The sequence below is a fragment of the Pangasianodon hypophthalmus genome, chromosome 2, assembly GCF_027358585.1.
Source record: "Pangasianodon hypophthalmus isolate fPanHyp1 chromosome 2, fPanHyp1.pri, whole genome shotgun sequence".
Classification (NCBI taxonomy): domain Eukaryota; kingdom Metazoa; phylum Chordata; class Actinopteri; order Siluriformes; family Pangasiidae; genus Pangasianodon; species Pangasianodon hypophthalmus.
Genome location: NC_069711.1, coordinates 18,421,203 through 18,565,381, shown reverse-complemented (window position 1 = coordinate 18,565,381; position 144,179 = coordinate 18,421,203). Strand labels below are relative to the sequence as shown.

General features: G+C 38.4%; 3 protein-coding genes across 5 annotated transcripts; 2 read left to right on the top strand and 1 right to left on the bottom strand.

Moving 5' to 3' along the window:
* Positions 1–19,893: 19,893 nt before the first annotated feature.
* LOC113534471 (claudin-18-like) lies at positions 19,894–24,087 on the top strand. 2 transcript variants are annotated; one of them, XM_026927315.3, is made up of 5 exons: positions 19,894–20,351; positions 22,239–22,403; positions 22,499–22,631; positions 22,735–22,842; positions 22,978–24,078. In XM_026927315.3, exons 1-5 carry the CDS (start codon positions 20,132–20,134, stop codon positions 23,114–23,116), a joined length of 765 nt encoding a protein of 254 aa, XP_026783116.1. In that variant the 5' UTR covers positions 19,894–20,131; the 3' UTR covers positions 23,117–24,078. The 2 variants fall into 2 exon arrangements, with proteins under 2 accessions (XP_026783116.1, XP_053088198.1); XM_053232223.1 differs by lacking the exon at positions 19,894–20,351 and adding an exon at positions 21,122–21,725 and having other exon boundaries at positions 22,978–24,087.
* Positions 24,088–24,201: 114 nt separating this feature from the next.
* On the bottom strand, positions 24,202–39,181 carry dzip1l (DAZ interacting zinc finger protein 1-like). 2 transcript variants are annotated; one of them, XM_053232222.1, is made up of 16 exons: positions 38,971–39,181; positions 35,520–36,054; positions 35,045–35,129; positions 34,074–34,198; positions 32,284–32,445; positions 30,685–30,804; positions 30,331–30,393; positions 30,031–30,177; positions 29,860–29,890; positions 29,525–29,593; positions 29,300–29,424; positions 28,486–28,663; positions 28,006–28,174; positions 26,814–27,025; positions 26,461–26,597; positions 24,202–25,952 (listed from the first exon to the last, which is right to left on the bottom strand). In XM_053232222.1, exons 2-16 carry the CDS (start codon positions 36,006–36,008, stop codon positions 25,806–25,808), a joined length of 2,259 nt encoding a protein of 752 aa, XP_053088197.1. In that variant the 5' UTR covers positions 36,009–36,054; positions 38,971–39,181; the 3' UTR covers positions 24,202–25,805. The 2 variants fall into 2 exon arrangements, with proteins under 2 accessions (XP_053088197.1, XP_053088196.1); XM_053232221.1 differs by having other exon boundaries at positions 35,520–36,057; positions 38,971–39,180.
* Positions 39,182–56,963: 17,782 nt separating this feature from the next.
* On the top strand, positions 56,964–141,961 carry hs2st1b (heparan sulfate 2-O-sulfotransferase 1b). The gene is made up of 8 exons (XM_026916472.3): positions 56,964–57,101; positions 57,224–57,502; positions 126,664–126,902; positions 131,894–131,979; positions 136,743–136,881; positions 137,159–137,256; positions 137,954–138,111; positions 140,355–141,961. The coding sequence occupies exons 2-8, from the start codon at positions 57,379–57,381 to the stop codon at positions 140,579–140,581; spliced, it is 1,071 nt and encodes a 356-aa protein (XP_026772273.1). The 5' UTR covers positions 56,964–57,101; positions 57,224–57,378; the 3' UTR covers positions 140,582–141,961.
* Positions 141,962–144,179: the final 2,218 nt, after the last annotated feature.

Sequence of the window (144,179 nt, the reverse complement as noted above, 5' to 3'; positions counted from 1 at the left end):
TGTTCTTTGCTCTCACATGTACACATTCACAACTATGCATCTAACTCATAATTTATGAAAAGTTATGAAGGTAAAGATTAGGGTTAAATGCCATGTGTTCGGCATTTTCTTGCCACTTCACTTGCCCGCATGTGTTCAAATTTGTAGAAATTCCTCATGAGATCAGGTTCCTCCATATTCACTGAAAAACAATGCAGAATAAGAGCATTCTCCTGTCTACCCTCTCCCACTGTAGCTATTAACTAGCATCAGCTCCTTGCCATTTATCTTCAGCACACTGTTGTAATTCACTGAAGCCGGATGAATTGGTTAGATAGGGCCTTGTGCTTTAGTGCATTATTGCGGCTCATAATTCAAGACTAATGGCTAGTTAAGCTGAAGAGAGGATCTGAGCAAGGCTGTTAATACATACAAAGTCAGGTAATAAGAGGTGAGGGATGACTGAGGGAAATGACTGATGGTGACTCAGTTAGAGAATGAAGGAGGAACTAATGGGTCTGTGTGAATCAGTCCCACTCTCTCTCTCTCTCTCTCTCTCTCTCTCTCTCTCTCTCTCGCTCTCTCTCTCTTTCGCTCTCATCACAGTTAATTAGCAGTGTAATCGTACACGCTTTGCTATTTAATCTGTGTGCAATGAGATGAGACATTAAGATCTGAGGAGATGTTGAGATAATCTTGCTTTGCTCACTGTAGCAATTCTTGAAAAGGAATATCAGTACACCATGTCTGACACTAAAAGTGTGGAAAAATGACTTGGGGCTGAGCAATATACCAATTAGTGATTATTACTAAATATACACTGTTACCTTAGAAGAACTTTATCTGATGGTACTGGATGGAATACACAATCGAAATATCAATTAGCCCACAGTGTATTTTGACCCACAAAATGTATTCATTTGGCAGCTTTTTTGTCTAAGGTACTGAAGTAATGAGGTGGAATCTAATCTAATCTGAAGGATACGGGCCTTTGAAATGGCCTAGCAGTGGCTCTCTGACTGTTCTGGGATTTGATACAAATTTCACTAGTCAGTAATGTTAGAACCTTAACCACTAAAGAGTTTTAGGTTTTTATTATTTTATTAATCTGGGTTTGCTGGTTGTCGAGTAGCATTACAATTTATCTTATGCGCCATTGGTAACAGCAGACCCCCCCCCCCCCCCCCTTCTTCTCTGTGCATCCCTCAGTTCCTTAGAATGTCATCCCAACTGCCCACTCACAGCATTAACCGTAGGCTAACATAAAAGTAATTGGAAACTGACATGAGCTTGCACTCCAATTAATACTTGCACCAAAAGTCCCACTTGTGCGTAATCTGCAATAAAAGCTCTGTGTTTTGTGGGAAAGCGGGTCAGCAGTATTCACTGCTCACCTTCTGACACTAGGCTCTTCAGCTTAAAAAACCCCCACCACTCTCTCCACATTTCAGTCTGCTTTCCCCCCATCTCGTTATGTGGTGTTCCTCTATATCGCTAGAAGTCTTGGTGGGTTTAATAGACGGCAGACAAATTGGCGACATGGTTGTTAATTATTACCTCAGGCTGCAGTGACTGATGTGGGAAGGGTGTACCTCCATCTAAGTGTACTTAAACAGCTATAAATGCTGTACCAGCTCAACACCAAGACTCTCACTGTATTAGGCACAATGCACCTTAATAAAATAACTTGACTTGTACTATCATCTCAAATCATATTTCCATAGACAATATCATATCATACTCCCTTTACTCCCTGTTCATTTAATTAATATATAATCCTAAAACCACTGATATTACTAAGATGTGAAATTGTCATATGTTTTCCTGCAGCAACATCCAATTTAAATCATTAAAATCGTTGTTGTCTTTAACACAAACGAAATAGATGTTGTCTTGCAGTCAGGTAATGAATATACATGTATATACAGGTAATGAAATACATAAATGAATAAAATGCATTAATAATGTTAACATACAGAGGGAGGCAAAGAAGATCCCAAAGAATCACTCAGTTTGGTTCAACTTTGTTGTGTTGTTGAGATTCAAAATCAACTATTAGATGCCATCTCTATAACAAACAGCTGAAAGTCATTGCAAAAGCCTAGTCAGTCTAAGTCTGTCCATGCCACTGGACTTCGTCTTGCAGGTGGTGAGTTCACCCCAGTCACCTGATGCTCGCTTGTGGACATCACCCCCAGGCCTGGCTCCAGAGGTGGGTCCCGGTAACCATAATCTGGGGAAGAGACACTTTCCCCAGGGCTTTCAAGGTCTCAATCCATGAAAGGGTAGAAATGGAATTCAAATTTAAAATTCACACTCTGTGGCCATGCACACCATCCACGTGCTTGGAGAAAAAGAGGGTCTACATACAAAAAAGCCCCCATATTCACTGTAAAAATATCCAGGATTTGTACAATATTGAAAAATGTGGTCAAACAAGCTTCTCCAACCTTTTATACATTACAGGTAGAGGCTCTGTGTTGTTTATAGACAAACATACTACATCTACACATGCTAACATTGTAACATACAAAACTTTTCTATAGATTTCTTTCTTATTTTGTTGTGTGTATTCTGCTGTAAATTCAGTAATGCAGCCCGTATAGGGAAACAGGGCTTTCATTCTACTCAGCCATCTATATCAAGCCTTCTACGCAGGAGGATACGAATGGAGGCGTGAAACAATTGGACAAAATGGCCCTAACGAGCTTAGAGCCTCTTCTTTCTTTAATCAAAGCACACACATGGAGCACAAAGGGAGACGCCGCAAATGCAATTCACCGTCATAGCCTCTGTTCTCATGCGAAGCAACCCAAGCTGAAAATGAGCAGACAAACAGGATTTTGACAGCCCAGTACACTTTCAAAACTCTCCCACCCTCCATCATTCTGCCTCTGTTCACTGCTCATGTAGCCCACTTGTGCACAAAGCCTTGATCTGCTTTGTCACCATGATGGTGTGAAAATGTCTGTAGGGATTCTTTTGATGTATCTCAACTTTTCTGACCAACCAAAAGGATTTGCTGTATTCATTTCCTCCTTCTAGCATCTTTCATAAGTCTTTTCCTTTACAAATACTGTTATATAAAATTAGCATACTTCAAATTTACATGCAATGTCTTTTGAATTTGTACGAGATTTAATGCAATTTATTCAAGAACTTAACATTCCTACAATGTTCTAAAAAAAATTATATACGTTTTGCTTCACAATAATATTATAGCCTTGTACACACTATATCTAGTTAACAAAAAGTTAATCAAGGAAATGTTAGTGTCCTTACAAACATTATATGAAATATTTTTAGAACACCCAGGCAGATAGAGTTAGTGCAGGAACATTATAGCTGTTATAGCTACAAACATTATGTAAAAAATGTTTAGAACAGGGTACCATGGTGCTACAGCGGGTGGCATTGCTACCTCTCAGCTCCAGGGTCCCTGGTTTGATCCTGCGCCTAGGTTACTATTGATGTGGAGTTTTGTCTGCATGGGTTTCTTCTGGGTTCTCCAGTTTCCTCCCACCTCCCCAAAATGCCAGTAGGCTGATTTGACTGCTAAATTGTCCTAGGTGTGTGTGCATAGTTCCCTGCAATGGACCGCCATCCCATGCAGAGTGTATTCCAGCCGTCCAGTGTTCCCAGGATAGGCTCCGGATAAAGCGTTACTGAGGATGAATGATTGAGTTTTTAGAACATCCGGACAGATAGAGTTAGTGCAGGAATGCTGTAGTAATGCCTTCAAACATTATATAAAACATTTTTAGAACACTGAAAACATTTCTAATGTTCTTTGAACCAAACGTTTTGAGAACTGTGATATCCAGAAACATTATGATAACCTAAAACCATTTGCTGGGATGAATGTGAAAATGATGGAGTAATTTAGCTCTTTGCATACAGTACTTCATCAAAGATTAAAAAAATTAAGCTTGGAGAAACATCTCAACTATATAAATCACAATGAGTGTGATTAATGCATTAATAACCTGTATAGGCATATATTGTGCTTTTAACCAGAGGCAAAAGACATTTTATAGATTTTATAGACTACATGTACTGAGGTACTGTATTTCCAAAAACAGCTGATCAATCTGAGCTTATAAATTGTTCTGTTGAACAAACATGCTAATGTCTACATCTACATTTAATCACTGCCCACATTGCTACGGTCCAGCAAAGATTATTATTTGCTCTCTTTCATTATATAAATGTGCTTTTTCCCAGCACACAGATGAGGAAGGAGTTTCATTCAAGCGTAATCGGAACCTTGACATAATGTCGGATTCCCATCTGTAATTTGAAAGTAGAATGAAAGGCAAAGAAAGGAGGATGCCTGCAAGGGCACTAGGCTGTTAAAGATGGCCGTCATCGGCCCAGCTGCCCTTGCCCCTCTCGTATAACACTCAGAGCAAGAGGAATATCCCTTTGTTATCTTTCCACTCTCTGTGGAAATGATCACCCTCTCCACTTCCCCGTGCCCCACGGAGCCTCGAGAATGAAGCTGGCCTGAGATGGAGAATAGCTACATTTATAATTTTTTTCTCCTTCGCTCTCCATAGATTAATTTTCCAGGAAGGCCTGTCACTACCCATACTGGGTGAGAGAGCGAGCGAGAGAGAGAGAGAGAGAGTACAAAAGGAGGGGTGGGGAGATATTGGGGCTATGGTGCAAAAGCCTTTTTTTCGTTTCCCTTTTTTCCCCTGCTTTTTTTCTCTTTGACAGATCATTTTCATGCGGGGTATCAGGGGGTCTGGCCGATAATTGGCATGCAGATTGCTACTGATGGCGTCCTGCAACAGAAGAAAAGAGCCAGCTACTTAGAATAATGAGGCAGCCTCACTGATGGATGGCCAAGAGAGGAGGTCATACAAAATGTTTGAGACGCAATCCAAACCTGACACTCCTCCCCTCCTTACATTTTTCCCCAATATCACCATCTCCTGCTTCAGTCACTTCTCCTTTCTTCTGTGTTTTATTAGAATGCTAAGCTCTTTCTCTCTCGCTCTCTCTCGCTCTCTCTCGCTCTCTCTCTCTCTCTCTCCCTGCTTCACTACTTAGCAGGTGCATGAGGTACTTTTCTTTCTTTCTTTCTTTCTTTCTTTCTTTCTTCTGCCTATCATTCCTTGCTTTTTTATTTCTATATCACTTCATTTGTCCTCTGCTATCTCCTTTCTTTCTCATTATTTGTTTCTTCAGGCTCTGGCAGGGAGTGCAGGCTGGAGTTCTGTGTGTGTGTGTGTGTGTGTGTGTGTGTGCTTTGCTATGTATCATACACCAGTAGGTAGACAGGATATATCCAATGTCATGCCTCATTAGGGTACAGCACTTTCAATCCTGCCTGAGCTTTAATTACCAAGTAGCAATTAAATGTTGCTTTGCTGTGCGTCCCTGTGTCCATCACGCAGCAGGAATCTACCTCTGTCACCTACCAGAGAGAAAAAGGAGGACGCATATGTGCTTTAAATATCTGCACTTGTGTGTGTGTGTGTGTGTGTGTGTGTGTGTGTGTGTGTGTGTACATATACACAGTTAGGCCCGGAAGTATTTGGTCAATGACAGAGTTTTTGTGATTTTGCCTTTATACACCACCACAATGGATTTGAAATAAAACAATCAAGATGTGATCGAAGTGTAGACTTTCAGATTTATTTTAAGAGGTTTCTCAAAAATATGGCATTTACCATTTAGGAATTACAGCCATTTTAAGCAAAGTACTTCCGTTTTCAGGGGCTCAAAGGTATTTGGACAATTGACTGACAAGAAGTTAATTGACCAGGTGCGGTCCATTCCCTCGTTACTTCAAGACAAATGAAGCAGATAAAAGGTCTGGAGTTGATATCAGGTATTGAGTTGGCATTTGGCAGCTGTTCAACTGGAGCTACCAATATGAAGTCCAAGGAGATCTCAATGCAAGTGAAGGAGGCCATCATTAGGCTGAAAAAACAACATAAATCTATAAGAGAGATAGCAAAAACCTTAGGTGTGGCCAAATCAACAGTTGTGTACATTCTTAAAAAGAAGGAAAGCACTGGAGAGCTCAACAACATCGAAAGGCCTGGAAGACCACGGAAGACAACTAAAGTGGATGATCGCAGAATCCTTTCCTAGGCGAAGAAAAACCCCTTCACAACATCAACAGAAGTCAAGAATACTTTGGAGTAGGAAGCGTATCATTGTCAAAATCTACAATCAAGAGACGCCTTCATGAATGTAAATACAGAGGGTTTACAACAAGGTGCAAAGCACTGGTAACATTCAAGAACAGGAAAACCAGATTAGATTTTGCCAGAAAACATCTAAAAAAGCCTCCCATATTCTGGAATAAGATTCTTTGGACTGATGAAACCAAGATTAACTTGTACCAGAATGATGGGAAGAGAAAAGTATGGTGAAAGAAAGGAAGAGCTCATGATCCAAAGTATACCACATCATGTGTCAAACATGGTGGAGGCAGTGTTATGGCATGGGCATGTATGGCTGCCAATGGAACGGCCTCACTGGTGTTTAATGACGATGTGACTGCTGACAGAAGTAGCAAGATGAATTCTGAGGTGTATAGGGCTATACTCTCTGCTCACATTCAGCCAAATGCTACAAAACTGATAGGACGCCGCTTCACAGTGCAGGTGGATAATGACCCTAAACATACTGCGAGAAGCAACTTAAGACTTTTTGAAGGCAAAGAAATGGAATATTCTTCAATGGCCAAGTCAGTCGCCTGATCTCAACCCAAAAGAGCATGCTTTTGACTTAGTGAAGACAAGACTGAAGGCAGAAAGACCCACAAACTAGCAGCAACTGAAGGTGGATGCAGTGAAGGCTGGGCAAAACATCTATTTTGAATAGGGAGAGGCCTTGGGGATATATAAAAAACCTCATGAGCTAATATGCTAGCATATAAATGTACTAGTTCAGGAAAGGCAGCAATGCCTATGGTCAGCAGTGTTTGGGCAGCCTTTCCTCACTAAAGAAATCACCACCGTGATTGGGAAGTTCATATTTAGTAGTGGAGAACACAGGAATCACACATCTAGGGCTCCAGAGAGCTAAATGACCCTGAAAACATGACAAGCTGACAGCAAAATGTAAAAAGCTAATTAATTTAATTTTTGTCCCATTAGTTCAGCACTGAATTGTTCCTTAACCTGAAGCCTTTGCTAAAATATCTTAATCTCTGTCAGACTAGGAAATATCTCTCTGTAAGTCTATCTTTATGCATTCTCAGATAAAAACTAAACTGTCGCTGGGTGTTACTATCAAAGGAGCACCTTTTGTACCTTTAATATGTATCTTTTACCTAGAAAGATGCATATAGTGCATAAGTTTTACTCTAAAAAGTAATTATGACCTAATTATGTACATATTTTTTTAAAGGAACACTATTATTCAAGTTTCCAGGGGAAAAATACATATTTAAGATACAATGGATAAGGGTAACCACCCCAGTGAGAAGGAAAGGTACAGTTGACTGTAAAATACTAACAAATGGACATATTATGATTAATGCAATGCAGAATTTATATGTCATTTTGTTCTAAATGTGCAGCACCTATAGTATGTCCAATAGTCCAAATTATATGACTAACAGCAATTATGGTCACATTGCAGCTTCCTGCTGATCTTAATCTTAATCTTTCTTTCACAAGGCAATAAAAAAACTCCTTTTAAACCCTCGTTCACCTCAGGAAGCTAAATACCGCTTTGCTCTGTATTACGTTACACTCAGCTATGTGATCAACTCCTGTGCCTGACACAACATGTCTTTAATAGCAGTATTACGTTAACAACCTTTAATTTATATTACAAGAGTGGTTCTCAAAACCCCAGATGGAAAAAGATTTAATCTGTGCTTCCTTGCCATGCCTTCGGCATTAGGTTTAATTCTGAACCCTCTGCCGGGGCAAGTCAACAGCATGTGTTATTTTAGAAGTGTGCCATTACAAAAACGAACAGCTCTTTAACCTCAGTTTGAGCTGTAACCTACTACATGTCAGTCAGGACTAATTATTCTCTGAGTGAAAGGTATAGGAACAGGAATGTTGACACACCCTGGTTCAGACTATGTGCCACATTCAAGCGCTCAGCTTTTATTACACGTGGAAAACCACTTAACTATGGAATTGTCTGGATGTCTACTCTGCAAAGTTGCTCTGATCTCCAGCTTAGCCATCATACACAAAGACTGTCTTAACTAGCAATATAGTGGATTAGACTGAAGAAATTCTGTAATACAGGGTGTCCCAAAAGTCTTCATACATAGGGGACTATGTATGCCAACACCATGTCGGTTGTGCCTTTGTCAGTGGATGCTCATGGACGTCCACTTCTTGGTTGGTCTGCAACACCAATCTTTTTGAATTTATTAATAAGTTTGGCAACAGTGTCGTGTCTGACGTGCTTGCCATGTTTCCTGTTAAAGTCCATCGCATCCTTGTGACAGCTTTCCGATCCAGCCATGAGAATGATTGCAATATGTTCTTCTTCTGCCAAAAGCATTCTTAAAGGCTTGCCTTGTGCCCAGTGTTCCTGGGATAGATTCCATATCCGCCACCACCCTGACCAGGATAAAGCCCTTACTGAAGATGAATTAAAGTATTTCCAATAAAGGAGGATCCACTGGTTGTTCAATATTAGGAATTTCATACTTTTTCAACATTGACTTTGATTGTTTAAACATTTGTTCATTTGTTCATGTTATTGCATTGTTTCATAATAGTGCCATATTCATTATTAGAACTCTGATAAAAATCAGATCACATATTCTGAGTGACTCACACTAAACCTCTCATTACCATTTTCCCTAAACTCCAAATAATGGATCTGTTATGACTTTATCTGTTCTGATACAATTGAATGAACTCCTTAGGTGATTAGGGAAAATGTAAAATTGTACAATTCTTGCCTTCCTAAGGACTGAATAAATAATGCAGTGGAACTTGATGGCCTCCTCCTGTGATCAGGCTTCCTGTTTGTGTGATCTAATAGCACAGTGGCTGGAGGGTGTACTGGGTCCTACCGATTCAGGTTTCTGGCACTGAGGTAGCTGTCTCTTATGCACAACCACAAAAATGGCATCTTTCTGTGATCGCTTATAATCCCTGCAGCTATAGTGAACGGATGCAGCCTACCAGGACAGCACACACACACACACACACACACACACACACACACACACACACACAAAAGCTTTGTGCTTTTATTAAATTCCTTCTTAGCTAGCTATTGTGGAAAATAAAACAAGAGCCATGATGTACAATATAGATTATCCTTTAGCTTAGGGAGAGCCACTCATTCATCTAGTCACCCATTCATATTTAGTCTACAGTATAATATATTCATTCATTCATTTTCAGTGACTGCTTTGTCCTCATCAAGGTCACGGTGAATCCAGAGCCTATCCCCGAAGCACTGGGTGCAAGGAGAGAATACACGTCAGATGGGAGTCAGTCCATCGTAGGGGTTTATATCATTTTTCTAAAAATTATTTTTGTGGTTAAAACCATTTGTTCAAAAAAGAAACAGGCATATAACATGAAGGTGTTGTTATTTTCCTTAATGCTTTATTATGAATTTTTGCAGTCTTTCAAGTCAGGTGCTCACAATGAACCTATTATGTGTAGTTTTCCCGAACCCTGCTGTCTGAATCTCCACAGACTCCACAAAGCAACTGTCTGAATTTTGGGGTCGGTGAGAAGTCCAAGTTCCCCAAGAGACTGACAATGAAGTTTTTGATTCAGATTTTGGACTTTACTTGTTTTTGGTGACTGTTCCTTAAAGAGCCTCTTGCACCTTCTTTATGAACGATGTTATAATTATAATTATAATTCTGCATTATTCCCAGGGCGGGATGTCAGTGAGTGAAGATGCTTTATGACACCCTACTGTATGTGGCATTTTAAAAGCCCATGAATAATTGGACTGTGACTGTAATTATAAAGCAAAATGTCACCATAGATTCACACATTAATGAGTAATAATTGCTATTATAAAAAATCCATCCTATTAGGTAATTAAAAGCTTGTGGCCGAGATAAGGCTTTTGTAATGGGGCTATTGTTCTTTCTCCAAGGCCAGAAGTTATTACTCCACCACCACAGCTGTGCTGCCAACCCTGCTGGTCCTTTATCTTCCCTAATCCTGAAACACTTGATCCTGCCTGAGTCAGGGTCGTAGCCAGAAGTGCACAAACAGGAAACCAGGGTGTTTAAAATAAGCCTCAATTTCATCTAGTCTTGTACAGGTTCCCTGTTGCAATACATAATCTCGCCAGCTCTTCACATCAATTCCAGACAGAAAGGCAGCAGATCCACTGTTTCATTCTTCATGCTCTACCAGGAAGCTGTATACAGTACACAGCAGATCAAAGCCTTAATTGAAAAATAATTATGGGCACTTAATCATGGGAAGTGGCATGCTAATTGAAGCGACAAAAAAAAAACAAGGTGCCGAGTGGAGGCCCTCCGAATGGCAGCAGAAAGAGGATATTGTGTGAGCTGCACCCTTTAATAAAGCGTTCGTCTTCAATCCCCTATTGTCTCCCAGATTAAATTGGAGAGGGGCCATTAGTGGAGTTAATTGGCTCTCTAATTTAGATCTGGCCTGGCTGAATGCATAATGGATGGGAGCTGCAACGTCCCATGATGGGCTCACTCTGTCACTCCATACTGCTGGACCCTGATTGGTTAATTGCTCAGGAATCTGCAAAGTTTGTGGCCCATCCTTCAAAAGAGAGAGCATTTTGGCATCATCTAGCAACTTTATGCTCTGTGTCACAAGATGTCATCCTCTCCCATGCATTTGTCACAGTTGTTTGAAAAACTTGAGTGATACAGAGAACATTAGATACGTTTAAGTTTAAGTTAAGTTAAGTTAAGTTTAGTGCTTAGTTTAGAACATTTAAGACAATGTGTATACATCAATGTCTTCATTCTGACCTTAGAGTAATCACATCTCTGACTATTGTTCACACATGATCCTCAGTGAGTAGAGTTGATTCTGCATACCTCTGGGATCTCTGGTTTGATCCTGGTCTTGGGTTACTATCTGTGTGGAGTTGCATTTGTTCTCTCAGTGCCCATGTGGGTTTCTTCTGCTTTCAGTAAATCGCCCCTAGGTGTTAATATGTGTGTATGGAGCTCCGTGTCCCTGCCTTGCACCCAGTGTTCCTGGGATAGGCTCCACATCTATTATGACCTTGACCAGGATAAAGTGTGTACTGAAGATGAATGAATGACTGTTCCTAATGATTAGTCTACTTGTGTCTCATTAGGCTGTTTAGTATGTTAAGATGAGGTTACATAGTAACTTTGATCCACATTCTTTAGTGGCTCTTGAGAAAAGTGTTTCCTGTAACTGGTTACACCAGTTGAATTGACTGTGGCCTAGTGTGAGCAAAGACATAATTAGTTGCATTCGCCAGGTGCAAAATCACCAGCCCACATTTCCATAGAAAACCTGTGGCATTATTTGCAACATTCAATTTGGTGAAACACCAAAATAGATGAATGTGCCTTTGTTTTTTTTTTTTTAAATAATTGGTTACACTCCCTCTCACTTCAATAACAGTGCTAGTCCTGTCAGGTAACCGCACTACCAGACTCTTGAGTTCAATCATGTAAATTTTATCCCACTCTTTCACTGACTGGGTATCATTCAGAATACTATGGGTGCTTATTTTGGTGTTTTACATGTTTTTACAAACACTTTCATAACAGTCAAATGTCTGAGTGTTTCATCATGCTAGTCCAGTGACACATAGATTGGGTCTTATGCACTCTACAGTTGTCCTGCAGGAGAGTGGGATTGTCAGTGTTATTTTCTGCTTAGGCATGAAGCACAAAAAGGCAACTTCAGAGTCTGGTCAATAAACTAACCATCCAACGGCATGCTATGCTACATCAGTTCATGTGTATAACCTATTAATATTGTACAATAAGGTGCCGCTATTGGTAGATGAGACTAATTTTTTGTCCAGGGAGCTTAAGTTGCCACTATGTTTAAGTCTTTGAACTATTCAAAATGTAAACAGCTACACCACAAAACTTACTGATTTCTAGGCCTCATGTCCTCAGTTTGGAAGGCTACAACTTCCAGAACAAGCAATGAAAACCTGAGTATGCCACTTGATACAGTACTTGAGGGTTCTTCCTGTCAATGTAGGATAGTGTTATTGGCTACAGATGATTAAGATGTCACTCTCTAACAATTTTTTGCTCTATAATCAATGTTGCACTGATAATTTTGGCTAGAAAACAAAGGGGTAATATTTTGAAACAATGAAAGGAAAATCTTCTAATTAAGGTTTCTCGAAGTGGGGTCCAATTAGATAAAGCAAAGCCAGTTCAACCATTGGTTAGGACTTGAATTGGTTAAGAGATGAACAGAAGGCCAAATGTCAGATTAATTTCCAGTGAGTGGGGAAACATGGCAGTCCAGGCCTTCTGGAAGGGCAAGACAATGAGCATGAGCTTTTGCATTACATGGCCTTGATGTATGCAATCATGTATTTTACATGCACTTATGTAACAAGGCTGCTAAGAGAGTGACTGAAACTGACATATGATTTAGGATAGACATATGATATAAATTCGGATAAAGTCGGATCGGCTGGTGCAGCTGGCTACTGGATTATAATACTTTCTCTCTTAGTTTTGCCTAGCTAATTGTATCAAGTGTAAAGTAAGAAAAGTAAGTAAGAATTCACCCAAGATTACACTGCCTGCTTGCATTTTTGACTAATCTGCCATGGAGTCTGAACAGTATATGAATAATATAAGAATACATGTTTACATCCAGTCACCTCTGGCTTCTTGTTGTTACTTCAAATTAACTTGTTCAGATTGTAGACATTAGTTACAATATTTAGAAAACAAAAAAGCGTTTTAATTAAACCATGGTAAGGCAGCCAATAAGTGATTTCCCCCAACATACACACAAGAATATAAAAATACAAAAAGCAGTGGTCATAGTACATTCTAATAATAAATACATGTTTCTTTCTCTGAAACAAGTCATAATTCAACATTACCACTAGATGGAACATTTCAGTAGTAGCCTAGATATCAGCTATATTCTGAAAGGGTCCTTCAAAAGATTTTTGGAATAATTAAGGGTGCTTAGCTTCCTTAAAAAGTTCTCGCATGGAAAGCATTTTGGTAGGGAAATACTGGGTTGCAGGGTTCAGAACAACATTTTAATCATAGGAATTCTGGCTCTTTCCAGTGATTCAGAGCACTTGGCTCAGCTCACTACAAAGAATCAATTCTTTTGACTCCCAGATTGATCCTTATGAGGTTTTTTTCTCAGAACTAGCCACTTTGATGGCTTTTGCCTAAATCTTGCTGACATTGTTCAATTACATTGTGCTGTACCTTCTGATTAACAAAATGACATTCCTAAGGTACTACTTGCATTGATAAATACAGTGAGCATTCTTGTTTCAAGATTATTGTATAATATTTGACCATTTATTCTGCTATTCAATATCCCAGTACTCTACACCATATACTCCATTAGAGCAAGCAGCAGTGCAGCTGGACCCACATGCTGCCTCAGTTACACTCCTTAACACGAGTAACACCAGTTACACCAGTTACATCTTACGATTCTCAGTGGAACTGACTTTAGTTTAGTTAAATAATTTAAAAATTCACAAGATTCATTTTTTGATCATGGTTGCACTGTACTTGATTAACAGCTTTAGAGAATCAAGACTACAGAATCATGATCAATTTTCAGCAAGAGCTTTCTATTGATCTATTTGTTTTGTATTTATATTTCTTATAATAACAATAAATAAATTGCATAGTTTAAAAAAAAAATTCAAGGTTGACAATTTGTTTGCATTTATTTAAAAATTTTGCCACTTAAAATGTAATATATTTTAAGATATTCCAAAAAGAATAAATAAATAATAATAAATAAAGAGTTGCCTGGTGGCACAGTGTCATCTCACAGCTCCAGGGTCCCCAGTTCCATTCTGAGTTTGGGTTACTGCTACTTATTATTGTGATTGGTTATTGTTACTGTTATTCAACTGCCTCAAAATGCAAGGCATTCTGGTGATGTGAATAAAATGTGATGAAAATATAATATCAATCAAGGCTTTAGTTAAAACAGCCAAAGAAAGTTTATTAAAGCACATTTGAGCAATTTCGAGAACAAAGTTGTGTTTACTACTAATAGTTCAAGCTAAAAATTAAATTCTAAAAATCTCCAAAGTTACTATGAAGTGGAGCAAACTTTAAACTTTATAACCTGGACTAATATATATATATATATATATATATATATATATATATATATATATATATATATATATATATTTATATATAAATATTTCTGGTAGATGCTCACAAGCTTCTGACACCACTTTATTGGAATCTTTGCCCATTCCTCATGTGCAAAACCATCCAGATCTTTCAATGTTCCTTGGCTTCAATACTGCTACTGCTTTCTTTAAATTCCACCAAAGCTTTTCAATGGGTGGAAATTTTACTTTTTAAAATTTCAAATGTAAATCCGGGAACAAAGATGGCCACTCAAGCACATTTCAGGACCAATCCCTGAAGTTTTGGTTGATTTGGATGTATGGATAGGATCATTGTCTTGCTGGAAATTCCAGTGGTCACCAAGCTTGAAGTTACACATTGAAGACATCAACTGCTTCTCCCTGGTATTTTAAAGAATCTCTGATGCCAGTCACACAGTCACAATTGCCAGTTACAGTAGAAAAACACTCCCACAGAAGGACTGAGCCTCCTCCATGCTTGACCGTGGGGATGGTGATCTTTTTGTCATAAGCCTTTTTTTTTTTTTTTTGCACCAGACCTATCGTTTATCCATGATTTCCAGTTTTGTTTCATTACTCCATAAAAACTCCTAGAACTCCTAGAACTCCACAGGCCTATACAAATTTCTTGCATATTAAACTGTACTCTTTATGTGCTTTTTGGTGAAGAGTGGTGTGTGGCGAGGTGCCCAAGCAATACAAACTTCAGTGTTTTAGTGTTCATCAATACTTTTGTTCCTGCTTTCATCAGGTCATATAATGCAGGTTTTTTTTTTTTTCACCTGTTCTGTTTAAATGTCTGATTCCTCTTGGTGAACTTTTGCTCTTCCATCCACACCCAGGTAGGTTTCCTGCTGTACCATGTGATTTAAACTTGCATTTGTTGCTGCCAAGCGTGGAAGTCAAGTCTCTGGGATATCTTGTCTGGGATATCATTACCTTTTGGTGTAATGAAATTATTTCTTCTCTTAGCTTTTGTGAGAGCTCTTTTTTCTTTGCCATGTTTACTACTGAGCTTAAACACATGCATAGGTGGGATTTATATACTGTATGTCCCACAGCTGAAGCAAATGAAGTTTCATTATAGAGTTCCCAATAGCTTAATTGTGTTTAAGCCTTAAAGAAGAACAAGTGATTTAAAAACCAGCAATATTGAATAGGGGTTGAATAATTAGAACATGGCAGTATTAAGAAGATATCCTTCTACTCAGAAATATTAAATTATCATACCTTTTCCATTATCAATTTGAATATGTCACTCAGCCGATACATAGCTAATTTTAAAATATTTGAGGTCTTTAAAAAAAAGTGTGAATTTGTAAATCGTTACAGTCTCGTGAGGGTTGAATAATTTTGAGTGCAAGTGTATGTGAATCAGCTCTATACTTGAAAGAGCCAGCTGAAAGATTATTTATGTTTCCTACAAGCTGTAGGAAGAGTGTGCACATTATTTACAGTCTCAGTCAAAAATAGAACAGAATAGAAGGTCTTTTGGTCAGAGTGGCCTTCTTCTGAAAATAAATGAGGAACACAGAGAGCCTCCTACTTTATAGTTATAACCAGCTGATCCTCTCAGTATCATCAGTAGATGTGTCCTATATTTTCTAGGAGTTGTTCTGGATGTTGCATTGGCCTCTGGTGGTGCAAAAGTGGATAGTGACTTTACTGAAGCTCAGACTTGATGAAGGCAAGCAGAAAGCAGGGGCATTATGGAACATCAGGACGGACTGGAAATAAAAACAATCACAAAGTCCGGGAAGGAAAGAAAATAGCATTTTCAAGATGGATTTATTTGTTGCAAAGCAAAATATGTGCAATAATCCTATATGTTGCTATTACAGCCAGTCCATTTTGAGTGAGAAGTCTCCATGACCCAAAATACAAACATGCACTGCTTAGAGCTACAGTACTTATAGGGAAAGGAAAATGCACTCCCTGTTGCCTCGTGCCCCTCGTGCTCTGTAATGACTGTGCCCTCTAGTGGAAATGGAGGAGTAATACAAATGACTCTGTGAGTATTGTGAAGGAGAGTCATTAAGGAAGTAGGACGCGTGTCTGCAGGTGAAGGGCTCTAAATGCCCCCATTTGTCACCATTTTCCCAGAGATCCTTTCATCTTGATCCTCTCTCTGCTGCCTCACTAATGGACGTCCAACAGTGATTGCAGGTGCCCAAAGTATGAGAGTAAGAAAGGACACACTGAATCTTTAGGCCAGAAACTTTTTTATTTCCCTTTGTAGGGGTGTAAGAAGCTGTTCTGAGGTGTAGCAGGACAAACAAGCTGCAGCTGCTGAAAGGGTGGCAGTAGGCGGGATGTGTGTTGTCGTGTGAGAAATGGGGAAATGTATGATTCAATATTTAATCTCATTCTGAGATGAATTGACACCGATAAGAAAGCCAAGGTAACCTGTTGTGTTGACAGAGTGATAAGAACAGGTACAGTGTTCACTGTATGCACAGGACCTGATCCTTCTGCTTTGAGGTTTCTGATTCAGTGTAATTACTCAGCTAAAGGGAAGGGCTACTCATTTAGTTTCAGTTACCACTGACAAGGATCAATTCTATCATTCAGAGTTAGTCTGGACTTGAACAAATGGGTCCAAAATGGTCATACAGTGTACAATACAGGATCAATAATCTTCCTGTTTATTTGTAGTTTTCTTCCTAAGTCACAGAAGACCGAAATGTGGCTAATTTTTGCTAATTTTCATCAACAGGCCAATGGCCAAATCCACTATATGTGGTTTAAAAAATGTAAAAATATCACACAGTGACAATACAATCAGCTGATTCAGAGAATTCAAAAGTTCACTTCACTACACATGAAAAAAGCTGATTATCAAAAAGATGAAATTCTTAAATCATTTCAGAGGGGTAGATATTATCCAAGTAACTCTACTACCAGAATGTACACTATATGGCCAAATGTTTGTGCACTCCTGACCATCACACCCATATGTGCTTATTGAACATCCCATTCCAGATGTAGTCCCCTCTTTGCTGTTATAATAACCTGAACTCTTCTGGGAAGGCTTTCCACTAGATTTTGGAGCCTGGCTGTGGAGATTTGCAAATTCATCTACAAGAGCATTAGTGAGGTCAGGTACTGATGTTGCACGAGGAGGTCTGGGGTACAGTCAGCATTCCAGTTCATCCCAAAGGTGTTCAGTGGGATTGAGGTCAGGTCTCTGTGCAGGCCACTCAAGTTCTTCCACACCAACCTTGACAAACCATGTCTTCATGGAGCTTGCTTTGTGCACAGGGGCATTGTCATGCTGGAACAGGTTTGGTCTATTTGAGCCCCTCATTCCAGTGAAGTGATGCTACAGAATACAAAGACATCCTAGACAACTGTGTGCTTCCAACTTTGTTGCAGTTTGGGGAAGGCCCATATATGGGTGTGGTGGTCAGGTGACCACAAAAATTGTATCTAAACAACTTATCTATGATGTTAGATTAGTAGCTGTAATTTGGAAGCCTTTTCCATCTACCAGTTTGATCAGGTGTCCACATACTCTTGGCCATATAGTGTATTTAGACCAATATTTAGACTTTTTAGTTTAGATCAAAGGTAACAACAGTATGCATACTGATTGAGAAAAAGTGATAATAATAATAATAATAATAATTAAATAAATAAGGATTATAATATATAAGGATATTAACTTGTTTGCGTTTATTTAATCTAATTAGATTTAATTCTAAATCTAATATGTCTTTGAGGTAAAAATATGATTTAAATGCTATGATTGTCAGAGTATACTTATGTAGTTTCTCCTATTGTTTGAGAGGAGAATTTAGATTATTCTATGTAATGTTCATTTTATGCAACCAGTTTTGGTAATTTTTGTGAAGGGTGCCAATAATTCTAGGTAGCACTGTATGGATTTTGATAAATTAACACCCTCATCCTGTGAAATAACAAAAACAGTTTTATGGCTTATGATTATGGCTTGGGCCAGTCACTCCATCATTTAACCTTCATCACTGATTGTTTGTCTCTTTCTGATGTATTCACTTACCATGTTTCATAATACGGTGGGTAGCATTGTCACTTCACAGCAGGGTCGTGGGTTCGATCCTGGGCTCAGGTGACAGTCTGTATGAAGACTGTATGTTATCCTGTGTTCATGTTCATTTCCTCTGGGATGTCCAGTTTCTTCCCACTGTCTAAAAACATGCAGATGGGCAGATTGGATATGATAAGTTGCCCCTAGGTGTGACTGAGTGTACACATGGTGCCCTGGTGATGGACTGGTGTCCTATCAAGGGTGAATACTCCAACCTGGGCCCAGTGTTACCCGGTTTGTCTCTGGATCCGCAGCCTTGACCAGGATAAAGCAGTTACTGAAGCTGAATGAATGAATGCAGGGTGGCACAATGGTAGTGTTGCCACCTCACAGCGTCTAGGTCCCCAGTTCAATCCAAAAGTCTCTCTGTGCTGATAGAGATGAGCTTCCTGGTGATGACCTACCAAACATAGGTCTCTAGAAACATGAGTGAAGCTGGGAAACATTATGTGATCTGTTTTTGATGGCCCTCGAGCTATTAAATGTGCTAACCATCAGTGCATGGTGCCATGTGCTATGGGCCTTTATATTTAATTATAACCTAAGCATATCACAAACATCTCTCCAGGCTGCATTAGCAGTGAAAGGCATTAGCATTCTGATGGTCAGACTCCATCTAATAATCATCCAGTACTACATGAATATAAGAAAATATCATCTTAGTGTAAAGTCATTGTTTGCCAAACTGTAATGAATAGTTTAATAAGTTGAACTTTGGTTCATTGAAACATTAATTTTTTAAGAACGTTGCTGGGAAATGCCGTACAGTCCATCACTTGTGTTGTGCTCTTGTGAGTGATTAATGTAGTATCGGCCAGCATTGGTTTCAGTTCACATTAATGACGTGTGTTTGCATTTGTTGCCTGTGAGGAAGCGTTGCTTTTTGCTATCTATGAAACTGATATGACTCTATGCCACACCTCGCCAGCAAATGTGCTTTTTGTCATTGTGTTAGGTAAATTAATGAAAGAACAGCATTATTGTTTACTATTATAATACATTTCTTTAATATTAATCAATCAAGCATGTTTTAGAGTTTTGAGCTCTGGTGTCTGAGCAGTTGGTTTTAGGGCTGCCGAACGATGCTTACAATGCACTCTGATTCCAGAAAAAACAACTTCCTGTTTGGGGCCTCTAAATATTAAGGAAAAAAAGAAGAATATAACTCGATTTTTGCAGCATTGTGATATAAAATGAGAAAATAATGAATGTTTACCAGTTACAAATGGGTATGAAAAAAGTTTCAGAACAAAATGAAAAATAACAAACAGGATTTCATACCAACGAATCTATGTGTTTCTACATTAAATTTAGAAACATCAGCAATTATCAGCAATTTTGTAAAATTCTCTCAGAATACAACTAGGTTATTTTTGTTCGTCTGTATTCATTCGTCGTATATCCTGAATTTATTCTATAAATCCTTTCATTCCATCTTTCAATATGCAGTGTTGATTTGTTTGTTTTCATGAAGGAACAAAAATGAAGTCAAGAAGTATCATAAACATAGAAACTTCCACCGCATTAATGTTACTTCACACTTTTGCTTATCTAAGTTTCGATACGGTTTCATGTTGTTCCGTGTACAGCCTTTCTCTAACCGTTACCCCATAAGTCCCACCCTGTCCCCGATGGAGGTGGAAAAACACACAATCTGACAGAGAGGTGTAGTCATAACTAAGGTCAACTCCATCAGAGCCAGGACATTTGACATAGACTGAGGCTGAGTCTAGCAGCAGCTGTGCTAGCTTTTAGTTTTATTTGTATAACCGTTGAGGAGTGTGAGCAGGCACCATGGCGGTGACGATGTGCCAGGTGATGGGCTTTGTGCTGGGCCTTTTGGGGCTGGGGGGCATCATTGCTTCTACAGCCATGGACATGTGGAGTACGGAGGACCTGTACGACAACCCCGTCACATCCGTCTACAGCTATGCGGGCCTGTGGAGGTCGTGTGTAAGACAAAGCTCGGGATTCACCGAGTGCAGACCCTATTTCACCATCCTGGGACTCCCAGGTAATGTTTTATGGCTCCTCAAATCCAGAACATTTCACCTTTGAGGTAGTCTGAATTTAGAAAATGATTTCTAAAAATGTACATTGTATGATATAATTCATATAGGGCTGCACGATATTGAAGAAAAATGCGATATGCGATAACTCTTTAAATAATGCTGTATGCGGTACGATAATGCTATAAGTGTGTAAAATCAATTTAAATTTTATATGTGTATATATATATATGTACATATGTGTGTGTGTGTGTGTGTATATATATATATATATATATATATATATATATATATATATATATATATATATATATATATGTATATATATATACATACACACACACACACACACACACATATGTACATATATATATACACATATAAAATTTAAATTGATTTTATATGTGTATATATATATATATATAAAATAATTTTATAACATAATTTTTTTATATATATAAAAAATTATGTTCTTTTGAGGATAGGAAAGCCTAAAACTTTGACTTTTATTAAGTTTTTGAAGTATTAAAATCATTCGGTTATCACAAGATATGCTTATCATGATATTTACATTTGTGATACTTTGATCATTTCAATATATTGTGCAGCCCTAAATTAATACATCAAAAGAAAGTCTTTAAAAAAACCACTCCTTACACTGTCCATGATGTGAAAAAAGAAATCAAAAAAGAAATATTCAAATATTTAACATTTTTGATATTCAAAAGACAAATTTGATCTAAAAAAAAAAGCAATGTTAAAAGTTATACCCAAGGATATTATAATAAATATCAACCAAAATGTCAAATAAATAGATTTCATTTCACATCTACCAAAATAATCAGTTTTCATATAAAATTACACGAAAACTGATCTTGGCACGATGCCCTGTGTGGTCAACTGACACCATTAAGTGATGAAAAATGACACCATTAAGCATTGAGAAACAAAGACACACCCTTAATGGCTCAGTTGCGGAAATAGCTACCCAAAATCGTCAGCCCATACCTGAATCTGGGAAAGGCACACATCAAAATTTTGTGCAAACATATGATATGGCCATTAGATACACAGCGATAAGACGCTGCTATTCCCGTTTCAGTCAAGAGCACAGTGGTGGGCAGAGACTGGCCAGACCAGCATCGGTGCTAACGGACAAATGTCTACATTAATGTTACAGCTAGTGGGGTTCATGTTGTCAATATTAGGGACATTTTTGATCAGCTCTGCAACGGCCATAGACATGTGGACCATTGAAGACCGTGCTTTTACTGTAGTAACCAGCATTTATGCATACTATGGACTGTGGTACTCATGTGTGGGGACAGAGTATGGTTCTACACAATGTCGGCCATATTTTACTATTTTGGGGTTGCCTGGTGAGTTTTTATTAAAAAAAAACATGGGTAAATAAATATCAAAGAATATTATGATTTAAAAAACTTGTAGAAAGACAAAAGGACAGCAAATTAAAGACGCTATTTTCTGTTGAACAGCATGGACTTGTTTTCTTACTGGGTGTGACTCTTGATAAGAAACTTTTGTTTTACTTCATGTACAGAATTATAATGCTTAAATAAATATTAAAGGTTGGAACTGCTTTATAAATTGCTTTAATTTTTGGCACTCATACAGATCGCTACAAAATGGACACCATGTCAGAAAGGTCAACTATGTCCTTGTGGCAAATTATATTAATTGTATTAGCTTTTAACAGCTTAGTCCTTAGATCAAAGTCATTTTGTATCTCGCATATATAGAATTCATGTTTCAGAAAGCAGAACAGTTTTTAATAGCTTCTGCTATATTGTATGGAGAGATATACTATAATTACATCTGATATTGTAATATTAACTCTGTTTTTCCGTCTTTGTCCCCTGATTGATCCTCAGGCCTATTCCAAGGTGTGAGAGCGCTCATGATTGTGGCCATCGTTCTCGGAGTTATCGGAGTCCTCATTGCCATTTTTGCCCTTAAGTGCCTCAGAATGGGCAACATGGAGGACCGTGTGAAAGCAACCATGACTCTGACTTCAGGGGTCATGTTTGTTATTGCTGGTGAGAAATGTTTATTTCTCTTCATCAATATTTCATTCTTCCAGCTATTACGATTTCATAAATTGTTAATGTGTGCTACATTTTCTTCTCTCCAGGGATCTGTAGCATTGCTGGGGTTTCCATCTTTGCGAATTTGATCGTGACCAACTTTGCGCTCACTACCTATACCTCACCAAATGGGTTGGGTCTAGTTGGCTCTGGCCTTGTTGGGTCACCTCTTACTCCGAGGTAGGAGAATGAAACACATCGGGTAACACTGTGCAATTACCATCCCATTCAAACCCTAGTATTAATATCACTATAATGTCATTATTGCCGATGTGTCTGTCAGATACACGTTCGGCTCGGCCCTGTTCGTTGGTTGGGTCGGTGGAGGTGTTCTGTTTATTGGTGGAATATTGCTGTGTTTGGCCTGTCGTGGACTGATGCCTGAGAAACGGTGAGTTTTAACTTCAGTAACAGTAATTTCCTCACATTACTGCTTACTGCAGTACATCATAAATATTATACAATAGTGAGGAAATGTTTAGTCATATTCACGGTTAAAACAATTGTGTAATAATCCTGGCTTTAGCTATGAAGGAACGGCGTACAAACCTGCAACCCAGAGTGGCATCTACAGGTCAGAAGGCTATCCCAAGACTTACAACAGCTCCTACAAGGCTCACAGTATTGACGGCAGACAATCCAACCAAAGATTTGACTATGTATGAAACTTGCTAATGGGCATGCAGGATAGATGACCATGGGATATTAATACTACCAGTGTAAAGTAGCAACACAGAACAGAAGCAACACAGTGACCTAGCAATATGCGTGTAACATTAATACCATAGTAGTAGCCCATAATAATTCTTTAACAGAGGAGTATTTATAAAACACCCATAACGATCGAATAGAGCTTGTGATAGAGTCAAAACTCTGGTAGAGAGAAACATTTTGGACTTGTAGACTGAAGTCTACTCAATATCCAGGTCTAAACAGATAACCCCTTTTTATACGGAGTGCAAGCGGTGTTATTTCAGGTATTTTCTACTGTTATTCATTCTGGTTGTGCTTCTGGGTTACTACTTATTTTTCAAGCCTGTTTTTTGTAGGTTTCATTTTATTTTATGTTATGTCAGTTATTTTTATTTTTAAATTTCAGTGAGTTTTAATCTAGCCAATGCTTTTTGACAGCTATTAATCATGTAACATGTAGCTACACATATACTGGACTATGCTCTTAGAACTCTACAAGAGTGCGTTGCATCTTGATATTTGTTTTAGGACTTTTATGTTTAATATGTTTTCTTTTGTGCTTATCAGCTGAGAGACTGAGAGTTTTGTACTCAGTTTACAAAAGTGCGTTGTTTAAAATGTCCAAACATTACGGCTTCTTAACATGTATGGTTTATTTCTGTTTTGATGTTCTTGGTTATACAATATTGTATTGTTGTTCTAAGTTTATTGGCCCACATGTAACCGTTTATCTAAGGCTTTTCAGAATTTCAGTTTTGGGCCAATTGTGTCCTTGGTTCATATCATGGTTGAGATACTTCTGTGCTTTGGCATCCAGAATAGGATTATCTTATTTCCATCATCATTATGTGCTGACGTGTGGGCCAGCTCTTTTCTTATTTAACATTTGAGCGTTTAATATCTGCTATCTTATTTACTATGTTTAAATCAGGTGAAAATATAGTTTCTTTTAGTAAAATAAAGCTATGCCATTCTGTAACATTCTTTTCACACTTGTTTCACACTTTATTTTCAGCACCTATGCACTGCTTATATAAAAGTACAAAAAATCTGCAACACCCATTTATTACTAAATTGACATTCTTATTAATCATAAATATTTTAAGACATATTGCAATTCACATAACTTTAATAAATACATTTTCAGTTACAGAATTCTTCCTACACCACACACACGTCATACACACGTCATACACACGTCCTACACACGTCCTACACCACACAATATATACGTCTATATACTTTTTAACCTGCTAATAACAATGTAAATGAAAGCAAGACTGAAATTCTTTTTCTGGCACCAAATCAAAGCCAAAAGTGCATGCAGTCTAGGTGACTTCATAGTTCAAGGTGGGAATTATGAATCAGTTGTTATTCTTGACTGAAAACATTGAAATCTCTTAGTGACTAAAGTGTCTTTCACCTGAGAAACAGCTCACATTACATCTGTCACACACAACATTCTACAAAATGAAATCAAAATTTTTTTTTTTTAAATATTATTGTAGTACACTGTTCCTGGGTTATGGTAAAATATGTCGCCAGACTTCAAAATGCCAAAATGCAGCAAAAAGACTACTAACACTCACTAGAAGCATGGCACAAATCACCCCTATTCTAGCATCTTTGCATTGCTTTCAGGTTTCTCTTAAAAAACCTAACCTTTATTTGATTTTAAAGCATTCAAATCATTTATTCATATATGGCTTCTTTGTGAAATATCTTCACTGACAGAGCAAAAATAAACAAACTAATTGGCCATATTGTTTCTGAAATGTCAGTTACTCTGACATTAGTAACTTTAATTTCTTGTATATAGAACTGTTGTATAAAAGCACTATCACACTCGGAATCGTGCTGCTGTAGTGTCAGTATGGCTGTGATTACCTGCTGCCTCACGCCTATAGCCGAATCACAGCCATGCTGATATTCACTATAACAGTACTCTCGCTCATGCATTGCTGCTTAATTAAATGAAAACTTCAGCTTTAGCCTTTATGTTTTAACTGTCTACTTCCTTTCATTTTCCAAATAATGTCTACTTTATTAAATAATTTTTAAATTTTAATTTTAATTTTTGTTTTATGCATTCTTAATTTTGTCTTTAATTTTACATTCTTTTCAATTTATAATCTTTCTTTAATTATCACATATTATTTTCTACTATTCCTGTAAAGCACTTTAAGATTTTAACTTGACAGGTTCACCTGTTTTTTCAGCAAACAGTGATAATACCTGTACATGCACATACATATGTGCATGCACACAGATGAATCAAAAACCCTCAAGATTAAAATAATGGCACATATGAAAGTTGCCATATTATTATTATTATTATTGCATTTAAATATTCACTTGCATTTAGCTTCATTTGAAATATATATAATGATCTGCAGACAAACTATTACATGTAATGTAGCATGAGCCTGATTAAATCATTAAATTCTCTTGTCATGGCTAAGTGTCATAAAATGGCCCTTAAATTTAATTTAACTTAAATATAATTTAATTTTAATTTAATTCACATTTCCATATTAAAGATAAACAGTATAATATGTGCATGTAAGTGCTAACTAAAGAAGGTAAGTGATGGTTTTAAGACTTAAGAGTTATTAAATGAAAATGAAAACTGAAGAGTTAATTGAAGAGTATTGAAGCCCTTCACCATGCTCCTGGTCTGCTGGCAGCTGAGCTCCATACGCTAGTGCCTGAGGTGATGCCCACATCTGAGGTCCTGCGCCCGGCCGTGGGCGGAGCAGTGAGCTCCTCGATGGAGGACAAATCCACATCACTCTCTTCCTCAGACACCTGCAGAGAGAAATGCACACTGCATCATGTGTGTTTCAGCCACAATGACCCTCTTAATTCACAATAAATGGAAAAAAAAATCCTAAAAACCCTGATGAGCTTTTCAGTGTGCTTGGTTAGGATTAAACTGACACAAAGACTTCCTTAAATGCAAAACAATGTACAAGTAAAAATGACCTGTACCAGTTGTAAAAATCACTCATTTCAATTTTGGTGAAACAAAATTATTCTTTTTCTATTATTAATTTTTCTGAAATACTTTATAATATTAAAACAAGTTATAAAGAAGAGAAATGAGAAAGTGAATCTCTTTGATGTCCCATTCCCAACACACACACAGACACACAATCATTTGCAAGAAAGGGCATTTGTGTGGCCATTTTCATGAATAATATCAGACAAATTGTGCATTTTCAGTGAGGTTTATAACTGCATTAACAACATAGCTAAGTGCTATAAGAAGATGAGAGTTAATTTTCTTTAATGGTGTTGGTCTGTTTTTCTGTACCGCTTGTTGTTTGATGATGGAAGGTCGAGGTGAAGGCTGAGAGGCCGGAGGCAGCACTCGTATTCCTCCTACAGGATTTGTGATGCTGCTGCTCAGCTGCTTTTCTAAACTCTTTGTCAGCGTTTGAACAACTGAACCTGAGACCAAAGAGCACAGAGAAAGCAGGTCAACCTGACACTCCCATTAGCAGCAAACTGGAGGCAAATCAGTGACCTCTCACCTTCTAACTTGAACAGATGGTAAGATTTCACTTTCAAACAAACCCTAGGACACTATGAATAAGAGTGACTGATAGAACTGATATAACCTGTTCTAAAAACACTTAGATGATGGAATATCTCGCATTCTCTCACCATGTGCACTAAAAGCCTGTTGTGGTTTTTGTGTGTCTGATTCATCTGAATCAGCGCTGTCTAACCAGTTGAGCTCGTGTCCTGCTCTCTGCTGTTCCTTTGTTGGCGTGAGGTGGACAGAGGTGGACGGTTTGTCCCGAGAGCTGGTGATGTAGGCACTGTCCTCTCCTGACTCGTCGTCATCCTCCTCTTCTGAGCTGAAGGGTGGAGTACTGAGAGAGGGAAAGCGTACATTAAAAACACATCAGCACTTGCTGATAAGAAGAGGGAATATTGACCTAGGCCTGGCATGTGTGAAGTATTCAGGATAAAACAGTGCAAAAAATAATCCTCTCATTTGCATTTCCTTCACTGATTCATTGATTGTTATGTGGAGCGGATTGTGTTAGATGGACCTAACAGCTGCACAACTTGAAAAACATTGAGAAATGCAAAGTGAACTTTGGTGAAATGAGGGTCAACTTTCTTTGAAATATGTTGAATATAAATGCGTTCAAATATTTTCCTTTTTGTTCATTCATTCATTTTCAGTAACTGCTTTATCATTTTATCTTGGTCAGGGTCGCTGTCTTTCTTTTATTCTTAAGCATTTTTTAAAAAAACATATCTAGTTTTTAACCTACAGACTTGATATCTCTAGTATTTATCTTATACAATTTTGCTATTTAGTCCTCTAATGCATTCCACACCTTCTTCCTCTCCACCTTCTCTTACTCTTTTACTTTTCATCGGAATTTTTTGCTCGATGATTGATGTTTACCTTTATGTGAATCACACAGAGCATGCATATGACCCAGACAGTCGTTGAACACACCACTGTTGGGATCCCCGTAATGAGACTATGCTGCAAGTAAACACCCAAAGGACATTAAGGACTGGTCTTGAACAGGTTACAGCATTTGGTAGTTTTTGTCACTATGCTGTTCAGTCTGATGTATGCATAGACCCTTAGCTGCCCCGCTACTTCTTTATAGTAACACAGAAGATTTCAACCCAACAGAATAGGAGAATTTTTCTAAGAAATGAGGGTAAGGTATCTTGAGGACACATACTCTGTGTTACCCCCACTGACAGACTTACAAAAGAGTTACCTGAAACTGTTTTAGTTTTACATGTCATAGATTTATCTTATTTATGTGTGTGCTGGTGACACACTGTATGTGTGTGTCTGTGTGTGTGTGTAGGGAAGCACCTGTTCTTCTTTTGCTGTACCGGTAGAATCGGTGTGAGTGAAGGAGCTTTGGAGCGTGGTGCAGCTGTAGGAGGCTGATGAATCTCACGTTTCTGTGGGGCATTTTTGGGGCTGAACTTTCCGTGTCTAGGGCTCTGTGCCATGACTGGACTATGAAGCTTCTTTCTCTCTGAAGGAAAACACAAGAGCACAACTCATCAGACAAAAAGCAGAACCATTCAAAGTAACTAAGTCTTAACAATAATATTACTACGGCCTTGCCGTGGTGCTTTATGATTATCAAATTTTTAACTATAACACAGCCGCAGTTAATAGTAAAAGTAAACAAATGACAGATAGAATAACCGTGTCTTGGTTTCCAAACCACATGTATAAATTTTTGTAGTGACTGACTGGTCTGTGAGTGGTATATGTGCTTAACTGATATTTGCATACGTGCATATAATATAAGTGGTCTGTGTGCTTCTACTGTGCTCTTACGCTGCATGTGTGTGTTAGGCGTAGATTTTCCCTGGCTTCTCTGCCGCTCTCTCACTCTTTGCTGTAGCTGGTCTTCAAGGTTGTTTCTCAAATCCTGCAATTGTGACTGACTCCTAAATGTCTGTCCTCGCTCATAGATTAGACTCCTCAGGGTCTGAGTAGAGATTCCCTTAGTGCCCTAAACAACACAACAATGAGTATAACAACAATACCATGAATATAACAACATGGCTTCAGCACACTATTCAGCACAATGAACAATCAGTAACTGGCTACACAATGTACATATGTACTGTACAAAATATTACATAGTGTATTGAAGTACTGATGCACTACTGCTTCCTTTATAGGATGTAGTTTTGCTTAGTAATCCTATCACATATTTAACAAAAGAGTATCCAGTATGTAACTAGAGGTCATACATATACAGTAAGATCCAAAGGTCTGAATCCACCATTCTTCTGTTCTTCTTGACTGAAAGGAGACACATAATGCATAGAGGACCATACCATTCATGAAGCCCTTGCCCCTACATGTGAATGAGTGTGTGAACATGTGTGTGCCTCTGCAATGGACTGGCATCCCATTTAGGGTCCAGTCCATTGCAGAGGATCCACCATGACCTTGACCAGGATAAAACACTTGAAGATGAATGAATGGAGAGTTTCAGGCTGAGTGAACTGTAGTAAGTAAATTGTACTGGTGGTAACATATTACAATAAGACATATAAGTTTTTGCTACTTACTCCAGCTGTTTGTTATTAACTTATCATACTTGTTTATAGTTTAAATAGTTTAAATTATGTGTATCTACCTTTCTTAGTCCCATCTTCTCCAGTTTCTTCTGCAGGCTTTTCTTCACGATGGATCTGAAATTCTTCCTCTGCACTGGGATTCCTCTCACTGGTTCCACTTGGGCTGCCACAAATTCTTCCAGAACTGACATGGCATGAATGCAAATAAATGTTTCAGTGCCTGCCAGTGATTTTTTTTTACTATACAGTGTTAATTACAGTGTTAATATTTTGCAGAATCCTACTCTCTCCCTTTTCATCATCTCCTTCTTCTTCTTCTGGAGAGTTCTGAGCAGCCATATTTGGAAGTGGCTCTACAAAACAGGAAGGTGAATAGTGCTTATGCACCAGTGTCATAGTTGTAGCATTAAGTTTTACTTGGATTGCTCTGATTACTACAGTGTCGTATTTAAGCAGATACTGTGATATTTTCCAAAAACATTAACTTCTTCATGATGGTTAGCATTTATTATGCTGTTCCTGTCCTACAACGAATAAAACAATTATAGATTTTTTTTCACATATCTAATAATTCAATTTCTTATAAATCAGAATAGCCAAAATGTCAGTGGTCAGTTACCTGACAGTGATCTGGACATCAGCTTCTTTATCTGGAATGAAAAAAAAAATAGTTCTTGTGAAATTACATTTGGACCAAACATCACATTTAAAATGATGGAAAAGATAGGATAATATTGTCAGGTGGGACAGTAACTTTAATGCTAACTTTGCTTAAAATAAGACTCCTCACCTTCTTTTTCTGGGAGTGGATGAGTGTGTCTCTCTCTCTGAGCCGAGAGGAGAGAGAGAGAACCTGCTGCTTCAGCGAGTTCACACTAGAACTAGTGCTTTCCTCCAAAGACAAGGCCTTCTGCAGCCTGATATTTTCACTTTCCAGCTATTACACACATATACAGAGTGCAATTATGACACATAATCCCAATGCAATAGACCCTCAGTTTCTGAAAGACAGTGTTGTGATATAATACTTGCCTAATTTTCTCGTAATTGCTGGTAATTTCACAAATCATGTACCATCATGTACTCTCACCTCTTCTTTCTCCAGCTGGTGCCTGTTCTGCAGCTCTCTCATTTTCTTCTTCCATTTATTCTTCTAAAAGACACAGAACATACTAGACATGATCACCTGATCTCATCATGCTGAAAAACCTTGATACTGAAAAGGTTGCGGTGGCCACATGGTAAGAACAGAATCCCAGTAACTTTCTCCAGCACCTCCTGGAAGATCCCCAAGCACTAGAGCTCTTTACCAGTATGGTAAACAAGACCCCAAGATACCCAGACTTTGACATTTGGGGTAGGTTTCCCTTTCTTTAGCTGGAGAGGGCTTTATCACATTTTTTAAACAGAAGAAGAGAGCACAGCAAACAGTGAGAAAACAAACCTTCTGAACCACCTGCTCCTTCAGCTCTCTCTCTCTGATCCTCCTTCGTTCTTTCTCAAATTCATCCTCACCTCTTATATTAGACATGTTTCTCTCTCTGCTCTCCAGCTCATGCAGTTTCTGCACACACAAAACAACATACGCAATACAGAATGGTTAAATATATACTTGGAGTTATTCATGAAGTAATTCATGAAACAAATATGTGAAAATGACCAAGGTTATAGAAAAAGAAAACTGATTTCTTGGTTGATCTTCGCTGATCATACAATTATACTGTACTGATGTCCAAGTCAAGGTAATTTCAAGTCAGTGTCTGTACTTTTTACTCTTTTTTACTACTAGGCTTCTGAAACTTCTAAAAGCCAGTGTAACATGTCATATGTTTTCAGGCCTTACTAGATTCCTCACTGTCATATCAACGGCAGAAACGCCATCCAACTACACTAACCAGAGTTCCATGCAGCCATAAATATGGCCGCTACTAATCATACACACCTCTACACAATCACAGTATACAGTATAAGAGGACAGTCTGCCAGCATTTACAATAAATCTGCTGTTTATCTGCACTTGCATCAGCATCTGCCTTGTGACACTCACATATTATAAATAATAATATGTGACACTCATATATTATTATTTATAAAACTATCAGAATTCTCACATTACTCTTTTTTAAGACTCAAAATGTACTGTGTGTGTGTGCAATTTTGTGCATACAGTTACAAGAAATAGTTTGCGTGTGGGATGGCCTGGAAAAACATCAGAAAACAAATGTTTTGACCAAAATTTAGCTTTTCTGTCAATAATACTGTATATTTTTACACCTCTCCTGTAGGAAAATGGAAATATGTTTGGCAAAATGATGTAAGTCTAATTTCAAACCTTGTGTTGGCTGTCTGCCTACAATTATGTTGGGTAAGTAGAAAGTTTATCAAACACAGATGTTAAAACAGTTAGTCTGCCTAAAGATGTCTAAAACCTTGCTAGTTAATTTTGATTTCCTCAAGCAAGGAAAGTCACGATTTTTGACTAGGTGTTAGATACCTACATAAGGTGTTAGATACCTACATATCACCAACATAAGGCTAATCATTTCAGTTTGTAATCATTATTGGTGTCCACCAATTATGGTGACTGGACAACAATAGTATACGGACATACTGTTTAGTATGGTAGTATGTGGCTTGGGATGTGGCCCAAGTATTCCTCAGAAGAATTTCCCGGTGTTCAAAAACCTTTCAATGGCAGTGGACATGATATAAATACCTTCCAGTTCTTTTGAGGGCTAAAGTTTGATAGTCTTACTTTTTTGCTGACTATTTTACATGATTACATGGTTATACATAATATTACTTGAAACTGCAAGATAATATTGTGTATTGTTTAGCATTATATTGTATATGTACCCGGTTCGCTGTGATGTTGCAAACTCACCAGTTGATATACTGACTAGACTTTTGACAAAATAATCAGAGATACAAGTTCTATGGGTAAAGCACTGACCGTTAACAGTTCTGTCTTATTCTAGATCTGAGGTTATGTCTCCATCTACCGCCTGCAATGTGTAAATGCTCCAGCATGGTACAAACTCACAGCCTCTATAGAGACACTCTTGGTTTTAATTTGTTCAAACTCCAGGTGAAGAAGCCGTCGCAGGCCATCAATTTCATCTTGAAATGTCCTTTTCTCCTCCTCTTTGTATCTCTCTATCATCTCCCGGTCTGACACCTCTCTTCTTCGCTGCTCCTCCAGCTCCTACTTGGTAGAAAAGATATATACATATATATACATACAGCATATATATATGTGTGTGTGTGTATGTATGTTCAGTCAGGTCCAGAAGTATTTGGACAATGACAGAGTTTTTGTGATTTTGCCTTTATACACAACCACAATGGATTTGAAATAAAACAATCAAGATGTGATAGAAGTGTAGACTTTCAGCTTTATTTTAAGAGGTTCCACAAAAATATAGCATTTACCATTTAGGAATTACAGCCATTTTAAGCAAAGTACCTCCATTTTCAGGGGCTCAAAGGTATTTGGACAAAGTGACATAATTGTAAATATAACCATAATTTTAATACTTGGATGAAAATCCTTTGCAGTCAATGACTGCCTGAAGTCTGGAGCCCATGTTCTCAAAACTCAAATTCTGAGTTTCCTCCCTGGAGATGCTTTGCCCAGCCTTCACTGCAGCCATCTTCAGTTGCTGCTTGTTTGTGGGTCTTTCTGCCTTCAGTCTTGTCTTCACTAAGTCAAAAGCATGCTCTTTTGGGTTGAGATCAGGTGACTGACTTGGCCATTGAAGAATATTCCATTTCTTTTCCATCAAAAAGTTCTTGAGTTGCTTTCGCAGTATGTTTAGGGTCATTACCCACCTGCACTGTGAAGCGGCGTCCTATCAGTTTTGTAGCATTTGGCTGAATGTGAGCAGAGAGTATAGCCCTATACACCTCAGAATTCATCTTGCTGCTTCTGTCAGCAGTCACATCATCAATAAACACCAGTTAGCCCGTTCCATTGGCAGCCATACATGCCCATGCCATAACACTGCCTCCACCATGTTTGACACATGATGTGGTATACTTTGGATCATGAGCTGTTCCTTTCTTTCACCATACTTTTCTCATCCCATCATTCTGGTACAAGATAATCTTGGTTTCATCAGACCAAAGAATCTTATTCCAGAACATGGGAGGACAATGATACGCCTACCTTCTCCAGAGTATTCTTGACTTCTGTTGATGATGTGAAGGGGTTTTTCTTCACCAAGGAAAGGATTCTGGCGATCATCCACTTTAGTTGTCTTCCGTGGTCTTCCAGGCCTTTCGATGTTGTTGAGCTCACCAGTGCTTTCTTTCTTTTTAAGAATGAACCCAGCTGTTGATTTGGCCACACCTAAGGTTTTTGCTATCTCTCTTATAGATTTATGTTGTTTTTTCAGCCTAATGATGGCCTCCTTCACTTGCATTGAGATCTCCTTGGACTTCATATTGGTAGCTCCAGTCGAACAGCTGCCAAATGCCAACTCAATACCTGATATCAACTCCAGACCTTTTATCTGCTTGATTTGTCTTGAAGTAACGAGGGAATGGACCGCACCTGGTCAATTAACTTCTTGTCAGTCAATTGTCCAAATACCTTTGAGCCCCTGAAAATAGAAGTACTTTGCTTAAAATGGCTGTAATTCCTAAATGGTAAATGCCATATTTTTGTGGAACCTCTTAAAATAAAGCTGAAAGTCTACACTTCGAAACACATATTGATTGTTTTATTTCAAATCCATTGTGGTTGTGTATAAAGGCAAAATCACAAAAACTCCATCATTGTCCAAATACTTCCAGACCTGACTGTAGATATAAATTACAGCGCAAACCCACCTGCTGTCTCCGATACGCATCTGCCTCTCTCTCTGCTTCGAGTCGACTCTGAGTCAGTCTCAATTTCTCCTTCAGCTCCTCCAACCCTTCCTTCATCTGCTCCACCTGCAACTTCTTCTGTTTCTCTGGCCCACAAACACAGTAGCCACCATGTCGCAGAGAACTGATATATTTCTTTTCATAAACTGGGAATATAACTACCACACTGTTGGCTGTACAAAGCCAAACTACAAGTGCGAATACTAAACTGTTTTATTTAAAGATGCAAAAATGAATTTTTCACAATCTTCCTCTTTTGAAAAATGCCTGAAGTCTGCTTCTTTAGTTTTGCACTGGAGTTAACGCAGTTAAAAATTAAGGGGAAATTGCAGCTACAGCTATCCATTTGTGTCATTACATACAGGTGCAAACTTCAGATCCCAAACACACTGAGCCTGATCAACTACACTTTAGGAAAATTACATTCAATCTCATGAACATTTGCTTTAAGATTATGTTAATTTGTTGAATTATTTGTGAAAATGAGAGCACTATGCAGAGCCATCAATACTGCATAATTTGCGCAATATGGATGCATATATACTCAAGTTAATGGCTAATGTTTGCACTTTGACCTCTTAATATGTTTCATATAGAGATGATGAACACAACCTGAGCCACAACCATCCGCTTACTAAGACTGCACAGGGAAAAACAAACAAACAAATTCATTTATTTTCCCAGTGACCAATGATTTACATACTGAGATATACACTATGTCTACTGAATGTAAAATGAAAAGAGTTAAGAATTACTTGAAAAAAAAAAAAATCAATGTTATATTCAGTGATGGCATTATTATCAGCTAAAGCAGAACTACATAATGAAGTGCCATATTGTTTAAAAACTGTATATGTTCATGCCAAATCTCAGATTTTCTTTGACCGACCCACTTTATGCAGCTCACTGGACAAATGAAAGGGTATTTATACCTGCATCAGTGATCTCAGGGTGCCTGCGCTGAACGTGAGACTGTAAGTAAGAGTAATTGACGAAACACTTTTCACAGAACTGGCACTGAAACGAGAGAAAGATCAACAGGTAGCATTACTTGAAACAGACAGTTTCCTGTGGCATATGCTGAACCAACATTACATCAAATGCCAATTTTTAATGCATATGTTTTTGTGGTTTATAAGTTTTATCTATTCATAAGGTGATTTATCATGGACAATTAATGTTGCACTGAAAGAATAAAACAAAAAACTTTAAATAAGAAAAAAATAGAATATAAGAACCAATTAAAAAATAAAAGCTAGCCAGAACAAAAAAAGTTGTCTGCTTTTATTTATTGATGGCAATTTTTATGTAAATGACATATTTCAATAAAACTGTCATCCACAAATATTTTACCAATTTATTTTTTAGTTTATTTTAACAGTCAAAAGTTGACTTCAAGAATCTCACCTTGTGGTAATTATTGGCACTGGACTGCAGGAGGAGCTGTTGAGTGGCGATGAGTTTCTTCCTGCGCCGGCTCTCCAGCCTGACCTCCTGCAGCTCTTTCTCCAGTCGTGCTCGCTCCTCTTCCTCGCGCAGTGCCTGGGACAATGCCCCCTGCAAACGCTCCTCCAGCGCTGCCACCTGTGAGCTCAGATAGTCCTGGCAGTGCAGCAGGTACTCTGTGCTGAGCTGTGACATGCGCAGAACTTTTAGCAGCGTTGTGTCAGTTGGACAGCGGCACTGCGGACACCGCTCGCCCTCCACGGCACAGAAAGTCACAGAACTGATGAACTCCTGCAGCACATTTATGTCTGTTTCTCTCTCCACGCGGTCCACATCCAGCGCTGCCATACGGCGCCAGTCAATCGGCTCAATACGGAGACGGAAGTGGAACAGCTGAGTGGGGATTGAGGCACTCCAGGAAGGAGAGGTTGGGGAGATCTGTCCTGGCATGATACAAGATTTAGGGACAAAAGGAAGAGATGATGGCGATCGACCACTTCTAAAGAAGAATCAGAGAGAGACAAAAATAAAGGAAAAAGAGATCAGACAGAGAGCAGATCCAGCTGACAGTGAATACGTCACTGTGTCTATGCTGATTACTCATAAAGCAGACAATGGCCCTTTCTCCATCAGAAAAGCACAAAGACATATATAATACACGCAATAAAATGTAAAACTATAGCTGTGTGCTTTTTTGTTAAAGTTGTTGGATGGACTGAGACGCTCTAGGATGTACAGGTTGGCACAGCATAATATACACTTGTTTGCCCACTGAAGAGCTTATTGATGTAATATGTGCAAATGACATTACAGTGCAATAACAGTTTCTTCAATAATCAACCGCAAATTCAGAAAATGAGAGACAGACAAAGAGAGAGGGATGATGAACAGTGTTGACTAAGAACAGTTCCAGCTAACTGTAAATCTGACTGATCTCTAAGACAATAACCATAACACCAATAGTTCACTATTAATCTAACTATGACTGTTACGCACAAAAAAATGACCATCTTTTTAATAACATATCTCAATCTGTTTGTAGGTCTGTCATGGTCCAGCTTAGTCTGTGGTCCAGGTAAATACTGGCTAGACAGTTCAAATTAAGCACTTAAACACAGCCATTGACTTCATGACATTTTGGTGCAAAATGTCTGACAATCAGTGATATAGATGTCTGTTTCAGAATGTATTTTTGATAGACTTCAAAGCACTGTTGTAAGTAGCTTTTAATACAACATCCTGGTTTGATCTGGTTTATTAGATAATTAGTTAATTATAACAAATATCCCTTGTCAAAAGCCTTCTTTTAATATGTACTGCTCTAAGCAATATGAAGAGTGGTACGTCCCTCCTGCTTATGCATTATTCCAGCAACAAGGAGACACGAATGGGGATGAAAGCAACATAAACTTGTATAAATGCCAAAATAAAAGAATTTGAATATTTCATTTTGACACAAGCTACATTAGTTCAACCCTTATTTACCCCAAACCACATTTGTAAAATCTTGTTTTTCAATATCTAGCAGTGAAGCTGAACAGTGCAGTTCTGTTTCCCTGGAGTGTACGGAAACACTCGACAGTTCCTAAGCAATACTGCATCGTTCCAAACCACTGACTCTAATTCTACACAACCAAATGTCACTCCTTCAGTTCAGCAATTTCAGCATTGCTTTTTAAATTCTACTTATATCTGTACATGTCGATTTGAGTTATCTCTACACTGTCTCAGCAGCATTTCCTAGACCACATGCGTTTACCATCTTAAAATCTGTGTGTAGACGTGAGGCCTACCAAGCAGCATGTGAAGTTAGATACAGTCAAGTCCGGAAGGCAAGAGGAAGGTCTGGAATCTCCAGGGAGGAAACTCAGAATTTGAGTTTTGAGAACATGGGCTCCAGACTTCAGACAGTCATTGACTGCAAAGGATTTTCATCCAAGTATTAAAATTATGATTATATTTACAATTATGTCACTTTGTCCAAATACCTTTGAGCCCCTGAAAATGGAGGTACTTTGCTTAAAATGGCTGTAATTCCTAAATGGTAAATGCTATATTTTTGTGGAACCTCTTAAAATAAAGCTGAAAGTCTACACTTTGATCATATCTTGATTGTTTTATTTCAAATCCATTGTGGTTGTGTATAAAGGCAAAATCACAAAAACTCTGTCATTGTCCAAATACTTCAGGACCTGACTGTATCTTACGGGGAAAAAAAAAAAATCAAGTCACTATTTTGTTTAATTTTGTTTAAAATCAAACATAGTAAAACCCAGCACATTTAAAAACAATTACATAAACATAAATGAAAGAATTACAAAGAGAATTTAACATATTCATTTTATGCATCTAATATAAATATTGTTACTGCTTATAACTCAGATGAAGGTAGCAAGCTATAGTCGGTATTTTAAAATGAATTTTATTTAGTGTACACCAAGTGTATTTCTAGAGGAAAATCGAGGATCAGTCTAATATTAATTGTTAGGTCGATGGCTAACACACTCAGCTGAATTGAAGGGAAGAGATAACACAAGGAAAACCCCTCATATTCACATTTCCTGTTTTGTGTCTGGTCCAGCAGCTCTTGTGAAGATGGACGGCATCATGAATTCTGCTAAATACCAGAAAATTTTAGCTTTAAACCTGGATCCTTCTGACAGGATGTAAGATAAAGACATACATACATCCAAATTGACATAGAAATATTTGATCAGCTTCTGAAATGTGAAAACATGTGCTTTAAATTAAAGAGGCCATAAGCAAAAAGCTAAGAATGAGGACTGGATTGGTCCAAAAATCCCTCTCTCTCCAACCTTGCTAGGATAGCAATTGTAGGAGTGCCAATAATTTTGAAACGAGCACTTGGTAGGAAAAAAGGGGTTCGTTTTTATGGTAAAAATATTTAAAAAATCAGAAATATAGTGTCGCGTTGCGTTTCAGCTCAAATCACTCATCACATATGATTATTTTATGTATTCATTTTCATGAAGGGTGCCAATAATTTTGGAGCTGAACTGTAAGTCACAGTGTTTTAACGCCTGCAGTATTTCATTCATGCAGTAAACACATACAGTGCTCACTGTCAATTCGCAGAAGATTTAATATAAATATTTTACATTTTAAACACTAACTTTAAAGCTAATAGGGAAACTTCATCTTCTAACCTACAGCATTACCAGTGCTAAGCTACAGGCTAACAACTCTTACATTTAGCAGCAGTCTTGCAAGCAAAATATTTTCCTATTATATTTTAAAAAATAAAATAGCTTTTTAAATGAACGTGTGCTATTAACATTATGGACAGTTTAAGAAAAAAGGGGAAAATAAGTGTTAGCGTTAATAAATGCATCATCTGGCAACCGAGTAAAGTTTAGAAGTGGCTAACTTCCTCCACAGCTTTGTGTCTTACCTCAGCTCCGGCTCTCCGCTGCACAGTTACCGAGCCAGAGACTTTCAGCCACACGGCCCTGAGCACAAACATTAAAGTTTTACACTGAAGCATTCAGGCTGAAATGTAAAACAGCACCGTGTTGCTGCTCAAGGAGTTTTACTTCCACTTTGGGTGGAGCATTACAGAGAAGCACAAACGGTTTCCTTGGAGACCACCGACGCGGGCTGTGTTCCAATTGACAGTGTTGTCTTCCGCGTAGTGTACACTAGCTAGTCGCTAGGTGCTAAGGACGCGGTTAGCGAGTTGGTCAGCTTGTTAGGATTAGCTTAGCTATAGAAACGAGCTGTAAATCGAATGTAAACGTTACGCACGTGACATATACACAGACCGGCCACTTTAATAGGAACACCTGTACCCCTGTTCATTCATGCAGTTATCAAATCATGTGGCAGCAGTGAAAAGCATAACATCATGCAGATACAGGTCAAAAGCTTCAGTTAATGTTCACATCAAACATCAGAATGGGGAAGAAAAGTGATCTCAGTGACTTTGGCTGTGGCATGGATGTCAGTGTCAGATGGGCTGACATTTCAGAAACTGCTGATCCCCTGGGACTGGAAACATCTTGTTGATGAGAGAGGTCAGAGGAGACTGGCCAGAGTTGTTTGAGTTGATAGGAAGGCTAAAGTAACTCAGGTAACCACTCTCAACCGTGCTGAGCAGAAAAGCATCTCAGAATGCATACCTAGATTTGATTTAATCGGCACAGTTTTTACGCCTGATGCCCTCCCTGACGCAACCCTCCCCAGTTTCATCCGAGCTTGGGACCGGCACTGGGAGTGCACTGTTGTGTGCAACCCCAGTGGCTGGGGTTGGTTCCCTGGCCAGGAATCAAACCCAGACCAGTGCCGAGGCCTAACCACTAGTCCTTCAGGGACCCGGGAGTAGTAGTAGTAGTAGTAGTAGTAGTAGTAGTAATAAGAAGAATTATTATTATTATTATTATTATTATTTTCCAACTTGGTCTGATCTGCTACCAGTTGGCAAAACACAGGCTGCTAGAACTGTTAGACCATCTTTGGTAAGTTATTTCCCAGCTTCCTTATTACTTCACTAAACTGATCAATACATGTTTGAGATTGTTGTGATGTTTCCTTAAAATAACTTGTATATGATGTATAATAATAATTTACTTGTACACATTTTTCTCAAAGTCATTTGCAATGAACAAAATCTCTACTAGAAAAGAAGGAAGGTGGGTTTTGCTGATTAAGTGAACTAATTTTTATTTAGAATGGTAACTGTAATAGAATTATTATTTTAGTATACACCAATATATAAGGGTTTCAGTCCAATGAATTATATACTGAAATGTATCTGTAATGATGAGAGATTGAAAAGGGTCCATTGAAGTGACAGTATTTGGTTGTTTACTAGTGATTGGATAGTGTGTTTAAAACCTGATGCCTGGCTGAGAGCCACTCCTGGGCCTCATAGCACGGCTCATAAGCACAAACCGCTCAGCTCTGTGCTTGGATGGGATTCTGCCTTATTTGTGCTGCTTGGGATAAAAGATCTGGCCAAATGACTCAAATCACATGCATAAAGACTCTGATGAAGCAAGAAATTGAGCTAGCACAAGGGGGAGCCATTGACCAGGACAGACATTTCACATGTTTCACATAATTTTCAGGATTTCACATGCAATAAAATACAGTACATGCAAAAAAAAAAAAAAAAGAAAAAAAAAAGGTTGATGTACAAAAGAGCCAGCACGCTGATATGTTATTTGACTCGGAGGAACATTTAACATGTCTTAAGGATTCCACATTGAAAGTTAAACACTTAATCATTCCTTCGGAGAACAGACCTGCACTTATTCTATGCCCAGGATTAACAGATGCCCCTTCATTTTGGTCATAACCTCACTGACATCTCTGTACGAACCTAAAAGCAACCTACACCCATGACTCTTAAGATCAGAATGCAGGATTTCAACATGGTCTTATTAATGGAATTTGTAACCGTTTGCACAAGCCAACTTCTATTAAAAATTGGAATTGTACAAGTATGTGTGGGCAGTGTTCACAGTTTTTTTAAATCATTCATAATGTAATCCAACAAAATCATTCTAGTCTGTTAAAACCCCTCCACATAAACTGAATTGGAATTTCAGCCATCCTGAACTAGCTCATGGACTCTCACGCTATCTAAATGCTAAACGTCGCAGGAGATCTCACTCCTGCCACATTTGACTTAACACGTAAGACTGGTGGCCAAATGCGAAAGTAGGGATAAAAATATTTTAATACATGAAGGAAACTTGCGCAAATGAAATCTTTCAGGCATGTCCAATCTTTTTGTTACATAATCCTTAGATTAATTTCCCTCACTACGCTGTCTTTTCCAACTCTATTTTAAGCTAACGTCAGTGTTTTCTTCAGTCGCTTGGGACCGGTACTCCAGCCTGCTCTCCCCTCACTTTGGTGTGTTTAAATAGATCTATCAGCATGAATTCTCTCTGCCTCGGTGCCTCATCCAATCCTGGCGAACAAGTCCATCCTTCACTGTCTGTTTAATGAGCAGTTCACCTTCCCTGCAGCACAGCGTTGAGAGACTTTCTCTTTCTCTCACTCACTCACACCTACTACCACTCTCTCACTATCTAAACTGCAATTATGCTTAGAAAACTGCAATCCCACAAAGTGTGCTGCATCTCTTTATGCCTGCAATGGAAGGCTCCCCATGGACAGACTACATTCCTAGGTAAGCTACGGATTGGTCGAAAAATCAACCCATGATTTACTGGAGGCTGTCAATCGTTCTACTGTTTATTAGACAACACACTGCTGTGAATCTCTAGACCTGTAATAGACCTGAGGTGGGTCATCTGAGGTGGTTGGAATAATTTTTGTGCATTTACAGTGTATAGGTAAAGAATAAAACATCAGATGTGCCTTATTATAGGAAATTAATCAACAATAGGGAGGAATATTTTCCAATAACAAGAAGTCCCAAAGTGTTTCATTCTTCTTATACTTCAACAATTTACCAATGATCATTTTTTTATTAATTAAATAACTTTTTTATTTTTAAATTAATGTCTTTTTCTTAATTCATAGTTAGTACTTTTAATGATTTGGAAAGTCCATGAAAACAAGTTAGTTCCTGTTATGACTTACATTATAATAGCTAGTATACATTAAAAGCTATAATAAGACAGAAAGATGGAACGTGTCATGATTCCAAGATACCGCAAAGCCTTCCATCCTGAAAACTTCTCCATGTTGGAAAATATTTTAAAAAAGTGAGAGCTTTACTTCTGACTGCTACAAAGCGATGACACTAGAGACTCCTTCCAGAAATGTAAATTAAACATTTCCTGACAGAAAGCTTCAACATATCAACAATTACATCCATTTTTATAATCCTTTATGTGGAGGATCCTTCACAGAGCTCCCTGCATAAGTTTCTGCAAAGGAAATGATAGCATATTAGATAGAACAAATGCATGAATATATACCTTGCTGCTGGCACTGTTATGGCACTGAGCTGCTCTTCACTGAAATGAATCAACACATTTTGTCCAGCATAATGGGGAACTGTGGTATAAAGGCATATAGTCACAATTTCACTCTTATTTCCTGTATCTTTAAATAATTACCAGTGTGACTGTGTTGGACTGGCGTCCCATCCAGGGTGTATTCGTCCTGCCCAGTGTTCCCGGGATAGCCTTTGGATCTACCACGACCCTGATCAGCATAAAGAAGTTACTGAAAATGAGTGATTACCAATATGAAATCCATGAAGTCACAGAGAGGACACTATTTTCCAGTTGCATTTGTTAAAACACATGTATACTTCATTAAACCTAAAACAGGGTCTATGGAAGATAGTGTCGTCACATCCGAGCCTACCATTTCTGCTTAAGGTGTAATATCTGTACATTAGGTGCAATATTTATATATTAGGATGGTAATTGTGTTGTTGAATGGGTTGAATGTATTGTGTTCTGACCAAACTCCAAGAAAAATTCCCAATACAAGTAAATGTGTATGGATAAAGAATAAAATCATTCTGATTCAGATTCTGATTCTGAGTAAAATAGCATATCTTTCCATGATGTGTTTGCCTTAATGAATTTGCAATCTAGAGCAGTTCTAGCTAGAGGTGAAAAATACTGGGAGGTATCTACACAAATAGATTAATTTTCCCCCGACAATATGATTTACTGCAACCTGAAAGTCACTTGGGGAAGGTGATTGCATGTGCAAATCAGTACGGCCTTAGGGAAGGTATTATATTTGCAGAGGCCAGTTTCCATCATTTGAAAAAAAAAAACACCATTTGCTATTTTTTTCCTAATAATAAGCTTTATAAAGAATATGCCTTACTATCTCAAAATGATTGTAATGATTGGTGTCTTGAAATGACGACTAAATAATATGACTGATTTTTTTTTTTTTTTTTTAGAATAATCAGTCGCAAGTCAGATTTGATTTGTACCGTTTTGCAAGGCACTTGGAGTGTACCACTGTTAAACCTCTATAGAAAAGATTCATCGATAGTGCTAGTATTAACTGGGAAAATAACTGTGTGATATGCTTAAGGTACCTAATTAGAGTGATAAAGATGTTGGCCTTTTCTGATTAGCTCTAGATTGTTCCAAGTCCTTTCTCACATTTTCAAATTTTAGTATTTATGAGTTATGGGTTAGTGAGTTATGATGTAATTTAAACCAAAAATTTTAAAATATAGGGTTTTAAAAACTTTTGACTGGCAGTCTATTTAAATATGTAAATATTCGTAACTTAATCAATGAAGGATTAGATTTTAGCTTTTAATTACAGTATTTAATTACAATATTTAGTACAAAGCCTTCATTAGCCTTCATTAGATTAATCATGCACAGACTGATTGTGCATGATTAATGTGTTACTATGAATGTGTGCCTGATTTATGCATTACTAAATAGTTGCGTATATGTGCACAAAGCTGTTACACTAGCGTGAGTTTTCTTTAGATGGCAACTGAGATTCAAGCAAGGAGAAATTATGAGGGGGAAGTAGACAAGGGCATGTAAAAACAGAATTGAAACCAAATGTTTTCAAAACCTTTCCATTTGGTTTACAGGGAATAAATGAAAAGGGCGACAGAAAGCACTCTCATTTAATGTGTTTGAGAGTGCACACTAGAGAGGAAATTTTAGGTGAAAAGTTGTCACTGAAGTCCTTATTTCAGAGAGGTGTCATCTCAGGACCTCATTAGCTGGAGAAATTTGCTCTTATTCAAATGAAATAATTGGAACCTTACAGTTTATACATTTTATAAAATGCCCTGTGTGAGACATTATTGAGAAGGCATGGCAGTAAATCCATAAAATGATGCGAAGTGACACACTTTATGAAAACATAGGCATCCTGCCAGGCTCTAAATGTGTCAATGTGGTGCAGGTGACCTTGAAAAAAATTGCTGAACATGTGTTATGATCAGGATGGCCAATAATTCTGGAAGCTATCTTGCACCAAGTGTGTGTGATTGGGGCAGAGATGTTCACATACTGTAAATACATGCATGCTGTTCATAAATGGAAGCAATTTCAGGCAGTCAATAAATGCAATGCAGCACAGCAATTACATGTGCACAAAAAAAAGCTGTACACTGAAGGGGAAAATAGCAATGGTAGATGACAGTGGAAGTGCTGACAGCCTCGTGTTTGTGGGTCAGACTTGGAAAAAGCTTATATAATGGACCCTTTTGTTATCTGCTCCAATTTCTGCAACTGCAAAGACTATGAATGCCTTAGATTTTAATGAATGCACTCAGAGCATGCCAAAAATATACAGTCCATTTAACACTGTAAAACTCATGATGAATGTGCCAAAGGAATGGCACTCGTGCTCCTCAGGCTTAGACTTCCTTTCAGTGTTGTAGCACCCAAGCCTTGGAATTTCCTTCCACAGAACCTCACTGAAGCCTCATCTCTCTCCTCCTTCAAAACACAGCTCGAAACCTCTTATCTCTTCCCTCAGTGCTATCAATCTCTCGTAAGTATCAAAGGTGTTTCGAAGCAGTTCCTCTCCTTCCTTTTCCTTCTTCCAACGTCATCCAACTGTTCTTATCCATTATGTTGTATAAGGTGTTTGTTTATGATTATTATTTGTTACTTGCTTATAAATGAAATGTATTATTCTTATTATTACATCATGTATATAGCTATGTATAATTGCATTGTTTTAGACAAATCAACAGTATTTAATTCAATTCAGTTTTATTTGTATAGAGCTTTTAATAACAGACATTATCACAAAGCAGCTTACAGAAATCAGGATGAAAATTAAGATGACTAATAAACAAACCAGAGGCGACAGTGGAGAGAAAAACTCCATGAGAGCGTAAGAGGAAGGAAGCAGACTCAAAAAGGATCACATCCTCTTCTTAAAGATACCGGATAGTGGAATTACAAATCATTACTCTTCTACAACTGTATACTACAAAGTCAAACAGTACTAAGTGTGATGAAAGGGTGTTCAGTACAAGCCTAGAATAAGAGTCCTAGAATAAGCATAGGAAAGAGGGGAACAGAGAAGTCAAATGTGAAACTCAAATGTGATTAAAGGAATAATCCAAATGTGGTCAGCATGCTTGCCATCTGAGATTTCCTTCCTAAGTTTTATACTAGAGCTACAACGTTAATGTTAATAATCAAAAGAAGGTTATAGCTATTGGTTTAGTATCAATCAAAGTATAGACTGTATCTGAATCATCACAGACTTGCCTCAAATGCTCTCAGTTCTCATATTTACTTGCTAATATGGTTTCTGACAGTGTATGATATTATTATCTACCAAAAAAGGAAAGAAGTATGTTGCAGACCTAAAAACAAGTATCAGCCACCATGAAGCCATGAAGCCTTCCTTAGCACATACACTATATGGCTGAAAGTATGTAGACATCTGACCATCACACCCATTTATGGTTCTTCCCCCAAACTGTTGCCACAAAGTTTGAAGCACAGAGTTGTAAAGGATGGTTCTGTATACTGTAGCATTACAACTTCACTGAAACTAAAGGGGCCCAAAACCTGTTCCAGTATGACAATACCCTTGTGCACAAAGCAAGCTCCATGAAGACATGGTTTGCCAAGGCTGGTGTGGAAGAAGTCAAGTGGCCTGCACAGAGCCCTGACCTCAACCCCACTGAACACCTCTGGGATGAACTGGAATACTGACTGTGCCCCAGGCCTCCTCACCCTACATCAGTGCCCAACCTCACTAATGCTCCTGTAGCTGAATGAGCACAAATCCACACAGCCAGGCTCCAAAATCTAGTGGAAAGCCTTCCCAGAAGAGTGGAGGTTATTATAACTTCTGGCCATATAGTGAAGCTTGGAGGTTTTTCACCTCATCTTTGTTAACACTGCTGACTCAGCAAGGAATGGATCCAAGCTAAATAAAGGAGAAAAATTCATTCACAGCTATCACGGTAAGAGAATGGTATTGATGATAAGTAGCTAGATATGTAGTTAATTGAAATTGTGTATTCTTTTATATTTACCCATAGAGATAAAAGATAGAGAGGGCACACCGGTGATCGCCTTCTTTTGTGGACAGCCTGCCGCCATTACCAACATGGAAATTATCTGCCCTTGTGAGGTGCCAAGATAGAGCAATCCCTCCGATCACAAAGACTGACACAGGCCACGTTATAACCCGCTAAATGTGACTCCATAGGTTCTGCCACTGAGCTCATTATGTTTCAATCGATCAAATTTTTTTGGAGAACTGGACCGCAGGAGCCCAAAGAGTGGCAGAATGGCCGACCTCAGCGCGCTCTCTGGGCTTGCCCTCTGGCCTCACCGTCGTCGTAAACAGATGCTCATGGACCAATACTCAGCTGTAGCTACCACTGTTAGTGCTAGTTTGAAGCTGTCATAACATGTATAGTCAATACAGGAAAAAAAATGCTTATAAAATTTTATGTAATGTGTACACTGCCAGTTGTCTATTTTATGTTATGCTTAGGTTATTGCTTCCTGTTTTGGATGCCATATTGATAACATCATGATGGAACAAACATCAAAACAAACAAACAAACAAAATAGACAAATGTGCAAGTTAGAGTCCATTAATTGCCTTTCTTTGTTAAAGTACCTTTTGATTTTATTACACTACTCAGTTTTTTTTTTTTTTGGATAAGAGACTATCAGCATGGCACATCTTGACTTGGCCATATTTTCCCACTCTCTTGCAAAAAACATTCTAGATCCATCAAATTGTAAGGGCATCTCCTGTGCACAGCCTGCTTCAGGTCATCTCACAGATTTTTAGTTGGATTCAGGTCTGGACTCTGGCTAGGTCATTCAAAACCATTGATCTTCTTTTGGTTAAACCATTCCTTTGTTGATTTGGATGTATGCTTTGGGTCATTGTTGTGCTGAAATGTGAAATCTGGTTGCCTGGTGGACTAGTGGCTAGCATTCGGTGCTCTCACCACCGCGGGCCGAGTTCGATTCATGCTTAGTAAACAATAAAATACGCAATTGTGAACACAAGGTTAGGTTAACTAAATTATTTAAGTACACTATATGAACACCAAGTTAAGTGAACTTAATTTAAGTACAGTCTACATGAGCATTAAGTTAAGTGAACTTAAATATACTACTGTAAGTTTTGGGAGACCCCATTACACAATTAAATTGTGGAAATGAGTTTACTCAATCAATTGAGTACAGTCAACTGTTAGGGTTTTCAGTCTACCCCATAGCCCAGACATGTGAAGAATACGAGAGGTTGTTGTCACATGCAGAGAGTAATCAGTACTTTTCAGATATTCCTGCAGCTCCTTTAATGTTGCTGTAGGTCTATTGGCAGCCTCCCTGGTAAGTTTTTGTCTTGTCCTTTTCTAAATTTTGGAGGAACTCCTGTTTTGGTGATGTTACTGTGGTGCTCTGTTTTCTCCACTTGTTGATGATGGCTTTTACGGTGTTCCATGGTATATCTAATGTTTTGGAAATACTTTTGTACCCCTTTCCTGATTGAAACCTTTCCACAGTGTACATGAGTGTAAGCTCTTTGCAGACCATGGCTTCAGCAGTCAGATGAAAACAAGGAGATGTGAAGAAAATCCTACAGAAACAGCTGATCTTTATTTGGGGTTAATCAGAATAATTTCATTGATGACAGCTATATGATAACTACTTTTGAACATGAGATTGAATGTGATTGGTTCATTCTGAACATAGCCACATCCCCAAATATAAAAGGATGTGTACACTTATGCAACCAGGTTATCATAACTTTTTTCCCCTACTTTTCCCTAAAACGTTTTTGATTGTTTTCATTTAATTTTTGTATGTTGTAGTTGGTTTGACTGCTAGTTGGTTAGAGGGTCAGCTTCTTTTAGACAGCCATTTCTACTCACTACAGTGATTTATTTGCCCCCTAAACTTGTGCTTGTACTTGTGCTTGTATTTCGAACTGTTTCTTTTATTCTATTACACGTTACAGGTTTTCTATAAACATTGTCATAAATGGTGTTTGATACTGTTTGGCTTTCTTTTACAGCATTGTTGTTGTTGTTGTTGTTGTTGTTGTTGTTGTTGTTGTTGTAGTAGCAGGAAGCGCAAAGGCTACTTACAGTAGCAAAAACCCGAAAGTATGAAAGGGCCTGTTTACATTAGAGGAGGTTACAATGATAATGTACTTTTCATTTTTCAAAACACACGTTTTCTTCTCCTACTTCGTTTTATTTGTGTGTTTTGAAGCAAGTGTGTGATGATTTAGATATGCAGTCTTGTACAAAAGTGGCAGCTAGCAACATTATCCTTGTACTGCTGGTTAAAAAACATGTAAAGCAGCAACTTTTAACACCTTGATTAACCAACTACATTTAGGTTAATCCCAAAATAAATTGGTTGAACTGTTTCTTTAATCACCATATCTCCTGAAAACAACATATTGTATGAAAGGGATAGGTACAGACGAGTCTTTTACATGTTGCTGCTGTGTTGCACCTGACTGGTGATAGAAGGTGAATGGGGCTATTTTAAGCTGCAGCAAAACACAGGCGATTTGGCAGGCAGCAATTTCATGCACAGCTGGTGTCTTATATCTCTCATCCCTCTATGCTCAGTGTTAAGGGAGTCAGGGGACACTGCACACCAGGGACAAACCACAAAAAACGACTTCCTATCTCTATAACTTGTCTTTTGTATTTCCATATAAAGTAGTCTCCAGTGAGATAAGACTGTGATATGAGCATTTATGTTGTCAGGGAATTTCACATTTTGGCTTAAATGCATATTTTGTCTTATTTAAAACTGTTTTACTTATGTGCTTTTTTGCTACAAGTATGCATTTTGTCCTGATTTACTATGAAGCAAGTACATAGTTATACAATTGACATAAATTATACTATCAATTTTAAAATCATTTAAAATTAAATTTTAATTCAATTTAATTTTATTTGTTACTTGTAGAGCACCTTTGTAGAGCACTGGGAACTCATAACACATAAATGACATGGCAGTGGAGGCACTCTTGGCCATCCTCATAATTTTGCTTATTTCTGGTATTATAATTTGGCTTTCGAGCAGCTGAGTGGCTGAGTGCTAAAATGCTAAATGCTAAAATGGTAATATCAACCAGACAGCAGTTTTCAGAAGGAAGTAGCTAAAGCGTGCTCAAAAGGTTGCCAGAAGTCGTTAGATGATGTCATAGACTAATTTGCATATAAATTATAATTCATGATCATTGATGTGTCAAATTGCAAATTAGGGTAGATGAAGAAGGAAGATTTTCACTTAGAATATAATAGAATAGAATACAAGTTTTATCAGAATAGAAAATAATATAATTTATTTCTTAAGTAATTGATTTCTTATTGAAAGAAGTCATCTATGGTCATGGCACCATGCACAAACTAAACTTTTATGCTTTTACGCAATACTCTTTATTAAGTATTTTATGAAATACTATCTATTAAATACTTTCTATTAAGAATGCAGACAAAATGAAGCAGTGACAGTGAGCAGTTGTGAAAGGTGAGTTAGTCATGAAAGGAAACAGTGCTAACAATGCTAAGCAATAGGTTCAGCTGGAAAGTATAAAGAAAATATAAGGCAGCGAAGGCACTTCTTTCCATCCTAAATAATCATTATGGGTCAAATTTATAACTCTTAAATGAGCCAAATTTCATGCATTTATAGTGCTATAATTTGTTTTTCAACTTTAATGCCCAAATGGGCAAACACTAAATGCTAAAATGCTAACATCAGCCAACCAGAGTACTTCTGTAACGTGATTAGATGGTAAGTCATGCAGGATAAATGAAATCTAATGGTTAATTGTCAAACACAATAAATCAACGCCTGCTTAGGGGAGATGAATATCTGAGAGCTAGGTTTCTAAAATGTTTCCCTGTATATAAAGTCTATAGCCACATTATTCACTGCTGTTAACAGCTAGTGACATTGTTGTTTTAGCTATGAAAGTGGACCGCAGATGTGCTCTAGCATTGTCCAGCATTGAGGAGTTGAGTGGAACAGACAGGCGAATCAAAAATGAGTTAGATAGGAAGGAAGCTTTTGGCTTTATCAACTATTTCTATATAAGAACTGTGTGCTGGGTAAAATGTAAAGCGTAAATAATGAAAGTCACCTGTTGTATATAGAGATAGAGCTCTACTACTATACTGTTCATTACTATGCATTTCTGTTATTCTCTCGGTATTTTTCTGTAGTTAGGTACATTTATCACCTATATCTTATTTATCACATTTATCACCTATATCTTAGCAGCAAAGTAAGGCAATGCCCTCAATAAATAAACAGCCTACCTCACAGACTACCACACTTATAAGCTCTAAGGACATGAATAAACAATAAGCAATCAAGACATGAAAAAACATTAATAATCATTAATTTGATGATATAATTTAATTATAAATACTTAAAGTTATAAATACTTCTTTTTCAGGTTCTTATTTTTTTTTAATACCACTCCAGCATAGCTTTGGCAGTATGCATAAGGTTGTTGTCCTGTTGGAAGGTGAACCTCAGACTGGAACAGGGTTTCTTCTAGGATTGCCATGTATTTGGCTCCATCCATCTGGCCTTCAACCCTCACCAGTTTTCATCTCCACAACATGATGCTACCACCACCATGCTTTTCTGTGGAGGTGGTGTTCTCAGGGTGAACAGTGTAGGATCACAGAGGTACAAGTTGAGAATTAAATCAGACCTGATATGATATATATCTTTGCATCAGAAAAGATTTTACACTCACGACAAGCATTATGAAGTACAGCTCGGCTACAGGTTCTCATATGTCAATGTCCCACAAGATGACTAGTTTAGACAAGCTCCAAGAATCCACCCTCCGACTTTGGAAAGCAAAGTCAAGACACTCCATTATTATTATGCTCTTTTGAACTAATAATGGATCTTCAAATGCAGAAAAAAATAATCAGCTAAAAAGGACCAGGCTGTGAATTAAGGTTTAATTGTCACCTTTAAAAGTGCTGATAAGACACTTACAATTTCAGTAGCAGAACTGTTTTTAAAGCAACCAAACAGGATGAGCCCCTAGAACACATCCAAGATGTTCAGATGGTGCAGCTGCAATGTGGAGAAATATTACAAAAAGCAATCAGAGTTACACATTAAACATTGCTGTTTTTATACAACTAAAATCCTTTATGTTTAATGACCTGTTATTTTACATGGATGTTTTCATGCTTACCTGAGGCTCGAGCAACTCCATCATGATCATTTTCTGATTGGACAGCCCTCTGAGGAACTGAATAAGGGAGTCATAAGGCATCCGAACACTGACTACATCCTGTTCAGAAAAGAGTCAGCTTGTTAGTTCTCACTTCTTTGTTCAGAAGCTTTTTGCACCACGTACAGGAAGTTCTGATTGTGGATACTGGCAAATACATTGCAGAATGAAATCTACATGTGTAGTAACAGAAGGTAATCAGAGAAACTGGTAGAGTAAACAAACAAACAAACTTTGCCTCGTGGAGGGCATGATGATACAAACCAACGTGCATAACCCCAATGTTTTCAAGATGGCAGTGATGAAATGATTTGTCACTCTGTCTCTCTTACCATTAACATGATACCATTTACATGTGAAAATGATCAGACCTGATAAAGGGCACCTGCTCCTTATCTGAGGTAAGACTCTCCTACGGTGCCAGGAGCAATGAAAAGTTAAAAATCCCACAGTACATCTGATACAAGCTTCCACTGGGGGAAATAGCAGCATATGCAGTTACACATGAATGCTGATATGCTGAATCACCTCAGAGTCTGACTGAGCCGATGAATCACCGTAGGGAGAATAAAAAGTGTCCTCCAGCATGGGTCACCTCAAGTCAAGTCAAGTCAAGTAAAACCTTATAGGAGGCTTGCTGTGGAGGTTTGAAGTGATGACATGCAACTTTGTGATGCCACCAAAAAATATCTCTTATCTGTGTGCAGGTAAAATACAGCTTGTGGCTGGTATAGTACAGGAATCCCTTCAAATAAAATTCAGCTGAAACACAAGATGCAACTGCATTTTCTCAAGTACTCATCTAATCATGATTAATGTCAATTCTCTTCATCAGAGTAATGAAGACTTCAGTTGCCTGAGGATTCCAGCAGCACTGGACATATCTTCCAGTCTCCACCAGCTAGAAACAGAAACAAATAACCAAACATTACAACAAGAGGGTATGGCTGTATCTCTGTTGCTGCTTTGCACACTAACTTTAGAAAAATATCTAAAAAGGTGAACTGCAGAACTTGCCTGAATAAAACTGACCCAAACCCTGTTGAGCTGTGAAAAATACTGCACAAAAAACAGAGATTCTTATTAAAGCTGTTTCATATAACTCATAATTATCAGGATTTTTTTTTTTTTTTTTTACAGTGAAAATAACCTTGGAAAAAATCATTGGTTATTTATAATTGTAGTTATGTATGAATTCATTAAAAGTTTAGCAAAAGTGAATGTGTGTGTATGGTGCTTTTCAATACACTGGCATTCCATCAAGGGTACATTCCTGCCTCACACCCAGTCTTCCCCAGATCCAACACAAGCCTGGCCTAAACTCCTCTGTCCTGAAGAATTTCCTGTGCTGACAGACTTCCCCAAGCACTGTGACTGTTACAAAGAACAAAACGCTGTAACAAAGTGACAAACACTCCTTCCATAAATGATAAATAAATTTCTCCTAACAAAAAACATCACCACATCAACGATTATATGTTTTACATTGTTAAACAATATGTTTTCTAAATCCTTTTATTTATGTATATTAATATAATATGAGCTGTTACTATAGAAACAATAGCATATTAGGATGAGCCTGTATTAACCGTTCACGCTAAAGATGAACCACTTTTCAAGACGTGCTTTTATATAAAAATAATGAACATCTTCTGACCAATCAGATTCAAGCATTCAACCACGCTGTGGTATAAATGCCATGAATGCATTTTACCTCAGGAGGTGAGACTTGAGAGACTGCTGTGGATGACGCTGATGATCAGAGTCAGAACTAATGTCCCTTTGTCAACTTATGGCTTAGTGTTTGCCTCAGACTTCCAGGGTTGGGGGTTCGATTCCTGCCCCCAGCCTGTGTGTGTGTGGAGCTTGCACGTTCTCTCCGTGCTTTCCGGGGTATACCGGTTTCCTCCCCCAGTCCAAAGACATGCGTTGTAGGCTGATAGGCATTTCCAAATTGTTCCTATAGTGTGAATGCGTGATTGTGCCCTGCGATAGGTTAGTACCGCATCCAGGGTGTCCCCTGTGCCCTCTCGGATAGGCTCTCTGTGACCCTGTGTAGGATACGCAGTACAGAAAATGGATGGATGGATTAGGTTGCAAATATAGAGGTAGGTGGGGTTTTCGTTTGCATGATATAATTAGGTTATTGAAAAACACATTATGATAATCCCAACTAAGATAATATAGAGACAATATCAGACTTATTAAGTTTAATTTAATTATTGAGTTATTAATCAAAAACTGTTTATGATGTAAATTTTATGCCTTCTAATAATCTATAAATGGTGGTTGTCCTTTATAAAATACATATGGTTATTAAATATGAAGAAGAAAGCCCTGTATTGTCACATATGCACATAGAGTACAGTGAAACCCTTTTCTTCACATATCCTTGCTTTTTAGAAAGTTAGAGTCGGAGTACAGGGTCAGCAATCATATGGAGGAGCAGAGAGGATTAAGGGTGAGACAGAGGCAGCTTGCTAGCGCTAGGCTTGAACTCTCAACCTTCTGATCAGTAGCCCAGAGCTTCAACCACAGAGCCAAAAAATAAATAAATAAATAATTATGTAACAGAGGACATGTCCTCTATTAATAATTATATTAATAGATATTAAACTGATAAGAATAGATACTAGACTATTTGGATACTAAACATGGAATGATTGCTGGAAGGCTGAGACTTCTGAAGAGCCTGTCAGTCTGTAGGCTCGCATGAATACAGACATAGAGTTTGTCGTCATATTTATAATTTGTAATCTTATTTATTACATATTAAATGCAAATTCTCACTTCTGGATGTAAGCAGACTTTAAAATGCTTTGAGGTTACTTCTGGTTGAGATTCATGGAAAAGAGAAACATGTTCTTGTCAAAGCTGTAGTTTTAATAACGATATACTGTATATAGTAGTAAATATCAAAATTTGACCATGTGAAGCGTTTTTCCAGACCACTACAAATAATAGTACATAGTAAATGTACTTTTGGTAAAAATGTTCTAAAGTACATGGTATATGGCTCTGAATCCAGATGGCTGTAAGTCCACTAAATACAATTCTTCATCACAGCTCATGAAATGTCAAATAAGAGTAAATTGATGTGACCACCTGAAAATGTACAGACTCTAGTCTAAATCCTCTGTTTAAGACTTACAGACATACGCATACTTATCCAGATAGCAAAGTGACATCAATTCATCGTTGATTTAGGTTGAGTTATTGTCAGTGGTTTTTGGTTGATTTATGGTTATCTTCAGAAAATCTGTTGAATCAGTGTCCTTTTTCTTTCCTGGATAATATCATTTCTGATTGAGATAAATGCAAAAGAGAAATATACTTCAGTGCCGGAAAACCTGTAGTTTTCAGAGCTATAGTGGAATCCAAAAGTCTGAGACCACATTGAAAATCTGGGATTTTTTTTTTCATTTAAAATAGGAAATAAACAGAAGGTTTTAGAATTTTGAAATATTTGAAACAAAGAAACTATAATATTAAAATATTTAATATTCAAGATTCTGCACTATTTCTAGGTCCCTATTTAAATGTAAGCAATTTGGAGATATTGACCATGTTAACTGCTTCATACATAAGGTAAGCGATAAGATAAGATAAGATGGATCATATTTCTACTGTTCTTGCCTCATTGCACTGACTCCCGATTAAATTTAGAGTTGATTTTAAGATTCTTGAATTTGTGTATAAGGCACTGCACAAAATTACTCCTGACTATATCTGTGATCTCTTTCAGCCATACACGGCCCCTAGGTCGCTAAGATCAGGTAGTCAACTTCTGTTATCTGTTCTTCATTCACGCTGTAAACCTAAGGGAGATCGAGCTTTTTCTGTTGCTGCCCCTAAGCTCTGGAACAGTCTACCTTTTAACATCAGGGCCTCTCCAACATTGAGTGTTTTTAAAGTTAGTCTTAAGACTTATTTTTATTCTTTAGCTTTTATTTAATTTAAATGTACTGTTTTTATTGTTGTCTTTGTTGCCATTGTCTCTGGATATTATATTTCTTACTGTGAAGCACTTTGGGTCAACTTTCGCTGTGTTAAATGTGCTCTATAAATAAAATTTGACTTAACTTGACCTCCTCACGCCTAATCTCTTCTGCTGAAGCATGTGATCAGATGACACTCTGATGGATTTGATCTAAAATGGATCATAAGGTTTTACACAAACTTGTGGAGTCCATGCCAGCTGGAGTGCACACTGTCATTAAAGCAAAAAAAGGGGACGTACCAAATACTAACAAACTCATGTACATATTTCATGTGAATATTTCACTCATTCTACTTTTCGCTCATTTTCAATAAATTAAATTGTTGTATTAAATTAGAATTTTTTTTTTAATTAAATTGTCACTGAAAATGACCTTGGAAAAAATCATTGGTTATATATAACTGTAGTTATATATGAATTCAATAAAAGTTTAGCAAAAGTGAATGTGTGTGCATGGTGCTTTGCAATACACTGGCGTTCCATCAAGGGTGGATGTTTTACTTTGTTAAACAACATGTTTTTCTAAATCCTTTTATTATTAGTCTTAGATGTGGATCATCTGCTGTACAAGTTCCTGTGTATAAGCTGTTACTATAGAAACAATAACATATTAGGATGAGCCTGTATTAACCTATCATTCACGCTAAAGCTGGAACCACTTTCCAAGCCGTGCTTTTATATAAAAATAATGAACACCTTCTGATCAATCAGATTCGAGCATTCAACCCACTGTGGTATAAATGCCATGAATGAGTTTTACCTCAGGTGGTGAGACTTGAGAGACTGCTGTGGATGATGCTGATGATCAGAGTCAGAAATAATTTCCCTTTGTCAACTTATAACTCTTTTAATTTTTTAAATTAAATTGTCACTATCTGGGGAACACAGCGGCTTAGTGGTTAGCATGTTTGCCTCGCACTTCCAGGGTTGGGGGTAAATTAGAAAAGAATGCAAAATACAAGCATTTTGACTAGTGACCCCACTGTATATTTAGTCATTTACTGACATGTAAAGGATGTGAAGGATTTTCCCACACATGCACATGAACAGTGCAGGTTGCTTGTATGCAGCTGCTGATGCAGATGCTGTTTGAACACAGGGACATGACACCAGGAGGAAAAAGAGCCTGGAGTTTTAAAAATCCCTCACTTCCTGCCTCCTGGACTTTCCTTACTCCAGTACTGTAGATGGCACTGTAGGAGATGCATCGCTACCTGACTTCACACAGCGACGGTACACCGAGGAATAAAACCCAAGAGCCAGAGGAAAACCGCACACACACATACACACACACATACACACACTCTCTCTGAGGCAGCAGCATCGCGGAGAGCTCGCGACTGTGGAGCACTTCAGCCAGGCAAAGCGTACAGATACATACACACACACACACACACACATGCATGCCTAAGGCACAACTGAAATGCAATGCACTTCATGAAATCGCCTTGCACACTAATCCTCGGGCATCATTTTCTGCACGTTTTAGACCTGATCCAGTGTTCCGGCTGTGCTCGTCGCGCGCATGTGTGTCTGATCCGCGATTTCTGAGCCTGCATTTGCGGCATGACATGCAGATAGATCATCCTCATCCTCATCATCATCACCATCATCACCATCATCATCCTCCTGTAGTGTGGTTTAATGGGGCTCCTGAGGACCATGATGCCGCCCAAGTTTCAGCTCCTGGCTCTGGTGCTTTTCGCGCTGGCCATGCTCTTCATCGAGAACCAGATCCGCAAACTGGAGGAGTCCCGAGCAAAGCTGGGTAAGAGAATCCTGCCACTCTCAGCACCAGGCTTCATACAGGATGCTCCTCCATTTAGATGGAGAAAGGATGGTTTTTGTTTGTTTGTTTGTTTTTGGACACAACAGCCAAACTCGTGTGTACATTCTGCACAAGTTGTGAGTGCATGAAGCAGACAGATAAGCAGTGCTTCAGCTAAACACTTCTCCAAACCTGTTTCTCTTGCAGGGGAAATGTCTTTAGGCGAGTGCAGAGTAACTGATGCTAAGCTCTGGTTTGGGTTTTCGGAATTAGCCTCACTTTCCAGGTAGCTGTTTTTGACTGACAGAAACAAAATGTACATCTGGATAACTGAGCTAGAAATTAGCTGGTTTGCTAACAGGTTGGTCAAAAAACAACAATCTTTAGCTTTATTTATTTATTTAAATTTTATAACAGTACATTTTCTAAGGCTGTCTGAGTAACTTAAACAAAATCTACATCTAAATAACTGAGCTAGAAATTAGCTGGTTGAAGAAAAAGATATATCTCGATATAAAATATATGTATATATATATATATATATATATATATATATATATATATATATATATATATATATATATATATATGTATATATATATATATATATATATATATATATATATATATGTATGTATGCAGGTTTGCTAACAGGTTGTGTCCATGGTCTGTACAGGCTGCCTATCAGTTTGAGCTCAAGTACAATAATAGCTGTATTTTTTTGCAAAAGTAATTTTTCTAAGGCAGCTTGAGTAACTTAAACAAAATCTACATCTAAATAACTGAGCTAGAAATTTAGCTGGTTGAAGAAAAAATATATATCTCGATATAAAATATATGTATATATCTACAGATTGGTTGTGTTTAGCAGGTTTGCTAACAGGTTGTGTCCATGGTCTGTCTACAGGGTGGAAATTTGAGCAAGTATGAAGTATAGTGAAAAAACAAAAACATTAGCTGCCTTTTTTTTTTTTTTTTTGGAACAGTAAATTTTCTAAGGCTGATTGAGTAACTTAAACAAAATCTACATCTGAATAACTGAGCTAGAAATGAGCTGGTTGAAGAAAAAATATATTTAGATATAAAATATATGTATATATCTACTTGTTGTTTGTGTTTAGCAGGTTTGCTAACAGGTTGTGTCCATGGTCTGTACAGGCTGCCTATCAGTTTGAGCTCAAGTACAAAGAATAGTTTTAAATTAAAAATTTTTTTTTTTTTTTTTTTTTTTTTTTTTTTTTGGTGACAGTAAGTTTTCTAAGGCTGCTTGAGTAACTTAACACTGTGTTCACATTTTATTAAAATATACACTATAGGAGCTGGACAGTGAGAGATTTAACACCTGTGAACCCGTATGAGGAACAGATGTGTTTGGCAAAGACCTGAAAAATAATCCTGATGCTTAGTTTCCTTTTACTGGGACACCATGGTTTTGCTTTCTGCATTCGAATGAGAGAACTGAAAATGTATCTTCCTAGATAATTTAAAAGAAAGTGTTAATTTTATACGTTAATTTTATTGAAGTGCTAAATTTCTGTGGTAAAAGCACTCATTGTAGTGTTGAAGATCCTTCACATCAGTAGCTGGAATTTGTGGCTATAACCCAAAACCTCTCAGCAGGTGAAATATACTCACTTAGTTATATTTTTATTAGGTAGACTTACCATATATACTGACTGTAGCCCGTCTTTTGCTATGTACAATAAGCCTTCCTTTATCACTGGAAAGGGACCACGGTTAAACAGATGGACTTTTCTCAGTGTGGTAATAACGCAGATGTGATAATGCTGATGTGATAGGGGTACGGCTGTTCCAATACGAATATATCAGACACAGCAGCGATCCTATCATGGTCTCTTTCCACTGCCAAATTGTACATAGCAACAGATATAAGGTTCTTGCAATGGCACTATTTAATACCAAGTATAATATCACAATAAAAAACTACAAAAATTATAAAACACACTTGTTATTGTCTGGTGTGCATCACACTGTTGGATTAGACCATGTTGTACTGTATTTCTGTGTTGATATGTTTCTAGGAGCTTAAGCTGACATATGTTACTGAACAAAATGCTTTACTTGTTTGTTTCAGATATGCTAATGGCCTTGAAAGTGGAATTCGTTGTCAGTTTTTTCCCCTGCTCTACCCTGCCTTACATGGAATCATTTTATAATTTTAGATTATGTTGCAATTCTTTATATTTAGCACTACACTTCATGTTTTGAACCCCGAGTGTGCTATTTTAAAGCAGTCTTCATAAATATTAGGCTACAGCCAATTCACTGGCACATTTGCTAAAAAGCCTGTTCCAAAGGTAATGCCTAGATGCTCTCAAGCTGCTAATGTCTTGATCAGGTTTGCCCAGCCAAATCTAATTAGCCTGTGCAGTAATGTTGGCATATAAATAAAGACTTGAAAGTATTGAAAGTTAGAAGATTAATTGTGACCATGTTGTAGTATTGGAGAAAGCATTGGATTTTAATATTTTGTGTGACACAGTGGGTTATAGCCATTAATAGACCTACAAAATGCACCTGTATGGTAATAAAGTGGCTAATAGCTGTAGGAACATGGCTGCTGTACTTGACTAGCAACTCGGTCTAAGTTAGTAGGGAATAAATCATGGGATCCAAAGATAAACAGTGCTTTGCAGTCTGCTATTTGGATATGCCATTCCCTTGGCACTTTTTTTTGTTAGATAAGACTATCTTTGTCTGATATTTATGTAGTTTTTGATCTGGCTTGGTTTGAAAGGTGATCCATACTTAGCTTGTGCTGGTAGTTGTTGACTTAAGTGCCTTTGTTGTCTGTTTAAAAAACAAAAAAAAAACAACAAAAAAAAAAAAGCATTTATATATTTTAAATCTTACTGTCATGCCAATGTGTGAGCAGTAAGAAGTAACCAACTGAAATGAGCACACAGTCAGAATCAACAGAAATAGCGCTCAGAAATTGGCCTTTTTCCCCACTGGCTTGTATAAGACCGGCTTCTGGTAATTGCACATGTCCTCTAATGGTGTGTGAGATGATGGAGGCTTTGCGGTGCAGGTGCACGGTGCTGGAACTGGAATGTCTCTCCTTTTTGGCTCAGCACAGACTGTAGAATGGACCAGATGAAGTCTAAAAGCTTGTGCTGAATTCATTGAGCACTTAACAAAGTGGGAAACTGGAGCTGCTGATTCTGCGGAGCAGAGCAGCAGAGATTGGCTGATTTTCTCTTCATAAATATGACGGGGAGAGAGACATCGTTTTGCTGAGAGTAATGTGGCCTCGTTTGATTGTACTGAATAGGATGTGTAATTTCCTTTTGAGTACCGAACAATTCTTTTGATTGTACTCTATGAGGACTGTGATTTTCCTCTGTAATTTTAGCCTCATTTTGCATCGCTTTTCTTTTGCATTAGTGCTACCCTGTGAAGAGGAATTGGCAAGCTCAACACTGAATCCTTGATTTGCATTGAAAAAAAAAATGGATTTACCATGGTACTGTCCTGCTGAATATAAATTAAATTCTGCGATGGGTTTATTACGACTGTGTCTTCCAGTTCCATATGTTTCCCCTGACATTATTGTTTATCCTTTGCACTATTAAATGAAAAAGCCACAGGCAAACATTTATTTCCAATGGATATGCACAACCTGGTGCTGTAGTTCTGGCAACAGCAAGAAAGGCAACAAATCAAATTGAGATTTTTATATAAATTAGTTTTGACACATTAAATTGATGAACCAAATAATTGGCTCCTGTAAATTCCTTGAAACTGTTATATGCCATGCATCCTTGATGTCCCCCAGGTGTCTACTCAAATTTTTAGTATCTACTTGCATTTGGTTTCCATAAGCCCCACCTTTAGCATTTTTTTTTCTGCATCTTTCTGCACATTGGGTTACAGAGCACTACATTATCTTTTTAGGTACTACTGGAGCTAGAAAAGATAGTAATGTAGTAAAAATTAGAATATTGAAACACCTAAAAATGGCTCAGACAGTAGTCTGCATGGCAACTTGCAAGTTTGTATTAATGTGCTTGTTCTAATACGTTTGTGTTTCTATAGTAACAGTTAATTCACTTTCAAAATTTAATAATAAATGATTTAAAACTGTGTTGGTATTTAGAAAAAACATGTAAAAACATGCCAGAGCTGTTCCTTAGGTTTTCCACAGTGGGAAAATCTAATGATGAATGATGATGTGCTTTCTCTGTAACAAGCTGCATTTTATTTGTCTTATTAACTTCAAGAAAAAGTGAGGGAAAGACTGTTTATAGCTGCTATAACATAAACGACAACGGGAACTAACCTGGTTTGTGGAAGTTCCACAACATTAAATGTAACTAAACGTGAATAAAAATAAATTTTATAATAAGTAAAAAAATGTAATCTTTGGCAAATCACAGTGAAGGAGAAATAAAACACTTCGTTATGTACTTTTACAGGACAGTAATCAAGTTTGCGATGGTAACAGTAACTCGCCTCGGGCTCCATCATACCACCCCGTCTTGTTTTACTCCTTCATATAGTAATAGCTTCATAATGAATAGGAGAGTTTAGTTTAGCTTTTTACAGTTATTACTTTAAGTAGTCAGTACTGTATCAACTGTGCCATACAACCTACTAACTTCTGAGTAAACAAAACAGTTTTGCGATGAATCTTGACCTACACCACACACATTAAGTTCTTTTTGCATGGGTGTGTGTCTCGTGTTTTTGATATTAGATCCATATTACTTTCTTTGAGCTGCAACAATATTGCCACGTTGTACAGCCCTGGCTTTAGTAGGTGTGTGATACCATGAATAGGTCTGTGTGTAACTGGAAGGGGAAAATATTATAATGCCATTGTTTCCACTTAAAGCATTTTACATGATCAGATGAAGTCGCATTGTGCAAGGCTGGCCGCGTTAATCCAATTACATCATTTAATTCAGAATGGTGCACGCAGTGCTTCTTTTAATTCGAGTAAGTAGATTTTTATTTAAACCACCATCGTATGCTAGCAGTACCAGCTACGTACAGAATGTGTATGGAGATATGAATCACTCCATTAAGACGGGAGTTAATTAAATCGAATGGAGCGGAGCCGATTGAGGGCAGAAGCATAGAGATGGATGAGCATAGAGGCTTCTCACATGTGCAGCCTCACAGATGACATGAATGAAATCTGACTGAAATATTTGCCTTCTGTGGCTTTGAATTTATAGCCACTAAACTGTAGACTGTATTAGAGTGCTCCCACATAACATACTTCAGTAGGAGATAGAAAGCTCTTAGCTCTCCCTCTTTTCCATGCTGCTACACTGAAGGCTTTACATTTAATTGTCAGACGTTGCTAATAAACAACATAGTGTAGTGGGTGACTCCAGACTCTATTTCAGTTTTAAGGGGAAATCCAATTTTATTTGCCGCTTGGCTTTTTATACACTTGACTGCATGTTAGACATCAGTGAGGGGTTTCTTGGTATTGGTCAAACATCTTGATCAAAAGTCCCTGTTTTCTAGTGATGTAACAACGTCCAGAGTTTAGTTGCTGTAGATGTGTGATGATCTGTGTAATTTTATCCATAAAGGACTGGTGTGGATGTAGATTTTCATTCCAGCCATCAGAAGTCACACCTGGTTTCAACTGATTAAACAGGTGAAACCAGATGTGACTTCTGATGGCTGGAATGAAAATCTACATCCATGGCTCCCTCTGGGTTGGAATGAAAACCTGCTGCCATGCCAGCTCTTTATGGATAAGATTGGATGCCCCTGATGTAAAATCCCTGGCCTTCTAGTCCACAAAACCCAGACAGCTGCTAAACCTATGCAATGTTCTAGACTGCAATCTTTATTTTTTTCTCTATCAGTTAGTTATACAATAAAGCCACATGTTACATTCACAATCAAGCGGTCTTTTCTTGCTCACTACATCGGGTACAGCATAATGGCACTGTAGAACCATAGTGCGCTCATTCACAGCACTCCATTAAGTGTCTGTTGAATATTATAACCTGTCATGTGCTATGGGGAGTATACTGCAATTAAACAACATCACACTCGCAATCATGCGGTTATTCTGAATGTTGGCAAGGCTGTAGACCGTATAACCGCACAATTGCTTGTGTGATATTGCTTTTATACAACCGTTCTATAAACAGGAAATTAATATCGAGTAAGTGACATTTTGGACACGATATGGCCAAATGTTGGGTTTATTTTTGCTCTGTTAGCAGAAATAGATCCCTGGATAAACAGCTTTTGGATAAACAGTAGCTGTTTCGTTGGTGAGTATCTTTTGGAATAAACATTTCTGACAAGTCGTACTGCAGCCTTTGTTCATATTTGTCCCTTTTTGCTGTTTAATAAGTATGCATTTTATTCATTCAGACTAACTTGAATGCCTTTGATTAACCTACCAGTTTACAGTGATGTACAAGACTCTTTAAATGAACTAAAGTGGGCATTATATTTTTCGATGAAAAGCAGACACAGTTGGGGATAAATCTCTGTAATGTACACAGGCAGAAGCCTTTGTGATTGAAATGATAAGGAGAAAAGCCAGTTAAAACGCACACTGCTTGAGCTCCATTTTATTTGCAAAGAGATTAAACAACTGAGGCGTGGAATTCAATCAGTTTGATGCAAATAACGTGTAGTGTAGTGAGTTGAATATGTTTTGGGAACAGTATGCCCCAGTGGATAATCAGAAATTATTGAGTAGTATTGAATCTGAGCAAAGTTTTGAACTGATGCAGTGTTGACTGTATTTCGTACTTGTGATCCAAATAAAGCATGACAGCCACAGGGATGGACAAATCATAAATTCATTGGCTAGCCCTGTGAGCCAGTAAAAGCTCCAATATGATACCCATTCCCATGCTTTGGTTGCCTGGAAACTTAACTGACAAGGCTAAAAAGTGGTATCTGATGTTATGTAGTGATGTCAGCTAATTGAGTGCATTAATAAAGATGAACGAGATCACTGTTATGTAGCACTTGTGTTTACATTTTCTAAAAAATTCAGCAAGTCACTGGCCAACTTTTTGTCATTGAGCTGCAGTGTTCTGTCCATGCATCGCATGTAAAAATATTATTTGAGTCATCTTCGTTTCCTGTCTACAGAGATGATTACATGTTGTGCTAGCAGGAGGAGTGTTATATGATGGCTTGGCACTGGTATTTATTTTTCTTAGTTTTGTCATTGTTTCCTTATAACTGTGTGCTCGTGATTCTGAAATGATCGTCTGTCGTCCGTGCAAACTCATTTAATCTGCCTAGTAAAAACCAGTCTACGAGCCTTGGACGATGTGTGTAGTGCGACAGGGATTTGGAACGAGTAGCCTGTGCTACAGTTACAACATTGCTGTGCGTCGCACTACCGTGAGGTAGGCCTGCAATCAGCGACCGTAGTATTGGGAATCGAAGATAGATTCGAGCTGTCGCGATTTTTTCAAGTTTTAAATCTCTGTCGGAAAACGTGGTGTTTTCAGCTTTAAGATCGTCAAAAATAAACTGCGCTGTATCTCGTAATATGTCCTTCGTTTTTCCTTAATAGCTTTACTAATGTCTGTCTTCGGAGCAAGGCACCTAAACATCTGTCTTTGATGCATCTTAGCCGTGATAAAACCGTGATTGTCTTTGCTTGCAAAATGTGAATGGGGATTAAATTAAGAAAGTGAAACAACGTGTTTATCAGGGTTACATTGCCATACTAGAATTCAAGAAGTATCCCTGCTGCTGTTCCCTACAGAGCACATGCACACACAGTTTATATCAATTTATATGCATTTTATAATGAGCTTAGTTACAGCTAATAACCTGTTAGGTTTATTTACAGTCCCAACTTCAGTGATGCAAGCATTACTGACCTTGTCAATGGGTAATTAATTAAAAATAAAGAAAAAAAGTGCTAGTGACTAGCAGTTACAGCCGACATGTAACCAGCTTACGGTATTTTTTCAGCTGTAATGACGTAACATATACATGACACGTGGTATGAATTTCTGATCACACCCACTTCTCCCACCCAACCCCCCAAAACAAAGCCACAGGCGACACTGTATTCAATCCACGAAAGTTAGGTGGCACAACAGGACGATGGTGTATTGCATATGATCTCACAAGCCTACCGTGAAGTGCGTTACTTTTAAACATATAAACCAGATGTAAATCTTTAATGCCTCTGATTGGCTCCATGTGGAGGAAAACGGTTTGATTGAGGCATGTTATGTGTGTGGTACACCTGAAAAGCCATAAAGTGCCAGTTTTAAGGACTCTGAACACATGGTTTAGGACAGGCTTTGCACCCTGCCTTATGATCTAGCTAAAGTTCAACTGGCATCAACTGGCTATCTAAAATCTTGTGTTTACAGACTATAAAAGATGACATTCAGCTACAAATGCCAAGAGTGACAGAAGCTGAATCTGAGACCGATAATCTAGGAAAAATGGTTCTTTAAAGATTATCTGGATGGTTATAGCTTTCTAAAGGGGTTCAACTTATAACCTTTTGTCAAAGGGAAGCCCTCTATTGTAAAGTTGTACATATGGGCAACAAAAAGGATGGTTTAGGTTGCTGGATTTAAACCCCGCCCGCAGCCCCCCCATCCCCTTTTTTTTTTTTTTGGGCGTATACAATGAGTTGCTTTTAGGTCCCTGGAGGTCTAGTGGTTATGCCACAGTGCTCTCACCGCTGCGGCCCGGGTTCAATTCCTGGCCAGGGAACCAACCCCATGCAACAGTGTGGTCTCAGTGCCGGTCCTAAGCCCGGAAAAACAATTGAGGAGGATTGTGTCAGGAAGGGCACCCGGCGTAAAAACTGTGCCAAATCAAATAAGCAGACCAATGATCCGCTGTAGCGACCCCTAACAAGAGCAGCCGACAGAGGAATAACAACATACATCAAGGCTCTATTGTAGCTGATAACCTGCTTTTATGGTCTTAATTTTCTGCAATCATTCTGTTTCTCATCAAGTCTGCCCTTCTTCCATGTTATCATAAACACATTGTGGAAACAGAAGAGAGAAAGAAGACTTCAGCGTGCATCCAGAAGGGTTAACTTGTATGATTGATATATGTTTCATGCAAACCCTTTACATTCTACACACTTCGATGTTGGCCACATAAAGAAATACCTGGTTCATGTATTTTGGTCTGTATCTCACTGCAGTACTCAACCTCAGCTTGAAAGTGCGAGTGTTACCACTAAAATATTTCTGTTAGCACAGCAGGCACACTTGTATGTGCCAGAAAACAGTTGGTGTACACGTTGCCGACAGCATTTTCAATCCACCCGCACAAGATCCAGATCTGCTGGAAACATTTTTATTTTTACATTTACATTTATTTACTTGGCAGCTGCGCCCCCCCTCCCCCCCCCAGAATGATTTACACATGGAGCTGATAACTATCCAACCATAGAGCTGTTAAAGCAGTCAACAATGATGTTTCTCTCTTCTGACCCAGAAATGGATGCAAGAACAGACAGACAAATAAACTAAAGATTAGGGTTGAGATAAGTGCTGATTTTTAGAACTGCACACATCGGTCAGTTACATTACAGACTCAACAGTACATAGCACAATACGAGAAAAGAGAAATTTCATATGTGAGGTGGTTTGGGAAAACCCATCAGATGTTGCTGTGGCTGAATTCTGTCAAACCAGAAACCAAACAGTGTTGGGTTTTACCGCTCATAACAGACGTTCACTCCTCAGCTTTAGAAAAACCAAACAACTATGCTGCAGTTAGAACCGAATATTTATGAATATATTAGAAACCATGAAACCGTGAATCCATGGCTTTGGACTGCAATTTGCCATGAACAGTTTTGCACTTAAGTCTCCATCACTGAAGTTTGATCATTTCAACCATATTCAAAATTCAAAAAATGAATTCAAAAATTTAACTTCGATAATTGCACTTTTGTTACTATATTTTTATTTACTATATTTCTAAAGGACTTTGAGTCAACTTTTGTTGTGTTACATGTACTCTATGTATAAAGCTTGAATTGACCATGTAGTACTCAGTTATAGAAGGGAATTATTCATATTCGCATCTGTTGTCACCGATGAGGATGGGTTCCCTTTTGAGTTTGGTTCCTCTCAAGGTTCCTCTCAAGGTTCCTCTCAAGGTTCCTCTCAAGGTTCCTCGTATCGTCTCAGGGAGTTTTTCCTTGCCACCATTGCCTCTGGCTTGATCATTAGGGATATTTATAAATTTAAAATTTATATCCTGAATGTATACAATGTATCTCGAAAGCTGCTTTGTGGAAATGTCCATTGTTAAAAGCGCAATACAAATAAAATTGAATTTAATTTTTCACTTTCTTTTCACTTTTGGGGGTAACCTGAATTTAAAATACTTGTGGTTGAGATATATGTAAAAGAGAAACATATTTCCATTTAGGAAAGACTGTAATTTCTGTACAGATTTTCAATTATATATAGTAGAAAATGGTAAAAATTTCACCATGACACAGACATTGGTGTCCCAAAGTCTAAGACCAAAGTGAAAATCTGGGATTTTTTTTTTTTCCATTTAAAATTGGAAATAAACAGACGGTTTTAGAATTTTTAAATATTTTAAAACAAAGCAAGTAAATGGTCAATATCTTGAATATTTAATGTTTTAGATTCTGCACTATTTCTAGGCCCTTATTTAAATGTAAGAAAACGTATGATACTGAAATGTGTGAGGATATCTGCTTTGTACAAAAGGTCAGATTTTCCTCACACCTAAGCTCTTCTGCTGAAGCATGTGATCAGACGACACTCGGATGGATTTGATCTAAAATGGATCATAAGGTTTTACACAAACTTGTGGAGTCCATGCCAGCTGGAGTGCACACTGTCATTAAGGCAAAAAGGGGACGTACCAAATACTAACAAACTCTGAAATTCATGTAAATATTTCACTCATTCACCTTTTCACTCAGGTTTTTTCAATAAAATAAAATATAATAAAAATTCTTGTATTAAATTAGTAAAGAATATGAAATAGAAGCATTTTCACTAGTGCTCTCACACTTTTGGACTCCGTTCTATTACTATCTAAGTAGTTAAATCCTTTTTTTGTCTTTTGTTTATTTCTTTTGATAAGTAATGCTATCACGTTTAGGATTTTTTTTTTTCTGGTGATGAAAATAATGAATGATTTGGCAGTAGCATTGATGACTCTAATAACGGTAATAATTATATTTTCTGATAATTATTACCATTATTAGAGTCATCAATGCTACTCACCATTTATCACATAAGAATTATGCAACCTAGGTGTGTAAGGCTATATTCTGACTAAATTGTTTATTTATTTTTCAAATTTTTTTGTTTTATTTCATTTTTTTAAGGCTTACGTAAATAATAAAACTTTTGTATGTCTTCTTGTTTGCAGTTGGGTGAAACTGAACTGCAGAACCTTTGCATTTTGCATTGTCTGTCTATTAACACTATTTTCCAGGCTTGTTTTACTAAAAACCTGGCTGTTTGCTTCATACCTGGTCATATGATGATGATTCAGTTTTTAACCTGGTGTCCTACATTTCAACAAAAAAAAAGCAATAAGAAATGCATTAGACAAGAAAATTGTGGCTTTATACCTGTAGTATACTGACACTGCAGCCTCCGTTACAATGCACGTTCTGTAAATTGAACAGTGAACAACTGAAAAATCTGTTCCATGAACAATAAAATCGTTTCACTATTTACAAGCAACTTGATTTAAAAAAGACATGGCGCTTCCACCTCGATAGGGGGAGGCTATAACCTGATAGACTCACTACGGTGCGGTGTTGTCTAAGATGAGTTATATGCTTCTGAACAGTTTCAGAACTCTAGTTTCTGACCTCCATTCATCCACACGTCACTATCACTTGCTTTTTCTAGTGTCTGTCATATGGATTCCGTATAAACCTGTTCATTTAGAAAATGAAACATTTACTTTTCTTGATTAGATTTTACCAGCAATGGCAGCTGATTTATTGTTCATACAGTATAAAGCAAGTGAATAAAATGGGAGGGAAAAAGAAAAAAAAATGCGTCTGAATAAATGATGTCACTCGGTGGGCCATGTAACACGTCAGCCAACACTTCTCTTTTAATTAACCTTTCTGGCCTTTTAATCATTTTTTTCTGTTGGGTTTTCAGTGAATACTGTATGAAATGAAGTGCCCATATAGAGCAAAAAGTGTCTAAAATTAAGCTGTTTAAATACTGATTCTTATTTTTACCAAATGTAATTTAAATTATTGCCATAATTCTATCCACTCGATAAGCGGTCTGTGGAAGTTTGAGGGGGGAAAAACATGCTGGATGGAACTGTTCCTCCAACTACTTTGTCTGAGGAATATTTTGTTTTAAAATATGACTTTACAAAAGTAAAAACTCTCATACTGTGAATTTTGAAGTTTTGGCATCTGCTGTGCTCTAAAAGTGTCACAACAGCATATGGCTGCATGAGCATTCCTAGCCGACGTCCTTGTTAGCAGAAGGTGAATTCCCATGTTGGACACATCGAGCTGGCAGGCCTGGGAGACAAACTCATTACCCAGAAGCCCATGGGGTGGCTGTGAGCAGGACACAGGGACACAGTCTTCAATGAGTGTCCTCGCTCTGATGACTTCTATACACAATGCTGTATTCCCATGTACCATTGCTCTGGACCTAGAGTGTAGGCCTAATGGGACTTGTTTATTTTTATTTTTTATTTTTTATACTTTGCGTTTCTGAGTACGTGTGCGTCATTCGTACGGTATGTCGTACGGTGTACAGAACTAGCGAATTGTTTCTAAAGCACACATGGTGCACCATTAAATTCAATATTGTGATATTATATTGTATTACAAAATACATAGTTATTTAAAATCATGGACCACATATACGTATCTCCCAATGAACGCAATGGTTCACTTGGACATCTCTCATCTTCACAGATTACGCTGCTGATTAGATCAACTTTGCTATAAATGTGGAAATTTTTCTGCTCCTTATTACCAGCAGCCAGTGAATCATGTCCGGCGAATGAAGCGAATGAGGCAATGTGTCTCAGTCAGCATATAAATCTGAATTTAGCTCTCAGTAATGCGCTGGCTCAGGTGCTGCGCAGGACAAAGAGATGCATTTTATGTATAGGATTTATAATTATCATTCTCATTCTTAATAAAGGAATAAATGTTTATAGATTAGAGACTAGATATTAGGGTTACTGAGCCAAATGGAGAAGATTCCATGCCAGATAGAAAAGCAACCACACTGTGGTGAACAGTGTAATTGTGAAAAGCTTGTGATTTAAGCTTTCAACAATGTAGTAGCCATGAAGAAACAATGAGCCTCATTTATCAAGCTGGAGACGAATGGATTTATGCGTAAATTGTTCATATGACTGAACAACAACAACAACAAAAAATGGTATTCATGAAAATCTCCTGCTACTGAGTGTGTGTGAATTTATGTTTAAGAACTAACTAAAGTAAACCTCAGTTGATCGGCTTATAATTTCTTATAACGTGTTGCTGTTTTTTTTTGTATATGGATTACGCTGTAAAGTTCAAATCACTTATTTATTTCAAATTCACACAAATTAAATATTTTTTTAGACCTGTCCTTTCACGTAGGCCTAAATGGCATTAAGGAAATATTGTGTGTGTATAATAAATCCATTTTAAGACAAATGTCTTATAAAAGCCGTATGAAAGGGAGAGATGCTGGTCCGTGCAGATGGGAGCTATAAACCGAGGTGGTGCGAATAGCAGAACTGTTATTACTGGAAGAGTTAGCACATGATGCCCTTAGGAGGCAGCAGATATTTAGAGGCTTCTATGATTTTATTTATTTATTTATTTATTTTTTTGGAACAACGAAAGCTGGCTTATAAGTTGGTTCCGTATGCCAGAGCATCTGGTCAGTTTTATAAAGATTTTACTTTTTAGTGTGTCACATCCTCAGGTGCTCATGTCATAAGCAAAAAGTAATACTGTATGTATATTGCGTTTCCTGTTTTTCCCTCTGTGTGATTGCTTTTCTATCTAGCATGGAATCTTCTTCATAGTCATGGTACCAGAATTTCAGCTTATAGTTAATGCGATTCTTGATACCAAAATGATACATTGGCATAATTAAAAAATTCAAATTAAGTTCGGTATATCGTCAAATCATGTGTTGGAGCCGTGTAGTTTGGGACGGTCCATTTGGGACTCAAGTGTCAAGTTGCTGTTGTAGTGGTCTAAATGCCATAGGATAAAAAAAAAAGAAAAAAAACAACAAAAGAAGTTGTTGCGGTTATAGTTATAAACTTGCAGCTCAGAATAGCCCCTCATGCAGCAAGTAAAGGTGAGTAATGCACCAGATTAATGTTTGCCTATTTAAATGCAACATCAAAAGTAATGCAATGTTGGAATACTGAAACTGAGCAGCTGTAGAAGCTTAGCCTCACTCTGCAACATGCATCAACACTTGCTCGAGTCTGCAGAGGGAACTTGATAACCTGTCGTGTAGAATATTTCGTCCAAAGACATCGAAGAATTTTTTTTTTGTTTTAGTGTTTTCTTTTTTTTGTCTGGTTACTGAAGCTTGGCAAATTTATTGCCACTTTTATGGCATGCTCTTTGCAGGGGAAACCTGGTGCTACTGTTATTAGTTAAGAAATCAGTCTGCTTTCAGTCCTAACTGAAGCTCTGAAGCTGGTGCCAAGAATGATGTGTATAGTAATAAATATTTCGCCATAAGGAAGATGGAGATGCTGAATGCGTGGATGCCGGAATATGAACATTACACCTTTTAAGTTTTAAAGGGATCAGGACCAGGGTTGCACGGAAAAGCTGAAAATGAGCAGCGCTGTAAATACTGAACAGTTCAAGTTCAAGTATAGTACAATTTTCAGTGGCACTACCAAAATAAAATGCACTATTGAAAGAAGCATTGCATACAATCATGTACTTGCTTAAATGTCAAAGGAATATCGCCGAGAGTGACAGCAAACATCAGCAAATTTACGTCCGGTTCTTATGCAGTGGTTCATTGATGATCTCAGTGTACAGTCAACACCTAAAACAACCCCATCTACTACTGACAATCAAATAATCAGTTACTTCTGCAAAGCAGTGATCACTAAGCCTGTTCCTGGAGATTTACATTTCTATAGAATCCATTTCCAGCCCTAATCCAACAGATCTGATCTGCCTAATCAAATACTCTGATTATGCGGTGAAGGTGTCAGATTAGGGTTTGAAATGAATTCTGCTGGAAGGTAGATCTTGAGATACCAGGGACGTGATCACTGCTGTGCAGTTGGTAAATAGCACAAAGAGACACAAAGAGCAGAGAGAGGTGAATTCTGTGCATCAAAGCACAACACCGGCTAACAAAAGAGTCATGTTTCTACTGATAATTGGTTATCCCCAACTTCACCTTAATTACAGCTCCAGTCCTGTAAAGTAAGTCTGCCTGTCAGTTTTAGCCCACATTCCACTGACTGAGTGCAGTTCAGGGATTGTGGGGCCTATTTTGGTGTTTCACTAACCAATTCCAATTTCTATGGAATGGAGATTGGGTGATTTTACAGGCCAAAGTGTCTGATTGTTGCATCATGCTCATTGCGTACAAATTTGGCCCTAAGCGCTCTACAGTTGTCATCCTGTACAATAAAGCATTGTCATTGATGGATGCGATTATATTTTTCTGTGCGGTTATTTATTTATAGTTTATTTTTTCCTTTGAGTAGTGCAGAAAACTAAGGATGCATTGATATGGTCCATGACTCTGCTCATTTACTCATACTCCTGCTTCACAAAGAGGTCAGGTAAGCACTAATCAGGTACCTGGGTTTGCAGATTATGCCCATTTTACACCAGAGGCGCTGGTGCATGCACAGCAGGAGCCGCTTCAAGATGCTTTTCTTTTTACACCAGGCGCTGCTCTCCCATGGAGCATGCATGGATGTGTTTTTTTTTTTCTGTGTTTACTGAACATTACTGGATAATACATTATCACGCTTTTATCCCGTGAACTTCATATCTGACTCCCTGCTTCCATCAGAGTACAAACCCCATGCTACTGAGACTTGTTTCAGTCCTGATGCGCACCTCTAACTTGCACACCACGACAGTGATGCTCTCTACATCAAAATATTGCCACATGTGGCTTCTTTCACATTAATATAGGGCATAAATAATACCCGATTAATGATTTTAGTAGTCGAATACTGGCAACTCGTGTGGTGAGAACAGGTGTAAGTATTGGGGAAATTTGATTTTGGAAGAAGAATATTATTAAACAGTCTCTCTCTGACCATGCTTGTGGAAAATTTGCAAACCACAGTTATCAAAGATAGATTTATTATGAAGTTCTTATATTAGCCTGTTTGAGTGGTAACTGATAATGGCTTTAATCCAAGCCTCAATAAATAAAACAACAAGTAATGCTGTAATTAATATTAACTTGAATCTAATGACAGTTTTAATAAAAATGTATTCTGTGGGTGGAATGTTTCAGAATAAAAAGCTCTAGGGCTATAATAAATAGCTAAATATTATTGTACACACTAAAATAATGAGCCTAATATTTGTTGGATTATGTTCAAGAGATAAATCCGTACTGAGAGGGTTTTCGTGTAAAGGGTGAAATGAAGCAGAATTAAACTTGGCTTGGTGACATAAGCAACATTTATCTGTATTCAGAATGTATTGATTAGCCTTGAACATGATCCTTAGACAGCTAATGTGGACAGTTCAGCTGCACAATAGACATTGATTGCAAACCTCAGTAGTGACTTCTGTGTACAAATGAGGAAACTAATCCGTAGTTCTTAACTGTCTCTCTGATTCATTGATGGAGGAAGTACCAGTGCCAGCTGTAATTACTAGTGTGTTGGTTACAAAGTTGGGAACAGATTGTTCGGTGGATAATATTAGGCTACCTGCTGTGAGCTGCTTCTTGTCTCAGCTTGTGACATGTATGCTGCCTTATCTCACTTAAGATAAAGTCAAAGCTGTACTGATTGACAGACTTGTCTAGTGACGGCAAATGGACTTGTGATATAATCTTTGAAGCTTATTTGCCACTCCTCTGGTTGTGGATCAGTTCTGCATCAGTTTCTGTCTGATTCCAGTTTACTCCAGTTCCACCTTAATTCAGTTTAATTCAATTTTTAATTCAATTAGTACTTTTAACAGTAAACATTGTCATAAAGCAGTTTTACAGAAATCAAGATGTACATTTAGATCCCTAACGAGCAAGCCAGAGATGACGATGGCAAGTAAACAGTCCCAGAGATGACATGAGGAAGAAACTTTGAGAGAAACCAGACTCAAAACGGAACACATCCTCTTGTGTGCGACATCTGGATAGTAGGATTATAAATCATTACTCTTCTCCAACTGTATACTGTAAAGTCAAACAGTGTGTGCTTAAGCTTAACCTTGGTTGGTTCCCAGGGTCTTTTCTGTATGTTGTGTGTAAGGCTTGGAGCTCTCTTCTGAGATGTTGGTGTAAGAGCAGTGAGTAAATTCTGAACTGGAGGAGGAGTCGATGGTGAAAGTGCAGAGGCTGCCACCGTAATTAGGCATGAATGCATTTTTTTTCTCTAGGCTTGAATGTAGAACATAAAAAAAAACAGCCTTGCTGTTATTTGCCCAAAGATTTCATGTAGAGCATTACTGATCAGCCTCATGGATCCAGTGGTTCAGAGCTCCTCTCAGTTCTGATCATTGTGTTAATTCCATGTTCTATCCCTTGTTTTTCTCCATATGTTGTCCCCTTCATTCTTTGCAACGATAGTCACTTATCTGTAGTTGTTTCCAATATAAACACAAGATGAACTCCATACAGTGCACAATTATACCTCTGTATGTAGGTTAAAAGTATACGGCACGTTTTTCAGGACCGTTTTAAGCTTTGAGAGTGTTTAAACCCTCGCTAGTTCAGTGCTGAACAAAGACACTGTGCTCTGCTGCCTCTCTGCTCCTTTAACTGAAATCTTTGTATGGGTGAAGTGCCTAGTGGCTGCTTAGAGACTGAAGCTGAAAGCCACAAACCTTTAGAGCGCAGTGTGGGAACAACTTGGTGCCTTTTTTGACTGGCTCCCTTTTTTTTTGCTCCCTGCTTATATACCCTAACTGTAGTAAGCTGCTTGTTCTGGAGTGGATTCTCTGCTCTGTGGGGGGGATCTCCTTGGCAGAGTGTGTACTGAGAGAAAGGGCTTTCTAGGGGCAGCCGGTGATTGACAGCTGCCTCTTGCAGAGAGCTAATTCTTGACTGCCAGATTTCTCCCTTCAGCCTTATCACGAAGACTGCCAGACCCAGACTGACTGGGAATTGTGTCTAGGCAACCTCTAACTGTTGTCTGCTAAAGCGAAAGGGCTAATGAATGTTTGTCACACACCTCTTCGGGTGTTGGCAATGCCTGACTAGGTTGCATGTCAGCCTTGATTTGTGCTGCTTTTTATTAAGAGAAATGATCAGTGAGAGTGAAAAGGATCTCACTGGATTTACCCCATGCTCGCCCGTGTTAAAGGGACATTTTAACCAGTGATAAAATAAGTATCACAAATGAGTAAGTAAATTCCTGCTTGTGGGACGACTAGGCCATAGTAGATAGACCTTTTCTAAGAAACTGTCTGATATAGCACGTTGTGTTTTCACTTGTGACAAAACCTCAGCAAATCATTGGCCAGTGCTTGTCTCTCATAAAAGATATTATTCGAGTTATGCTAGCATCTTTATTTTCTTTATTTATGTTTAACTGCAAGGTGACTATGTGTTGTGCTAGCAGGTGAGTTACATGACCACTTTATGCTGCAGTTTATTTTGCTTGAGTTTGTTAGTTCTGTATGTACATATATCATCTGCATATGCTATTTAATATTGACTGGTTTAAAAAAAAAAAAAATCTATTTTGAATTTAGAGAAAAGCCAAAAAAAAAAAAAAAACACCCTAATAGCCAGGCCATGTAATATTTTGTACTGGGCCCCACACTAGTCATTTGCTGGTTTTACTGGTTTTTATACCAGTATGCCCCTTTAAACATCTTCAGGTTGGCTTTTTTAGCTTTAATTTAATTCAGATCAATAATTAAATCACAGATAGGGATATATTTCATGAGTCTACCTCTGGTAAATGCCTATTTAAGGACAGATCTTTAGTATGACATTTGAAATCATGTTTCCTGGGACTTTTTCTTACCGTATCATCAAACAGTTAATTGACTGCGTAGAGATGAGTGATAAAATCGGCTACACCACAGTTTCTTTATGGAGAGATTGATTAGTCCTGCTTTGAATTTTATGCCTTGCAGCTGTACTTTAAATTTAATCAGATTAAAATTTGACCCTGTTTTCCACCTACCTTTCGAAGCTTTACCACTAACACAAACAGCTGTATGGGAAGCGTCTGTTTTTACAGGCATGGAGGTAAGATTCTCTTTGTTTCGCTGAAAGTTTATAGCATGAGAAAACCCTTCACATGGTGAAAGTTTCTGCTACATGAAATTCTGAAAAGTACAGACTTTCTTGCACTGAAATATGTTTCTCTATGGTACCTCGCATATACTGTGACACTGGGAGTGCGACAGATACTCCGTGATATGCTGGTGGGAGGATAAGATATATAAGATGTTTAAGATGCTAAGATGTGTTTTTTTTTGTTTTTTTGTTTTTTTGAGAAATTGAGGTGCTTTTGCAATTCTGTATCTGGGAAAATAAACAGGTATGTAGCTTTCAGACTCGTGGCTAATCCATCATCATGACTCATAGCTCATAAATAATAATAAAAATGCCTAATTTACTATTCAAATTAAATATCAAATTCCTGCTTACTAAATATTTTTGTGCCATTATCATGAAACTGTTGGTTTTTTGTTCATTTTTCATACATGTTTAAGCTGAAGGAGATCAACACAAGCCCATTCTGCTGGCTGTTAGGCAAATCTATTCATGGTTCCGCTATGTGTGTGTATTTAATTAATGTGGCTGCGCTATATTGTCCTGTTGTTTCTGTGTTTGTCTTACTTCTTCAGGCCAGCTGCTTATGAATCATGTATTTCAGGGATGAATGGTGCTGCCCAGACCGTAGACTCTATGTGGCTCTATCACGCCAACCCACACCGCAGTGACACCAGCAATGACACACCAGGCATCCCTGATCAGTACAACTGTGAGGTTTAGATGAGCATTTCTGTGCATTTCTCCTTTGCTCTGCTAATGACTGTATGATCTACCTGGAAAGACTTTCATCCATTTTTATTTATAATCTCTTACTGTGATATAGAATAATATAGACAAAAAAATAAATCATGTCTTGCACAGCTGAGGTAGAAGCTGTTTTCAAAGGTTAAAATGCCCAATTTTGCTCAGAACATGGCAGCTGGATCATGAATGCCAGACTTGGGAATCGTGCTCGTCTGAGACAGCCGTTCATCTCCATTCCTGTCACGCTCTGAGCTGGCGACCTGCTGCTGGTGTCTGTGTGTGGGCATGAATGTGCTCCGACATGCGGTCCTGCACCCATTCACTGCTCCCCTCTCATACACATCCACAACCCCCACCCTCATCACCAACCTCGGTGCCTTCATTTGTCTAAAGTCTGAAAAGATTCCCAAAATTCTGAGGAAAGAAAGAGTGGTTATGCTTTTGGTAACACTGCTAATTGTGCTTTTTGTATCCAAACACATGCATATTAGTTACTGTTGATCTGTGAGAATACTTCAGTTTAAATGTGCCAGTCATAATGCTGCTTTTCTGTTTTTTTCCTTTTATCATTTTCACACTTCAATTCTTCCCTTTTTCTGAGGTTAATATTATAGGACACTATTCTTGGAGAAAATGTGTAACGCAGGCATTAGCAGCAGTGTGTTTGGGCAGCAGACAGCTTCGGTGCTGTGTTGCTATTGATTTGAGTGGTGAGAGAGATCAGTGGTATCTTTTTTCACATTTGTAAACTTATGCTGACTCTCTGACCCTCACCGATGAAACTCACAATGGACTTGGCACAGAGAAAGTTCAGAATGTGCTGAATTAGCTTTGGCAGAGGAAGGTCGTAAATAATTTAGATCACTCTCTCACCTGACTGAATTATACGAACAGCTGAACAGCTGGTGTCTCATCACCTCCTCTCAGACCTTTGAATTGTTCAAGTAGCACAATTTGTCCTGTAAAGTCAGACAGAACCAGTTTCTATTTTTATTATTCATGTGTTAGATTGACAGTAAAGATTAAGAGCATAATGTGTCTTGGAAAGATGAAGGGGTGGAGACCTGGGAGAACATGGAGAACAGGTACGTAAGAAATGTATATGGGGTATATGGGGAACAGGAACATTGGGAGTAACTTTGGTGAACATGGTGAAAGGCAACATTGGTGAATTTGGGGAAGGGCAAAATGGGGTGCATGGGACAAGATGGGGAAAGGGTACATGGGGGCAACCACAGGTGGCTCAGTGGTTACTGATCAGAAGACCTGAGCAAGGCCTTTGACCCTAGCTGCTCCAGGGATGCCATATCATGGCTGACCCTACATTCTTACCCCAATTTCCTAACAAGCTGGGATATGCAAAGAATATACTTTTTTTTTTTTTGCTTTACTCTAATACATATGTGACAGTTTTTTTTCTTCTTCTTTCTTCTAGTGGTGTAACATTCATTTATCTTCAGTAACTGCTTGGTCAGGGTTGCAGTGGGTCTGGACCCTGTTCTGGAAACACTGGGTGCAAGGAAGGACAGTTCATCCCAGAATGCCAGTCTATCGCAGAGTGGTGTAACAATACAGAGTATTGTATTATTCAAGACAAGGACGTCTTCATATAAATTTGATGTCTGCGTATTGAACAAAACATTCAATAGACTGTATAATAAAGTAGGTTATTTGTCATAAAGTACCGCTTTTATTTTAGTGAGGTGTAATAAATGTTTGACCTTAATCAAGCCTGCATTCTTCGCTCTGAAAAAATAGCTTCCTCTTTATCTGAATCAAGAGAGGCTACAGGAGAGACTACCATCTTCCTATGCACGGTGTTAGGTGAGTGGCTAGTGCATTAGTGCATTAGCTTGTTAAAAAAAGCAACAGTTGGGCTGCAGCAAGCAGAAACTGGAAGAGTCACTAATTTTTTTTTTTTTTTTTTTTTTTTTTTTACTACACAGTCTGGTGTATAGGAAAACGTCCTAATAAATTACAGTGCTGATGGCCAATGATTGGTGGACCAAAACATTACAGAGTGCCAAATCTGCCAATTAAGAGTGCCATACACCAGTGCTACCACCACAAACATGACCAATGTTTATTTTTTTTTATTGTTACATCTCTGATATTGCACCCCTAGGGGTTACATGGAGTCCAGTGTTACACCCCATGGGGTACATGGGTGTATGTAGGTGTATTGTAGGTTGGAGTACATAGGGAATGGGTATATGGGGTTACATTGGGTATGGGCATTTGGTGACAGGATCCTGAATATGAACATTTAAAGACATGGGGTTTCATAGGGAATGAAAACACGGTGAACAAATCCATGTAAACATGGAGTGTGTGACCATTGAGGACATGAAGCAAAAGATTCTTTCTGACTTGTGACTTGACCTTCTGCCCTGCTTTTTGGCTCTGGATAGTGGATTTGTTTTTAGTTTGGAGCTGGTCAGTAGTGTCTTACAATTATCTTAGTAGGAACCATTCTGCCTGTTTCTCTTGAATTATTTGGGTAACTTGATATTCCTTTTTTCTGCCAAATCATGAGCTCTGAAAGTTCCTTATCATTCAGCCAGTATGGACCAATTCTTGAAATGATGTTGAAAAGCATATAAAATACTCTTCTGAGAGAAGGAGGGGATTATTTATTTATCTTTAAAATTTGTGTGTTTCTCTTGGGGGGAAAAGGAACACTTGAGAAAGTACACATTTGCATTTATTAATTTGGCAGACATTACTTACAAGCAAGAAAAAAATCCAGTCTAAGCACAGAGCTTAGCAGTTGTGGGTCTTGCTTAATGCCCCAGAAGCAGCGCTCTGGCAGTCCAGGGATTTGAGTTCACTGCCAGGGGATGCATGAAAAATTAATCATTATGATTGACAGTGTTGTAAAAATTTCATCATAGCCTGTTTTTACTGGTTATATATATTTTTAAACTATTTATCTAAGTGCATTGCATTGCACTTACACTCACCGGCAACTTTATTAAGAACACCATACTAATACTGGGTAGGACTCCATCCAGGACAAATTCCTTTGAGGTTTTGGTCCATGTTGACATGACTGCATCACACAATTGTTGCAGATTTGAAAGCTTCACATTCATGCTGCAAATCTCCATTTTACCACATTCCAAAGGTATTTGGATTGATTTGCCTTGACTGGGGAGGCCACTGAAGTACACTGAACTTACTGTCATGTTCATAAAACCAGCTGAGACATTTCATGCTGGAAGTAGTCATTATAAAATGGGTAAATTCTGGGCATATAGGGATGCACATGGTCAGCAACAGTACTCGGATAGACTGTGGCTTTCACATGATGCTTGATTGGTATTAAGGGGCCATTGTGTGCCCACACTATTAACTGCCACCACCAGCCTGAACTGCTGACACAAGACAGGTTAGGTCCAAGAATTCATGCTGTGGATGCCAAATTCGTATCCTACCACCTGTATGTCACAGCAGAAATCAAGATTCATCAGACTAGGTGATGTTTTTCCTCTCTTTATCTACTGTACAGTTTCAATGAGCCTGTGTACACTATAGCCTCAGATTCTTGTTCTTGGCAGACAGGAGTGTTACAGAATGTGGTCTTCGGCTGTTGCAGCCCATTCACCTCAAGGTCTGACGTATCTCACCATGGTTGTAAAGAGTGGTTTTTCAAGTTACTGTAGCCTTCCTGTCAGGTTGAGCCATTCTCAGGTTCTGGTGTTTCAAATAAAATTGCATGGGATATAGCAATGGAGAAATAAAGCTCAAAAATGTATATTAAATGTGCATGTCCTTCTAGGGTATGGTTGCAATCATATGGATGTTTGGGTAATCAATTACCATTGATTTGATTTCAGTGGAAATGGTGGCACTGACTGTTTTGCATCATTGCATGCCTTTGTGTAAACATTGCTCTCCATCATCTCTCCATGAACTTTTGATGTCACATACTCCTGATGTGGCCGTATCTTCAGCCAATAGGAGACTGTCAGGGTGAGAACTTGGTCATTCATATTGATGTTGAGGAAGATGAATGAGAAACTAATTACAGTAGTCAGTTCACATCCAGAGCTGTACGAGCCAGAACTAAAAATCTATAAGGGCAGCTCGTGGTGAACTTTGGTTTGGCAGAGGGTCAGGGTGTGCACAGGTCTATTGGGGGAGCATAAAAAAACATACATTCAGCTGAAATCAGTCTCTGCCCACAACTAACCAGCAAGGTATATTGAACAGGGCTGAGTGATGATATAATATTGATATTGTGATAAATTGTGTCACAATACAATTTTCTGAGCTATTGTGGGTATTGCTATATCTATTCATAACTTGTAACAATTTCTAACTCTGGAAGCAGCTGATTTGATATTAAAATTGTATAGTACTGTTTTGAATCTTTAAAACTATAAAAGTGTTTTACAGATTTAAAAAAATCCTCCTTTTTGGTGTGATTATCTTTGTAAACAGTAATTATCAAACTTAATAAATAAATATTTATAAATATTTGTGCTTTTAATGCAACATTGCTGTTTTGCTGGCAGTTTGTTCGCAAACCTGTATGTTATGATGCATTTAGTGTAAAGTATTGTTTTCAAATATTGATATATTGTGGCATTTGTCATTTCACCCATGCATAATACTGATGCGTTTTGTAAGGGATCCCAGATTTTAGTTCTGACTCAGGCCTATTTAACTGTTAAAAGCCTAGCTATTAAGTAGCCTAACTACTGTTTTGAATCACAGCCTAAATGTGAAATTACATGGACTAAAGAAAATGAAGAAATAATATCAAGGTTGACAGATACAGTATATTTACCTCACGTTTTTAAAATATTTCACTTTTGAAGAGACCTTTATCTGCACCAGCTGTCCTTGGAACCTTTCATCTGTTCCCCGATATATCAGTCGGGTCCTAGTGGCCTGACAATCTTTATATCTTTCAATCAGAGTCATTTTAACTGACTTCATGGGTATACCATCTCAGTGTCAGCTAGCTGCCCCCACATCCATCAAAGGCAAGCAAAGATGCATTTACCTCCTGAGATAACTGTTCTCAAGTGTTCTGCGCTTCTATTATCCTCCCATTCACACTCTCGTCCTCCCACTTTCACAGGACTGTGGTGGTGTCTGCAGTAGCTTGATCTGTGATAAAAGTGAAAATGGCTGCAATGTCCATTGCACTCTCTGTTTCACAGTCCCTTGGTAAAAATTAGTTACAGGCTTGTGTCCAAAACCTCTTCAGAGATCCTAGCTGTATTATTCATGTCCCATCTTTCAGGGCCATCTGAGGTTAGAGACTATTAATATCTGAGATGCGTGCTCGTGTTTCTGCTGTATTGTCTCCTTTGATGCATCCTCATTGGAATGTGACTTATAATTAGGCTAATTTTACATCTGCTGCCTGATTATTGGCATTACAGAAGCGTCACTGTCTTGATTATTCCTATAAAAAGGGGCTTTGTAGTACGACATAAAAGCCACATGGATCCTCTGTTTTACCACTGAAAGGCTTTGGTATCCCAAGCCAGTGAGTCACTTAATGAAATGCAAGGCTAGAGACTTGTGGCGCTCACAGCAGCTTGTTAGACTTGCTTTGGTCTTGTCCAGTGAGTGATTTTACTCTGTTTTTATTCATTTATTCATTCATTTATTCAATTCCTTCAATTTGACATATGATCAAGCTTTTTTTTTAAAATTTTTTTTATTTTTATTTTTTTTGCAGAGTTTATATGGTGCCATAAATCACGGCCTATGGTTGAGTTAAACCCAAGAGTTAAGAAATCTCCTTGTGCTTGTTGTAGATGTGGTGTTATTCAAGCTCTTGCCTAGTTGTATCCCTCTGCTGGCAGCTATGATAGATTATGGAGATAAATTAAACCATTAAACCATAAAATTCATTAAACCCTCTTTAAATTGGTTTGGACAGTGGTGCTCAGGCTGTCTTTCAGGTTGTGTGTCCAAACATACACCTTTTCAAGCTTTCCTAATACAGCATCCTGTAATGTGATTAGTTATAGTCTATTATACATCACATATAGCTAAGCATATTGTTGTAAATGACTGAATGAAAACTGGTCTGTGGTCATTGGTTGGTTTCTGAGGTCATAGCAGATCACTGCTGTGTTAAATGCCCAGCTGATGTAGGAAGTTCTGATATACAAAATTCACAGCAGCACTCTTGTCTTGCCCTGCTTGCCCATTAACACTGGATAAGCTTGAGACTTTTTTGTTAATCTTTTTGGTTAATTAGGTAGTTCTCAGCGTTCACCTAGAAACAAGATGAACCTTTTTTGAAGCATGAAGCATTTTTGAACTACATTGACTTGTTGTTTTTAGTTTCTGAAAGCTTGATTCAGGTGGACTCTAGGGCATGGCTGATCTGAATAAAGTGCCATAATCTGATCTGAATAAAGTGCCCAAAGTTCAAAATAGGCATGTACCGATTAGTTAGAAAATACATAGAATCCCAAAGTATCATTTCTGGCTTGAATGCTGATCAATATGTTAAATCCAGGTGAACCCTATATCATGGTAATACGGTAAAGGTTAAACAGTTACCAAGATGTAATCATTGGATAATGGTACATGTCTGGTATAAAATATTACAGAGTAGGCCTGAGACAGAATTTCATTGTCTCACATAGTGTGATACAAAATACTGGTAAGACGAGTTTGCTTCTTATACCGTGTATTGCGATATTTCCATTTAATATTCATCATGAGCTCTACCTCTCTTTACACACTAGGCAGCAATCAGCAGCAATAGTGTTACAGTCCCTGTACTGATCTGTGATGGTGAAGGAGGAGCTCAGTTTGAGGAAGAAGCTCTGTGTTTAGCAGCAATTTGTGTGTGTCCCTATCATCATGTCTGGTTATAAGCTGTGGGTAGTGACTGAAAGAATAATGTTGTGAATACAGGTGGCGTAGATGTAGTAGAGCCGCTGCTCCTCAGATATGAGAGAAGCCAGTTCAGATGGTTTGATGGCTCCCGCTAGAGCTATATCAGGCACGTCCAACTGGATGGAAACCCTGGGGCAGACCCAGGACCTGTTGGAAAGATTACATCTCTCATTTGGCCTGGAATTGTCTGGGGGTCCTCCAGGAGGAACTGGAATCTGTGCCTGGGGATAAAGAAGCCTGGACTTTGCCATCCTTTGCCACCATGGCCCCCTCTTTAAAAATGGAAATAAAATGAATGAATGAATGAATGAATGTCTTTCTTGGTTTTGGTAATGTAGGATTTCAAGATGGGCAAGTGTAAGTCTTACTCCACACAGTGTACATGTTTTGATCCTATCATTTTTGTCATTTTTAACATCAGCATGTCTTTACTGGAGAGAGATTGTGACTAGCTGTGTGATACATAGATAAACATGGTAAACCATTTACATTCATTTACATTCATTTACATTTATTCTTTTGAACTACAAAATGCCTTAAAATTTAGGTAGGATACACTCCAAGAGCTAGGCTGTTGAGGGTTTAGGGTCTTACTCAACAGCCACGCATACACACACACACACACACACACACACACACACACACACACACCACACCACACAGAAGGGGAGGAATGCTTTATTTCAGAATCTCTCTGTATCTGTATATGTTTAGTTGGCGTAATCAATACCAGAAGGATTTTATTTATTTTTTTATTAATTGTCAGCTGTACGACTATGCTCCTAGAAAACACTGGAAAAAAAAAGGCTGCTGGAAAATGAAAAGAAAAAATTGAAATCACAAATTATACCAATAAACAGCAATTCTCAATCAGATGCCAGGTGGAACTTTCTAGCAGGCTTTCTGTATGATGTGAATGAGTAAGCTAGAGTACTGTCTTTAAAAAAACAATCATGTCTTTCCCATGGAAATTGGGAACTGTTGTTTAACATTGACAGCAACAGCCATCTAATGATATTTTATCCGATTTACTCTAGTTTTAAGGTTTGTTACATTCTGGAAATTGTCCAGGAAGATTTTCTTTTAATAACAATGGAGAACATCCATTTCAGGACAATGGAAAAACACACAATAAATCTTTTTAAACTTAATTAAATGATTAGGTTTTGGAGACCCCAGCTGAGATGTGCCGCCCTGCACACAGCGTGTGGTCTGCGTGGGCTTTGGGGAGCGACAGCTCTATTAATAAAAGCAGATTTTTTTTTTTGTAAATTATGGGCCAATTTTTTTTTTATTTTATTATTTTTTTTAATAGAAACATGGAAGAAATATGTTTTTTATTATAAGGCAGTGTTTAGGTTGACCTACTGGAGCAAACCACTGATGATAGTGACAAACTCAAACACACACACACACACACACACACACACACAGATGTGATTACTTAGCAAGTTTTATGGCATGTTTGTTCTCAACATTGTTTGTAATGAGGATCAATCTGTTGTGTTCTTATTGATCTTGTTGCTAATGTGATCCTGACTTACGGATGTGAGATAAATAGGCTTTGTCACTTACACTCTCTGAGACAATAGCATACTTCAGTTTTTGAAAGGAGCATTGATTAAAAGTACTGTTGCTAATGGACAATCTGCATTAGAGAATTAAAGAGTGTGAGTCGGGTGGTTTGGCTCTTGTGCACAATAATTACTCAATGCAGAATGCTAGAGGGATGATTCCAGTTAATCATGGCTAACTGTTAGTCAAGTTATGTTACTGCACATACTACATTTCTAATTAGGGCACACCTTAGATTTAAACCTGATTTATCAGCATCTAATATACAGCACAGTCTGTAGTACAGTAACAGTTTTGTTAGTGTTTCTGTCCTCTAGTACATTCTATTTGAAATAAAGCAATGAAGATGAGAATAAATTGCAGTATTTCAGCTTGAATTTTAGGACGTTTACGTATATATTGGCTGAACCACATAGAAGTTGCAGCTCTTTTATTCACAGCCTGCAATTTCCAGAGAGCAAAAGTAACTGACGTGTCTGAAACAGACATCATCTGACACTGGTTATCTTTTATGTAGAGGCTTCTGCCAGGTCTGTAGTGCAGCCATTTTATGTCCTGCTTGTTTTAAGGGCTTTTTGCTTTCAGTTTGTGAACTGCAAAACCTATACTTGCTTTAGCAGTGGCGTTCAGGCTAGTGTCCTGCTATAAGGTGAACCTCGCATGATAAGATGGAGTTATTTTGTCTTTTTACCTGGTTTGTGCATTACCTGACTTTTTTTTTTTTTAACCCCCCTCCCCCCAAATAGAAAATGATCTAGACCTGGAGGTCTGGTTTAAATCAAGTTCAGTACAATGGATTACAGAATCAAAACAACCACATACTGTCACTATCCAAAAACTCCCAGACTAAACTAAGACAAAAGTTCCATGTCAAAATAGGGAAAAGTGAAACAGTGAATTCCGATCTGTCTTTTGGAAGGCAAACTGGAGGGCAGGAACTTGAGTGTATTGAGTAAATGAAATATAAATATTATATTCTATAAATGCACATTGCACTTCTACACCTTCAGGTGCTCACTGCTACAGTGATACTGTTACAGCAGATTACTGTTAGAAACACTGTTAGAGCAGAAAAGCAGAGGAAAAAACAAACCCTTACTCAGATGGGAAAGTACAACACACATACACACATACTGCAGACACAAACACCTTTTAAACCTCTTTGAAAGCATGTACTAAAACAAAGTGCTGTACCAGAGCATTTTCACTTTCCTTATGAATCTCATTTTTAATGCTCTCACAGCCTGATCTGAGTAGTGACTTCTGTTTGTGTAATACACACCATGAGACTTAAACTTATGTCTGAAACTTTGCCACAGTTCACACTAACTCTGAGTTCATCTTTGTTGCAACATGCATTGTTTAACTTCATCAAAATCATACATATATTCCTAATCACATATATTTATGTAGCATAAGACATCTAATTGCAAGTGTTTATTACTGGGTTTGGTTTCATCTTCTAGGAATCATTTTCTTATACTATAATCTACACTCACTGGCCACTTTATTAGAACACATCTAGACATGCTAATACATGCAATTATCCAATCAATCATGTGTCATCAGTGCAATGGATATAATCATGAAAATACAGATCAAGCGCTTCAGTTAATATTCACGTTAAACATCAGAATGGGGGAAACACTGCTCTCAGTGACTTAGATCTTGACATGAGTATTGCACAGGATCACCAAAACTGGCCGGTTGAAGATTACAGAAAGACCAGGCGACATTTTTCCGGTCTTCAACTGTCCAGTTTCAGTGAGCCTGTTCCCACACTAGCCTCATGTTCCTGTTCCTGGCTGACAGTGGAACCTGATGTGCTCATTTGCTTGCAGTTGTGAGAGCAGCAGGTGAAATTCATTCTGAGGTGAATCTCATTCATGCCATTCGGCTTCCTCGTCTCTTATCCATTTTTATTTATTACACTCCCACACCCGCATCGTGCATAGTGTCACCACTGCTATTCTTTTTTTTTCTTTCTGTTTGACAGGGTTGCCAGATGCATTCCTAAAGCAGCCCCCAAATGCGAAATATTCCTCTTTCAAGCCCTACACTCTGCTTTCAATGTCTAACATCAGGTCTACTATTGTAATGTGTACTGTAATATTTTATAACACCATTAAATACCTATTCGCACAGAAAAGACATGGTTTGCCTAAATACTTTTTATACCTCCGCCACTAAGTGGCGAAGGGATTATGTTTTCAGGTTTTCTGTGCATCCATCTGTCTGTGTATCTAATGCACAAAATAATGCCTTCATACAGTAATGCACAGAGGCCAGTAGAGAATAGGAAGAAGGGATATGTATATGGGGCTGTATTCAGAGTTAAACACAGGTACTGAGGTGTGAACACTGTAATTGCGTATGCTAGTATTCAGACCTCAGATGTAACAACAGACTTAAGTGCTTATAAGAAGTTGCATGAGGGTTGTGCTTATGGTGAGAAAGCTTCTCAAAATCAGAAGTGTGCCTCTGTTATGTGTGATTCTGACCTTGAATGTACTGTAAGTCAGCTTTTCTTGTGTTATACGGGCTCGAGTGAGGAGCAGTTTCTGAAAGACAGGCAGTTTGTAAAATCATGTAAAATAACTGCAGCATCTTTTTTTTTTTTTTTTTTTATATTTGCACTCTGCTTTCCGATGCTCTTCTCTGAGCATAGTTCATCTAGTCATGAAAGAAGCAACAGAGTCGAGGATGATGGAGCAAGCAGAGTGTACAAGTGGGAACTGTTTAACATATAACACTTGGCTCCAAGCTAAGGTGGTGCAGACACAATTGAATGCATATTCTTAATATGAAGTTCTTTATGTAGACATCTGAAAAATAACTGATACTGTACATTAGTTTATGGGGTGATACTGGCAGCCAGGAATTTTGGGAACTGAGGTTTTTTGAGATTAATGGCATGCTAAAGGTAAATGGCAGCATGCCATTGCATAGTCTGTTTGAATGCTGTGAATAAATAATAAAAATAATAATAATAATAATAATAATAATAATAATAATAATAAGATTGGAAATGTGGCCTTGATTGTGTGGTGGACTAGTAATAGACTGCACAAGGATAAAAGAATCAAGAAGATGCATGAGCTTGCTAACCATAGGTTAGTGAACACATTTTGGACTTTTGAATTTAAGGATTCAAGCCCTTAAATTCAAAAGGCTTATACACAGCATTAAGAACTTGTCCTGAAAAAAAATCCAGCAAAAAAACATTCTCAGTCTGACCCGATAGCAATACTCATTACTGAATCTGTGCCTTCTTAATTGATCATTTCTCCAGTATGTCACTGATGTATATTGTAGTCACCTCGGATACAGAGTTATGGATATTCATGACAATTCTTTTCTGGGAGAATTTCTTCCAGAAGATCTTTCAATGAGAATGAATCCTCTATTTCATCCTGTTAGCTGCGTGTACTCTGCTCACAGTGGAACAGGGAAATTCAGTGTGTGGACAGTAGACTTTGAATATTATGTGTATACAGTAGCCTTTGAAATCTCCATTCATTTTTCGGCTTGTTGCCTGGGGGGTCGTTGGATTCCTTCCATGCTGGAACTACTGACAGTTTCCAGTTTGCTGTGTTAATCATGCTGATCGGAAGTCATTTTTCTTGTTCAACGCTTAACGAGACAGGAGATTTAGGATGAATATATCCAGGGAGTCTACCGGCTCGTTCTGTTTTACTACCTCTACAGATGCACACCGTCATAAAAATCCATTGGATGTCAGTGGAATTGCCTTTGAAATTTTGAACAGATTTTTGGATTTTGGTTTAATTGGTGGGATGTTACAATGGCTGAATTATTAATAGGTTTTATAAGGAAATTTTATCTTTGGAATAATTAGTTTTTTTAAAACATTTGGTTTTAACAGTGAAAGCAAACATAATGACCGGAACGTAAATCACAGCAACAAGGCTAGTACAACAAAACAATTAGCAGAAATCAGCTGAACAGAGCACCAAAAACTGCGAGCATTGGTTTCTCTAGAGAAGTAAAGCACTAAAGAGTGTGTGTGTGTGTGTGTGTGTGTGTGTGTGTGTGTACAAGCTGAAAGGATGTCTCATCTTTGCCACTGTTCTTGCTGTAAAGACATGGGTTCTCATATGGCTCAGAATCTTGTTCCCATATGGAACCCCTGTCCAGTTCTCAGCTAGTCATTCTTTCTAAAGCAAAATCAATAAAAAATGTAGCTTGAGTGTGTGTGGGAACTATAGCAATTTGGAATACACTGGTGTGAAATAAGGCTGGTAAACAGAAAACAAATGAGAAACTCTTTTTGGTATGTAGCCATGACAAATACAAACTATTTGTTCTTTGGTGGTGCACTCATCCCCAATGGATGGTGTGAATTCTTACGAATACCATGTTGACAGTAGTAGGATTTGTACTCACTGCGTATTATTGCAATAATGGCCTTAGAAATGCTCATGTCATGGAGGAAGGAAATATGAAGTATGTAATTGGTCTGGTGAGTACTCTGGCCATGACACAGGTTCCAGATAAGATTTCTATGTGCTTTGGGATATTGTTGTACTAGTATGAAGCACAAAAAAAGTAAAAGTTATAAAATAATTAAAATGGTAATTATGGTTCAGTTTATACAGGCCAGTCTCTATGTCAAGGGTGTTGAACGCAAATTCTGCCCTGGCCACTTCAGCATTTTTGAGTCCTTGAAGGGCTATAAACTAAAGCTATTCATTTCTTAGTTATCATCTATTCTAAAGAACACCAATAACAGGCTCCGTAAGCAGAATAGGAGATTTCTAGGAAAAAGAACAGCTAATAGAAAGTATTCAGGTGTATGCACTATTAGGTGATAACATTTTTATATTGACTAACATTTTCTAACATTTTATAAATATCTAAAATATGTAACGTTATGAAACAGATGTAAGAACTCTTAGTTTCCTGTCTCTCGTCTTCTTGCTCCATCAACTCTTCTTTTTTTTCAACATATTTGTAGGTGTCGACACTGGGTGATGCATTTGGGGATTTGGAGTGAGTCACTAAATCACACTTGATGCATTTCTGAATTGGTTTTAGACACAGGTCTGACCTAGCATTCATTTTAAGCAGCGTTTCAATTCTTGAGACGTGAGCCGATGCGTTCTCAAGGCTACGGGTCTGGTGTGAATTCTAGACATTACTGTTGCAGTGTGAAAACGTTGAATATATATGAGACATTTCAATATTGTTCTTTGCAAGTTTGTACAGACTGAATGAAACAAGTCAGCGGGTTGTGTTTGGCTTGCAGCGCTAGAGTTTAACTCCTGTGCTCTGTGTAATCAGGGTTCACCAGTCTGTTTTAACATACTGACCTATAGCAATCTCATTGTGTTGCGGTATAATCCCAGTTTTTGTAGACTGGAAGTGCCTGTGTATGACGAGTAAAATTTAGCAGTAGATGCCATTTGACCTGAAGTAAAGCTTTTAAAATGAGATTTCTTATTCTTACCATAAAGAGAAAGAAATGGAGTTTTCATCTCAGAGTAGTGTCTTAAATAATCTTGTCAGCTCTGTGTGTTGCTATGCAATGTTTTTCCTTCTGTCTCTCTACAAGGGAAGGTCTTTTGAAGGTCATTAATGGAGCAGACCATTTTTAGGGACAGAAATGAATTAGTCATGGGGATGCAGGGGAACTGCACAAGAAACAGGCTTGGATGAAGAAGCTGTCAGTGTGCATTTGGGCCAAATAACTGAATCACACACTATTCCTGCACCGTCTCTACAGCAGAGATGAGTTGAAGTCTAGAAATATCCCCTGACCTGCTAGTGAACTACCTTTATATTACTCATCTATTTTGCATAATAGTTTTAAAGGAAAAAAAAAGGTCCTGGTGAAGAAGATGTGTGTTAAAGGAAAAGTCCACCCTGAAACACTAAATAGTGCTGATTTGTTGGTTGGTGCTGTGTTACGGTGGTGTCTAATAAGAGAAAAGCTTTCGGTGATCTCAAACATAAGAAATAAGAGTCAGGTTTTGCTGTTAGCTCTTAACACGAGAGCTAGAACTTCTTTTCTCACTCAACATTTCTAATGTCATATTAATGAGAAATCCGTCATAGAAGTAGTGGAGACAAACAAAAATTGGACTCAAAGTTCCAGAATGCAATGCAGCTATATATTGCAGTTGTGCTGAGTCAGGGCGTACAGGCAGCAACAAATATTAGTGATCTGTAAGATGACAAGCATGACGAAGTTGATGATGGTATTAGGATTAAGCTTTAAAACCTTGCCTGTTTGAGGAAAGTTTACAGATGAGGAGGTGAGAGAGCTGGACAGACTAAAGCGCCGCTGCAGCAGTCTCTTCAAGTGCCAGTAGTCTAATGGCATCAGTTGTTGATCCTCTTTAGGCTGTTCCCGTTAGGGGTCGCCACAGCAGATCATTGATCATTTGATTTGGCACAGTTTTTATGCCGGATGCCCTTCCTGACACAGCCCTCCCCAGTTTTATCCGGGTTTGGAACCAGCACTGAGAGTGCACTGTTGCATGCAGGGTTGGTTCCTGGGTTGGGAATCGAACCCAGGCTGCAGCAATGAGAGCGCTGTGGCCTAACCACTAGTCCTCCAGGGACCCAGTAGTAACCATCAGTAAACCAAAGTAAGTGTTAAAAAACCAAAGTTTTTAAATTGACAAGTTGATCCAAGTTTTGTTAAAACCAAAACTTCAAGTAAATAGTAAGCTAATTCTAAAAATACATTTTGGTATTTTGGATTTAATGATATTAATTATAAATATTGATTTGCAGTTTGTTCAAGGTGGATTTTTTTTTTCTGTCTCATTGGACTGGGACAAAATGAAAATATAGTAATGGAAGTTTGTACCGAGATAGAACACAGCAACGAGTTTAGACCAATCTTAGACCAATGAGAATCTGAGAGTGGTATTGATCTCAGATGCTCCGCCCACAGCCCACTTATTATACGTATTATTGTGCGTATTGTACACTTATCGAGGCACAAGCTTCATAATATTGCTGGTTGGTAATTTGCACTTCTATGCATGTACATTTCCGTGCACTGGTTTCTGACTGGAAAACTAATTTTCAGGTGACTCACTGAGCATCCCGTCTTTAAACAGTGCATTGTTTGAAGCAGTTAGTGGGAAGTAAATGTGATAATCTTGCGAGTTTGCATATGGTGCCCAACAGCATATCTTACTTTCTGTATCTGGCTTATAAGAAAAGTTTATATAAAGAGCAATATCTGCTATTCTAATAATGGAATGCAAAGCCACATTTCCAATCCTAGGGCATATGGTGCTACTGCTGCTATTTTATTTATGGACACCTTTAAGGAAAACATGGACACCTTTGCCCATGTTTTCTTATTCAGGTCATTTGATCCAGGTCAGAAGATTTTTTTTTGTATTAAATATTTGTCTGCTCCTCCTTTGCAGAAGTTGAGATGGACAGGTCCATGCAGTTTTTGCTGTTGGTGTGTGTTCAGGTCAGACCTGGCAGGGAAAAGTAGCACAACAGAATGTGACAGGATAAGAAAAATGTTCACACAGACTAAATATAATAACTGTGTTGGGGAGGTCAACTGTTCTTCAGCCTTTCAGCCCACTGGTCTGCCTCATGCAGTTCCTTAGCTTTTGTCTGTTCGATGACAATCTCCTGAAAGTGCTGTTTTCAAGTGATTAAGAGTTCTCTCAGTTCTCTGTGTGTTTCACAATTAATGGCAAACAACAGTTCTACTGGTTAACAATTACCATTGCAAGATCCCCATTATAACATTATATCTTTGTGTGGAACCATGGAAAGCTGATGCAATGTGTCCCTAACACAAGATGGATTTTTATGGGTGAAAGTTTGCTTAGTTTATGATGCCTTGGCTAAAATGAGCAAGATCTGGGTGCCTTTTCATCATCTCATCAAGGACTATAGATCAAAGTAAATACTGGAACATGTATAGAATATCACTGACAGAAAGCCTTGAACGTTCTTGCCAAGTTTTTTGATATTCATCTGAAAATTCCCTTTGAAGAAAACATTCACCCAGACTTTTCTTTCTTCAGCTTGCACTGTGGCTGTGTACTGTCCTCAGCATTCAGAAATGACTTTGTAAATTTTTCTCTTACTCTGATATAGCTGGACAAATATGTCTGATATGTTTGATTTTTGGTGTTTTATTCTGTACTTATGTATGTATGTACTTATTCTGACAGTCTGTTATATGATATACTGCAAAATTCATTACGATTCATTTTAATCAGTCTTTTTTAGCCATCTTTTAGTAAAGTTGTGTGTAAATGTTTCGGTAGGCCAAGCCTAAGTATAAATTCCTGTTTCAGTAATATACTGCTAAACAAAAGTTTCAGTAATGCTGATTTTCTTCATACTTGCATGCATATGATGGTAAATGTCATTCTGGTTCACAGTGCTCTCCTTAACTGCACATTTCCACAAACTCAGGAGCTTTTAAAGGATATGAATTTTTCCAAACTGTTTTCATTAATACTACGTTTCTTGTGTAAATTCTCCTAAGAATAAATCCATTGATGTTCTTTATCTTCCTGTACATACTTTGCAAGGTGATGTGAAGTCATGCCTGAATGAATGTGTATATTCTATAGACTTAAATTTGAACAGCATGTATTGGAAACTGAAAAATGGACTGCCATTTTAATGTTATCATATATTTAAGCGTCCATGCCTTTTTGATAAAATAGTGTGCTGATTTATAATCAATATAACAATATTTTATGCCATTCCTAAATAATTCTGTTCAACAGACAAGAAATGTACATTTTATAAAAAAATAGAGCGTCTATTCCGAGCCTGACCTTAGTGAGAGATTTGGAAGGAGGCATAAATCCCAAGGGCAAATGTTATGACACTGAAAGGAGTCCGGAATTCACTTCCTCCTGATGTATGTAGGATAGGCCTGATGATGACTAAAAAGTAAGCAATAAATGAATTGTCTCAGAACAGAGAGAATGCTGAATTAAAGTTGTTTTGTCCTCACTGATGGGGCATTAAGGACCTCTGGTCCAGCAAAGTCATTTAATCTTTGACGAGCCTCAGTGTACTGCTGCAGTGCAGTGGCGTTTCCTGCAGTGCTTACCCTCTACCCTGGAGTCTCTGGAGAGTTCTAGTGGAGTACTGCGCTCTGTATGAGAATAGAGTCACTGGAAATGCAAAGCTGTCCAGTATGACAGCATCAAACACACACCCTCCCCCCCCTTTCCCCAGCCTTATGGTCTCTCTGCCTCCGCCTCAATCTGACTTGCTGCCTCTGCTTGCTGTTCCCTTCCTCAGCCCCTCTGTTGTACCTTATGATTGCCAGGAGATGTGCAGAAAGCACTTGGTTCATTTATGTTTTTAACTGTCAGAATAAAAGCTCCCAATAACCAATGGTGATATAACAGAGAGAATTACAGTAATCTAATCATGAGGTTATGAAAACATGGACCTGGGTTTTGTCTTATTTTAAACTAAGTAGAGGATGAAATTGAGCGATGTTGCAGAGCTAAAGAAAGGTGCTTTTACAAAGTCTGTAGCTGGCTTCAAGGTAGAATCAAATGTAATACCAAGGCTGAAAACACTAAAAAAAGGGGTTTAACAGTGACACTGCTGTTAGATTGCAGATTTCTCACTGCGGAGATTCCCCAGGAACTGTAGTTCAGTAAAGATCAGCAACATGTCGCTTTATAGAAGATATGGCTGAATTGCAATGCTACTCTGACTGTCAGAGAGACAAAGAGCAGAGTGTTAGGCTTGCTTCTGGTCTATCTCTGCTGACTGCTTCGATGGCAAGAGGTTATAATGGATACAGAACAAAGCATGTTGGTGTAAAGTAGACAGGCTGGGAGGTTCAGTGATAGATGTTGCTTTGTCAAAGACGGTGGAGAAATGCCTTTAAGAAAATTGTAGAAATCAACAGCTGTGAGATTACACTAGTCAGATAACATCCTGGCTATCAAACACGCTGCATCAAAACAACAGAATCTAAAAATGTATATTTCAGAAGTTCTAGTAAGTAGGGTTACAGTTTTATTTAAATTTATGTTAAGAGAGTTAGACTTGGGCTTATGAGGGATGCAACAGAAGAGTGTTCGTCATCAGGAGATCTCAAAATTCAAATCCTGACATTGCCGTCTATGGCCCAGGAGTCCAAGACAGCAAAATTGGCCATGCTCTCTAGGTGGGAGGCATGGCATTAATCTCCTACATGTCAATCAGAGCAACATAGTGTGGAAAGGTGTAGAAGAGGGCAGGTAGCACTTTCCTTCAAGTATGAATTGGGAGAACATGGTATAAAAATATTTCAAACCAAACTTGAATTCGTAAATACATGCAGTTCTTTTATGTAAGTGACATAAAACTATGTGTGAAGAACATAACTGTAGATATGAAGAATGTTGAATGTGTTGAATTATGTGCACATACTGTATATGGTAGACAGAAGGGGACTGAAAACCTAGCCTTGATGAACTACTTGTTACATGGCTTGATAGAGGATTCATGTTAATCATTAAAAAGAATATAAATTCTGCCAAAGAGATAGGACGTGACCCACATTAGAGTGGTAGCAACAGTTCCACTGGAAGAGTGGTGAGGGAAGAATCTCTTGATTCACTGTCACAAAGGCTGCACTGTGGTCTAACGGAACAAGAAGAGGGCACCAGAGTCAGCAGTGAGGAGATCATTAAAGACGCTTCCAAGTGCTGTTTCAGTGCTATGCAGTGGAGAGAAACTAGACTGGAAAGGCTCAAAGAGAGAGTTCTGTAGCTGAGTGGCTAGCACTCTTTCTAGCTGTTAATAGGCTGATAGTTTGAAAGGTCAGGAAGATCAAGGCCTTTTTTTTTTTTTTTTTTTTTTTTTTTTTTTTAAGCATTGGTGTCACCACAGTAATTTTAAGGAGCAGAGCAAGAGAATCAGATACAAAGGACTTGTTGATGAAGTGGGAGATCAGGCATGAGATTATAGATGGGCAGGTTTGATGAGGGAGGTAGGGGCAGGATCATGCTGGCAGGTGGAGGGATTAAATTTAGAAAGTACAGAGGCAGAATCTGAATCAGAAGGTGCCAAGTGAGTCAAAAAGAGCTCAGAGCAGGAACGTTCAGAAGAAACGGGTGATAAGGGAGATAGGGAGAAATGTGGGATTTTGCTAATTACCGAAAGAAATTAATGAAGGCTTCACCTTGGTCCAACGAGCTAAGCGCCACTACTGAAAGCACTCAAGAGGTTCATTATATGGAGCGATGAGAATTGGGCTTGCTAGTGCCTACGTTGATATGTGATGATGAGCGAGCAGTATTTAGCCCACCTCTGGACTCAGTAGGGTCAGTGTTATAATACAAGCGCTCAAGATGACTTGTAGATTTCATAGCACAAAGTTCAGGAGTAAACCAAAAACAAGTGTTAGTGGATGGCAGCAGTCGAGACTTGGAAGCTATGTGTTTTTCACCTCTTGTTACTGTACTTGGGTCTGGTTTTAATATCTTTACTTTCTTTGATGTAGTACTTTAACATGCTAAATTTCAAAAGCAAAAACTCAACCTTCCACATCAAGCACTACATCACTACATTTCTCTACAATCATATATTTATAAAGTCATATGGTGATTTATTTTTAGCATCAGACAGCTTCAAGGTGTTGAACTAAATTCCTGACAAAGCTAAATTTTAACAGATGTCAGAGTGAGAATGAAAAAATATGCCCATCACTGAACCCTATCTATCTATCTATCTATCTATCTATCTATAGTGGCTTTGTACACTTTGTATTTATCAAGCTAGTTTGTATTGTGACATCTGGCTATTAGCATTCAGCTACTTTGTATTATCGGAGTTATCATGCTAGCTAAAGCTGGCATGTTATTAGTTAGCCTAGCTAATGTTTTCTCATGTTTCTTGGTTTCTTGGTGAATAGGGCACTAATTTACCAAAAACAGCTAAAAACGGTGTGTGTTCATGTACATTTGCTTTCATACTTTAAGTACATTTAATAGTTTATACTTTTCTACTTCATCTTGAGTGGAAAAAATTTAAGCTCTACCTCAACTTTTCTCATAAGGTTTATTTAGATGAGTAATTTTAACTTGTTTAAGGAATTTGGGTACTTTTACCACCTCTGATTTATTGTCATGTACTTAGTCTACTTAATATTTTTAAAGCTGCAATCAACTGTGCAGCGTAAGAATGAACATTGGGTGTGAATATTTTCATTATAACACAAGGTAGTAGTATAATAGAAATCCATTTGCCTTTAATTTCTATTTTCAAAATAACCTAAATGACTAAAAACCTTTTTCCTAAATGACTAAAAACGTTTTTCAAATCACAATGTAGCATGAGACTGTAGGAAAATTAGTCGTGCATAGTATGATGGCCAGAGGAAGACAGCAGGGTGAATGTAGGCTGGCATTAAATGCCACCACTCTAATTAGACTCAGAGGAGTCTACAGCCTGCTGGCCAGAGAAATCACGAGTACGTTCTGCCATTGATCCTGCCTTCTCCTTCATCCTCCATTGATCTCAGTTGCGTTTCCCAAAGATGTGTCCCTGAGCCCCTTAGCTCGAGGAAGGCATGAAGTACAGCTCTGTCTTTTCTCTTATTGCAAAGCGCTTTGGGCGAATCTGTAATACTGCAGAGTTTGGTGGCGCATTCACCGTTTAATTTCCCTTTGCGCATCCTCACATGGAAATCATTAGATGCATCATATAAATTCGGTTTTAATCAAAGATGATTGCAATGATGAATGTTGGCTGGAATGGTAATTTTGCCTGCCTGATAATTTTGCCTTCTGATAATATAAAATATGCAGACTAAGAGCGTGACCCTGGTATCAATGTTTCAGTTCCAGCTCTGAGTTAGTGGCCGTTCTAGCCACAACCAAATTTTTGGGTTTTGGATTTATTTAATTTAGTAAATTGATGTGGTTCACTACTGCAGAGCATGAAAGTAGATCAGAATCATCCTATTATGGTCACATACACATGAAAAGCCCCATTATAATGTAGCCTCAATGTTGTAATATTGTAAGCAGTTTATGCTATTAGCAGTTATTACATTTTATACATGCCTGATTGGGACATTATTGATTTTTGGGAGCTTGCTAACTAGGGAGGGAGAGTTGGAGGTAAAGCGGCTGACACACCTTACGTCAGGTGAGTTGAGGTGTGGTTCTAAAGCTGGCTCAGACGGTGATATCACAGAAACATAGACTAAACAGAGCAAATGAAATTCCACCTCCTGCATAATTCACAACCTGAAATCAAATTGGCTCAGGAGACAAAAGTGTTTCATTGAAGCCAAACGCAATAATGAAGGGTAGATGTAATCTTTGAAGAGATTTTTTTTTTTTTTTTTTTTTTGTGCACTGTGGCTTAAACAATTTATGAACCATTCACAATTTCTTTATGGAAGATCAAAGAATAGTTCATTTTGTTTTGTCTTTGCCTTGTTCACTAGTGTGAAAGGTGAAAAAGTTGAACAGATGTTAGTTATTTGTTAAAATCCAACGCCAGAACTCGGTGTGTAAATGGTGGTGCTAGAATGAGGAAGTACTTTGCTCTCATTTATTTTGACCTTAGCAGTGATTCTCGTTCAGCTGACCCACTACTGGTCTGAATAATCAGCGGCACTTGTGATGGCCATGTTGATGATTCATGTGATGAAGGAGCTGTGCCAGCTGTTGAAGGCTCACACACCAGTACAATTTGATGTGCCAGGATACCACTGGTTGGCTTGTTTGATAGTTGGCATATGTGTGGCGGTCTGAGAAATCATTTTTTGCTACATACAGATTTGAAAACTACAGTACAAAAATGTTTCTCTTTTGCATGTATCTCAACTAGAAGTAAGATTTGCTTGTCTACCAACGTGAAAAGGGAGAAAAATGAACTTAAAATTTTCATTCCAACTGCAGCACAAGAGCATCACAGATGTTTTCACAGCCGGTGTCAGATTACAAATCGAATCGATTAGGCTTATGTCTGTAGCTATGCAACAACTTGATAAAAGCCTGCCATTCACTGTGTGAGGAAAACACACTTAGCAAGGTTTTAGACTTCTTTAGACAGACTGACTGTTGGACCAAAAGGTTGGTGCGATCAGCCGAGCGTACCATTGGTGAACATCTGCCAGACCTGCAGAACATCTACATCTGGCCATGCAGAGAGAAGGTTAGGAGGACAACCAAGTCACCCTAGTCACCCAAACCACAGCCTTTTCTCACTACCGCTCTCAGGCAAACGCTACAGCAGCATGAGAACCGACATGCAGCTTTCACGAGGAGCTGCTTTCCACAAGCGATTAGGGCTCTGAATGGAGCCTCCAATCAGGCGTAATTTATTTTATCTCTGGTTCTTGGACACACAATCACACCCAGCTGCACCTATAAGTACCTGGACTGTTCTAACATATCTTTCATTCCAACAGCACACACATCACACACACCAAATCATGACAGTCATAGACATAATGTGTATAGCACATATCAGATGCACTTGCATATTGCTATGTGCATTCTGTACTAAGGTATTTATTGTTTTTTCCTGCACTGTATCGTCCTGCACTGTTGTGCACTTTGTCTTATGCGACTTTGCTCTTCATAATGTAATGTTCGCACAGTTTGGGAACTTGCAATTAAGAATTTCACTGCAAGAGTTATACAATGTGTAACTCTCTGTATGTGACAAATAAAGAACTTAACTTGACCACTGCTTTATTAAACTGGCTCCTTAGACAACATGATCTTTGCAGGCAGACACCAAATCAAGGTTATAAAGTAACTAAAAACAGGCAGAATTATAGGCAGAAAAACCCAATTTTATCCAAAACCTGATGTTTTTTAAATGATTTTTTTTTTTCTTTGCCAGAATTCGGCAGAGCTGACATGTGACGGGTGTTCACAGACTGCCACACACATGCAGAAAATGCTTGCTTTTTTTTTTTTTTTTTTTTAAATTAAAAAGTTTGGCTGTTATCCATTCTGAAGTAATCATGACTGTGTCCTACTCTTTCCTACGTCTCTACCTTTCACTGTGAAATCTCTAAAGGGTCCAAAGGTGTTGAAAGTAACAACCATTTGGAATGTACATTTAAACATCATTTTATAAAGATGAAACCAGTGTGTTACTGTCGCATAATGGCAACTACTTACGTAAACTAAGACAAGCTGGATAGATGGAGTAAGCAACATAGTTTGATTTTGTAAATGTACTAAGGCAAACGAATACAAATGCATGAATGATGAGCTGTTACCTGAAGCAGTGCTCAAAAACACAAACCCTACATCTGAGATTATTTGCTGTAGCACTAAATTCAGCTGTTTTCATTTATTTAAGATACTTTATATTATTACTAAATAAATGTTTTATGATTTCTTATTTGGACTTGTTCTGCATTTTATAGGTAAGCATGCTGTTGCCTTGGGCATTTTTTTCATTCAGCATAAAAGCTGTGCAGAGAATCTCAGAAGCAAAGTGTCCACTTTGAATGTTTTTCATCACAGCAGTTTGGAACATCCCTAAAAATGGCTAAGGCTGGAGGTTCATCTCTGAAGTGTCCAGCAGATTGTTCATTATTCTGAGTGGACTGAAGCGCATGTCAAATCATCATCATCATGCGTCTGGAGCATATCCCAGGAATGCTGTCCCATGTCAAAATATGTACTGGCCAGTTAAGTCACTGCGGCTTAGCCTGGCTGGAAGGTCTCCTGTAGGGGACCAGATTAACCATATGTTAGTTTGTGTGACTATGAAAAACTGATTGCATCAGTGTGGTTATGATGTTTAGTTTGGTTAATAGTTTGTTGGATGTTAACGTTGTGTAAATGCAATCCTATCCAATCCTATTCCAGTTTGTGTGGTCCTTGTTGCATCCCACCTTCGATCCATGCTCCATTAACTTGTTGATCACTTGGCTCATTATTCTGTTTGTTTCATAGCTCTTGTGATATATATCTACAACCCTCTTGGAAAGATTGAATTGGTTTATTATTGTTTCCCAGAGTAGGAGATGGCTGTCATTATGATTTTGAAATGTTTTAAGCAAAGGTCTTCAGGCAAAAAAAAAGGTCTTTTTTTTTTTTTTTAAAGTGAACTGGTTAAGGCAAATATGTTTTAAGTCCAAGGTTTGTGGAACATTGGTATCATCTAGGATTAAATCCAATAACGTTTTTATAGTTTCATCAAAATGGGGTTGTTTGTTTTCTCTTTTATAGTTTTTATAGTTCACATTAGATTTCCTTTGGTTTTACTTCCTTTTGCGTAGTGTGTGAGTGATTCACAGTGCTCTCAAATGAACCATTACAGTAAAGCAGCTTGCACATTGATCACAGGATGTATCCGGCCTTTGCAATTTCACCGGATTGATTACTCGACCGATCAGTGAACAGCATAAACAGATTTGCATGCCTTGCTTTACTTGCCAGCTGGCTGCAACATCATGTTATTAAGCATGTTGCTCTTTTTCTGTGCAAATTCTTTTTATACAGGAATGGATCTAAGATGGGTTTTTGTAAATGACATAAGCGTAATGCATGCTTCTGTAGGACTACTGTTCTGTACAGTTAAAGCACTCCTGATTTGACTTCATAATTAACTGATGATGAATTGCGAGCGTGCTGGGGCAAGGAGAACTCTAAAATGAGGTAGCGCCATCCTTCATGGTGGGACTTTAAGAAGCTTGGGTCCAGCAAAGCCATTTAATCTTTGTCAAGACTCAGCATGCTGCACTGCAGTAGCATTTCCTGCAGTGCTTACCCTCTACCCTGGAGTCTTTGGAGAGTTTGAGTGGAGTACAGCTCTCTGTGTGAGAATAGAGCTGGAGGAGATGCAGAGCTGCCCATACAGACAGGATCAAACCTCCACTCCAGCTCTTGCAGTGTGTCAGTCTCTTACCTCCACCTCAGTCTGCTTGCTTTTTGCTCTGCTGTACCTTGTGATTACCAGGGCCAGTGGAGAAAGTCACTTTGGCCTAGAGTACAAGCCTCCAATAACCAATAATATCCCAGTAAAATAGCATTAAAATGATTTTTACCCTATTTTCCCCAACTTCCATCTAACCAGTTCCACCCACAGTCTAGGTTTCTGTTATCACATTGTGGCCAGGTGTGCAGTGTACAGTGTGCCCACAGCAGCCTGTTGTGCGTTCTGAGGTGCTTTTCTTCTCACCACAGTTCTAAAGAGTGGGTATTTGAGTTACACCATGGCCAACCTCCTCTGACCTCTCTCAAGAACAAGGCATATCTGCTACTTTTTGTTTTTGTGTACCATTCTGTGTAAACCTCAGTGACCGTGAATCCCAGGAGATCAGTATTTCAGTTTCTGAAATGCTCAAACCAGCTTGTCTGACGCCAACACCCATGCCACAGTCAGAGTCACTGAGATCACATTTTTCTCCCAGTTCTTATGTTTGATTTGAACATTAACTGAAGCTCTTGATTTGTATCTGCATGATTGTAAGCATTGCGCTGATGACACATGAATACCTGACTAGATAATTGCATTATCCTATTGTGTTCCAATTAAAGTGTCCTGAGTGTATAGATGCATAGTCTAGTATAATGAAATGCTTTTTTGAAAAGCTCAGATGCGCAACTGTCAACTCAAAGCATACAGATAGTGCAGGTTCGCATCCAGAGCAGAAGAATAAATTAATAATAACATTTAAGTACATGACTCTTAATACAGCAGATGTAACTCACTCCCCCGGTCGCCCTTGACTACTGCTAGACATTCAGAATGGCCTGGATGACCAAAAACATTTGCAGACACACAGCGTCAGACTCCATTCAGTGAGGAAGAAAAATGATTGTTAGCAAAGCCATCGCAGTATGATTTAGAGTTATATGTTTTTATCTGACTGTCTTGCTGAGAGAGATGTGCTTGCAGTTCATTAAGCACCTAGAGGAAGACAGCAGGGTGAATGTACGCTGGCGTTAAATGCCACTGCTTTAATTAGGCCCAGAGGAGTCTAGAGCCTGCTGGCCGGAGAAATCATGCGTACGTTTCTGCCATTGACGTTCTTTTTTTATCCTTCACCCTCCATTGATCTCTCAATTGTGCGTCTCAAAGACGAGTCCCTTGGCCCCCTGGCTTGAGGAAGGCAACATGTGCAGTTCTGTCGTATTAGTGATTGCAAAGATTAGGTGAGAAAATTGAGTACCTTGATTATAAGAAATTGTAGATGTGGTTTTTTTTTTTTTTTTTTTTTTAGTATTTTTTTTTTATTGTTGATGCTGAATTTAGCTGCAGTAAAGCAAAAAGGTTGCTGATGCAAAACAGTATCAGGTTTTCAGGCAGAATGGAATATTTACATGGAGCACACAACAGAGTTAGTGGTGGCTACGGCTAAAAAATTAGAATATTTGGGTAAAATGTATTTTCTGTGAATTTGAGAAACTTCTCAGTAACATATTCAGTCGGGATATTGCTGCTTTAATTACATGTTTATTCAGTGTGATACTGCTATCAGATCATGGCCATGTTTGATCAAGTATAAAGCATTTAGCAGGTAGTTCTCGTAGTTGTCCTCGTATAGGCTGTTAGGAATTAAAAAAAAACAAAGTCGAAGACTGTTGGGATTAAAAAAGGCAGTGTAATATAAAGATGATAGAGCGTTATATCTCACAAGAATAGTTTTACCCCTAGTTGGCTTGTCTAGAGCGCCGTGAGTGAAACTGTAATAATACGACGGGATGATTATTGTACAATCAGATTTGGTGTGTTATGAGATTTCGTGTCCGGCTTAATTTTGCTTTGCATGTCTTTGCTCAGAAACCATTTGATGCATCTCATACAAATTCAGTTTTAATGAAAGGGCATTCAGACAAAGGAGGTCAGCTGCCTTTATAATTTAATGTGCTTGATTATTTTGCCATCCAACAATATGAAAGCGACCCCTTAATTTTATCAGTGTTTCAGTGCCGTTTTTGGATTAATGATAAATCCTGATGAGGGCCGGTAACAGCCACCTGAAAATAGCTTATTACTGCTGCAATAGCAAACTGAACAGTTAGCCAAAGTACATTACCATCAATGTCTCTATAAATATGTTCAGTTCATTAACTAATCACATTAGTGCCAGGAATATATTCATTTAATTGCATGCTTAGTGTAATACCTATTGTAAAAAGCACCCACTGTTTGACGCCTAGATTCTAAAAACTGCTTTATTCAACCACCTGCTTTAATTATCCATTAAGAGTGAGATTCAAGTGGAATAGTACACGAGTCATCAGCACGTAGAGGAGCTCATTGTAATGTACCGTGCATGTAATGTAGTCTTTCTGTCTCTTTTTCCTCACTAGTATGTTATATTGATTTAGGCCTACTAGATGTTTTTCTTTCAACCAATGGTAATAGATTTCAGCGCAATATATGAAGCATAGTATAGTGTTGAATTGCATTCCATCATATTGTGTTGTCTTGGATTGACAGGTCCTTTTTTTTTTTTTTTTTTTTTTTTTTTTTTATAAAAAACATGTATCTTTGAAAAAGCTGTATATTGTTACACATTGTGTGAACACTTCTCTGAAGTGGACAAATCAGTAGCCTGGGCTTCTGTGCAATCACAAGCAGCTTTTGTATCCAGGCTCTTAGCTTTGTATTCATAGTCGCCCAGCAGACAAGTAGCTTCAACAACCAGGAAAAATGTATAACTCTAACTCTACTTTTTTGACTTTTATAAACCAAAGAAGTGTTCATTTGGTATGTAGCTATAGTTCAACTAAATTCACTTCACAGCAGTGAAACACGCCTTGATATTGTAACCATAGCGCATGTTTTCAAATCCCCTTGCCTGCTGCACTACACACATCAGCCAAGGTGTGATCTCACTGTCGGTATAACAACTTTGACTAGGTTGATTAGCATGCATGGATTACAGATGATCTTTTCTGAGTCAGAAAAAACATGGGTATGTGGAAGCTGAGCAAAACCGAGCAAAATTCATCAAAGTTCAACACAATGCTGCAGTATAACTCTCCTCCTAGCACAACACGTAGTTTTGCAAAGAGTCTTGTGTAGACTTTAGCCAGACACCAAATATATAATATTTAATATCTATCTATATCTATATCTATCTATCTATAAGTATATATATAATTATATGAAACGCAAAGACTGATCACCACATCTAATCGATGAAAACTTGGCTAGCAACTTGCTGTTTTTTTGTGCGTGCAAAAACATGATGTTCTGAAACATGATGTTCTGCATTAGAAAATGAGAAGAGCATAAGCTTGTGCACTAGCTAGCTAGCTTACCATATATTAGTAATTTACATTAGTTACTACTTTTTAGCCTCATCAATTAGGTTTTTGGCCAACCAAAACGTTTATTGACTCCGTGACTCTAATCCTTCAGAAGCAGTTCAGGAGGCATTTTGCAATTCATTTCCCATGTGAATCCTCGGCTCACACCATTTGATGGGTTTTCTTAATCAGTGCTTTGTGACACACATTGCTAATAACACTTGCTGGATTTGGTAGTGCTGGGAAAAGCTATGGTTGGAGCTTTAGCGGGTTAAGTGATTGATTCCCATGCACTGTTTTTTTGTCTCTTAATTAAGAGCCTATCCATGGGGATTCCTCAAGGTTGGAGGCTGTGCAGCACTTCGTACCAGTAGGGTTTTTATTTTTCATGAGCTTTGAGAGACGCACCATGCTGCTGTCAGGCTACAGGCTTTTTATTCAGCCAAGATGTAAAACATTTAGAGCTGTTTTATATTTGACAAGAACCTTTACTTTCATTCTTAAATTCTTTAAAAGAAAAAAACTCCTACAATATGTATATATATATATGTGTACTGTTGTGTTGTACTTGTTGCGTATTATTCTGTGGTGTTAGCCTAGCTCGGTTGCACAGAGCAGGCTAGAGTGCAGTCATTTATCTGCTCTATACTTGAAGTGTCTCATGAATAATCTCTGCAGTGATTAATACCTTGCCTCTTAATCACACATGAATATATATTACCACACACATATGTAGCGAGAGAGTGTGTTGTCAGCAGTTTAAAGGTCCACTGAGGATATCTGGTTTCCTGAGTCAGCTGTGTGTGTGAGTTCATGATTGTGTGTGTATGTGCAGCTTTCAAATAGGATTGAGTGAACCGCTAGGTTTGTAAACATCTCAAGGACTGTTGGTGTAGAGATGTACTATATGGGGAAAAAAAATTTGTCCATTCGACCATCACTTCCAAGCACATTAGTGAGGAGTTGGCATTCCAGTTCATCCCAAAGGTGCTCAGTGGGGTTGAGGTCAGGACTCTGTGCAGGCCACTTGAGTTCTTCCAATCTAACCTTGGCAAACCATGTCTTCATGGAGCTCGTTTTGTGCACAGGGGCGTTGTCATACTGGAACAGGTTTGGGCCTCTTGGTTCCAGTGAAGGGAAATTGTAATGCTACAGCACACAAAGATGTTCTAGACAAATCTTCACTTCCAACTTTGTGGTAAGAGTTTGGAGAAGAACCACATATTGGTGTGATGGTTAGGAGTCCACAAACATTTGGCCATATAGTGTACTTTTGGTATTTATCTGTGTCTTTAAAATCAAATATTTTTCTGAGAATGGCTAAAAATTATGTGTATTTTACCATAGAGTAGCGCAGTAAGACATATGTCTTACTGTGCTTTAGAAAGAGAAAATGACTCGTTAGGCACTCTACAATACATCTTATTTCCGTATATCCTTTTTGGGATGTGTGGCAGTCTGGGAAAACCCATTGGATATCTCTGCGGCTGAATTCCGGCAGACATCCAAAAAAAAGGGTTTTGGCCAAAATATTTCATTTTGCCTATAACAAAATTTGATACCTTAATTAATTTTCAGGAAGAACAACATGGAGCTTGCTCAGGCTTTCTGCAAACATCAGAAGGATGGAAAATGTAATAAACATGGAGGTAAAAGGTCAGTCTACCTAAAGCTGTCTAAAAGCGTGCTAGTTAATTGTGATTTCCTCACACAGTAAATATCACACTTTGATGGAGTTGTTGGATAGCTTCATGCCATGGTGACACACACACATGCCTAATCAGCTTTCAAAACGCCATAGTCAGAATGGAACCTTTAAATGCAATTTCCCTGCTTTATCGCTTTTAACCTGACTTTGGAATGCTATAACGTTTTCAGCGCTATAGTAGAAGTTGCTAAAATCTTTCCCAGGCTGCCTCACTCATGCTCGGATTGACCTTTTAGCCCTTCACCACTGATTTGCCTTGTCCTATAATTAAATGTAAGGCTATAATTTGACAGACTAGTGAGAAAAGTGCAGACATGCCTTTCTCACCAGAGAAACCCTGCCATTTCTGACGAAGCCCTTAGAGTTATTTGGGTGGTGGTTTTAAAACCTCTCTCCACCTTACGTGACCTTTCTCCTCCCCATTCAACCAGCTGTGAAGAATTCGAGTGTCACCACTGGACTGATCAGCAGCAGCCATGCAGAATGAGAAGCTGACAAACGATTTGCACTTGTTCACAAGTCGTAAACGAAGAAAAGGACTTTTATTTCTGGCAGCCCGCTGCTGAATGATGACAGTCCCCTCTGCTAACGATGCTGCATGGTGCCTGAGCTCATAAAGCAACATCGTGAGCGAGTCTGTTGCCATGAAGGCTCTTTCTTCCCCTGTCAGGATTGGATTACTGTGCCCAGAGTGCCTGTCTCTTAAACCTTAAGGCTTAGAACAGAGAAATCAATACTATTCATTGGATCTTCTTTTTTTCAACCCAACAGGAGGAAAGAGCACTGTTTTTAAAGCACTGTTGACTTTAGTGCTCTTAGAAATCACTGTGGATTTTTTTGCAACTGACTTTCTCAAAATAGTTTTTTGTAAGTGACTTTTTTCCAAACAAAGGAGAAAAAGGAGAGTCAGATTGCATACAGTCAGGATTTAATATCTGTGCAAGCCGCTCTTATGATGTATCCCAGTAGGTCTATAGTTTTCAGACCAACCTCGAACTGAAAACGCTGTCTTTCACTTCCTTTGCTCAAGGCGAAAGGAGTGTCTCCATTTTGACTCCTTACGGCAGTGTCTTGAGAGTGGTGTCTGGTGCTTTATCTGAGCCCCCTGTGGGTAGTTGATAGGGACAGTGTCTCTTAATCTTTTCCTCTGGAAGCTCCTACTTTCTAGCAGCGTGGTGTGGTATGAAGTGTCATGGAAATGCTGGTGATAAGTAACCATGCCGCAGCGTTCATAGAGATTCTTGATGCTTCAAGGCTTCATTATTTTAAGCTTTGATTCATTTGGGAAGCTCAGTATCCCTGTTGAAAAACGGTTTCAGAAGCCCTGCTGTTAGAGAATATAAACTCTCTAACTCAGCTAGAGCATTCATCTAAATTTTGTGAAGGTTCAGTAACAAACTTTCTTACATACACATTTCTGGATAAGCAAGCAGCATGACTGATTGGCAACAAGAAGTTACCCTTTAATATCTAACCATTAAAGATTCTGGCTATAAATAAGATAAATAAGAAAATTTGAAGTGGTTTTGTTTTGTTTTGCACTAAATGTTACCACATTACCACGTTTGGCTAGCTCCATGGACTCTGAACTAGAGGTGTGTGCAGGACAGTTTTTTAAATCCTACTGAAGCCTATTCTTTTTGCTTATACCTGTCCGCGATATGTGATTGTACCTCCTGGGGGAATAAATGTAAACATCACTGTCCATTTGTTTTTAACCTTTCTTTTTTTTTTTTCCATCAAAACCTTTACAAAACCTTCCCTTCTGACCTCTCTAGCACTCTCTGGCCTGATGAGCTGCCTTCAGCTAAATAATTTACATAAATGCTTGTGATTAGACAAGCTGCAACAGAGGATGTTCTACAGAGGATCTATAATCATTGAATTGTGACAGTTTTTCATAGGATATGTTGATGAGGCTGCGGGAGGCTACAGTTGTACTGCAGTATTTTCTGAGTGCTCAGTTTGGTCTGGTGAAATGTTCACATTCAGACCACAGTACATCACTTGATTTAATCTTTCTTGGGTATAATTAAATCACTTGCACCTAAGTTATAACACATTCAAGTGTCATGTAGTTCTTTTTTTTTTTCTTCTTTGTTTTTTTTTTCTTTTGGTTTGGCAGATAATTATTTTGGAGTCATGTCTTATTTTAAATTCTGTTCCAGAATCCACTGCAGAGAATGCTGTTGAACTTGGTGTATGTCTTTGTAGAACTGTGCAGTGATAGGGGGTGCAAATTGACTTTAAGAGAGCTTTATGCTGAACAGAATTCATAATCATTGTACTGTTGCCAAGTAGGTTTTTAAGTCATACACAGACTACCTTTGAGCTGCTGGTGTGACAGCTCCATATTTTGAATTGCGCCTAGCTAAAATGTAGCCCATTACATTTATTTAAATATTAAAGTGCATTTTTGAAAAGTAGCCATGTTGTTAGACTTTAAAAAAGCACAACTAAAATTTGTGACGGTCTAGTTACATAAAATTCCTTGCTTACAAAACTCTGGATAAGTATCTAACATGACTGAAGGATGACAACAGTCACATTTTAATGAGCAACCATTAATGACTAGTATATGGTTGTAAATAAGAAAATAGTGGTGCTTGATGTTACCACTTTTGACTCTGAATAGATGAGACACATCTATTTTGAATTTAATGCAGAGAGAATAAACACATAATTCTCTGTCCATTCATCATTAAACATTCTGTTGTCAACATTTTATTATACAAGCCATGTAGTCAGGTTTCTAATCAGACCAGAGAGGGTGAATAAAATGAAAAATCTATGATAACTATTCACTTTCTTTTTGCTGGGTCTGTATCTGCTTAGGTAAAGTTTTGAAGTGGTCTGTGATATGGTTAAGCATACAGATTGTCTCTGTACTAGCCTTCCTAACCGGTTGCCTCACGGCTGTAATTTCATTAAGCAGAGAGGTTTTCTTTTACTAGGCAGCAGGAAACGTCACGCTCCCTAATTGGGAACATGCATTAGTGAAGTCTTGTCTGATCTTGACTTAGAACATGGTAGGGGTTGGCAAGGCTGTGAGAAGCTTTTGCCTGCTAGATTTGAGTAACTCGGGGCCAGTGAGATTGCTGATTTAAAATGCACTGGCTGAGCACTAATTGGGACGGAAAGATTTGCCAGAGCTGAGGACGAAGGCTTGAAGCAAGACATCAGACTGCTCTACAGGCCAACTGCATGATGATGGCAGACAAAAATAAGCCTTTTGGCTCAGAGATGAAACGAAAACAGATTATGGCCAACTGTTAATTTCAATTTCCCTCTCAAGCACAGATTAAAAAAAAGACATCGTGCAGTCCTAAATAGAAACATGTAATGTGAAATATTTAAAGTTATTTAGTTACTAAAAAACTGTGGTGATTGCATTTGAGATGCAGAGAATGACATTTAAGACCCCGTCAGGGACGTGGTGGGAATCACATTGACAGGCTGCAATCAATCACATAATCACAGGTTATTATCACTCACGCAAAGGCCATGGAAAAATTCAAACACTTAATTTATTTCAGTTTAACCAAAACAAAGTACCAGCCACCCTGAAAGACTTAAATCAGGATGGAGAAGGTGAAGCTGATGATGGCTGTTAGAGAGTGGAATACATGACTGATGGGAAGCATATTCATTCATTTATTCATTTATCTTCAGTTACTGCTTTATCCTGGTCAGGTTTGTGGTGGATCTGCCAGAGAACCTGGAAGAAACCCACATGGACAAGGGATCCTGGAGCTGTAGAGCTGTGAGGTGGCAGTGATCCCCACTGTGCCACTATGCTTCATAGAGATTCATGTATGAATGAATGAATGAATGAATGAATGAAAAAGAAGAGAGGATGACTCCTGGCAAACTCTTTACAAACCCTCTCTCGAAGCTGCCTCATGATCCCTCTTCAGGGATCTCAAAGCTGCGTTTATATCGACATTCTGTCAGATGTTTGAGTGACAGGTCAGTTGTGTATCCGAGGCCTCTTGTAAGACTATTGTTTGAACTTGTCGTGCATAAATGCGGAGCTTGTCTGTGTTGTGTAGTCAGTATTGCACTCCTCCAGAGAAATGATTTGCAAGGGAAATGTTCTCAGTCTTCAAGCGGAGTACTGAAATCTTTTGTATTTGTGCCTGAAGACCCAAAACGTTCACTGTTTGTTTGGTAACTAAATATTGAGGAAGGATTCGCGATGAAAAAGCTTTCTGAGGAAAACTCGTGTTGCCTTTTCTTGTTGAATGAATAAACAAGCACCTGGAGTTGAGACACCAGTGGGAGAGAAAGAGTCTGCTGTACTTTATGTGAAAGCCTTACATCTCATTAATTATTGCGTCTGATTTGAAACTTATTTTTGTCTTGAGGCTTTACTGCAAGCAGCTCTGCAGCTGAGCAGAATGATGAAACGGGGAAGAAACTCCCAGATATGAGTACAACTTTTTTTTTTGTTTATTTGTTTGTTTTTTTTATACCACTGGAGCAATTTGGCTTGTTGGAGCCAGGACATCAGGACAAGTTGGGAAGTAAATATTCTTAATCTTAATGATATGGCTACAGAATGTCAAAAGAGCATGTCTTGGACAAAATCATGAATGTAGTGTGGCCTGATCCAGGATGTGTGCAAAAAAGAGTACTGATGGATCTATCTGTGTTTGCATTTTTCTCTCTGGAGTTCTTTAAGCATTTCCCCGTGCCTGGGCATCGTGCTGGGAGTTGTGTTTTGCTCTGTTTAAACCCACTCAGAACAGCCACCATTTGTGCCCTTCATGCTACATCTCTCATCCTTCAGTCACCTGTCTTGTTTGTCTCTCTAAATCACACTCCGAGGACGTTGATCATCTCGAATGAGTGTCCTATGCCGTTATGCTCGTTGTCTGTGATGTTTATCGCCGGTGTTAGGGGAAGTCATTTGAAGTCGGTGGGCCATAAGCGCTCAAACACTCTCAACCTGGCCTCTGTGATGAACAGATTTTTGTTTTATGAGTGTGATCAAGAAGTATACGCTGTTTTCAATCACATCATAATAGGTAATAAGGGATGAAGTTAAATTGCTCCATCAAGCTTTATGGAAGGGACGGCTCACGAATAGATCATGAAAGGTTGAGTTAAGGGCATGGCAGGGGAAGATATTAAAACGTGATGCAAGACTATAAAATGGGAAAGGATTGCATTCAGGTCAAGCATGGTAAAGCAAGGCTGGCAAAAATTGAGTCAAGGTTGAATCTGTGTGACTTTTGTTGCATTGTCTTCACTTTTTCAAAAGATAAGACAATTTGGACTAGACTAGCCTCGCAAAGCCAGGCTTTTAGCTATCGCTAGAAGGTCTGGTACCTTTTGTCTGTAAATACGGCAGAGAAACACTTGTTTTCCCAGGAAAAGGCCATTTTACTGACATTAAAACTGACCAATCACAGACCTTTCACAAAGTAATCTATCTGCAAATATGCAGCAGTGTCTCCTTTACTATGAACTGTATTAAACTCTGGAATACATTTTAATGGTGGGATGTTTTAAACTACTTATAATTCAGTGACTATATCTTGCTCCAAAACTTTCTGTCTGTCAATGTACAAAAATTTGCTTTCCCATCAGAAACCAGAGCACGCAAGCGTATATGCATCCAAAAAGTCCAAAAAGCCAATCAGATTGCAGCTTTGAAGATTCTGAAGCTTGTGGAGTGCTACGTGTGGATCAGATGGATGAAGGTTGTGGATGGAGTGCTGAGGCCGAGACTGGGTCTAGACCAGATTTAACCAGAATCTTTTGTCTTGTTTGTGACTCCCTTATAGTTTCAATGCTTACTTTCATATTATATTCCTTCCTTCAGTGTCATTTTGAGAAATTTCTATCAGCAGGAACCAGCCATGCTCATTAAAAGCTCGTGAAAACAAGTGCTGTCACAGTGTGCCACTTTTGGAAAGCTTTCTCCTGTCTGAAGGGAGGAGTTTGCTGGCAAAGACTTAATAGATTACACTTATCCTCTTTTATAAATGCATAAGCGTGCACAGTCACTCAGTCAATTGTTATTTTACCGTGCTGGTAAAATGGTCGCAGCTCGTATCTCAGCGAGCTGAATGTGGGAGGCCTGGCTGAAAAACAGCGCATTATAGTGGCAGCTGGGCTGTTCAATTTTAGTCTTCAGTCCAGGAGAATGTGAGCTGCTAGTCTGTATTATTGGCCCGTCAGATGAGCTTGTCAGTGCTGCGTTGGCTGCGAGGGACCAGCCTCTTCCCTGACCTTTACCCTTCCACCACAGCTGTGACAGAGCAGTGATCAATCTGCAGGCATTTAAATAAAGAGACATTAGTGTCAGTACATGACTCACATGCACAAGCACGCACTTTTGAGAACAAGGGACACTTTATCACTATAGAAGTCTTACTACAGTGCTGGTAAGCGGTTAACCAGTGAGTTGGGAGTGATCACAAATTTACTGATTAATTGTGGTTCCTCTGATGCTGAAAGCCTAAACTTGTTAGAATATACTATATTTACTGATTATGAATAAAAACAGCATGCAAATCTATTACCCATGGCAGTAGTGTGACAGTATTATATTTATTTTTACACTAATTTTAAATACGTCAGTGTGTGTAGCATATCATTTATTCATTTATCTTCAGTAACCACTTTATCCTGGTCAGGGTCACGGTGGATCCGGAGCCTATCCCGGGAACACAGTTTGTGAGGTGGGAATACACTCTGGATGGTCCAATGCAGAGCACCATGCACACACATTCACACACTCATTCACAAAGTAGCATAGACAGTCTGGCTAGCGGAATGTTTTGGGAAGTGGGAGGAAACCAGAGAACCCAAAGGAAACCACTACGACTTGCGAGTAGTGTCGCTGCCTCACAGCTCCAGGGTCCTTGCTTGCTCCTGAGCTTGGGTTACTCTCTGTATAGAGTTTCACATATCCCCCTGAATCTTTTACATTCCATTTCAGTTTTTTCTACATTGAAAATGACAAATTGTACCACTAATGGGGAATAACACAAGATTGTTTATTATAGTACAATATTTTAATAGGTGCTATAACACTTGTAACTTGGTATTGGTATCAAGAAATAACAGCCCTACTTTAAATGTGAGGTCAGAATAAACAAATATGCCACCAACGTTCAGCCAATCAGGATAAGAAGTTGTCTCTATTTGCTTATCAGTCATGATGTCTACCAATTTTGAAAGCTCCAGTCCTTGGATTAGCATTCAGACATTGTAGCCTAAGTGGTGTGTTTGGAAGTGTGTTTTTGGACATAGCACACAGTATATTTGTTGGATTTTAGTTAAACTATCTAGCTTAGCAAAACCATCTTAAAATGGATTCCGTAATAGCTATCTTTGCTAATCTTTAACCACTCAGAGTGAGAAAAGAACAATAATACAGGACTATGCTGGCAATCTCTGAAAAAGTTGATTGTAGCCGGTTTCAGTTGGTGAAGATATGGGCTTAAAATGTCTTAAAAGCTGAAACAAAGCATAAGAAAGCACTACTCCTTAAACTTCTGCTCTTGGTGTTTTCAATCTTTGATAATCTTTGACTCCATATTCTCTTTTAAGCCTATTGTTGCGTCGCTTACGAAAAGCACTCTTTGTTAGCTCTAGTTCATCTGATTTCAACCTTTACTTATTTTGAAAGATGCTAAAGCTCTGGATCATACTTTCATAACCTCACACTTTATTGGCATCTACAGTAAATCCCTAAATAAATTACACTGACTGCAGATCTATTCACTACTATCTGCTGCTCGGTGCATTAAAGCACTGCGGTCTCTCCACTCCATTTCTCACAGAGCTTATCTATTCTTACACTCTCACACTCCCTGGGCCTCTGGTGGTCTACTGGTGGCTTCTAAAACCAGAATGGGCTTTTTGGGGCAAATCAGTCAGTGCTATGGCCAACAGACAAGGGAAAACTATTTACCTGTCTCCTTATCATTCTTTTCCTTAACTCCTTTGTATAGTGACCTAGAGTGTTTGAAAGGTATGTTTAAGAAAAAGGAAGAGCTCCCTAAAGCCAGTTTTAGACTGTGCAATTGCAGCAGTAATTTAAGATTATTACCTGTCGCACTGTCTCCGATGATCCCAATAAAATCTTTGCCGAACTCTGTAACAGAATGTGTTGACATGTTCTCAGTGTCAGATTATGTAATGAAGATCCTCTAATGATAGAGCTACGCTCTATCTAATGATCTACGCTTTATTGGCGTCTAACCTGGGATTAAAGAAAGTTGCTACATTTGGCTTACGTCACTCTGGTCACTGTAGTATTTGTAGCTGTCCCGTGAATTTTGTGTAATCCTATGCTGTAGGATTGGTGGCTTTTAGACTAGCACCATAGCAGCAGAGATTTTAATTTAAAAAAAAAACAAAACATTTGTGACATTTCTAGAACTTTGTTGTTGGCTGTCTTTGGTTGCAATGGCACTAAATTGCCCACCGGTGAACATTATATGCTCTAAGACTGCAGATCTCAACTGATAACCAAAGAATTCTTTTATGATGTGCAACGTTTGAAAATCCTGAAGTGTAAAGCCGGCTAAACTGAATCACAGCTGTGATAGAAGCGCATTAGTTCATCTAGCTTCTGTCATCATAACAGAAGGCCAGCTGTTCCCAAAATGCTGTTCCAGCTCAGAATATGTAGCAAAAAATGGGAACTCTGGGCACAACAGTGGCTGTCATCTGGAGATCACAAGTTCATATCCTGATGATGCCATAGCCATCCATGGTCAGGAGCCCAAGAGCGCAAAATTGGTCATGCTCTCAGGGGTGATACTCTCTCTCCCCTATCAATCCCAGCGACACAACCAATCATGGCTTATGCATGCAGAAGCGGATGAGTGTGTTATGCTGCCCCTGACCTTGCATGAGCTGAGGTTCGAAAAGATGCAGTAGACTGGCTTCACGTGCCTCGGAGGAAGCATGCGATAGCCTTTGCCCTCCCTGGTTGGTAGCTGGATGGGTGGGAAATTAGGCAGAAAATCATGGACTCTGACAATGGTGTGTCAGGGTGACACTTTACATCCCTCTGTGGTTAGCGTGTCACAGGAGAGGGCAGGAGAGGTTTTTTTCTGACGCAGGCTGTGTGGTTGAGAACACATGCAAATGCAACATTCAAAACACAAATTTTCATTTTCTCTGGCAGTTCTCCTGACTGCATTGTCACTAGTGTTTCTAGCACACCTGAATACTCTATATTCAATTCAGGCTTTCGGTTCTTTGTAATTATGTTGTATTATTTTATTTCTGGACAATTGCTGGGAATTTGTATTACTGTGAACTTCTTTAACAGCTCTATGCTTAGATTAGATTACATCTCACTTAGATACTGCTTTTGCATATAATCCAAAATGATGCAAGATTTTGTGCACTACTGAAACTCTGATTGAGTAAGAGGATTAACTATTAAGACGCAGCAAACCTAAGTTAGCATCTAGATTTTATTGCTAAAAATTTGCAAGTTTAATATTCTTATCAAATGCACCCATTTTTCAATTTTTTTTATTTTTTGGGATAACATCAGCTTTGAGTACAGCCACCATTGCTCCTGGTGGTCCAGAAAGATACAGATACAATCTATGAGATTAAAATACTGTGCTGATATCACATGAGTGGTATCCTGGGAAAACCATTCACATGGGGAAATTATGACATTTTCTACTGAACTGAAACATGTTTCTCTTTTGCATCTCAACCATAAGTAATAGCATTTTAAAGTCCGACTCAACTGCAGTGCATCATACACTATTTTGACGGCCAGAATCTGATTACGAACTGAACTGATTAGGCGTATGTCCATTTTGCTACAGCAAGTAACTGTCCAACAACTTGATGAAAGCATGACTGTGTGAAGAAATCACATTTAGCTAGCAAGATTTTCAAGCAGACTGACTGTTCTTCCTGCTGTGTTAGTTATACTACTTATCCAACATGATCATAAAGGAAGATAGCTTAAATTAAAAAGTAAACAAAAACATGTCCATGTCGTTTCGGTTTCTTAAAGTATATATATTATTGTATCATATAAAGACATACATCACATCATATGTATGTATGTATGTATGTGTGTGTGTGTGTGTGTGTGTGTCTGTGTGTGTGTGTGTGTATGTATGTATGTGTGTGTGTGTGTGTGTGTGTGTGTGTGTGTGTGTGTGTGTGTGTGTGTGTGTATATATATATATATATATATATATATATATATATATATATATATATATATATATATATATATATATATATATATATATATAAAATGTATGTGTATGTATGTATAGGTTTTTTTTTTTTGTTGTTGTTTGGTTGTTTGTAGAATTCACCTACAGCAACATCCGGTGTGTTTTACCAGACCACACATATAACAGCATGGGTAGAACATTTTTCAATCACTCAGGCTGTGCTGAACATTTTGGGACGGTATGCCATTTGTTATAGGTTGCTGATGGAAACCACTTCATCTGGAACGTACATCAAATGTTGTATCATGATTTTCTGAAGTGAAGTGAAAACCCTTGCGGGGTAACCATGATATTCCTTTGCACACAAAGCTTTTTGAAAAAAATTAGTTACATGGTTGCATATATGTGATTTCTGAATAATGTTGCATGTCTAGTTCAGTACATTTAATATGTATAGTCTATAGCTTGTTAGCACACTTGGCACAACATAAGCTGACATAACATGGTAAACTCGATTAAACAGGTCTTAGTGAAGTTCTGATGGCGATGAATAAGGACTACATGAATACGAAAATAAGCTACTGCTAATAGCAGCATAAGGCAGTGCCCATCTCTGATTTGCCTAATACAGGTGTCACACTGTGTTTCACTGTAACGCTAGTATTAGGTCTCTTATTTGTGTTTAAATCTGGAACGTGTGATAGTGGTATTGATGTGAAGATCACAAAGATTTAAAAACATAAAGGATATTTTGCAATGTTTCTAAAAGAAAACCTTTCTGTACACGGAGACTGTAAATTTTACAGTCGAGCCCAGCAAGGCCCAAAAGCATTTGTAATATTCCCACAGTGTTCCCGTTGAAGGCATATGAGGTGGAATGAGCCCCAGCAGAACCATGCAAAGTAGAATATAATGATCAATATTGTGCATTTTACACATCACAACTCTTTTATGTTATTGAAGATCATCTGTGTACTTACGGAACGCTTTCCTTAGCTAATCAACCCTAATCAGTTTGAGGTGGTTGTAGCAAGAAACCTTTTTAATACCTGATGGCGCCTTCCTCTGTGTTACGCTGCCCTGTGTAGCATGAGCAACAGTTTGAAAAGATGCGGAGGTTGGCTTTACGTGTCTCGGAGAAAGCACATGTTTGCCCCACACTTTCCGACTGGTAGCTGTTAAGAGTTAGGTAGTGGGTGGGAATTGGCAAGGCCAAATTGCAAAGAGAATGTCAGTTCTGACAGCAGTATCGTTTTCTTCCTCACATTCTTTTCATCTTAACACCCAATTAAAACCATTTCAGTCTTCAGCAGTGCTCCTGGGACTCAGGCCTCAGGACTGACAGACACTGTAAGCAGTCTTCAACAAGGCCCTTAACTGTCATCTGCTTTGAATGGATTGTATTCTGCATCAAGTCAGTGTGGATAGTAATGGGTTTTTTGTTTTTTTTTGTCAGTAACAGAAAAAAAATCTGAAACACATAAGATTCTTGATATATATCTACAACACTGAGGATAAAATCACTCTTCTTCATTCATCTGCTCCAGCTGTGGTAATCATAATCGAATGATTCATCCTCTCATACTCATGAAGAATCTGCTCCTGACTTTATTATCCACTGAGTATAGACAGAAAGAGAAGAAAATTGATGGATCTCTTCCATTTGCTGTTCGAAAAACTGTGGCTCCTTTGAGGATTGTTCTGTTGTTGCCATTGTGGCTGCGTTAGATACTGTACTTTTTTTATCCAATACCTGCTGTTGTAATCATAATCACTGTCGTGTGCTCATCACACGACTCTTATTCACACTCTGCTCACACCGAACATCCTTTCAACAAACTTAGTACTGGTTAACTTTACTGTATACGCTCGTGATTCTTACCTATTAATTTTTAAACACTTTTGTGTCTTTTGCTGGGTTGAGAAACAAATTGGGCATGAAAATTTGAAGTGTGGAATGAAAATGGCCAGCCAGCTGCTGTGCTGAGAATGATTTACAGTGGTCCTGTGGAGGTCTTTTTGTATTGATGGGAAGGGTGCATGAAAGCTGACAAAATGTCAATAACAACTGGCTACAGTGTGTAGCCAAAAAAAAAGAAACCTTTTTTTTTTTTTTTTTTTTTATTTATTTTTTTAACCATAAAGTGGACACGAAGTCTATATATGCTATCTGCTAGCTATCATTGGATTGCCTCGAGGACAAGTACATATAAACAGAGAACTTAAAAAAAATATATATATACCACCACAGTCCCTGTTGACTTTTATGAAACAAAAGTTTTCATTTGGTGTGTATGTTTAAACTTAACACACAAGTATATTGAAACACTGTCAAAACTGAGCAAAACTCTCCTGCTAACACAACTCACTGTTACCTCCCAGTTAAACATAAATAAAGAGACTAAACATACAGGCAAGACTCGAAAAATACTGTTTGTGTGATCTGAGGGGAAATAATTTCTAGTGGAAATGTTAGCCAAGAACGTTTTTCTCGAGGTCACAAACACAATGTTCTACTTCAGAAACTTCCTTAGAAGAGGATAATATAGCTAATATAGCTATATAAATATATAGCTAAATAATATAGCTAATATAGCTACATAGACATGTCCTCTCTACAGGAACTCATATACTAGTTTGTTTCCCGTAGTCTGTACTAATGCACATGACACATGGATAGCTAGTTATTCCATTACGTAATCTAACACTCTTTAGCTTAGTCAGTTAGGTTTCATGGGCAACCCAAACATGGAAAATGGCAGTGCACTGGGGCTTCCACCTTCCCGGGGGGCTGGAAGAGGGGGTGTTGTGGTTTGGGGGGTGGGGTGGGGAATTTATGATTTGATTACCCTGGAAATGCTACCCAGTATGATGGGTTCCTCCAGAGCCTACGGCTGCTGCGGTACATAATTTCATGTTTATATTATTCTATTTTGTTTAACACAAGCTACAGTTTCATCTTTGCCTTCTAACAGAATGAACGCCAAATATGGACATTATGTTATTGTGCGATGTGTTGCAGAATCTGGAGCGCGGCTCTGTGTGCAGTTTCCTTTTTACATATTCAAAAGAGAAACCCTCTTAAGCCTTTAGCCTAATTAAGTCCCACAGGACTGTGCTTAAAGGCAAAACACACAAACTTCACTCGTAATTAGGCCTCGTCTCCTCAACATCATCATTGAAGGCTTAATCACCTGGAAATGAGTTTGCGTCTTAAAGAGAGAGAGAAAGACGGCGGCTAATTAAGCAAGCTCACACAGTAGTACACCCACACACATTCCTCTCTTCTAACAGTGATTTATTTAGAGAAGTGGGCATTCTTTTTTGCTCTAAGCAGTGTGAAACTAAGTAAGATGTAGAAAAATGGAGCGGTCAGAAGTACACAAACAAATGGACAGAGACGGAGAAGGAGGGAGTGTCTCCCTGCAGTGGGAAAGCTGAACTAGCGTCATTCCTTCACCGAGAGAGCAACCTGAGCTGTCTGTCTTCACCTCCACAGGATAAACATACTCCCACGCTCCTTCACTCCTTCCTTTCATCTGTCTTTCTTCTTTGCCTCCACCGAGGCCGCGACTCCATACCCTCACCTCAGGGAGAAGCCGGCTTCGAGTGTGTGTGTGTGTGAGGGACTGAGACTGATGTATGGAGGCTTGTTAAGGTCTGATCAATATTTGAAGTGGGTTATTTTATGCACCGCTGCAGAAGACAGATGAGAGTGTTATCAGCCTGAGCCTGGGGTAATTGCTGGATTGGGAGGGAGCGAGGGAACAAGTGGAAAATGATACAGACAGATGATTGGGATGGGCCGTCATCATATTTGGTGCCGCTTGCATAACTGTATGCACATATGTTCATTAAAATCCCGCACATATGGTTTACACCTCTCAGCATTAAATCAGCCTCCACATACTCTATTAGGTTATGTTTCCATAGCAAGAATTAGAGATGTCCTTTTTTTGTTGTGTTTTGTATTTTTTTTTCTCTGTTTCCTCATTCAGAAAGAGCAGAAGACTGTCATCTAGAGTAGGGCTTGACTAATATGAACGTTTTCACAGAACGCTGGACCATAAAAACACAGGTCTTAATAATAATAATAATAATTCTGTAATTGTTAATAATATCAGGCTAGAATTTACATAGTCAAACAACAATTTCATTTATTCATCTTCAGGTGGATTCCGAGCCTATCCTGGGAGCATGCTAGACCATCGCAAGGAACCATGCACGCACACACACACACACACACACACACACACACACACACACACACACACACACACACTCATTCACACCTAGGGGCAATTTCTCCTACCCAACCCATCTACTGGCATGTTTTTGGGAACCTTGGTGAAACCCACTCAGACACTGGGTGAACATGCGGAACTCCTCCCACCCGGAACTCCACCCAGATAGTAACCCAAGCTCATGATCGAAGGTGTACTGCACCCAAAAAAAAAAAACAAAAAAAAAAACACCCAGCAATATACTGTTTAAAACAAGCTGCTTGTGAATGTGCGTACCGTACTGTACATATTGTACAACTCAACCTGAAGAAGGAAACATTTTTAAATGTAAAGGTTCTCTCCTAAAGGGTGCAACACTGTTTTCCAAACGTTAAGTTACAATCTGTTGATGTCACAGCCGTCCAAGTAGAGAATAATTATACACAAAAATGATTTTTTGTGACCCATTAATATACAGCATCAATATACAGCATCAGGAAGCAGAGCAACCATTAGAGTCATAAAATGGGTGAAGTGAGCGATTAGATGACTTTGTGTAAACGATACACCAAGTGATCTGTGGCTAGTAATGGGAGTGAGGCATGGTGGTACACTTTTTTCCCCCAACTGTAGTCAAACAACTTTATTTTTTTTTAGTTTCAGATGCTTGTTCCTGAACCAGCCAGTGAGACTTGTGAAGCGCGAACGTTTTCTGTTCATTCTGACATGACGCGTGTGCTGGTAATTCACAAGCGAGTAAGCGAGTTTACATGTTAGCAGGAAGACACTTAAATAAAAGTGAGTAAGATATTTTATTTTTAGCAGGAAGACTTTTGGTGTCCAAATCTGTGGCTTTGGATGGCTTGTTTGTGTGGCAGAAAACAAGCCTAGTGCTAGCAGTAAAACCATGGCAACTAGCAGTAAACTAAAGATAGCGGCCAGCATTAGACTGACTTGATGACGCAGGTGAAAAAAACAATGCTATGTGAGTAAGAGTAATTGCACTCGAGTCACTGGTGCCATGTCTGTGCAGTGCTGTATTCCAGTGCCTCATGTAGCTGAATGACAGTGTTTTGTTCTCCAAGTGTTCAGTCTCACTGTGTAAAAGACTGTTGTATTCACACAGTGCATTCGGGTTTGTTTGGTAAATCGACTCTTGTGAGAGTGCTTCTTTTCTGAGCTTAACAGAAATAACTGATCACTGCAGCTCTCATCACAACTGTTCCTGGTGTCTGGTAGGATAAACGGAAATTGTTCCAAACAAAATAAACCCCGGCTCAAGTGTGCTCATTGATGTGATGCTTCTTTGCTTTTGCTCTGTGGTGAAAATGGCTTAAAAGAACACCTGCCTTGTGTTTTTCAGGTCTAACATTCTCTACTAAAATATTGTTAAATGACATTTTTAAGTTGTGTTATATTTATACTAATGCAATGAATTAAGCCCCGCTCCATGTTTTTGATTGATTTTTATTCTTCTTTCTCTGCTCCCCTTAAGTTTAGAATTTCTGTACTCAAAGTTTCAATGCAGCTGCACAAATTTTCAGAAATAATGTCAATAATGTCTGTGCTTAGAAAGGTTATTTCCCCTTCTGAGAAGTGCACTCTGTTGTGTCCTTGCTGGACATCCTGGTCTCATGCAGCCTTTAAAACCTGCTCATGGGCTGTTTTTGTTTTTTTCTTAAAGGGATGTTCTCTTAGGACCCGTATTGCATTGGTCTGATTTATATCATTCACTGGAGAGTAAGAGCGATGAGTGCCTATTCAGAATGGATGATCCTGATGTTCCTGAGGTTCATCCACCTTTAGGGCTTGGATGCAGATTACTTGTTTCTTGTACCATTAAAATTAAGGATTCAGCAAAATTTTAGCAGCTGAGAATGATCTAAAATGGCACTTTCCATTTTCAGAAGTTCCTTAATTAAAACAAAGCCTCATGTACCTCAGTGTCCCAGAAAATCTATGATAAATTGATATTTTTAAAAAATCCAGGTTTCTGCATGGTGTACAAACCCGTTTCCAACTAAATATTGGCTGTTAGCGTTACAGACCATGGACAGCTATTCTGTATAACATAGATTTACATTTATTCCCTTAGCAGACTGTTAGAACTGATGCACAATCCAATCCAAGCCTAGAGAGGAGCAGAGATGGCTTCAACAGTAACTTTCCCATTCAGAGTAAAATCTGGCTGTTTCAAAATATGAGAGACGCACTTTCCTCATTCGCTTGTGAAAAGCAGCAGCGGGCTAGTAAATCTAGGAATGATGCGATCACGCTGTATTAGGCCCATTAATTTGAGAGAAATGATGTTTAAAGGATTTAATGGGCATCCTTAATGAGAATACTTAATTTGGGCTTGATTTAAGTATGTCGTTAAAGACAAAATTAAGTATGATTAATCATCAGCGAACCATGTCAGAATTTCTTTCTTTTTTGTTAGAAAGATGTCTGTGTGTGTGAGAGTATGTGTGAGAGAAAGAGAAAGTGAGTGAATGGACTTTATTTTGGAGACAGCTACAATTACTCCTGCAAATTATATGATGAGCAGAAATTAGCACGAATATAAACATCAGCAACACACCGGACCTGTCAAGGGATTTTACACTTATGTGTCCCTTTTAAAGGCACAAAGCACCATGGGGATTGAAAGATAGTTTTAAAAAATGGTAACACAGGAAAAAAAAAAAAAAAGAACATGTTCTAGCCCAGTGTTGAAGTCCATAAGGCAAAGTGTTGGTGTTAGTAGCCACTGCAGAGGCTTGTGTTTCTATCTCCAAACCTGGCTGCTTGATTTCCTCCCATTCTTTTTCCATTACTGTTGCTTTTATCCCGCCACTGCTCTCTGAGTAAGGTTTCTTCAAAGCCATGGTTGAACTTGCCTCAGGGAAGTCTTTAACACACCTGCAGCCTCTGCGGATTTATAGCCTGTGTTCTCACGCTCTCTTTCACACTCTAATACTTGTATTCTTACTTTTGTCTGTTCTCTCCATGTTCCCATTTGTACCGTATTTCGAAGTCTGCGTTTTTGTTTCCTTCTTCTGTCCCAGAACCCTTATAAACCCCATAAAAATATTTTATGCAAAACACAATATTAATTGAACGAGCCGGCGAACTCTCACCAGCTACACTTTAAACCAACAGTACTTAATTTTTTTTGCCCCTTTGTAGATAATAAGTGTCACTGGACCCCAGTCCTTTTTCCACAGTCAGCGCTAAACTGCATATACAAGAGACATGATGCTGTTCTGATGACATTACAGCTTATTATGATTGTGATTTAATTTCAAAATTGAATAAGATCTACTATTTTTAGCACATCCTTTTTTAGACATGGCAGAACACGGTTTAATAAACTGCCAAAATTGAATAGACGAAAGCAGCTCCCAGTCGAACATATACACTTAACACCCAGAAGTTTTTAGAAGTACATATACACTATATGGCCAAAAGTATGTGGACACCTGACCATAACACCCATATCTGAATTTTGAACATCCCATTCCAGATGTAGTCCTCCCTTTGCTGTTATAATAACCTCCACTCTTCTGTGAAGGCTTTCCACTAGATTTTGGAGCGTGGTTGTGGGGATTTTTGCCCATTCAGCCGCAAGAGCATTAGTGCGGTCAGGCACTGATGTCTTGTGAGGAAGCCTGGGTGCAGTCTGTATTCTAGTTCATCTTGAAGGTGTTCAGCGGGGTTGAGGAGAGACAGGAATACACCCTGGATGGGTCGCCTATTCAGCGCAGGGCACCACACACACATTCATACACTCCTTCACACTTAGGAGCAATTTAGAGCCACTAGGCTACCTACCAGCATGCTTTTGGGAGGTAGGAGGAAACCGGAGAACCCAGAAGAAACCCACACTGACATGGGAGAACTTACGAATTCCTCACAGACAGTAACTTGAACTCAGGATTGAACAGTTGTGAGGTCACTAGAGTTAAGAGGTGGCAACACTACCAGCTGCACCACCGTGCTGGCCTAGACAATTATTGTGACATTAAATATTACATCAACACTGGAAGTCTAGTATTACAGTAGAAACTACAGCTACTGATGATTATTCTGCTTTTATCTTGTGAATATTGCAGTTCAGTTGCATAAACTGGTGAGGTTTTAATGGATTTGTGAACTAAACTCTATATGTGTATGACAAGTCTGTATTATTTTCTTTCTTTCTCTCTGTCTTTCTCTCACAGAGCGCACTATGGCCAGGTTGGAGCTACGTGAGGTGGAGCAGAGGCAGAATCATGACACAGTTCGTGAATCCCCTGCGCTTGCAGAGATTGATGATTTGCTCATCATCTACAACCGCGTGCCCAAAACTGGCAGCACGTCCTTCACTAACATCGCCTACGACCTTTGTGCCAAGAACCGCTACCACGTTCTGCATATCAATACCACCAAGAACAATCCAGTCATGTCCCTGCAGGATCAGGTTAGGACGCAAATTTCTTAAACGCTAAAGCATCTGAACATTGAACATCTGTTCACTTTGTGACTCAGTTATCCCACTATTCTCTCAAGGTTCCTGCCTTATTCTGTCTGATGGAGTTTTTCCTTGCTACTGTTGCCTCTGGCCTTCTCACAAGGGATTTAAATGTAGATCCTGATTTCTGTGAAGCTGCTTTGTGACAATGTGACAATCTGCAATTCAGAGCAACAATTCTGACGTCAGTGGCAAGCGATAAACTGAAGTGAGATTTTTATGATGAAGAAAATCAGCAGTAGAAATGTCTGCCTGCCCTGTGGTGTCTTCTGGCCGATGTTCCAAAAACCCTTTAATAATAATGTTAATACTAGTAATATTAATAACAATAATAATAATAATAATAATAATAATTACACACTTTTCCTACACCCAAAGAAGGAGAATTAAAACAATCACCACAGACAAATTACTGTCTAAATGGTACATACAGACAAAATACAGAGATTTATGCTACATTATCCTCCCTGCTATCTGCTAATGTTTATCCTCAAACACAACAAGATAATAAGAAAGATATAGAGACTTTTTCCAAACAAAAAGCCAGCTAACAATCCTAAAACCCAACAGTCTGAATAAAAGAAAATACCCAAATAAAGCTAATGTTATGGGGGAAAAATACCAAAAACTTAGCTAATGTTACAGGGGAAAAATACACAACAATGCTAATGGTGTCTAATACCAAAAACAAAGCTAATGTTAGAAGGGGAAAATGGCAGAATACATCTAGCTAGCTAACAATGGGGGGTATAATCAAGCAAAACTTGCTAACTAATGTTTGAAAATATTCCAAAATAAAGCTAGCTATCATTGGGGAAACAAAATCATTTTGCCTGCACGCAGTTCATCTGTAGCTAGATACAGATAGATACACTACTGTGTAGAGAAAGGGTGAGCCTGACAACATCCCAAATATCCCACAATATTGCATTGTGTGGTTATCATACCATGAAGCTCTCTTACCATCTCATCTCATAGTTTCTACTCATATTTGGTGCCTAAGCGTCTCACGTTCAACAGGGTTCAGACTGAAGAAAACAGGAAATAAATTTAGACAGCATGTCTACCTTGTTTTGAGCTGAGATACAACAGTATGTGTCGGGAAGTCATTGCTGGTTCACTGTTGCTAAATAAAAAGGTCTTTTTTTTAATAGAGATCTTTCCTCAGTTCTGGGCAAAAATTTATATTTTTCTGGAGAACTTGGTACAGTAAAGTCACTGATTTTGTTGCCTCCTAACTTGTATGAATGAGACTCGAGAGTGCCAAGGCTGGTTTACTTTGTGTCCAGAAGTCTATCAAAACCTAAATCCTTTGTGTTTTGCAAGGATGCAAACTCCGCACACAGGGCAGAGGCGAGATTCTAACCCTCAACCCCAGAGGTGCCAGGCAAACTTGCCTCACGTATTTAGAAGTAACAGGTGCCTTAACTTATTAGAAGTAGTGCATCAGAGTATATGACCGTGTGTTTCAGTACGCAAAAGAGTATCCAAGTATGTAGTTCCGTCTTGTGTTGTAGTGTCTTGGAGTGTGTCTATTTAGAATCAGGCACAGAGGAGCCAATATCTGCAGCTGAGCTCAAGAATTTATGATTTTTGATGCATAGCTACAGCAATACAAAGACGCCTGAACAAGAAGCTTTGTTTTTGCAGCTACAGCAGCAATCAGACCAGATGATCAGAATAAAATCATCTGGTGAAAAATGCAGTTCACTGAATTGGAAAAGGGATGACGTAAGCAGTGAGCAGTGATTTGTGATCTCATGAACTTCAGCCTTGTGAGCCAATAGAAACCAAGTGGGTGGGATTGTGGTCTCAGTGGTACATTAAAAATGGAAGAGTGGCTATCTGTTAAGTGGTGGTCACACTGCACTTTCGCCACACTGTTTTCTTACTGTTGCTTAGCACAGTATCTTATCTGGGGGAAAAAAAGCTGTGTCGTCCACCAACATACAGTACACTAGGGTTTTTATGGGAAAAATTTTTTTCTCTCTGCCTGCTAGGATTTTCTTTTTAATAATGTTGGCACTGCGTGACAGCTTTAGACATCCTTAACCACCCCTGCCAACCCCACCCTCCCCCAATGAGCAAGCCAGGGGCAAAATATCATTCTAGTGTATATAGAGTAAGTTGATAGCTAGTGATAAGGGTAGAAATATATTAATCATCACAGGGGTCAGTGTGCTGTAGGTGAAAGAGGCGGGTTGGTCAGACAGCAGTCATGTGGTCAAGAGCGGGAGCTTGTATTCCCAGGATGGCACTGTATTTGACTCTGTGTGTCATGTTCAGCCAAGATGGGTCATGCAAGTTCAGTCGTGCCGCTTTCTGTGTCACACATTCCTCATCACTGATTCCATCTCCATGGTGAATAAAGAGCCTGGGAGTGCAGCATGAAAGAGCTGCTGTTTGATTGAGAGGCAGCTGCAGCTGCAGGTTAAGTCAACTGCACAGAATAAGTACAATTTTCTGGTTTGTATAGAGCATTTCTAATGTGCATGGAGACGCTCTGTCTGCTTCTTGCACACCGACTGACAGAGAAAAAGCATAGCAGTTGTTTCATCTGTTTCAGTGTAGAAATGCACCATATTGCTGCTAGGAGTTCCTCACATCTGGGGATTTAGAAAATTAGACTAGTTTTCTGGTCTTTACTGGAAGTATTAGTGAGGTCCTGGAAATGTGTAGCTTGTAAGTGCAGGTTTTACTTACTATAAATCTGATTGAAGTCATATATGGTTCTAAGTGGGGTCTGTGAAGCATAGCCAAAGGGTTTGTCATTTTCTAATTTCATTACAGTGATTGAAATCACGACCCACCATTATCAAAGTTATTATATATATATATATATATATATATATATATATATATATATATATATATATATATATATATATATATATATATATATATAAAGTTATTATATTTGTTACTGAGATTGAGTTATAGTTATTAACCTTCACTTGAATGGATTTAATCCCAAACTCATTAACTTAAAACAAGTCGGCTGATAAATAATGCCAACTTGTGTCCTGTTAATGGAAAGTTCAAGATGAAAGCATCTACGACTCCAGTAAATAGTCAGTATAATATTGTACGCAGTTAAATAATGTGCCTATAAAACATGTTTATAAAAACAGATCAGTACTGAGAGGGGTCTATGAGTTTTATTTTACATTTAAATGGATGTCGAAAACCCCTGATATATGGCATAGGCTATTTTGCTTCACAAGCAAGAGTCTATTCATTCATTCATTCATTCATTTGGTTAGTTATTTGACATTCAAACTAAGCTACATTGCCTTTATTTCACTAGGAGAATCTCACTGAGGTAGTGTCTTTCGCAACTGAGACCAGACCAGTAGGTTAGAATAGTCAGAATTCTAACCAGATTGGGGATGTTTGTGGATTTAGGTTATATTTGTGTACAGTCGTAAAATTCTACGTACATTATTGGTGTATTCTTTAGCGATGCAGGTGACGGGAGGTGAAATAGTTAACCACTAGTTTTCTTGCTATAGTTCATGGGTCTTTAACAGTGCGCAAGCCTGTGCATTTATAATTAGGGGTTAGGATTTACTGGATTAAATTATTTGAGCTGATAGGGATTACTCAAGATGATCATGGGCTTCCTTTCTTGCTAAAATTGTTGCAGTTGTCAAGATTTAATACATTAGTAGAGAATAGTAAATTATTTGTTTGTATAAATAAATATATATTGTATAATATTTATAATATAAAGATTTATTTATTTGTTTGTGTGTGTGTGTGTGTGTGTGTGTGTGTGTGTATGTGTGTGTAATTTGTGTATGCTAGGTCTTGAAAAAAGTGAAACCCTGGCAGATTGGCTTATGTGCAGTGTTGATAAACAGCATTTATTACACTACTACTTTTTAATTTGAGAAAAGTCAAGTGAAAATAATATGGAAATTGTTTATTGCAGTTATGTGCGTTATAATTTAGCAGCAAAAATCTCACAACCGTGACAGACTTGTAATATTACTTGCAGTATTTCAGGACCCTGGTTGAGGAAGAGTGTGTTTGAGTGTATGAGTGTGAGTGTGATTCAGTTAGTCAAGGATTATTTTGCTGGAATAATTGGTATTGCAAGATGCAAGTCAGTCTAAGGTGACCTTCTATGCATGACAGATGTTGAATATTTAAGTCACTGAAAAGTCATGAAATATGATTTTTCAAAAAATAAAAAATTAAGAGTGAGTAAGAACCATTTGTGTGTGTCTGTGTGGGTGTGAGTCTGGGTGTGGATATGTCTGTATATGTCTGTCCTGTGTATGTGTGTGTATATGTGTATATGTGTGTGTCTGTGTGTCCATTGTGTGTGTCCATTGTGTGTGTCCATTGTGTGTGTCCATTGTGTGTGAGTGGACATGTTTTTACATCTAGGTGGGGACCAAATGTCCCCACATGGACAGGAATATCTAATCTTGTGAGGACATTTGGCCTCTGTGTGTGTGTGTGTGCGCGTGTGTGTATGTGTGTATGTGCGCGCTTGTCTCTGTGTGTCTGGGTGTGTTTGTGTGGTGAGTCTGTGTGTGCATTTGTATTCCTGTCACCTCTGTCCCTAACACGGAAAATAATCGGCTGTGATGGAGAGAAGGAAGGTGTCATTAGCGGTTGGCTTTGCTGAGGTAATATCCAGCCGACTTTGTCTCCACACTCTCTGAGCTGCTCACTGAGCTGAGACTCGGTGTTTAGGCAGAGATGTGGCTCAGAAAGAGGGCGTTGTGTGTGTGTGTGTGTGTGTGTGTGTGTGTGTGTGTGTTGGGGGGGGTTCTTCTAAATCCCTGCACATGCTACCTGTGTCTGTTTTTTTCACAGTAAACCCTTCTGTGATAATTATATTATAATTGGACAATTAAGCAGAGTTATTTAGAGTAAATAGTTTAAGTGTGTGTCTGTACTTATCTGTGAGTTTGTGGATTTTGCAGGTGAGGTTTGTTAGGAATGTGACGTCCTGGAAGGAGATGAAACCAGGGTTTTACCACGGACATGTAGCATACCTGGATTTCTCCAAGTGAGTATCAACACATTTAGGTATTTACCATCACATAGCTCATAAAATATTATTCATCTTATAGTGATAAATATTGTGATTGCTAGAACATGACCTGTGTGGCTTTGATTTGACACCAGATACAAAAAAAATCCCACAATTCCATTGGATATGTCTTCTTAGGCAGTCAGTCAGCTATGAGCAGATAATAGACATTTATGTATCTTTATACTACCATGAATGAAGCAGTCCAGTACTGCAGATACAACCGAATTCTGATATTCATTGATATTTCAACTTTTTGCTAGCTGACAGCTAGCTCATAGTCACTCAAAGAGATGTGGGAAAGGACAGGAGACAGGAGCTCTGATTTCAGGAGTGTTGCTGCTCTCTAGTGGTTAAACATGATATTGCAGTAGCGCTTGGGCCATTATACTGCTGCAAAGACAGTACAGGGTCAAGTGCAAATGTGCCCATAAAATAGCTTCAGTGATTGATTTGATTCCATATGTTGGCTTATTTGCTTTTGAAACAGGAAGTCAGGTGAGGAAGACATCAAAGGATTTAACTGATTTCCCCCACAGAAAACAGAGTTCAAGCTACGCCACGTCTCCGTCTGAAATTAAATAGACTCACCAGTGGCTTAGCTATTTGGCTAAATAAGAGGCCACAGGTTGGTTTACAGGGGCAGGACAAATGTGTTCAGAAGACTATTTGATTGGATGCAAATGGACTGAGTGTAGGGTGAATCATCAGTACGTTTTCAATGTTTTCTCAGAAATTATAAATTGTAAAATTAAAACAAGAATATCTACAAAAACATTTTTGTCTCACATTTATATATATATATATATATAGATATATAGATATATACACAGTACTCAGCATAAATGAGTACACCCCACTACATTTGTCAAAAAACTTTTAGTTTCTTTTCAGAATCAACATTTTCTATGAGATACTATACTACAAAATACTCCTACAAATGTGGGCCATTGATTGCAAACAAGATTTGTTAATTTGCACACACAAAAAAGTGATTTTCCTAACAAATTCATTCAAGCCCATGTTGCAAAAATGAGTACACCCCAATTATAGTCTTAGGAGAAAAGCCACACTTAAGACTACAAAATTCTACTTAACAGGCATTCAACCACAGGTGAGTCTAATGATTCATTTAAGAGGTGTCCAGCAGGCAGGTGACTATAAAAGAGCATTACTTAACAAAGAAAAGCCCTTCCCATTTCATGCTGTCAGCAATGGCTCCCCATGGAAGAGAAATGTCCCAAAATCTGAGAAAGGAAATCATTTCTTTACACAAAAAAGGTGAGGGCTACAAGAAGATCAGCAAAGCTTTACATATCAGTCAAAATACTGTAGCAAAAGTGATCCAAAAATTTAAGAAAGATGGAAGTGCAACCATCTTACAGAGACGTCCAGGCCGGCCACTTAAGTTAACATCTCGACAGGAGCGTCTTCTGATGAGAAGGGTTGAAGAAAATCGCCATGCAAGTTCACTGCAGTTAGTTAAAGCAGTAGAAAGCCAAACTGGAGTGACCGTTTCCCGTGACACCATACGGCGCACACTGCAGAGGAATGGCATGCATGGGTATCGTCCACGAAGGAAGCCTCTCCTAAAGCCCATGCACAAAAAAGCACGCCTAGAATTTGCTAGGGCCCATGCTGAAAAAGATGAAGACTACTGGGACTCTATACTCTGGAGTGATGAGACAAAGATCACTGTTTTTGGAACTAATGGGTTTAAAACTGTATGGCGTCGTAAAGGTGAGGATTTCAAAGAAAAATGCATGGTGCCTACAGTGAAACATGGTGGTGGCAGTGTCCTTATGTGGGGCTGCATGAGTGCTGCTGGTGTTGGGGAGCTGCATTTCATTGATGGTATCATGAACTCAACAATGTACTGCTCTATACTGAAGGAGAAGATGCTGCCATCACTCTGTGCACTTGGTCGTCGTGCACTTTTCCAACACGACAATGATCCAAAACACACATCTAAAGCTACTGTTGCATTTCTGAAGAAGAACAGGGTGAAAGTGATTGAATGGCCAGGTATGTCTCCTGATCTGAATCCAATCGAACACCTGTGGGGAATTCTGAAGCGACAAGTTGAGCATCACTCTCCATCCAGCATCCAGGCTCTAAAAGAGGTTGTTCTTGAGGAATGGAAAAAGATAGATGTTGCAATATGTCGCCAACTTGTTCATTCCATGCCTAGAAGACTTGGTGCTGTCCTTAAAAATCACGGTGCTCATACAAAATACTTTTTGTTGCGGGGTGTATTCATTTTTGCTTCAACCAATTTGAGTAAAACTGAAGATAAATAAAACTCAGCCTTGTGAAAACTTTGGAAATTGTTCTTTTGTTCATTGAGCTACTGATTAAATTCGTACTTTTTAAAGGGGGTGTACTCATTTATGCTGAGCACTGTGTGTGTGTGTGTGTGTGTGTAATATATATATATATATATATATATATATATATATATATATATATATATATATATATATTTATTTATTATACATACAGTCATGTGAAAAAAAATTAGGACACCCCATTAAATATTCAGTTCTTTATCACTTTGTTTTCACTTATTAAACAAAAGAAATCTACAAAAATGTGTATTTCAACTGAGGAAAAGTTAGGACACCCTATGCCCTAATAGCTAGTGTTTCTCCCTTTGGCTGAAATAACCTCAGTGAGACATTTCTTGTAGCCATCTACCAATTTCTGACATCGACTGGAATAAAGTTTTCCCCACTCCTCAATGCAGAATTCTTTCAGGTGTGTGATGTTTGAGGGATTTCTTGCATTCACAGTCTGTTTCACAGGATCCCCACAGGATCTCAGTAGGATTTAGATCTGGGCTTTGACTTGGCCATCCCAGAACTCTCCATTGTTTACTGTTCAGCCAGTCCTTGGTGGATTTACTGCTATGTTTTGGGTCATTGTCATGTTGCAAGGTCCAGTTCCACTTCAGCTTCAATTTTTTGACAGATGCTCTCACATGTTCCTCAAGCACCTTGTGATACAATGTAGAATTCATAGTGGATTCTGTGATGGTGAGCTGGCCAGGTCCTGCTGCAGCAAAGCATCCCCAAACCATAACACTTCCACCTCCATGTTTCACAGTTGCTATGAGGTTCTTTTGCAGAAATGCTGTATTTGGTTTACGCCAAACATGCCCTCTGTTATAGTGTCCAAATAATTCAATTTTAGACTCATCTGTCCAAAGCACATTATTCCAGAAGTCTTGGCCTTTCTCTGTGTGTTCTTTGGCAAACTTCAGTCTTGCCCTCATGTTTTTCTTAGACAGCAAAGGTTTCCTCCTTGCACACCTCCTATGATAATTAAGGTTGTGCTAAAGTCTTTTTCTGATTGTAGATTCATGCACTTTGACATCAGCTGTAGCAGGAGCTTGCTGTAGGTCCCGTGATGATATTTGAGGGTTTTTGGAGACTTCTTTAAGCATCTTGCGGTCTGCTCTTGGGGTGAATTTGCTTGGACGGCCTGACCTGGCCATGTTGGCAGTTGTTTTAAATGTTCTCCACTTGTAAATGATTTTCCGGACAGTGGAATGGCTAATTACAAATTCTTTTGATATCTTTTATATCCCTTACCAGACTCATAAGCATTAACAATCTTCTTTCTGAAGGCCTCAGAGAGCTCTTTGGATCTCACCATGGTGATACCTCTCACTTCAACAATTAAGAGCAAACCAAACTAAATGTCTGAGGTTTAAATAAGGCAAGACTCCTTCAAAATGCCCTGTAACGATGTTCTAATAATTTGCTCCTGACGTGATACACCTGTAGGTGATTTTAGCCATTTTAAGTACAAATAAATGTGGGAGTGTCCTTACTTTTCCCTCACAAGAAATTGGATTTTTTTAAAATTACAATTTACAGATCATTTTAAAAAGACTTTTTTTTTTGGTTTTATTTGTGTAGTTATATTACTTGAATCTCCCAATATTCTTAAAATAAAGATCAAATGTCCATATGTTTAACTATGTTAAAAAAAAAATAGGGTGTCCTAATTTTTTCACATGTATGTGTGTGTGTGTGTGTGTGTGTGTGTGTGTGTATGTATGTATATATATATATATATATATATATATATATATATATATATATATATTTGGTCTTATTTGTGTCTACAGCTCCAAGAGACTTGTACAAAAGCTATAAACGGCCAGTTCTATCAAGAATGCTGGGTAGGATGTAGGACCATTCTAATTAGGTTTGATCCCCATATAGCTCTGCCAGTTCTGAGACTTGAACTCTTCTTTTAATGGATGCATGAGCTACTTCTGAAAATAGCATTAGCAGCATTGAAACAAAGGTCCATTTGAAACTGAGGACTACATCCTGCAAATTTATTTGCTTTGGTAGAGCTTACAGTTCTCTTGGTTTACATAGTACAGCATGAGTGAGTGTGGAATTTTACATTAATGAATATGATTACTGTACAGTTACTTATAAATATCTAAATCTGTAATAGCTGCAAAAATGGTTGCTGCCGTATTTAACAGCTTTCTTCTTATACACATCGACTGCTGAAGTTGGTGCCATGTCAGTGGAAGATTATAAAACAATGCACAATCACAATTTTTAATATGGCAGACATTTTTGCATAGGACAGATTGGAACAAGAAACAATACAGGGTCTACTTTTTTATGATTTTTGCATTCACATAGGTCTGTGACACATTTGGGCAAAAAAATCAGACTTGAACCTTTGTGTTTGTGTGTTTTGTGCTGCAGATTTAGCGTGAGAGCAAAGCCCATCTACATTAACGTAGTGCGTGACCCTATTGAGCGCCTGGTGTCCTACTACTACTTCCTGCGCTTCGGAGATGACTACAGGCCCGGCCTGAGGCGGAGAAAGCAGGGAGACAAAAAGGTGAGAGACTTTTTCTGAATTCTGACTTCTTAGAATGCAACTAGAGAGACAGAGAACTGGACAAAATGATTGTGTCTGCTTGAAAATTTGATTTCTGGGAAATTTTTTGCAGTTCGACACGACATGACTAGGATGTTTTAAACAGTGTCTCGGATCGTTAAGATTCAGTCTGTGTGATAGATGCAGAGAGAGAAGGAATAGAAAAGAAAACATTTTTTTATGTATTTGTGTATGATCTTCATGTGTGTGTGTGTGTGTGTGCGTGCTTTGTTGTCAGACGTTTGATGAGTGTGTGGCATCAGGGGGATCTGACTGCGCTCCAGAGAAACTCTGGCTGCAGATTCCATTCTTCTGCGGCCATTCCTCCGAGTGCTGGTAGGTTTTTTCGCACCAACGGCTGTTTGCTTGTCTTTATGAGACGCAGGAACAGATGGAGAACAAGTGCCTGGACATGTCCTACATCTTGTTTTTCTATTTTTTTTTTTTTTTTTAAAGAATATAGACATTGAGTATTCACTGAATATTGAAAGTGCTTATTCCATCTTCCCAGTGATACTATATTTTCCAAATGATTGCCACACCTCTCTGAGTTTTTTGTGGAGCTCAGAGCTTATTGTTACCAGCATGCCTTACTTCTTTCATTATACCACATTTCTTTTGAACTCTTGATTCTGATTGGTCAGAAGGCGTTGATTCATTTTCTCTAACAGCAGCTCTGGCATTAGTGTTGGCTGTAAGACATATCAAACATTTCTATTAATGCACTCATTCTAATATGTGATTGGTTCTGTGGTAACCGCTAATTCACAGGGACATGCATAGTGGATGCTTCCCATAATCTAAGACTAATAATGAACACAATAAAAACATGCTGTTATTGAAAAAATGGTCTATTGTTGACATGCTGAAGTTTTCTGTGAGGAGGCATTTATGGAAGGAGTCTCCAATACAAATAAAATATTAATGTGGGTATTAATGCGCAGTATGAAGTTGTAGCTTCATGTCATCATGAACCTGAAACTGTTTATTATGTGTGGTGTGTGTGTGTGTGTGTGTGTGTGTGTGTGTGTAGGAATGTAGGCAGTCGCTGGGCTCTGGAGCAGGCCAAATACAACCTGGTGAATGAGTATCTGCTGGTGGGAGTGACGGAGGAGCTGGAGGACTTCATCATGATGTTGGAGGCAGCACTGCCCCGTTTCTTCAGAGGAGCTACTGATCTCTACCGCACAGGTAACACTGCTAGACAGTTACATAGTCCGCTCAAGAAATATGGATACGGTTCATGAAAATAAGCATATGAATGGATAACTCATGAATTTCAAGCAAAAATTTTGTGAAATGTTACATAGAACACCATAGAATCAAAATTATAGGCATTCCTGTAGTTAATAGCACATTGTGTATTATTATTATTACAAAAATTATAAAATATAGACATATTTAATGTTTTAATATTAATGATATTTTTTTTATCCTATTTCTAAACGTCATGCTTTGTCTGCATTGTTGGTACCAAACAGTGTCCACCGGAGAGCTACTGTCTACTGTTAGGCTTTCTCCAGTTGGCAAGCTTGTGTGTTAATCAGTCTTGCAAACTTTGCTTTGAGACTTGCTTTGAGCTCATCTAATCCACTACTTTTAACCATTCCTCTGACTCTGACTTTTCTGTCGCAGCTCCAAGATTGTGGAACAGCTTATCATTTTTCATAAAGGCATCCCCAACATAGACATTTTTAAATCCAGTCTAAAAGCATATTTATTTTCCCAGGCATCTGTAGAGTATCAGGTCTTCTGTTTTTGTCCTGTCTTTTAACTGTGGTTTTGTCTTTCAGTTGTTTTTATTTCTCTTTTGATTTATTGCTTTAGTTTTATTCTTAAAAATGTATTCTTTTATTTGAATTTTTTAAATCTCATTTAATTTATTACTATTATTATTATTATTATGTAAAGCATTTGGCCGATTTTAAATGTGCTATATAAATATAGGGACTTGACTTACCTTGAAGGGTGACTTGCAAACAGATCTCTAGCTACCCTAGACTGTCTAGTATACTTCCTCAATAAACATGGCAAAGAAACGCCTAGTTTCTCAGAAAGTGTCATGGCAAATGATCAACAACAGACCTCAACCTTCATCCCGTCAGCTAACATGCAAGATTATTCCGTTTACTCGCCACTAACTGCTTCAAACCAAACTCATTTTAAACATAGGAACTTTTTCAGCCCACTGGGTAGATCTTTCTTTGAAAAGATAATGCGTTGTGGTGTTTAAAAGTGCTTTCTCGCTGGAAACCAGTGCACAGAATCGTGCAAACAAGGAAGTATGGAGAATCAGTCAGTTTGCAACCTTCAGGATCCTGAAGCTTGTGGCCAGAAAAGTGTACAAAAGCTATCAGATGCTCTGTATCCCCTGGGCATATGAGACTAAGACTAGTTGTTATTAGAATCTGTTGTAGTATCAGATGTTATTTTATAGGCTGGCAGTCAATTGATGTGGCAGGAACCCATATTTACAGTAAACCTTGTGTATACATAATATATTTTGCTACATTTAGATGTTAATTGAAATATTTATCTTCTATGTATTGTATGTTCTTGCATTAGTCTAAACCTTGTCTCTTGTTTCTATGCTAAATCACATTTTAATTAACAACATACTTCATCTTCAAAATGTTATCTAATTTATCTGTCCACGTTCTCCATCTCCCAAAAGTGCAAGTGTTTGTTTTGGGTGGGTGGTTTTATACACCCACCCAAAGCCTCCTGATCGGAGGTGTAGCACATGGATATACCTCCTGTATGTCTACTGAAACAATGTTTTAATTTAAAGTTGCTTGGAATACAGCCAGCTCAGAATACAGCCTATTCAGTGTATGGCACAGTCATCTCACCTAGAGCAGCATAGTAGCATAAGCTGTCTGCTGCTCTCCAACTGGCCAGGTTTGGATTATTGTGTCCAAAAGTTAAAATCATTTGCACTTTAGAAATTCCTGTCGATTTCTCAAACTCGCCACATCTTATTGAACAGAATATTTATGAAAGTGCAGTAGAGAATTTTCTCTGTTGCACTTGTTGCAGTTTGGACCAGAGACGATCCCCGTGCTTTATATTCACGGACTAATGAATTCTTGGGATGCGTCACTTACCCACAACACAATTCCAGCTGTAGTTCCAATGATGCTTAGCAAGGTTCAGCTGTTTTTTTAAATTTGTTAACACAGTTTCCATTAAACTATGCTGTCTAAAACCATGCTTTCTCTCCTGCATCCCTTGAACCACCACATCAGACAATGTAAAATACTATATAGACAAGTCATGGTCTTCAAATCACATTTTTGGGTGATAGTGCTAAAATGTGCACTATATAAGCCAAGCCCTGACTAAGACATGAGTCATACATTCTGATTGAAATGACCAAGTTTCAATACTTGGTAAACTCAAACGTAATGTAATGAAGTGTCTTTGTCTCACAGGTAAGAAGTCCCACCTGAGGAAGACTAGCGAGAAGAAGCCTCCAACTAAAGAGTCCATTTCCAAGCTGCAGCAGTCGGATGTGTGGAAGATGGAGAATGAGTTCTATGAGTTTGCACTCGAGCAGTTCCAGTTCGTCCGCGCTCATGGTGTCAGAGAGAAGGACGGAGAGCTGTTCGTGCTGGCGCAGAACTTCTTCTACGAGAAGATCTACCCAAAAGTGAACTGAAACAGGAGAGAGAAAGCCATGACTTTTAACCTCTGTATTTTCCATCTTCACCATGGAGGAGGACAAGGAGAGGAGAATGTCTTCAGTAGAAAATGGCATCTGTGGAAATAGAAAAAGAGCTCTTTGTGGATTTATTACCTCCTCAGTCATAGTACAGTGGAATTCTACTGTATATACGCTATACAGTAGATTACAAAACACTGTTTATTATAGAGATGGAGAAGATGTAAACTATGCCGCGAGCACTGATTACAGGAACTTTTAGAGTACTTTGATGTCCAGTGCTCTTCTTTCTCAGACTTTATGGCAGCCTGGACAAATTTATCACACCTGAAAAAGGCATTTGTTTAAAATAATTCATTTAGAATTCCCTAAAAAGAGATAAAGGGTACATTTGAAAGTGAAACTCAACAGGGTGAAAAATGGGTCTACATTTTGTACCAGCCAGCGGCACATTAAATGCACCTTCCATTTTATTATTAAGTGTTCTCAACTTTTTTTTTCCCTCTTTGGCATTGTGTTTTTTATGATAGAATGCCATGTATGTGTTTAGTGTGAATATTGTACCCCAACAAAAGATCAAGTAGAACTCGTACATAATGCCTGTTTTACGCAGTCGGACCAAATGGCTATAAGAGAAACCAAGTCATAGATGTTGACCTTCAACTTTGGAATGCTGAGAAAAACAAAAGAAGAAGCAGTACTTGAAGTATTGCACTTTAAAATCCCAATATTTTCTGTTTGTTTTTCAGTGTGGTTATAAGGCAGAGGATTTCCAATGGACCACTGAAGAAAACAATCAAGTAACTTGTACTTTTTTATCATCTGAGTGCAGGTAATCAGTCCACTGAGATTTCTAATGAAGAGGGACAGAAGAATGTAGCTGCCTTCAGCTTGGACTGTGGTCCTGTAGCTCCTCGGAGGAACCTTACTGGAGAGGTGATGATCTTTGTGGAGACCCTGTGCTTTTTAGAAGCCCTGGATTGTCCAAAAAAAAAAAAACAAACAACAAAAAAGCTAGATGTTTTAGTCAGTGCTGTTTTTTTACTTTGTGTTTTTGCTACTGTATCTGTAAAGAAGAGCGAGGAGTCTGGGTACAGAGAGATTTGATAGCCAGGAATAGAATTGACTGAAAATCATCTAAACGCCTCCATTTCCAAGACTGTGACATGCACACTCAGATCCTATCTAGCTCCACTTTCAATAGTGCCTTCATAACCAGACGGCCAGCATTCGTTCTCTGAATGGTCAAAAACATCACTCACTTTTCTAGGCCATGTTTTTTTCAGATACTGGCTTTCTTTTTGAGTTTCTGTTGTTAATGTTTTCTTGGTGAAAATTGTCTTTAATGCATTTTAATAAACCCTGAACTGTCATTGAGGTAATGCCTGTGAGTCATGTTGGGACGTTTGGAGAGGTTTCTTTTTATTAGAATTTTACTATTTTTAAATGTGGCCAAATCTTCTCCAAACCATTACAAAAGAGTTGGCTGGTGAACACAGACTGAAATGTTTCATAACAATGATTTACAGCAACCTCCTGGTTATTTTTGGCAATATCGTATGGTGTGTAAAAGCAATAAGAGTATGCGGTGTGGAACTCTTTAGCTTGAGATGGATGGTAAAGTATGGAGACTATAAAGTTACACTGAACCTATAGATAGCAGCTTCTCAACCTGCCTTACAATAAAATAGAACATTTATACTCCATTTAATGCATAATAACTCTTCTCATATACAGTAGGAAGTGCAGGGTCAGTCTCTTCGGTATCCTTTGACGAATTGGGTAAAAAAGGTTCTGGATGCAAACTAATGGAATAACAGAGACTGTTACAGAGTTCAGAGTTTTCCCTGATAACAATCTTCATGTATTAAATGTAATGCATAGTACTAAGGTTTGGTGATTTGGCCAAAGATCTTAACATACTTTTCCTAAAGCTTAGTTTTCAGGTCTGTAAAATATTTTGAAGCATATAGAAAACATTTTTTATTATAAGTAGTCTAATCATGTAAACAAAATATATATAAGAAGACAAAGAATCAGCATTTCGACTCTTTCTATACACGGAGGACTAGTGCAACTCGCTCCTGGCATATCTGCCACTGCGCAACCCTTTCAAATGATCCAGAATCTCTCCAAGTTCTCCCACATCACCCAGTTGCTGCGTTCCCTCCACTGGCTTCCTGTAGCTGCCCACATCAGATTTAAACACTGATGCTCACCTAGAAGGCCAAATGCTAACTATCCCCACCTACCTGAAGGCACTTATCAAACTCTGCTCTGCACCATTTTCAGTTCAAGACTCTATCATGTCTCAACTTGATGCACCATCCCTCAAGATATAAAAGGAAGACTTGCATACAGACCCCTGTACTGGCTGAACAACTGAGTCACTGTCTGTGCAAATGCAGATCCCTTGTGTCCTCTTTTAATGCTGTACTAACCTCTCCTAACAGGGTTTTTAGCTCAATGGTATTCTTAGACCATGACTTAATGTACTGGTATGGGGATATACAGTATGTACATTCGTCAAAATCTCATTACTGAATAGTAATTGTAAAGATTACGCTAAATGCAAGCTTCTAGTGTAATGTTGGAAAAAGCTACGAATAGGTGCGTTCAGCTGTCCAGAAAGAAAACTGTCCAAGGCTGACCTCTCAGAGAAAGATTGTCTTTTTCCCCCCACTTTAATCCCTGACTCCTGTAAAATAAAGACATGTAATATAACAGGCCAGACTTGCATCCTCAGGTGGGTTAAAACACATTGCTAAGTTTCATCGTCTATAATTTCACAGTCTGGCCTGCCGGTGCTCTTTGCCTTCCAGGTTAACGTGCACCTCTCGGCTGCTGCCCATGTAGAAATCACTGCTCTCATAGTGTGAGACGCACCTGAAATAAATCGTGATGATGGATCTCTGTGGCGGGGTGAAGCGGGAAGCGTTTGGCCTTGTTTTCTGGCCTGTAGGAGTGGAACAAACTGCCGAGTCACTGTGCTTTTGGGCTTTGCTGAAGCTCCCTGACATGCACAAACTGAGCTGTATGACATATGCTAGGTATAAATATTAGTTGACATTTTAAAGCCTCGTCATCTACAAAACTGTGACTGCCACCAAGCAGGCTCTGTCAAAATAATGGAGTTTGTGTTGCTGAAAAATGTCAAGGGTAAAGTGTTAGTGCTGATCTGGATCACTAACGAATGCAACTGGTGAGCTAACTGATCTTGGATCAGTTCTCTAAGATGCTGGATGAATACAGGTCACATGACGACTCCTGCATTAGAAACAATAATTTGAGGCAAAAATTTGTGAGTGACATGAAATCAGTTTGCCTGAACAGAAATCTAGACTGTACACATTAGGTGGACATTTTTTCACATACAGTTCCTCAGTTCCTGTCACCTAGCTCTGCAACCAATCGAGGAATCCGCAACATAATGAAGTAATTCCAAATATTACTACTTTATAGTCTTCATGCAACTTCTTCTACAACCAATACAACTAGAGGATACAAATAATTTTAGAGATATTGGAGGAGGAAAGAGTTCCTCAGAGGTTCTTTGAAGAGTTAACAGTTCTGTTTTTCTAAACGGGTTCTGCTT

Excerpts from the sequence above, each read along its gene's own strand:
- dzip1l (XM_053232222.1), bottom strand. The coding sequence starts at position 36,008 with ATGCCAGGACAGATCTCCCCAACCTCTCCTTCCTGGAGTGCCTCAATC. Across the intron at positions 29,594-29,859 it reads GATGTCCAGATCACTGTCAG|AGCCACTTCCAAATATGGCT; the intron begins GTAACTGACCAC and ends CCTGTTTTGTAG. Across the intron at positions 28,175-28,485 it reads GCCTAACACACACATGCAGC|AGAGAAAGAAGCTTCATAGT; the intron begins GTAAGAGCACAG and ends GTTTTCCTTCAG.
- hs2st1b (XM_026916472.3), top strand. The coding sequence starts at position 57,379 with ATGGGGCTCCTGAGGACCATGATGCCGCCCAAGTTTCAGCTCCTGGCT. Across the intron at positions 126,903-131,893 it reads TCATGTCCCTGCAGGATCAG|GTGAGGTTTGTTAGGAATGT; the intron begins GTTAGGACGCAA and ends TGGATTTTGCAG. Across the intron at positions 137,257-137,953 it reads GGCCATTCCTCCGAGTGCTG|GAATGTAGGCAGTCGCTGGG; the intron begins GTAGGTTTTTTC and ends GTGTGTGTGTAG.
- LOC113534471 (XM_053232223.1), top strand. The coding sequence starts at position 21,506 with ATGTCTACATTAATGTTACAGCTAGTGGGGTTCATGTTGTCAATATTA. Across the intron at positions 21,726-22,238 it reads TACTATTTTGGGGTTGCCTG|GCCTATTCCAAGGTGTGAGA; the intron begins GTGAGTTTTTAT and ends ATTGATCCTCAG. Across the intron at positions 22,843-22,977 it reads GGACTGATGCCTGAGAAACG|CTATGAAGGAACGGCGTACA; the intron begins GTGAGTTTTAAC and ends TCCTGGCTTTAG.